The 144,179-nt window shown below is 41.3% G+C and overlaps 4 protein-coding genes and 1 long non-coding RNA gene across 14 annotated transcripts in view; 3 read left to right on the top strand and 2 right to left on the bottom strand.

Moving 5' to 3' along the window:
• Window positions 1-16,129, bottom strand: part of C12H18orf54 (chromosome 12 C18orf54 homolog) — a 25,337-nt gene extending 9,208 nt beyond the window's left edge. For all 5 annotated transcript variants that reach the window (XM_028155689.2, XM_054723943.1, XM_054723944.1 and 2 more), the window contains exons 1-6: window positions 15,965-16,129; window positions 12,540-12,868; window positions 10,719-11,498; window positions 10,428-10,575; window positions 6,140-6,242; window positions 1,615-1,746 (exon numbers count right to left, since the gene is read on the bottom strand). In XM_028155689.2, the coding sequence (XP_028011490.1) occupies window positions 1,615-1,746; window positions 6,140-6,242; window positions 10,428-10,575; window positions 10,719-11,498; window positions 12,540-12,822 (1,446 nt within the window). In that variant the 5' untranslated portion in view covers window positions 12,823-12,868; window positions 15,965-16,129. The remainder of the gene's footprint in view (window positions 1-1,614; window positions 1,747-6,139; window positions 6,243-10,427; window positions 10,576-10,718; window positions 11,499-12,539; window positions 12,869-15,964) is intronic.
• An 802-nt stretch (window positions 16,130-16,931) lies between these two features.
• Window positions 16,932-31,955, top strand: STARD6 (StAR related lipid transfer domain containing 6). Its single transcript, XM_054723946.1, has 7 exons — window positions 16,932-17,012; window positions 19,986-20,079; window positions 20,252-20,301; window positions 21,024-21,150; window positions 25,695-25,812; window positions 28,245-28,338; window positions 30,895-31,955. The coding sequence occupies exons 2-7, from the start codon at window positions 19,990-19,992 to the stop codon at window positions 31,091-31,093; spliced, it is 678 nt and encodes a 225-aa protein (XP_054579921.1). The 5' UTR covers window positions 16,932-17,012; window positions 19,986-19,989; the 3' UTR covers window positions 31,094-31,955.
• Window positions 31,956-43,370: 11,415 nt separating this feature from the next.
• POLI (DNA polymerase iota) lies at window positions 43,371-68,010 on the bottom strand. 4 transcript variants are annotated; one of them, XM_028155685.2, is made up of 10 exons: window positions 67,931-68,010; window positions 66,288-66,410; window positions 63,491-63,655; window positions 59,437-59,589; window positions 57,068-57,304; window positions 53,644-53,822; window positions 51,391-51,482; window positions 48,731-48,861; window positions 46,524-46,729; window positions 43,371-44,202 (listed from the first exon to the last, which is right to left on the bottom strand). In XM_028155685.2, the coding sequence occupies exons 1-10, from the start codon at window positions 67,968-67,970 to the stop codon at window positions 43,381-43,383; spliced, it is 2,148 nt and encodes a 715-aa protein (XP_028011486.2). In that variant the 5' UTR covers window positions 67,971-68,010; the 3' UTR covers window positions 43,371-43,380. The 4 variants fall into 4 exon arrangements, with proteins under 4 accessions (XP_028011486.2, XP_054580419.1, XP_054580417.1 ...); XM_054724444.1 differs by lacking the exons at window positions 57,068-57,304; window positions 67,931-68,010 and having other exon boundaries at window positions 66,288-66,339; XM_054724442.1 differs by lacking the exons at window positions 63,491-63,655; window positions 66,288-66,410; window positions 67,931-68,010 and having other exon boundaries at window positions 59,439-59,497.
• A 1,360-nt stretch (window positions 68,011-69,370) lies between these two features.
• Window positions 69,371-78,672, top strand: LOC129150987 (uncharacterized). The gene is made up of 3 exons (XR_008557788.1): window positions 69,371-69,558; window positions 77,682-77,778; window positions 78,593-78,672. It is a non-coding gene; the product is annotated as an uncharacterized LOC129150987 (long non-coding RNA).
• Window positions 78,673-93,779: 15,107 nt separating this feature from the next.
• On the top strand, window positions 93,780-140,995 carry MBD2 (methyl-CpG binding domain protein 2). 3 transcript variants are annotated; one of them, XM_028155681.2, is made up of 7 exons: window positions 93,798-94,417; window positions 113,315-113,474; window positions 120,342-120,479; window positions 133,554-133,644; window positions 134,950-135,127; window positions 139,171-139,293; window positions 140,539-140,995. In XM_028155681.2, exons 1-7 carry the CDS (start codon window positions 93,882-93,884, stop codon window positions 140,540-140,542), a joined length of 1,230 nt encoding a protein of 409 aa, XP_028011482.2. In that variant the 5' UTR covers window positions 93,798-93,881; the 3' UTR covers window positions 140,543-140,995. The 3 variants fall into 3 exon arrangements, 2 of the variants coding, with proteins under 2 accessions (XP_028011483.2, XP_028011482.2); XR_008557640.1 differs by lacking the exon at window positions 133,554-133,644 and having other exon boundaries at window positions 93,780-94,417; XM_028155682.2 differs by lacking the exon at window positions 120,342-120,479 and having other exon boundaries at window positions 93,791-94,417.
• Window positions 140,996-144,179: the final 3,184 nt, after the last annotated feature.

The raw sequence follows: 144,179 nt of genomic DNA, 5'->3' as shown, positions 1-144,179 counted from the left end.
CCCTAGTGGTCAGTGCATGTTATAGCAACTGGTCAATCGGTTGACTGTCTGTCCTCTGGTGGTCAGTGTACGTCATAGCGAGCAACTGAGTGGCCTTAGCAAATTACGCTTCGTTTGGTTGAACTGCCGACTGGGCGACCAGACACTTAGCATATTAGGCTTTTATTATATAGGATAAGATATTTATTAAGCTTTTATCAGGTGCCAAGCACTATAATAAGTACTTTATATACCGTATTTTCCGGCGTATAAGACGACTGGGTGTATAAGATTTTCCTGGGTTAAAAAGTCGTCTTATACGCCGGAAAATAAGGTAGTCCAATATATATAATCCATTATATCTAATCCCATCAATATAGTCCAATATACCGTATTTTCTGGTGTATAAGACGACTTTTTAACCCAGGAAAATCTTATATGCCCAGTCATCTTATACGCTGGAAAATATGGTAATCTGTCTCAATTTCTCAATGTCATTTAAAAAAATATATATATATTTATTGATTTCAGAGAGGAAGGGAGAGGGAGAGATAGAAACATCAATGATGAGAAAGAACCTTTGATCGCCTGGCTCCTGCACACCCCCTACTGGGGGTCGGGCCCACAACCCAGGTATGTGCCCTTGACTGGAATCAAACCCAGGACCTTTAGTCCACAGGCTGACGCTCTATCCACTGAGCCAAACCAGCTAGGGCTTAACAACCTCATTTTGCAGAAGAGAAAACGGAAACTAGTAAGTGGCAGAATTAGAATTTAATCAGACTTAGGATTATATAAATATTCTCCCAAGTTATGAATAAGAATATATTCATAAACACTATATTATTGTGAAAAAAAATCAACCCCTAAAGACCAGTAGCCAAAGCAGAAACAGATTTCCAAATTCCTAAGAAATATAAGAAAATTCAGTGTTTTCAAAATAAAACTTTACATAACTGTATTCAGAAGTCAGTAAACACATGGCACCAAATTAAATTTCAGATGACAAAGGTCTGTGGGAAGTGTAATGTTGAAACGTTTTCACCCGGGCTGGTGTGGCTCAGTGGGTGGGTGTGTTGTCCCACACACTAAAAAGACTTGGGTTTGATTCTCACTCAGGGCACATGTCTGGGTTGCAGGTTTGATACCAGTCCCCAAGTGGGGCAGGTGCAGCAACCAATCAATATTTCTCTCTCACACTGATGTTTATCTCTCTTTTCCTCTCTCTCTAAAAAATCAATGAAAAGGTCCTCAGGTGAGGATTAAAAAAAAAAAAAAGGTTTTCTAGATCTCCCCAATTTATAAATACAAGTTGGAGTACACAGAATAATTCTGTAGGGAATTAAAAAACTACTTTTACAATCCGTTCATACCATAGTTGTGATATCATCATATCTAAATAAGATGGTGTATTTATAACCATAAGCTAAATAAAACAACCCATTCATGGATATACAACTGCAGAAATCTAATAGTATTCAATGTGAATAAGTTTCTGGGAAAAAAAAAGAATAATCCAACTCTACAACATGTGTTCTGCTTATTAACATAAAACAAGAGGTCCAACTAAAGAGGATCTAGAAAGAAATCTTATCTCTTCACAGATCCCAATTCATAAATCAAGTTTGTGCTTACTTGTTTAATCTCTCCTTTTGGCTCCATAGTTTTATTCTGATTAAAACTTTCTTGTACAGCTTGAAGATTAAATAACATTTGTTTCAGGGCTTCAACAGGACCATGATGTTTTCCTCCAGACAGAGTACAGCTCTGAGGTTAAAACGGATGATCAATTAACCATCCAAATTTGGGGGCAAAAAGTTATATTTTGTAATATTCTCCCCAATACAAAATTAATGCAAAATTCCTAACAATACATGTCAACAGAGTGTTTTTAAATGTTGTGCATAACTTATCACTTTCCCTTCCCTAGTTCCCAGATGAAGTTATTTAGTGACAATCATTATTAACAGTGTGGCATATCCTTTCTAGTTTTTGCTCTTTCAAAATGATTAGTATTTGTTTATGTTTGCAATGCATTCATTTAGTACATTTAAAATCAAAGATTTTTAGAAGAAATAATTTCAGAACCAAGATGGCGGCATAGGTAAATACCTGAACTTGCTGCCGCGCACCACATCAAAACTACAACTAAAAGGCAAAACAGATATCATCCAGAACCACGGGAAGGCTGGCTGAGTGGAAATTCTACAACTAGAAGGAAAAAGAAAAGCGCACTGAGACTGGGAGGAGGTGCGGAGGTGCACGTGGAAAGGGGCTGGCAACTGGGTACGCTGTTGTTTTTTTCAATCAGGAGGGAGATACAAGCTCCCGACTGCTCTGAACTCCAGTTCCGGGCAAGACTCTGGGGACCCAGACTCACACAGGGAGAAACTGGAGTGTCTGGCATCGGGCCGGAACACGAGGGCGGCTTTCTCTCAGAGGTGCTTGCAACGATCATTGTTCCTGCTCAGTGCCGGTGCCGCGGGACACAGAGACCTGGGGACCTCTTCAGGGCAGGGCTGATGGTCAGCCACTGCTGTTTGCTCTGCCCTGGTGATTCCCTGAGACCCCGCCCCAACCAATTTACAACCCCATCCAAGCTGTGCACAGAGGCACTGGCATATGAATGGCCTGGCCTTTTGCAATCTAAAACCTAACAAACTGCAGCCGGGTCAGAGAGCCCCAGAGCCTCCAAAAGAATGCCCAAGGCTGGACAGCAGTTTGCATTGCTTCACAGCTGGGCCTCATCTGGGCACCCCAAACCGCGAAAAAGAAGAGGAATCTGCAGATCTCTCTGTAGCTCCTGCTGGGTGGCCTCAGGCAGTAGCTGACTTTGCACCTCCTTGGAGATCCTAGAGCCAGTGTACCCAGTGGTCAGAGTGATACCATCCAGATTACAAATCTTCACATCCACAAGAGCCACATTCAGGGGGCAGACTCAGTGAGCGCCAAAGCCCTACTGAAGCAAATCTTGCCCCATAAGGGTGTCTCCAGCACAGAAGTTCTCCCATTGTAGACACAACTGTTCCTCACAGCCAATTGGCCTGGAGGTCAATTCCTCCCAGTGATACCAACAGCAATCAAAGCTTAACTACAACAAGACTGTGCACACAGCCCACAAAGGGGTGCACCAAGAGTGTCCACCTCAGGTAACTGGGGAGGCTGAGCCATTGGGCCCAAAGGACACCTAGCACACAAAGCCACTCTATCAACTCAGGGAAGCAGCCAAAATGCTGAGACAAAGAAGCAGGTCACAAATGAAAGAAATGGAGGAAAGCAAACTACTGGATATAGAGTTCAAAACCACGGTTATAAGGTTACTCAAGAATCTTCTAGAAACCTCTGAAAAATTTAGTGAGACCCTCAAGGATATGAAAAAGGACCAACTAGAAATCAAGCATACACTGACTGAAATAAAGAATAATATACAGAGATCCAACAGCAGACTAGAGGATCGCAAGAATCAAGTCAAAGATTTGAAATACAAAGAAGCAAAAAACACCCAACCAGAAAGCAAAAAGAAAAAATAATCCAAAAATATGAAGATAGTGTAAGGAGCCTCTGGGACAACTTTAAGCGTACTAACATCCAAATTATGGGGGTGCCAGAAGAAGAAAGAGAGCAAGATACTGAAAACCTATTTGAAGAAATAATGACAGAAAACTTACTCCATCCGGTGAAAGAAATAGACCTACAAGTCCAGGAAGCGCAGAGAACCCCAAACAAAAGGAATGCAAAGAGGACACCAAGACAAATCATAATTAAAATTCCAAGGGCAAAAGACAAAGAGAGAATCTTAAAAGCAGCAAGAGAAAAACAGTTACCTACAAGGGAGTACCCATACGACTGTCAGCTGATTTCTCAACAGAAACTATGCAGGCCAGAAAGGAGTGGCAAAAAAATATTCAAAGTGATGAATAGCAAGAACCTACAACCAAGATTACTCTACCCAGCAAAGCTATCATTTAGAATTGAAGGTCAGATTAAAGAGCTGCACAGATAAGAAAAAGCTAAAGGAGTTCATCACCACCAAACCAGTATTATATGAAATTCTGAAGGGTATTCTTTAAGAAGAGGAAGAAGGAGAAAAAGGTAAAGATAAAAGTTATGAACAACAAAGCAACAACCAATACATATCTATCAACAAGTGAATAAAAAATCTTGAGGAACAGAATAAACTGGTGAATATAATAGAATCAGGGGCATAGAAAGAGTGTGGACTGACAATTTTCGGGGGGAAGGTGATGTGGCGGGTGCGGGAAGAGACTGGACAAAAATTGTACACCTATGGATGAGGACAGTGGGGGTGGGTAAGGGCATGGGGTGGGGTGGGTACCAGGTGAAGGGGAGATATGAGGGGAAAAAAGAGGAACAACTGTAATAATCTGAACAATAAAGATTTATTTAAAAAAAAAAAGAAATAAAAAAAAAATCAAAGGTTTTTAGAACTAAAACATCCCCAGAGAGCAGGTAAGTCAACCTGCTCTTTTCAGGTGTGTAAATGGAGCTGATTATCAGGTGAGCAAGAACTATATTTTAAATATAGTATTCTCTTTTAAATATATTTGACACACAGAATATGTTTTCCATCTCTTCATGGGCCACACATTCCTTGCTACCTAAAAAACACTCATAACTTAATTAGCACTGATCTTATCTACATCCCAAGAAGGCAATAGCACTTAGCTACATAAGGTGTTCAGGATTCTTTTAAAAGAATCTGTAATGGTTATTTTCAAACTTCTTTTTTTAAAAGTCTTTACCAACCTATTATTTTTACATATACACATGCGTTACTGTGTCCTGAAAACTATCCACAAAGTGGCAAATAGTCCTCTTAAGATTTTTGTCATTTAACATATTTCAACACAGACAGTAAATATGTGTATAATTTAAACTTCAAATCTAGAGGAAATTGTTGACTAGCATAAGAATATTAGAAGTGTCACATTAGCATAATCAATGGACACAGACACTGGGGTGGTGGGGGCTTGCCCTCAGGGGTGGGAGTGGCCGAGGGGGTGTCAATTGGGAAAAAGGAGACATATGTAATACTTTAAACAATAAAAAAAAGAATATTAGAAGTGTGCTCTTATTGGTGAAGAGATTCAGTTAAGTATAATGGCTAAACATTTATATATATAAAAGCCTAAGTGACTGTTCAACTGGTAGCTATGATGCGCACTGACCAACAGGGGCAGACGCTCAATACACAGGCTTGGAAACATGGAACAGAATGATGAATCTCAGAGGGGAGGGGGGAAGGCGGAGAGCGGGAAGAGATTAACCAAAGATACTATATGCATACTAGAGGCACTGTGCACAAATTCATGCACTGGTGGGGTCCCTCAGCCTGACCTGTGGGGATCAGGCCGAAACCGTGTACTGGGCCTCCGATATCCCCTGAGGGGTCCTGGATTGTGAGAAGGCAGAGGCCAGGCTGAGGAACCCCACTGGTGCATGAGTACTTGCACCAGGCTTCTAGTCCTATCTAATAAAGAAATATGCTAATTGACCATCACACGTCACAAAAGATGGCGGCCCCCACAACCAATAAGGAGGGAATATGCTAATTGACTGCCCCACCCTCAAAGATAGCTATGCCCACAGCCAATAAGGAGGGAATATGCTAATTGACTGTCCTGCCCTCAAAGATGGCAGCGCTCACAGCCACAAGATGGTGGCGCCCGTCCCCTCAGCCCCACTGGGGCAGCAGGTGCATGGCAAGGCCAGGCCCGCCCCCAGGCAGGCCCGGCCACTCTGTGTGCCTGCCTCTAGAGTCCCCCAGTCCCCTCACCCCCGCAGCCGCCCAGGGCCAGCCCAAGGCGCAGGCAAGCCTCGAATGGCGGCTGCTCAGCCGCCCAGGGATGGCCCGAGGTGCAGGCAAGCCTCGGATGGTGGCTGCCCAGCCACCCAGGGCTGCCCAAGGCTTAGGTAACCAGGCCCGGCCAAGGCTTGCGGCTTTAGCTGTTGGCAGTGGCAGCAGCAGCAGTTTGATGGGGCATTGCCTTCCCCTGATTGCTGGGTCACCTCCCGCCCCTGAAGGCTCCCGGACTGTGAGAGGGGGCAGGCTGGGCTGAGGGACTGCCCTCCAGTGCATGAATTTTCATGCACGGGCCTCTAGTCTTTTAATAAGTTAAAAAGATTTAACTTCACCCACCTGATCATCATCATTTAAAAAGTCTTCAAGGAAGCTTTTAGCATACTTTGTCCTTGAAGCTTGTTGAGGACTGTCATCAGAGTTAATAGGAACAGGAGACTTACTACATAGGGTTTAAGAGACAAGATAGCAATTAAGTTCCCAATTTATAAAAATTAGGCATTATATAATTGAATGGTTATCATTTAAATATAAATGGTGACCAAGAAATAACTGTTATAGATATGATTCATATTGATGTTGCTTGATAATTCTCTCATCTTCTTCCTGAATTTATACCAGAATCTAACCCTCTCTATCTCTTTGCTTCATCTTTAAAGCTTTAAGAAAAAAAAGGTTGGACCAGCTGGCATGGCTCAGTGATTGAGCGTTGACCTATGAACCAGGAGATCACAGTTCCATTCCCAGCCAGGGCACATGCCAAGGTTGCAGGCTTGATTCCCCAGAGCGGCACATGCAGGAGGCAACTCATCAATGATTCACTCTCATCATTGATGTTTCTCTCTTCCCCTCTCCCCTCCTCTCTGAAATCAGTAATAAAATATATTTAAAGAATTGAAGACATCAGTCTTCAACTAAACAAATAATCCTTTAACTATAGGCTATGCTCTCAAAGTTCACTTGTTTGAAAGAAGCAGTACATTTTTCCAATTAAACACTGTTACCCAATGATAATACACAAAACTCCCACAAATTTATAAGATTTTCTACAGGGATGGCAGTTATACTCTCTGCCATGTCAAAGCAATAGGACAGATGTCTCACTCCAGAACTGGCATTAACATAGAAGACAGATTAGAGTGAAAAAATAATCAAATTTGAAATTATAATTCCTGAGTTCAAATCCCAATCCCAGTCACTATATGACCTTACATAACTTATTTATCCAAACTTCAATTTCTACATTTGTAGTCCCACTTATCTCACAGAAGTATTGCATAAATTAACCCCATGTACCTGGTACTTTTAATAGATGCTCAATAAATACTAATTTTTTCTTAATTTAAGGGGTAGCAGGAAAAGGGGCATCCCTAGCAAAAGTAAGAATTTTCCCCAAACCAGATTCTGTTAGTCACAGAGAATAAACTCATTCTATCTTTCTCTCTCATATATACATATATATATGTATATGTACATATATATATATATGATGTTTCTAACTCAAGTACTCAGATATCTATCTTTTTATAACATGTAAATTTCACAATGATAATTTTTCTTAATTAGCAGCACTTCATTATTGACTCATTTGATTTTTAACTCAGCTTTTTATTGTTCTCAAGTAGTCTTTCCCCCCCAATCTTTATAAGAGCTTGGACACCAACCCACCATTATCAAAAGCATTTACCTGATTATTGAAGGTGGGTGCTGGGTCCATAAGGATTCATTATACTACTCTTCTACTTTGTATTTGTTTGGAATTTTCCATTAAAACAAAAAAAGCAATTATCTGGTTGCAGTTGTACTCCATCTTTTAGTATATTACTTTGAGTACATCCAGGTCAATTTTTAAAAAAAATATTTTTTTAATGATTTCAGAGAGAAAGGGAGAGAGATAGAAACATCAATGATGAGAGAGAATAATTAATTGGCTGCCTCCTGCACACCGCCTACTGGGGATTGAGCCCAAAAACCGGGCATGTGCCCTTGACCGGAATCAAACATGAGACCCTTCAGTCCACAGGGTGACATTCTATCCACCACTGAGCCAAACCAGCTAGGGCCAATTTTTTTTTTTTTATGACAGATTGATAATAATTTGTCAATGTCATACTAAGGCTAGGTCTATTCCTTCATCTCACAATCCATCATTAATTTTATATATAAACATACCCATCACTATATGAACCCAATCTTCTAAACATCAACTACTGTATACAAAGTACTGGGCCAAACCACTGATAATAATAATTATACTATCCAGAAGTTATATTATCTAATTATAAACGACATTAAAATTTTTACTCTTAAATACCTCTGATATTATTTGCTCACCCATTTGGGTTCCAACTGAAAGCAAAGTATTGCAGCTATGGTAATCTACAATTACATAGAACAACTGATAAAGAGAAATTAAGAAATAAAGATAGCCCTAGCTGGTCTGGCTCAATAGATGGGGTGTCAGCCTGCGGACTGAAGGGTCCCGGCTTCGATTCCAGTCAAGGGCACATGCCCAGGTTGCGGGTTCAATCCCCAGTATGGGGTGTGCAGGAGGCAATCAATCAATGATTCTCTCTCATCATTGATGTTTCTACCTCTCTCTCCCTCTCCCTCTCTGAAATCAATAAATATATATATATTTCTAAAAAGAAATAAAGATAAATTTAAAAATTAGAGCAAACTCACTTAAAAAATATTATTGAACCAATGATCTATAATAATAAAAGCATAACATGCTAATTAGACCGGACAGCCAATGTCCTTCCAGATGAAGCCGGGGCTGCGAGGGCCGAGCCCCTTGCTCAAATTTCGTGCATCGGCCTCTAGTTGAAAAATAAAGTTAAACAAACAAAAAAAAATGTATTTTGAATAATCACCTAATTACAATTTACGAGATTACTACGTCCTGACTTAAGTATCTTGTATTTCTTTTCTAATCAATTGAATCCTCACACAAAAACGCCAAAGCAAAAGAATTTGTACAAGACCCTGTATAAAGTAGAATTATACAAAGTAGACAAAACTTGTACAAGATCTCAGCGAAGAACTGACAGCTGGAATTCCAAACCAGTATTGTAGCCAGTGCACACATTTAAAAATAAATAAATAAATAAAGACATTCAATTGAAAAGTAACCAAAAAAGGATCCATCCTATCTAATAAAAGAGTAATATGCAAATTGACCATCACTCCAACACACAAGATGGCTGGCCCCATGTGGACACAAGATGGCCACCACAAGATGGCCAGCAGGGGAGGGCACTTGGGGGCGATCAAGCCTGCAGGGGAGGGCAGTTAGGCGTGACCAGGCCGGCAGAGAAGGGAAGTTGGGGGCAACTGGGCCTTCAGGGAAGGCCAGTTGGGGGGCACCCAGGCCTGCAGGGGAGTTGGGGGGGACCCAGGCCTGCAGGGGAGAGCAGTTGGGGGGGGGGGACCATTCCTGCAGGGGAGGGCAGTTGGGGGGACCATGCCTGCAGGAGAGGGTAATTAGTGGTGACCAGGCCTGCAGGGGAGGGCAGTTTGGGGGAACCCATGTCTGCAGGGGAGGACAGTTGGGGGGACCAGATCAGCAGGGGAGAGCAGTTAGGGGCGATGAGGCTGGCAGGGGAGGGCAGTTAGGGTGACTGGGTTGGCAGGGGAGGGCAGTTGCGGGGGGACCAGGCCTGCAGGGGAGGGCAGTTGGGGGCGACCAGGCCTGCAGGGGAGGGCAGTTAGGGGTGACCAGGCTGGCAGGGGAGGGCAGTTAGGGGTGACCAGACCAGCAGGGGAGGGCAGTTAAGGGCAATCGGGCTGGCAGGGGAGTGGTTAGGGGGTGATCAGGCTGGCAGGCAGAAGTGGTTAGGGGCAATCAGGTAGGCGGTTAGGGGCAATCAGGCAGGCAGGCAGGCGAGCAGTTGGGAGCCAGCAGTCCTGGATTGAGAGGGATCCCAGATTAGAGAGGGTGTAGGCTGGGCTGGGAGACACACTTCCCCACCCCACCCCTGCACGAATTTTGTGCACCGGGCCTCTAGTAACTAATAAACTCCATCTATGACAAAATAAAAGTTTAGATAACTGAATAAATATCAGAAACTAAAGCAGGATATAGGGTTACCAAGAACGCATTTCTAATAAGTCTAGATATAATAATATCACTAAAAAAAGCTTTCCTATCTAAACTCCTAATCCTTACTCTAAGTTCACATTCACAGTTATCTAGGTGAACACTTCTTAAATTATTCTGAGAAACTATGTAATTGAAACGTTAAATATACAAATGAAAATAATCTTGGAAATTATGGAGAATATAGTAGAAAGTAACAAGACTTCCATAGCCCTCCTCCTCCTACAAAATAGTTGCTTTTGGTTCTAATTCCTCATAGTAAACATATATCAATATTTTGTAATGCAACAAAAGGAACATGAAACAAAGACAAAAGTTACATAATGTAACTAAGTTACATAACCCACGATCTTGTGGTAACAAATGAAAAATATAGTATCAAGCAAAGCAACACTGAACAGAATTACCATGTTATTACCATTGCTAGTTATAATTAAGTTATATAAAAATAAATTAGATGTTCATATAGTTTTCATATGGAAAACTAATGACCTTAGATGACTTTTCCATTAATAACATACTTACAAAGTAACAGGAACATTTTCCCACGATCTTTCTGCTTCCAGTTTATCTAATGAACAAGGACTATCATCCTGTTTCATAGACTTCGGTAATTTAGTACAATGCTCTAGATTTCTCTTGGCCTTCAGGATAAGTAATTCAATTTTGTCACCTATTTTAAAAGACTACATTAATTAAGAAAAAAATATATACAATCTGATCATTACATCAATAATGTAACATAAAAGCTCCTAGATATTAGGTCAAATTTACAGCATTTTCTTTGATTCTTAAAAACAAACAAAAAACAATTACCATTGAATGGCTTTTTGGATTGTCCTGGAAGAAGTGGATTCTCACACTGACATTGGCTATGCTCAGAATCACATTTATATTCATTAACAAATCCTTTATCACCACTCAAGAAATCTGAAATATTTGAAGGTTCAAAATATTCAAAACAATCTAATTTATTCATAGGTCGAGAAGTTCTTTGTGCCTGATAACTATGTCTTGGGGAACACTGCTCATCTTTAAATACTTTATAAATACTTTGACTATTTGTGTCAGGTAGCAAGTCTTGATTGTGGAGCCAGACTGGATATTTGAAATCAGGTATACTAGTTATCCCTGAAACATTAAGGTCAGATTTATGGCCAGTGAGCCATCGTGGGTAATTCTTCTCAAGATCTCGTTCTGAACTGTCCTTGAAAGATGATTTCTTTAAAAAGGATGGTTCAGAAGTGCATTTAGTTGTCTTATTCACAAGTTTTAAGTTTTTTAGCTTACGACACTGCTTTCCATTTATATTTGTATATACAACAGGAGTAACTAAGTAATCCTTGCTCCTGGCAATGCAGGGCTCTTGAAAATTTTGATTCTTTTCAGTGTCCGATAAACTCAGTCTTCCAATGCATTTCTTAGTTTTCTTGGTAATTTGATGACCTGGTCCAACACAAGTAAAAGGAAATGATCCATCTGCTGGAAGTTTTAACAGATCATCAGTTGTGAGGCTAATGGAGTCTATGTCATTAACAGTCCGTCTTCTAGAAGATAAGGACAAGGAGCTTTCTTTGTGATCAAATTTTTCAAAAGCTGAAAAACAAAGCATACTTCTGTTTATCTTCCCATATCACATATAAAAACACTTCAAAATATTCAACAGTAAATGAGAATTAAGAATTTAAGAAAAAAAAAGAATTAAAGAACCATTTTTGCCACTTTCTCATGATCTTCAATAAAGTTGATTAAAATAATAAATGGGATAGGTTGACGAAATAGAATGTGCTTTTTTCCCCTCACATATCAATTTGTTTTAACTAATTTCTACCCTCATCTCTACAACTTCTTGACTTTTTCCATGTTCTTTAATTTACTGTTTCTTCAACTTTTTTCATCTAGACATAGCAATCCACTGACACACTCACATTAATATTGGTCACTCAGTAATGGCTGCCAATACATAATTTGGAAAAGTTTGTGAATAAATTAGGTGAAAAATAATTTGTTTTCTTTACTAACTCTGCGATAGCGAATAGCTGTTCTAATTCTCTTCTGGAATAGTGCCCATATCCTTCTAAGATTTGAATGCAAACTTTTTCCATACTAGGGCTAATAAGTGCTCAGTAACTGGTTATCAACAGACTCATATTCCAAATTTGTCTTCATAAAAGCCTTATCAAGGAAAAACTCAATGTAGTGTGAATATAACTGTTCCATAGAATACAGATCAGGAAGACTAATATAATCCTTTGCAATCAATTGCGTAGGAACAAGCATAAACTAAGAAAGGCTGAGATTCACTTAAAGTCATTAAGCTAGTAAATGAAAACTAAAACCACCAAGTCAACACTTTTTCCACAATGCTGTAATAAACGGCTTAAGGACTTAGGATCAGCCACCTGCTGTAATTCATGAGCTTCCACTCCAAGGTTGCAAGGGGATCTTAGCTGAAAATTCCTGAGTACCAGATAAGTATATAGTTTTTTAAGAAATATAGTCAGATCTCAACATTATAAAAGTAATTTTTACCCCAAAAGAATAAAAAAAAAAAGCATCTGGATTTCAAAGACTACAACACATCTCTCAAATGATTTAAATCAGTGGACAAAAAGAAAACAAACAATAAAAGCATACCATGGTTTGGTTTATAAATATAGTTGGAGAATTCTGGCATATTAGCAGGACATTTATCAATGTTAATCTTTCCAGTGCTTACACCAGGATACATCCGGCTTAGATCAAAATCATCAATATAGGCTTGTAGAGCCTGAGATGCAGAACTGTACAGTTTATCCTTATACTGAACAGAGACATCAGGGTTACAGGAATTACTACCACTGAGGCTGCAGCTTGCTAACAGAGAAGATACTGAAGATTCCCGAGAACAAACTCTGTGTTTTGTATTTGGTTTTGCCATGCCTTCCTCAAAATGGGTTATTTCTGTTCATTTCTCTTAGAAACCACTGTAATACAAAAACAAAAGGTTAAGGTTCCAAAAGGAATAATAGCCATATACAGAGAAATTATTCAATATTTAAACTTTTTTGTAATTTTCTTTAAAGAATAAAATCCATTACCTACAAATCCTTTAAAAGCAATACACATTGTAGATTTTTATTTTAGTTATTGTGAATTCCTTCATCATTTGTTCAGAAAACATTTATTAAGTACTTACTATGTGCCTAGAATTATGTATACAAAGATTATCTGAGAACATGCATGAAAAGTACCAAGGAAAGGGTACTCACTTTCTTTAAACGTCCTAAAACAACTGATTTACACAGTCTTTTCTTATGGTGATATATTCTATGACATCACAATACTTAACATTCCCTTATACATAATACTTCTCAATTCATAAGCCTACCACCATGCACTACAGATAGTAGGTCCTCAATAAATTTTAAATGCATCAAATGAGGTATTAAAAACAAAAAGGAACAGTGGAGAATGTTGCAAATGCCAATATGTAACTTTAGCCAACTCCTTCACCCCAAAAAGACTTGAGAACAAAATATAAATAAACTACAAGTCATACCATAAAATGAATGTGCAAAATGCTCTTTTCCTAAAACATCTATCTCTATAAAAGCCTAAGCGACCAGTCGACTGTTAGCTATGATGTGCACTGACCCCTAGGGGGCAGACACTCCAACCAGTCAGTAGCTAATCTTGTTGTTGGGTTCCTGCCGATGGGGACTGGCCCTGGAGCCCTCCCTTGGTCCCTCCCTGGCCAATTGTGCACTGGTGGGGTCCTGGATTGTGAGAGGGCCCAGGCCAGGCCCAGGGACTGTGCACCGGGCCTCTAGTTGTTAATAATAATTTTCTGACCTTCATTTTTGGTACTATCCTCACTATATTCAATTCTTATATTAAACAGATTCAGACTACCTCTCTTTTAAAGGAGACTTAATTAGAAAACTGACTTAATGTATTCATCTTACTGTTTTTGCATCATTAAAATTGGCTGAATTCCTGTCTACCTTATTATAACAAGATATTTGAAGCCCTAAGAAATAACAGAATGAACAGGCACTACTTCAGTGCACAATGTGACATTCTTTTAAAATTAAATCAATGGATTTTCTGAACTGAAAATAAAACATTAATGTCTAGAACTTAATTCATGCTATGATATTATAAAGTTAGTATGTTTAACTTTTGGCTGTATTTTGGGAATGTTTTAACTTATAACAACTTTCAATGTAATCTTAACTGTCAAATTTGACTTTAAAATACTGCAAGTTTTCCATTTAAGAAAGTAAAGACAGAGTAAAACCTCCTCCTCCCAGCCTTCAACCGTGCCACTGCCTTTGCAAGAGCTGAAAGCGGTCCGTGGAAGCAGCAACAGAACGTAATGTTCAGCCTCTGCTTTTCCCGAATGCGGTGCCGCTGGTGTAACACTAACGAATGGCCAGGCAGCGAGTCCCGGCAGCCAAGACAGGGAACCACCTAAGGGTCCTTGGGTGGGTGACTGGTATGTATACAATGAAATACTGCTCAGCTGTGAGAAAGGTGCAACAGCGCCATTTGCAACATGGATGGATCGCGAGAGTATCATGCTAAGCTAAGGAAGTCAGACAGAAAGGGACGAAAACCGTAGGATGTCATCACTCACATGTGGGCCATAAAACAGAAAACAGAAACAAACTCAGACACAGACAACAGTATGGGTACCTGAGGGGAAGAGGGTAGGAGAGGGGTAAAGGGGTCAAATGCACGGTGACCGAAGGAGACGAGACTCTAGGTGGAGAGCACACAGCTCACCCTGCAGACGATGTATTTATTGTGCAATCGCACGCCTGGAACCCGGATGCTAGGAACCAAGACGCTCAGTACCAGGTGACGGGTTTTTAAGTGAATGGCTACCCTGTCAGCTTTGCCTTTTCTTGACCCTACTTCCTAAAGATGCTTCCATTTTCTCGTTAATACTGCTTGAATATTAAGCTTGACCAAACGTCTTCTCCCTTATTCGAACACAGGACAAGTTACCGGTTTTTAATTTTACAAAACCTCAAAAACAAAACTCTAAAAGGCACCGTTGATGGATTACGGTCCTCAGTACGTGGGTAATAACACTTATTTTAATTCTCCGGAGGCAAAAATAAATCAATAAAAATCGATCATCGAACCATCGTTGTGGAAAGTTTCCAAAAGTAAACAAAAGTAGAAAAAAGTATTTAACAAACCCCTCTGCAGCTACCACTCTGCTTTCAAACAATTCCCGACAGACCCACACGTCCGTTTCCCTCCCACCTCTCCCCCAGGATCATTGGGAGGCAAATCCCAACCATCTCACTCTCTCCTCCATAAACACCCGTCCGCATCTGCATAAATACGGAAGCCCATCATCCCGAACAGAAGGTGAAACGAATGAAAAAAAATGTCAACCACCTTTGACTGGAAAACACACTGTCCCGTCTGAAGTACCTAAAGGGAACGGCTCACCATCAATGACGCCGCCTAGAAATCACGGCCCCGGGGCGTCTCCGATGGGGCCGGCGTGTGTGCCTGGTCTGCAGCCAGGAAGAGCGAGTGAGCCGGGCCAGCGGGAGGGCGGGCGCCCCGGCACCGGAGCACCCCGCCTCCTCCCGGGTCTCCTCCGGGCGCGGGGCTCCAACCGCCCGGCCGCGTCCCGGAGACGCCCTTCCTTCGGGATCCCCGCGACCAGACACGGCTGCTCGGAAACCATCCTTCCGGCTAGAGAATCAGCGCCTCGGGAGCGAACGAGGAGCGACCGAAATCCTCGGGGTGACGGCCCCCAAAGCCCAAGCCCCCACCCCCCACCCCCACTTCAATGGACACCTCGATTCCCCGAGACCCACGCCGGGTACCCTCGGTCCAGGCCCGCGGTCCTCCCCCTAAAACTGTCCCTTTTCCGCAGGGACTCAACGAGCGCCCTCCCGCAAGAGGCGTCTTCCCCTTCGCCCCCGCCGCCCGTCCCGGAGCCTTCCCCCCTCGGGCTGTCAAAGGACCGGACGCTCCTCGGAACCCCTGCCCCGCTTTCTCGGGCCGAACTCGCCGACAAAGGTCCAGACTAGAGAGAAATAGAAACGCACACTTCGTACAACTGCCCGCCGAAAACCCAGGCCGGTAGCCCGGCGGGAGACGCCACAAAGCATCCCTGTCAGCCCCCGCCGCGCCTCAGGCTCCGCTCGCTCGCAGCATCCTCCGCCGTCACAGCGGAGCGCGACGCCCGCGCGGGCTTTCAAACCGACCCAACATGGCGCCGGCTCGCGGCGCGCCTGCGTGGTGCTCGGGCGCCGGGGGCGAGCCAGCCGAGGGGCGGAGGGCCGGAGGGGAACGCGGCGCCGCGGGGCGTTAAGTCGCACTGCCTGCTGGGAAGTGTAGTTTCTCCCCACGCATCCCTCTGGGGTGGGAGTTCTGGATTACGTACATCCTCGTCGCTGCCGCGCGCGCCCTCTCCCACCTCCGTCTCGGCTGCTCGCGGCCAGTCTGCGCAGAGGACCGGCCGGGCCTCCCTCCGCCGGCTCCGGGGCTGAGTGAGGGCACTCGGTCGGGGAGATTTGGGGCGCGGGCGGCTGGCGTCTCGGTCTCCGAGAGCCGGCTCCACCTCCCCAGCCCTTCCAAGTGAGCTGGCCTCCTCGCTTTCAGAGCACCCCTTCCCAGGATGAGACATCCTCTGGGCCGGGGCAGCGTCCCAGACCGCTTCCTTCCCTCCCTCCTCAGTTCCTTCCCCATTTCCTCCCCGAGCCCGGCCCCCCCGGGCTCCCCAGCCCCACACCCTCAAAGCAGATGCGGGATTGGAGGAAGGAGGGCTCGGATCCCACAAACTCCTGGGGGACCTTGATTCCCAGGAAGAATGGCAGTGACCCAGTACGGACTGGGGACCCGGCCCGGCAGCCCGGAAAGAGGGAGATGATGCTGTACAAACAGATGTAAAGGCCCACGTAACAACGTGTGTGAACCGTCTACAAGGCTGGCTCAGGGTATGAGGTGCGAAGAATCCAGTTTCAACCGAGTGGCGTGTCAAAAAAGATGCCATCGCAGCGTTGGTTTGTGTCTCTTTTCCACTGACCCTGCGGGCGAAGATACCCTCGTTACTCCACCGGAACATACTCCACCCAGCCAATGTCACATCACCAGGTGATACCACGGTGTTCTTGCTGCTTGCTCTCTCTTGTTTTCCTTCTCTCTAGCCCGCTGGGCTTAATCTTCCTTTTTTCTTAGCAAATGAAAAAAAATCCAGAAACGATAAAATTCAGTTGAGTGGTTCAATTAAACACATGTTTATTGTGGCAGTAAGTGCTAGGACCTAGCAGCTAGGTGATTTGACAATGAATAGGACAAAGTCCCTGCAGTTGACTCTCTACCGCTTTGTTTCTGTAATCTGTGCAATTCCTAAATTAGTCAATATCATGTATGCTGCTGGTTGGAAATAAATAACTTATATTTGCTGAGACAAATCCAGGTCAGGGGCCAGCCACGGACTGCTAATGGCATGAGCCTAAAAAGTTAGGCTTTTTGCCCTGGCTGGTTTGGCTCAGTGGATAGAGCCTCCGCCTGCAGACTGAAGGGTCCTGGGTCCCATTCCGGTCAAGGGCACATGCCCGGGTTGCAGGTCTAATTTCCAGTAGTGGGCCTGCAGGAGGCAGCCGATCAATGATTCCCTCTCATCATTAATGTTTCTATCTCTCTCTCCCTCTTTCTTCCTCTCTGAAATAAATAAAAATATATATTTTTAAAAAGTTAGACTTTTTGCCGAAACCGGTTTGGCTCAGTGGATAGAGCGTCGGCCTGCGGACTGGAGGGTCCCAGGTTCGATTCCGGTCAAGGGCATATACCTTGGTTGCGGGCATATCCCCAGTAGGGGGTGTGCAGGAGGCAGCTGATGGATGTTTCTCTCTCACCGACATTTCTAGCTCTCTTTCCCTCTCCCTTCCTCCCTGTAAAAAAAAAAAAGTTAGACTTTTTAAATCCACATTCCACCTAAATGCTTTTTAACCTGTCGTTCTTTAAAATTTAACGGTCCTTTTCATTGACAATATCTTTAATGTTTCTCTTACTACCTTTTTCCTCCATCTTGGAGCATATAAATGTGCACATGTTTCCTGATAAGAGCATAAAGTGTAATAAAGGACACTGAGAAGATATAAAGGAACATATCAAATAAATTGATGTAATTCATGGATCAAAATAATTCTACTTCCACTTTGTTCCTTCACAGTTAAAGAGATATGGAGACCCAGGAGGATTTGGAGAAGAGTCCCAATAGTTAAAATTCTGGACTAGATCTATTAGGAAAGATAAAGAAACTAAGAATCTACTAGGAAAGAGGAGTTACAGTGGTATATGAAAGCTTTTCAAGTAGAGATGTCAACCAGGTGTCATGCCTTGATGGAGAACTAAACAGGAGAAAACAGATTTATCTTCCAACCTAAAGAGCTTTAGGTGAGAGCTAAGGAGGACGTGTCCTGATAATGAAACTTTAAAAAGTTTTATTGAGGCAGCTCTTTGGAGAGTTTTTTTAAAAGGTAGTACTAGATGTGTCCATTTTAAGAACAGAAACTAACCTTTTTGATCACCAAGAAGGGGCTGCACACTGTTTCAATCACTTTTACACATATTAACTCAATCCTTACGATGACCCCATGAGATAGGTATTATTATTCCTTATCTGTATCTATGGAAAAAGATATAGATATGAAAGTTGAAACTCAAGCAATTTATCCAAAGTGATATAGCTGGTGAGAGTGGCAAAGGCAGGATATGAATCCAGCTCTGTGTTGTCACCCTCTTCCCACCATACCAGCCAGCTTCTCTCTCTCTCTTTAAAAAAACACAAAACATTTTATTGATTTTTTTACAGAGAGGAAGGGAGCGGGATAGGGAGTTAGAAACATTGATGAGAGAGAAACATTGATCAGCTGCCTCCTGCACACCTCCTACTGGGGATGGGCCCACAACCAAGGTACATGCCCTTGACCGGAATTGAACCTGGGACCCTGGAGTCCGCAGGCCGACACTCTATCCACTGAGCCAAGCCGGTTAGGTCCAGCCAGCTTCTCTTAACTGAAAACTAGATGATGGGCCAAAGGATCAATGAGACTCCAGCTCCTGAACTCATTCACAGCAGAAACAATATCTTACTCAACTGTCTTTGCCACACCACCTGGATACCTAACCCCTGCTGAGTTGATTCTAACTTTACATCCTGTCTGACATTTAAACAAAGACACCAATGAAGGGGAGTCAGTATTGGGGAAGAATGTTAAAGCAGAGGGAACAGCAAGTAAAAGGCCCTGATGCTGAAACTGGTTTGGCTCAGTGGATAGAGTGTCGGCCTGCAGACTGAAAGGTCCCAGGTTTGATTCTTGTCAAGGGCACGTACCTTGGTTGCGGGCACATCCCCAGTGGGAGGTGTGCAGGAGGCAGCTGATTGATGTTTCTCTCTCATCGATGTTTCTAACTCTCTATCCCTCTCAATTCCTCTCTGTAAAAAACCAATAAAATATATATTTTAAAAAAATAAATAAAAGGCCCTGAAGTAGGAAGATGCTTAGTTGCTTTTGAGGAACAGCAGCTAAGTGGGAGAATTGAAGGCAGGAGTTGCCTTTGGAGAGGAAGCCAGGGGTCAAATCATTTAGTGCCACTGCCACTCACTTTAAAAAGATGAATTTCCAAGAACACCTGATCAACAGATTGTGGTGCTTTGCAAAAGAAAAAAAGGCATGATTGATAGAAATAATAATGATTTATTGATTGACTGTTATATGCCTAGCAATGGGGAAGGACATTGAAGTGCATTATCTCACTTAATCCTCACATTACTTCTAGAGGGTTAGGTACTATCCCAGTTTCAAAACTTGAGAAAATGGGGAAACAGAAATATCAAATAATGTGGTTCACAATTAGCCCATGGCAGAGACAGGAGGCGAGCCAGGTCTCGCTGAGAATAGGGAGGAAGGGACTCTTGCCTGCGGGCATTCAACAGGTAATTACTGTTCATTGCCATGTGCGGGGCACTGTAGAAACAGTAATCAAATGTAACACAGCATTTTAAAACTTTTTGCCAATTTAAAACATTCTTACCAATCATTTCTTTTTAAAACTTTGCAGGTAGATGGACTATAAAGTACTTGCCCAACAAACTGCTCAAGATATTTTAGGTTACAATCAAGATACATCAGGCTGGAAAGTGGTTAAATCTTCAGTAAGAAAACAAATATGTTTCAAGTTTTTGTTTTTAAATGAGAAACAGTTGATTGTAAAAAAATATTTTTTACAAACAAACCATTTTTGCTTTGTTTTATTTTGTGGGTTTTTTTTTTTCATTTTTTTCTGTACTTGACAGCTAACTTATTTAATTTTTTTTCCCCTTTGAGAAAAAAATAACTGTTTCTAGCAAGGCTTCTAAAAAATTCCATGGAAATATGTAAGTACAATTTCCTATTTGCCATTATTGTTTTGAATTCAGTGGCATTTATGTATCTAGAATTTAAAGTTTGCTGACCTCTCATTTATACCATATTACATGCTTAAATTAAGATTTGGGGCTGAAAGGTGCTGCATAGCCACACAAACTTCTTATCAATTACTATTGACTTATTATAAACATACCAGATAAATATTTGTAAGAGAGATTTTAGAAAAATCCTAAATGAAATTTGCCCCTCTAGAAAAATAACTACAGCCCAGCTAGCGTGGCTCAGTGGTTGAGCACCAACCTATGAACCAGGAGGTTGAGGTTCGATTCCTGGTCAGGGCACACGCCCAGGTTGTGGGCTCCATCCCCATGGGGAGATGCAGGAGGCAGCAGATCAATGATTCTCTCTCATCGTTGATCTTTCTATCTCTCCCTCTCCCTTCCTTTCTGAAATCAATAAAACTATTTTTTTAAAAAAATCTACAGAAACATTATAAACAAAGTTTTTAGAAAAATGAACTTTGAAATAATTTATATTAATTATTGTAATATATTTAAATAAACCTTGCTACTTCTAATTGAATATTAGTGTTTTGAATTGCTGATATGACCCTCAAATTTTCTTTACTGTTGATTGCTAAATTAGTCTGTGTTATACTATGATAACATTATATTTTCAACTTAGACTGAATTAGTTAAATTTTGAATTTTCTTTATTTTGTTAACTATAGATATCGTGTTGAAGGAATAATTTCAGAATCAACATCTAAACTAGCTGATTTCCTCTACAAGCCTGAAATTAGAATTACATGGGATAAATCATTGAAAGTGTACACTATGATACACAAGATTGATTCGGTAATTTGTTGTTTAATATTAAACTTTTCCTGTATTAATATATTTTTATTTTTATATTTTAGTGATTTAAGTTTATTAAACTATATTAGGTAGACACTTCATATTTTATAGATTCACATTGAGTTGAAATCTTTATAAAAGCCTTAAAACTTCCTTCTTTATCACTCAAGAGTTTAATTGCAGTTAGCTTCTTTCTGTTTTGAATGCATACCGCATTCTGAATCTGGTTAGCTCTCTTGAAGATGTGGGCCTTTGGTTATGAGGGGACAAACTCCTGGATTCTCCAACATTAGGTGGAGAAAAGATTAAACATGCCTCGGGGAAGTCAGTATATTTATATTGACCTGCGGGATCAGGCTGAAACCAGCTGTCTGACATGCCCTGAGGGGTCCTGGATGGCGAGAGGGCACAGGCCAGGCTGAGGGACCCCACTGGTGCACGATCGGGGCCCAGGAGGGATGCGGGAGGATTCTAGGGTGTGTCCGGCCCATCTCGCTCAGGCCTGATTGGCAGGATCCCAGCAGCAAGCTAACTGGGATCTCAAGCTAACTCCGTCTCTCCCTGGTGGTCAGTGTGCATCATAGCGACTGGTTGTTCAGCTGTGAGGGTCAATTTGCATATTACCCTTTTATTATATAGGATAATAGCTTAGATAACAGGAATAATACAGACACATACTGTAGGGACTTAAGAAGGAACAGCATGTAACTTTTAAAAGGATAAAATGTGAAATAACGTACATGGTTGTGGTTTTAGAAAGTTTAAACACATTATCTCAGTTAAATGAAGATGAAGAGAGTAAAAACAATGAGGAAAGAAAATATAAGTAATTGGTGTAGAAAGTGATCATAGAAGCAAGTAGGGCTTAGAAGAGGGGAGGAGAAAAGATCAGTATGAGCTGAGGGTAGATAGACGCATATATGCCTAGTCCATGGACACAGACAATAGTGTGGTGAAGGCTTGGGGTGGAGTGGGAGCTGAGTAGAGATCAAAGGTGGGGGGAGCAGAAATGGGGGACATCTGTAATATTCTCAACCATAAAAATACATTTAAAAAAAGAAAATTCAGGAGAAGAAAAAAATGATATAAATGAGAGTAATAATGAGATGTGCAAAGAGACAGAAACAAGAAGACGGAAGTGGGGTAAGGGATTCTGAACTTGGGAGCAGGTCACTAGATCTCTTATTAAGGCTGCTATAGTTTATGATATATAAATTACAGCTCAGTAAGATGTTTGTAAAAATTGAGTTGCGCATTTTTGGCTAACAATAACTTTATTAGAAAGGTGGTAAATGTGAATGTTAGCAAACTTTTATGATTTTCGCCAACAATTGCATTTATAAAACTCCACATCCCTGGGTCTTTGGCTCTTTGAGTCTTCAAACTACCTTCCACTTACCAAAAGAAACAAATGTCCCACAAATCTGCCACCATCTTATCATTTATTTACAACCCGTAGGTTAGCTTTGCCTGCTTTTATTAAGCTGATTTTAAAGTCTGGGAGTGGGGGGAGGTTATTATAGAGAAGCTCAGGAAGGTTAGTCAGGTAACAAACAACACACGTCCATGACCCTCTTGGGATCTATACCTTCAGTTTGAAAAATATGGTTCAGCCCTAGATGGCTTGGCTCAGTGGGTAGAGTGTCAGCCTGTGGACTGAAGGGTCCCAGGTTCGATTCTGGTCAAGGGCACGTGCCCGGGTTGCAGTCTCGATCCCCAGTAAGGGGTGTGCAGGAGGCAGCCAATCAATGACTCTTGCTCATCATTGATGTTTCTATCTCTCTCTCCCTATCCCTTCCTCTCTGAAATAAATAAAAATATATTTAAAGAAAAAATAAAAAAGAAAAGAAAAATGTGGTTCATTGCAAATAAAAATCCAAACATTAGATTGTTTCATTCACGATTGTATTAGACTAATTATATGGTTCCATTAGCACTTCAGGTCTTTCTGCTGTTGCTGCAACTCAGCTGTAATAATGGAAGGAGTACAAGACTTAGCACTAAAAAACTTGAAAATAGAGTCAGAGAAATTATGTGACTTGCTCAAGGTCAGCACAGCCAGGACATGATAGAACCAGGGTTTATACCTGATCTGACCCCAAATTCTAGGCCCTTTACAGTATACCACAGTGTCTCTGAATAGCTTTACCCTGTAAGAAGAATTATTTTACCTTCTCATGAATATTTATAGTGTTCCTCTTTAAGAGTGTGTTTTAAATGACTCATTCATCCCATTGGTGAGCGTGGGATTCCTGCCCAAGGGTCATAGGGGTGGTAAAACATGATACCTGCCACTAGGCAAATGAGACCAACAGTAGTTTATTAATAATCACAGCCCAGAGGAGGACTGTTATTTTGTTAACATTTGTGAAGTGGAGCACAGGGTGCCAGGTGGTGAGCCATGTTTCAACAGCAGCCCACGAGAGAAACTGGAATTACCCACAGGTCCCGGAGGAAGCACACAGGAAAGCCTCAAGAGGCCACGCAGGGAGGGCAAGGCAGGGCACAGGCAGAGACAGGCAGGGCCTGAGGCACATGACTTTGTTAGGGTCTGTGGGTGGGGTGTGCGAGGGAATTCCCAGGCTAAGGTCTGATCGGTCAACTCAAATGAAAAAGAGCAGCGTTTTGGTAAGCTCCCTGGGGTGTTTTTTTTTTTTTATTTTTTTAATAATATATATATATTTTTTTATTGATTTCAGAGAGGAAGGAAGAGGGAGATAGAAATATCAATGATGAGTTTGATTGGCTGCCTCCTGCACACCCCCTACTGGGGATTGAGCCCACAACCCAGGCAAGTGCCCTTGACCGGAACCGAACTGGAAACTCTTCAGTCCACAGGTCAACACTCTATCCACTGAGCCAAGCCGGCTGGGGCTCTCCCCGGGGTGTTTTATCTAAGGGTCTCACAAGAGGAAGACCCTGCGAGGCTGGGGAGACTGGTGACCCCAGGACTACTGGGAAAGTCATATCAGAACTTGCATTTGCTTGTGAGTGTGGGCTGGTCTCTAGGGCATGCACTTGCATGAGGGGCTAGTGTCAGTTTAAGGCCCCTGCAGGCTGCTTGGCCAAACAAGATGGATGCCGAGGCAATACCATGCAGTAGCTCGGCTAGACTCTGAAGGACACCTCATGCCAGGCCGTGAGTCATGGGAGCTGCACTGAGGAACAGAGAATAACCAGGGAGGCAGGCTCTATGGTACCAGAAGGTTGAGATGATCCCGAATCCTGCAGGAGGATGTGATTGGCTGTTGGAATAATTCTCCAGGCTAGCAGACACAGTGCCTGATCCAGTTGATAAGGAGGGTTGTTTGGCTAAAGGTCCGTATCCATGGGAGGAATACGGAGAGGTACTTGCAGTTAGGCCATTCAAGACCCTTCCTATTTTCACCAGACGTCTTGTCAACACATAATATTGGTCACTGAGTTTTAGGCCTTACACCATAGGTGCTAAATCGATATACTTTTCATAATAGATTACCTAGCCAATGTGGAATAGTTGTACTGGAAATCAGGGAATCTGGGTTCTAGTTCTGTACTTATCTATTAGGCTTTAATTTCTTCATTTAAAATGTCAAAGTGTAGATGATATAAAGATTACTTTTGAATTTTATGCATTAATCCTATGTAATAAAGAGGTAATATGCAAATTAACTCTCACACCCTCACAAGATGGCTGCCTATGACCAGTATGGCAGGGAGGTTAGTGAGGGACGACAAAACAACTGAACAGCAGGCTTCGTGGGGCGAGCAGGCTGGCAGGGAGGTTAGTGAGGGATGACCAAACGACTGAAAAGCAGGCTGCGTGGGGGGACCAGACCAGCGGCGGGGGTGGGAGAGGGCAGTTAGGGGCGACCAGACAGGCAGGCAGGCAGGCAGGCAGGTGAGCGATTAGGAGCCAGCAGTCCAGGATTGTGAGAGGGATCCCGAATTGGAGAGGGTGCAGGCTGGACTGAGGGTACCCCCCTCCCATGCAGTAATTTCACGCACTGGGCCTCTAGTAATTATATAAATAGAAATAGATATGATTTGCAAATATTTTCTCCAATTCTGTAGGTTCCCTTTTCATTTTTTAAAATAGGTTTTTATTGATTTCAAGAAGCAGGGAGAGGGCAAGAGAGAATCATCGATCGGCTGCTTCCTGCATGCTCCTTACTGGGGATTGAGCCTGTAACCTGGGCATGTGCCCTGAACAGGAATCGAACTGTGATCTCCTGGTTCTTGGGTTGACACTCAACCACTGAGCCACACTGGCAGGGCCCCTTTTCATTTTGTTGATGGTTTCCTTTGCTGTGCAGAAGCTTTTTAGTTTGATGTAGTCCCACTTGTTTGTTTTTGCTTTTGTTGTCTTGTACTTACTGGTATAATAATATCTAATGTTCCTTTAACACAGGAAATGCAGGTTGATTGGGTGATAAGTTCTTAAAATTGTAAAGTCCTGCTTTTTCCAAGTAGAGGCCAATCGTCTACAGTGAAATTCTTTGGGGAGCAATACAGGAATAGATATTGACTAATTGTTGCAATCTTTATGGTTTGATTTGTTTCAGGACACATTCATATGTCATGCCATTACACAAAGTTTTGCCATGGGCTCAATTTCCCCCCGAGACTTTATCGACATAGTGCACTTCAAGCGCTATGAAGGGAATGTGAATGTGATCAGTTGTAAGTTGAAATATTTTTGCCCACATTTTAGAATTACTATGAGTTGTTAATAATTTTTCCCTTTAACTCACATTTTGGAAGAAATATATTTTCCATTTTTTATATTTTATTTACTTGGTGAGACTAATACATACATGTATAATGTAGACCAGCCTGCTGTTTTTACCCAACTCTGGAGGTGCCTTTTGCATCATAGTCAATGGTTGTGGCATCTCCTGGCCTTTTTGCAGCATTTAACCACAGCACTGAGTACAGGTAAATCCCCGTAGGCTGAATCTACACAGCAAACATTTCAAAACTACTGAGAAACAAAAGTAATCTTTACATATATCATTTTATATTTGAATTGCAAAGAATGAGCTTATCCAGTAACGGATAAAACTCCTATTTTCACTAGATGGGTCTTTACACAACGTGCTTATATTTCTTTTAGAGGTTTTGATGTATCCTTAGCCTCCCAAAATGTGTCACCCAGTAAAACCCCAATGTGAGACCATTTCTTAACATGTATTATTCACTTGAAACATTACCAGTTCATAGAAGATCACTGGAGCCAGACAACTCCAGATAAGTCATGAGGAAGGATCTTTGGCAGGACAGCGGCCTAGAGCCCTGTTTGTCTCTATAACTCAGTTTAATTTGACCACTACTATCTGAATAGCTTTCCCTGTAAGCTACCTGGAGATAGGGACAGTTTAGTGCTGTTAATTATTATTTCCCAACAAGGTTTCTGATGCGTCCGTGGTACTAAGTTTCAGAGTCCAGACTGAGTCATAGCTGTGCTAATAGCACTCATACAAACTTAGCTCTGGTGCAGCATATGGATAAGGGCTGATGTTCACCCCTTTCATATAGTTGTCATTTAGTTATCTCAGTTTTAAAACGAGGACAGATAAAAATCTATTCACTGTCCACAACGCAAAATAGTGTCTGAGTCATAGATCTGCTATTTTCTGTGTTTTGAAAGCAGACCATTTCTCATTTTTAGGGGTAAGAAAGAAGTATGAAGTCAAAATCAACAAATGGTTGTAATCAGTCATTCAGTGATCAGTACTGAATTTGCTTTAAGCAATTTCTTTGAATGAATCATCAATGAATACTGATAGTTTTATTCTTCGCCTTTTTTTTTGCTGTTGTTCACTTTACTATGCTTTGAGCTAAATATATTGCATACTTTATCTCACCAGTAAAGTTCAGAGGAAACAAGTTAGATAGCGATAAGCTGCTGAACCAGAATTAAAACACAAGTCTTTCTAATTTTTCAAAATAGTACTACCAACCCAATATTCCTCACAAAAGACCCATATCTGTTCGTGGAATAAAACAAATTTTCTTTTACGAACAAGCATAATCTCCATATTTTAAACAGGGAAAATATGTTAATATCACTTCTGGAAGTACCATTATGCCAACATAATAGGTTCTGTTAAGGTGATGAAACAAGTAATAAAAATGGAAAATTCATTCAACCACACTTGTTTCCTAAGCTAGACCAAAGCTACTGCTTAACATTGTACTTCCCACAGAATTGATAGTTTATGTTAAAATCACATGGAAAAATCCATCTTCTCTGACAGGATTCAGTTGCACAGAATAAATATATTTTAAAAATATTTTTCGAAAGAGTACATATAATTATCATAAACAATCATAATCAAATCACCTCCCTTCTGTATTCATATACAATACAATTATACTGCCTAATTCCTAAAACAACTCTACTGATTTTTCAAACATATATTTTTATTGATTTCAGAGAGGAAGGGAGAGAGAGAGAGAATCATTTATGAGAGAGAATCATTGATTGGCTGCCTTCTGCATGCCCCCTTACTGGGGAATCAAGCTGGCAACCCGGGCATGTGCCCTGACTGAGAATCGAACTGTGACCTCCTGGTTCATAGGTCGATGCTCAACCACTGAGCCACACCGGTTGGGCTAACTTCTGATTTTTAATTACACTTTGAATTTAGAGAATTTTCAGAAAAGGACATTTAAACTATCTTCTTTGACATGCCAAATAAATACATTCAATATTTTATTTAAAAATGATTTAACAAAAAAATCTATAAACCCATTCTCCTAATAGTCTTTTTTTTTTTGTTTACTTCTTTTGCTTCAAATCTCAGAAAGTAATAAAATGATACTTTGAACAGTTTTTCCTGTATGTAAAAGGTAACAGCATCTTTAGAAATACTAGCGTGAAAATGTTTGAGAGGACAATTGTGCTCAAACTGGTATTTTTTCAGTTTTGGCCTGTGCACACATTCATATGTACAAACATACAGCCCATGTATAAAACCAATGTCAGTGCTGATAATATCTAAGTTAAATTAAAAGCTGTGTTATATATATTTTTTAAAACATACGACTTGAAATAGAATTTTTTACCTTTGTGGAAGAGGTTTCATTTTATTTCTATTTAAATCACTTAGCTAAAAGTGTGGATTTTCCAGGATATCCTCCATCTTCACATTACATCCGTGGTTATAACCATGCTTGTGGCTTTGTCTGTTCACCTCTGAAAGAGTAAGTATCATTTGCATTTATTTATTATAACGGTTTTTTAGTTCAATTTATGATTTAATTAAAGGATTCCTAACTCATTAGTAGAATATGTACCAGCACATTCTATTGGGGGAAAATGGCCCCCAAATGTTATCTTTAAAATAACTGTTATAAGTACTTTCATATGAAGTATAATCAGAAAAGATAATTCGCTATAAATTATGATTTGAGGTTTCTGGGACAAGTCGTACATACACAAAGTTTTTCCCCTCTGGGGTTAACCTTAAAAAAACATCCCCTCTGATGTTTTATATTTCTCCATTAGAGTCAGTTCTGTGAATTACAAAGGAATTTTTGTGAATTGAAAATAAATTCCCTAGAATTATAATACTTACATTTATCAGCAATGAATGCTTTATCTTGAACACATTCTTTCTAATAGACTGCCTACTAAGTACAGATTCCTGCAAAATGAGACTTCTGGTAGGTAAATTCAGGTAAGAGTTGGAAGTCAGAGATGAGTCATTGCCTACAGATGGCCAGCCTAGAGATAATAAAAATGGTAACATAAAATACCATTCTGTAAGTTCATGTACATAAAGAGTATATCATTTCACAAAATCCTTAAGTTTTAATTTTTGGTAAATGATTTTATATTAAGTAAAAAATATTGGCATATAAAGATAAATGTAAAAACTTTATATTGGTCCAATATAAACTTCAGTATGAGAAAAAATATTTATGTGAAGGAAGTAAAAATAAAACTACATTTCAGACCTGTATTCCTTATGTTTTCTCTACTGAATTAGAGGACTAAAAGAAATTACAAGTATTTGTATTAATAAACAGGATAATTGGTGCAGGTGATGCTGATATATGAATCTGTGGCCAAGACTCGATTCTCCACAGCAGGAGAGAAAACAAGGGAAGGATTTACTCCCAATCAACATGGTAAATCAGCTGCTGGCAAGACTCTAGTTGGGAAGCTACATATTCTAAAGTGTGCTTCTCAGGCAAAGTCCCCTTCTTGCACCTTGTCACCTCCCTTTCCACTGCAAAAAACATGGACAGAAGCTCGGACCTAGACACCCCACGCAGGGTGGGAACTCTGCCCAGCATCCTGCTGGAGAAAAGATGTAGTCTCATCCACAGTCTCAGAGACAGGTACAGACAAAAAGTGATTCGTGTGTACCTTCTCTTTCCATGCAGCCCAACATCTTGGACAGCTGACATCTGTAAACAAGACAAATTGTCAGTAGTAAATGCACTCTCTAGGGAATATTGGAAGTATTGGAAGGCTTTCTTGAGTGTAAAGCCCTAGTGAACTCACGTAGAGATTTAAGACCTTACAAACTGCTAGTGCGTATTTCCAATCCAGCATTTGAAGCACCGTAAAAATAGTCTGAACTCTGCACAGAGAAGGGTGTAAGAAAATGGATCCTCACGTGGGTTTGGACCAGTGGTCTTCATACCCCTATAAAATTTTGTAAAACCATATTCTGGCTTGCGTATTTTAAAACTTATTAAAATTTTTATAGGATTAAAATAAGAATGCATATTATAATTATTGACTACTTAAAAATTTGTTATAATGCCCTTATAAATGTATTCTATAGAATATAAATTCCTTAACATATTACATTATCAATTAAAAAATATATACAAGCTTTAAGTCAGAAATTTTACATCATTCCTTTTCTCCCTGAACCCGTATTTTTACTCTTTTTCTCTCACATAACTTTATCCTAATAAAATATGCTTTATGCTTTGAATTCTTTTATTAATCATTCTATCATAGTTCTTTGCAAAAATGAGTATTTAATTTTCAAAATTAATTTTATTTTCTGTAACTATAAGTATCTAAATATTAAAATATAAATGTGTATGGGATTAAATTACCCTATTTAATAAAGAGGGAATATGCAAATTGATTGTCATGCCATCACAAAATATGGTGGTACCCATAGCCACAAGGTGGAGGCACCCAGTCCCTTCAGCCCCGCCAGAGTCCCCCAGGCCTTTCAACCCCGCTGCGGGGGGGGAGGGGGGACAGGTGTGCGGTGTGGCCGGACCTGCCCTCAGCCCCCCAGCCGCCCAGGGCTGACCCGAGGCGCAGGCAAGCCTCAGATGTCTGCTGCGCAGCCGATGCCCGAGGCACAGGCAACTATGAGTGCTGTCTTTGTATATACTAGACAACCATCCAAAAAGATACAGTCAAAACTATAAATAGTGATTTTCTCTGAGGAACAGAATGAAGGGAACAATTATGAAAATTCTGTATTTAAATTTTCAAAAGCATACATTACTTTTTTAATTTAAAAAAGTCAATGTGACAAAAAGGAAAAGCTGACTAAAACTGAAGACTGTAAGACACAGTCGGACTAGTTACTATTTTCATATAAAACGTTTATGAGTGTGAAAATCATTGTACTTTTTCTTTTTTCTTTCCTTTCTTCTATAGCTATGTCTCCTATCATAATCACTATGGAGAGACTCCACTGTGAATAAGACAAGCCTGTAAATTCAATAGATAAATCTAAAGATTATTTATGTTTTTAATTCTTCCTTTGTTTACAGTAATCCAGCGCATTCCAAACTAGTGATGTTTGTCCAGACAGAAATGAGGGGGAAATTGTCCCCATCAATAATTGAAGCAACTATGCCTTCCAACTTAGTGAGCCTCATCCTCAATGCAAAGGATGGAATAAAGACACACAAAGCTCCGCCAGAACGTGGATGTCATCATAGTTGCCAGTCACTCCATAAGAAGAAATGAGGCTGTTTACAACGAGGCCATATAAAATCATGTGTAGTTACTGCAGTTTACTTCTAAGTCAATATGCATAAGTACTGTTAAACTTTTCTAGACAGTATTCTTGTACAAATTATTGAAGGTACATTGTGGAAATAAGAACTCATAGTTGTACAAGAGAACAGTCTTAAATATAGTTTTGAATCGCATATAAGACTGATGGTCAATAACAAGTATTTTTTGTTTTATTTTTTTAAATTATATTTTTATTGATTTCAGAGAGGAAAGGAGAGGGAGAGATAGAAACATCAATGATGAGAGAAACATCGATTGGCTGCCTCCTGCATGAACCCTATTGGGGACTGAGGCCACAACTCGGGCATGTGCCCTGACCGGGAATCGAATCATGGCCTCCTGGTTCATAGGTCGATGCTCAACCACTGAGCCACACCGGCTTGGCCAATAACAAGTGTTCTTTTTATTTTTTAAATATATTTTTATTGATTTGAGAGAGGAAGGGAGAGGGAGAGAGAGATAGAAACATCAATGATGAGAATCATCGATAAGCTGCCTCCTGCACGCCCCCTACTGGGGATTGAGCCTGCAACCCAGGCATGCACCCCTGACCTGAATCAAACCTGGGACCCTTCAGTCCGCAGGCCAACACTCTATCCACTGAGCCAAACCAACTAGGGCAACAATTGTTCTTAATGCCCTTTATCTTTTGCTTTCCCCCCCCTGGAAAATGTTCTGCAAAAAGTCAGTAAGAAAGCACATGAGATCATCACTAATTAAAGATTAAAATATATTTTAAATTGGTTTTCCTTCACTTACTGCTTAAAATTGATAATTGTAAAAAATATGAACATAAAATTGGAAAGAATTACACTGGAATTATGACCAATGATATCTAGCATTTAAAATTGAATGAGTCATGAATCAAGTTCTGGTTCTAGCCAAGATGTAGTAGCCCATCCTCCCAAGTCCTTTTTCTCTTACAAGTAAAAGACCCTGCACATAATGACAAACAGGCATAGGAAGACGAGCAGAGGTGGAAAGAGGGCAAACTTCCTAGGGACTTTTGGGACTTGAGAAATGACATAGCAGTGAGTTCTCTGGGTTTCCTTGTTGCCTCCCATATACTCCGGACAAGGCACTAGCTACAGAAGACTCCAACCTGGAACCACCAATAGGCAGGAACAACAACAGTTTTCTAGAAAAAGCCTCCTCGTCATAGGAGTGGCTATAAATGAGGGTGGCCTACCAGAACAAAGCCTTCTTGACAATACCTACCCACCACCAGCCAGACAGAAAGCTAAGAATTGCCCCCCCTCCCCCTACAGTTTCAGCGGGGCCAAGAGGAGCGGTGATCTTCCACCCCACCTTGTTCATGTCCCACAGAAGCAGGTGGTTATTGGCAAGGCTGAGCGAGGAGCCAGTCTTCCCTCTGCCCTGCCAGGAGCAGGCAGCACTGAGCACCTTCCAGGTGGTGCAGGTTGGCCAAGCAGGGAGCTGTTTTCCACCTCCCACCCGCAGAAGCAGGCTGCAGGGCTTTGTATCCCTGCTGGGGGAGTGTCAGTGGAGTCCCGTGGCAAAGTGAGCTTCCACCTCACCTAGGAGCAGCCAAACAGCCAGCTAGTGCAGAGAAGGGCTAGTCACATCCGGCCTCACTGCCCTCCCTTCATCCCGGGTCACCCAGGCCCGCCAAGATGCTGAGCCTCCATCCCCACCAGCACCAGTTTTCTCCTCTGTAGTATGATGAATGGTGGCCCCCCAAAAGCCATGTCTTTGTCAAATCCCTGGAGCCCTGAATGTGACCTTATCTGAAAAAAGGATCTTTGCAGATGTAAGTTAAGGATCTCAAAGTAAAATAATTCTTGGTTACCTGGTGGGCCCTAAATCTAATCACAAGTGTCCTTACAAGAGATGCCCAGTGGAGAGACGGGTGGAGAGGGAAGGCCTTGTGAAGACAGAGGCAGAGACTGGAGTTCTACAGCCACAAACCAAGGAACACCTAGTTACCTAGTGTGTAGTTACAGGAAACGAAGACACCCCCTTAGGTGTCTGATCAGGACTCAGTGGGCATCTGGGCCTCCACTCCCACCTGGCATCAACAAGTTAAAACAAGGCAGTCGGCGATGGGATAGCACACCTGCCTCCTCCCTCCGCCACCCAGGTGTCACTTCAATCCAGGATTCTGTGATCTACGTCAGGTGCCAATGCAGCTCTTGATCCAGAGACCTATGAAATAAAAAGACAAGTTACCTGCCCTTCTGCCTGCGCACACACACAATCTATAATAATAAAAGGGTAATATGGTAATTAACCGGACAGCCGAACCTTCCAGGCGTCCTTCAGGACAAAGCCAACATGGCGGGGGCCGAGGCAGGGCCAGCTGCTGTGGCAGCAGTGGGGGCTGAGGCAGCCGGGGCTGTGAATAGCCCACGGCCCCACCCCTGTGCCAGCCGCCAACCCTGAGTGCGGTTCCCGGGTCCCACAGCGCAGCCTCTGCCTCTGCCAACCCCCTTCCAGACGAAGCCGGGGCTGCGAGGGCCAGCCCCCTGCATAAATTTCGTGCATTGGGCCTCTAGTACACTTCTAAAAAAGGGACAGGATAACCACAATAAACATACCCATTGGAAAGGGGGAAGAATATAGTCACTGGCTCATAACAATTCTGATATCCCACTGGGCCTCATTCTGGCAATGGGGAAATGCTCTCTGGGACCTGCTCCCTGACTCATGGTTCTCCAGTGAGAACAATGGTTTTCATGACTCTGCCTGAGGGGTCGCTGTCTGAGATGTCCTCCTTTTCCAGCCTCTTCCTCTATTCTTTCTGAAGAAATAATCCTTGTTTGTAGCTGATTAACTTTTTTAGGCTGCTTCCTACACAAAAACAGTCAAGGGCCCAGAGGCATATTTATTTATTTATTACTATTTAAAAAATAAATATATTTATTTATTGATTTCAGAGAGGAAGGGAGAAGGAGAGAGAGACAGAAACATCAATGATGAGAGAGAATCATTGATCGGCTGCCTCCTGCATACCCCCCACTGGGGATTGAGCCCGCAACCCAGGCATGTGCCCTTGGCCAGAATTGAACCTGGGACCCTTCAGTCCGCAGGCTGATGCTCTATCCACTGAGCCAAGCCGGCTAGGGCCCAAAAGGCATTTTTATAGCTTCATCTTTTAGGCAAGTTGGTGTTTTTGCTAGTACCCCGCTTTTTCACACATTGAGTTTTCTATATCTGGTTATGATCCATTATATACCCCAAAGCCACACCTAGAAGTGGTATCAACATATGCTTTTCTAGATTTTCTTACTGCCACTTTTGGATCAGGCTTCTGTGGGACCAAACCCTTGGACTTTTGTCCACTTGAAAAATCTACTTAACTCTCGGAAGTCTTATCAAAATGTCTGATAGTCACAATCTTGATTTGAAGTTGGACTTGTGCTCATGTCTTACTTTGAGACTTTGCTATCTGTGTGACTAGAGATAAGACAACAGTTTTGTTTTCCAATTCAGTAGCTCTGGCTCTCTATATCACCTTTAACTTCCGCTTGCAACCTAAGTAGGTATTTCCACCCGCTAAAGTTCAACTATTTTAGTACTTCAGCCTATATAGCTAAAACCCACCAGGTGGCGCTTTCTACATTCTACCTGGAGATACCCTTGACTAAAGTCAAAGTTCATTAGGTATATTTTGTTTTCCAAGGTACGCAGACAGCTGTTTTAGCAAATGTTTCACAAAACAGCTTCTTAATAATTCCAAAAATTAACCACACATTTTTTTCTCAACTCAAAAAGAATATATTGTCATCATAAAGTTATCAAGTATTTATTATATATATATGTGTATATATGTGTGTGTTTGTGTATATATATGTGTGTGTGTGTGTGTGTATATAATTCTCACCTGAGGATATTTTCCCATTTATTTTTAGAGAGTGAAAGAGAGCACAAAAGACAGAAACATCAATGTGAAACACACTGATTGATTGCCTCCTGCATGCGCCCCTACCAGGGCATGGGCTGGGGAGGAGCCTGTAATCAAGGTATGTGCCCTTGACCAGAATTGAACCTGGGACCCTTTGGTCCACAGGCCAATGCTCTATCCACTGAGCCAAATGGGCTAGGGCTATTCTTTCAATATTGATATCAAATGTCAACCTCTTTCCCTATTCAATAGTTACTATTGTTAATAATTGTTTTCTACATAAAATAGCTTTCATAATCATTGATTAATGAACATTTTACTTTGAAATATAAAATTTATACTTTGAAGGAATTGTTAGAGAAAACTTATGAGATTTTATTTTGTTGAACCTCTATTTGAAAGCAAATACCCAGATGCTAATAATAAATCTGAATTAATGCCTTATTTTAATGACTGGAATCAATACTGACTATATATAATGGTAACCTACATATTCACATAATTCCATACAAAATTTCAGTGATGTCACAAATGATCCTGAATTAGTTGATTATTCAGCTACCCAAAGGCAAATAACTGAATTTGGCTGAATACCAAGATTAAAGCTAAGCCTTGGTGTATCCCTACTTAAATACTCAGATATTGGGAGTGTGCGCCTCCCAATTCTTTTCACTGTTAGGGTGTTACACCAAAGAACTTGTTTACAATGAACTAGAATATGATAGTCTGGCTACATCCAAAGATGGAATATTCTATTAATATCTCAAATTTTCTATCAGTATATCTGTATCCACATTAGTTTACATAAATCAACTGCAGGCTGAATTTTATTACAGTACAATTTTGTAATGTGGGACAAAAAAATTGCTACTATGACACAAATATACTGTAGAAACCACTTTTTAAAAATTCAGTAGTAATGTTTTTTTAAAAATTTTTTTTATTGATTTCAGAGCAGAAGGGAGTGGGGCGGGGGGGGGGGAGAAACATCAATGATGAGAGAGGATCGATTGGCTGCCTCCTGCATGCCCCACACTGGGATTCAAACCTGCAACCTAGGCATGTACCCTGACCGGGCATTGAACTATAACCTCCTGGTTCATAGGTTGATGCTCACCCACTGAGCCATGCTGGCCAGGCTCTATGTATTTTATATAGATGTGCATATGCAAACAGACATATATACACATACAGCTGAAAGGTTCTGTGTATCCAGAATCCTGCTTACCTCCATTCTACCTGGCTTCTAATAGAGACGATGGAAAACAAACACAGGCAGCCTCGGGTTGACTGCACCTAATTCTGGTTGCGAATTAGGTTACACCCATTGGCCGGTCTGGTGACAGTTGTGGAGCAAGGCCACTTTCCTTATTTGTCGTCGTCGTTGTTTCTGCTGGCTATTGAGGACAAGGAGAAGTGAGGCTCCCCCCCCCCCGGCCCCGCCCCATGTTCCAGCGTCCACCTGCCAGTCTTGTGTGCCAAAAGGTGACTGCATCAACGAGAGGGGGCAGCAGCTTCCTGATCACGGGGTCATGGTGGTGGTGACTGCTCTCCAGCTCCTAGATGTTGAGAAGCAGTGGCAGTGGTGACAGCGTGCGGACTCCAGCTTCTTGCATTCATAGTTCCACTGATGGTTTCTAGAGACAGCTCACCCGGTGGACTGGTTCTGTCTAGTCCTCAGATTTGTTTCTGGAGTCCCAGCCTAGAACCCACACCTTTAGCTCTCCCATGATTTTGTAAGCATTTAATTCACTACATTAAATTTCTCCTTGCTTAAAATATCCATAGAAGTTCCAAAACAACATTTGAAAGTTTATAGTTTTTTCAAAGGATCTATTTGAAAAACACTTTATTATTAATATCTTAAACTTCTGTGTATCTTTTATGTAATAAATATAACTTAGGAAAGAAAGGAAGGATATCCCAAGTATCACCAAATTATGAGAGCCTCACCTGTATATATCAAAAGCAGGACTTTGTGAACTAAAAGTGAGACACCAATTGTTTACACGGATCAATTTTATAGGAGAACAGGTTATGTAGAGAGATTACAGGAAAAAAATAGTGCAGATAATACTGTGAGGTAACAGGATGAAAGTGAATTCCACACAACTCAATAATTTATTTACAAGTGGTAGCAGTATGCAAAAACGAGGAATGCAATAAATACGAAAACAAAATAAATCTAAGTTTTCAGACAGCACACACAACCTTGGACTCCCACAAGGTAAAGATAACACTGACCAGGAACCTTGCAGGACTATTCTCATCTCAGTAAAAGGGTGAACTAGAAAAAAATAACCCAACCACAAAATAAAAGACAGAATTAATGGGGGAGGGAAGGGATAGGAGTATCCCTAGCGTATTTTATGTCCATAGTCTGCCCCAGATCTAGGGTTTCATTTTCAAGATGAGAAATTAAAGTGGTCCAAGCTGGTGGTTCCCCAAAGTGCTAGGAGAAGCAAGTGCAAATATTTTCTGGAGGGACATGTGGCATGCAGACCTTACAGGAGTCCCACAAATAAAGCTCAGCAAAGGTGAGCCCACACCAAAATCACAGGACACATGAAGGAAAAGGCAAGCACGAATAAGTTGCCAACATAAATAATAAATAAGACAAAGAATCAGTCTTCCACCAAAAAATTCAAACATGTATATTACCTAACAAAGAATAAAAATGTTTAAAATAATGAGTAAAAACAGGACTGATAAAACTGGGTTTAATACAGATAATATAAGAAAAAGTCCAAGTAGACTTTTTAAAAAATAAAATAGAACTTTTGTATCATTCTAGGAACAGTGCAGAACAGAAACAACCTAGGTGTTTTAAGCAGAAAGGGACAGATTTAACACAGCTGATTAGACATATAGAGCACTGTTGAAAGAGTAGGAAGGGCAGAATCTAGGTCCTCAGGGATGTCTACCAGAATACTACGGAGCTATGAGAGATACTACCTCTAAGTCTACATTGGAACTGTTATATGCAACAGCATATACCGGTATTACAGCTGTAATGCAAATATCAGGAAATCATTACTTCACTTCCACAAATACTTTTTGACATCCATAAGCTGGTGACCAGACAATGGAACAAGGAGTCCAATTGCCATCTCCCTAACAATTCTCTCTTCCAGAATGGCAAGCTCATTAGTCAACAGAGCCAAATATCAATAGTACAACGACTGAAATTTCTTTTGAGCCAAAAACCAACTTCTGCGCATGGGCCACGAAGTTTCAGTCGCACTGTACGTGCGCGCCCTCACATGGTATTTTGTGGAAGAGTCACACTCAAGGGGCCAAAGAGCCGCATGTGGCTCGCGAGCCACAGTTTGCCGACCACTGGAATAGACTAATAGTATTACAAAAATAACTCATGTTTGGGGGGAAAAATAGAAAGGGGAAAAATGACTCATGTTTGTACAACTTTACTAGTCATCCCCCCAAATTCCTAGATTCTCTATCCAACTCCAATAGAAGACTAGAGGTTTATTCTCTAGAAAAGAATAAAACAAGATGATCTTTGAACAGGACAATGCCAAATACAGTTGAGAACCTAGGAAGTGTACTAAAAAGAAGAGGATTAAATGACTATATGCATATTAAATGGTGAAACTTTCAGTCCCCTCCCCCTACTTTGTTCCCACAAGACAGGAACATCCAGAATCCAAATAGGTTATCTCAAACATCATCTTTGAGAAACATAACCCATCCAAAAGGAAAGACCTACTGTTACTGACTTCAGGAATTTCCCCAAAAATGGCCCAGCCAGATCATCCTCCATGAAATTTACAGTTGACAACTCCTGCCCAAACTACCAGAGCTTCCAAATTTTTAGTCCCACTCTTAATCAAACAAATAAAAGCAAATTCAAGTTCGAGGAAATCTTTGGAAGCCCTATCACTAACATCTTTAAAGATATCCAAGAAATAAGAACAGGATGCCATAGAAAGAACATTTAGAGAATAAGAATTTACTCTTTAAAAGTTGAGGCGTAAGGTCCTACAATTGCCCTAGCTCACTCATCTGAAGAGTTTCTAGGGTACAGTTTGGGCGGGGGAAGCCAGAGAATCTAGCAATCTGTGAATCGAACAGAGTACTGGAGACGAGAGAGGCTGCCCAGAGAGCTGCAAAGACGAACTCTCGAGTCTTCAGCTGAGTACTGATTCATACAAGAAATTACCCAAGGGTGGGGAGGAACCAGCTGAAAGGTGCAAAGGGAAAAATCTCCTGGGCCCACCTAGGACCAGACATAAGTCATGTTATGACCAGCCAGAGTAAAAAAACTCACAAATCACAGGTGACATAATGTCTTCAGAAGAATTTTACCCTGTAGTCGGGTAATATTATTTCTAGATTAAATGCTGCTTTGGTTGCACGTAATAAAGTAACTTTATAGAGCTATAAAGCACAACTCGTACATATTTATGATAAAACAGAAACAATCATTATCCAACAAAGTAAAATGCACAACGCCTGCCATACAATTTAAAAAATTACCAAGCTACATAGAGCAGAAAAATATGACCCATAATAAAGAGAAAAACAAACCAATAGAAATACATGCACAAATGAGCTACAGAAAAAGACTTTAAAAAGATTAATATTCCATATATTCAAGGATAGAGAAAAACTGAGTATATTAAATAGAAACAGAGAAGATACAAAAATTAACCCAATTCAGGTATCCAGAGAAATAGAATGTCTGACATGAAAACTACACTGACTAGAAATAACAGATGAGATACTATGGAAGAAAAATTAGTGAAGCTGAAGACAGAGCAATAAAAGCTATCAAAGGGAAACTCAGAGAAGACTGAAAGAGAAATGAACAGAGCACTAGTGAGCTATCTGTTAAAACATGGTAAAAGGAAAGTCGTAGCTGGACACTCAATAAAAACTGCACAGATAAAAGTGAGTATTTAAAACAGCCCAAGAGAAATGAATTCTATATCCATAGCTCTAAAGACATAATTTCAGAAAGTAAAAACAATTCTACTTTGAAGGAATGTCTGAGATACAAGAAAAAAGGTGAGCCAAAAAAATTAAATAACATGTGGGCAAACCTAAACACTGGCCATATAAAATACTAATAATATCAAATTTGCAAGTTAAATAAAGAACTGGAGGAATTTGATTAGAATTAATATGTTTTAACATCCTCATGTTTGCCATGAGGGTACAGATAGATATTTACCATTTTTAGATGTTAAGCATGTTAAATTTATAAAGGTAATACAAAGTACTTAGAATGTTTAAATTTCAAATCAGTAGAGGGAAAACATATTAAGTAGAAAACTCAGCCAATCCAAAAAGACAGAAAAGGAATAAGGATGGGAAAGAAGCATAGCACAGAACAAGGGGAAAATGGGCAGTAAAAAGTAAGATGGAAAAATAAATCCAAATATACTTGTACTTCTGCACTGTGGTGGAACAGACATGCTTCATACCGAACAGACTCTGTAATTCATTTCTTGGTTTTACTGTATAAGAGAAAAGCCCTCTCTCTACCCTCACACAGAAGAAAAAAAAAGAAAAAAAAAGCTGAAACAAAAGCAGGAAAGGAGCAGGAAGCATCAGGCAAAAGGCTTGGAAGGTCGAGTTTACCCTAAAAGCAAATGGCCTGCAGATGACCTCTGGAGACAAAACCTTAAGACAGCAGCAAGGTCAGGCGACTCAAAGGAAGACAACTGCTTCAGTCAGAACCTAGAAGGGATTAAAGTGCTGCCAGTGCATTGGCACTGCCTCGCTGGAAGCAAATGCAAACCATCTCTGAAGGGAAGCACCCACAATTTAGGTCCTTTGTCTTCCCACAGTTTAGGTTGACTCACACACTTAAGGAAATAAGCCAAAATGGTACACATCAGTGTCAGAAAGCTGAAACTTATAAAAATTTAAAATAGTATTGAAATAATCAGAAGTAGAATATAAAATATTTGAGGTTTTTTTTTACAAGACTGTAAAGAATAAACAGGTAGAAAAAGAATCAAATGAAAAATATACTAAAATTAAAACCATTCTTAGTGTTTTAAACAGATCAGACACCACTGAAAAACAAATCAGTGAACATAAGAAAGAACTGATGAAATTGCCAAAATGTAGCAGATAAACAAGATAATGGAAAGAAGTAGAGATTAAGGGACATGAAAGGTAGAGTAAGAAAGTCCATCATTGTGCAATCAGGAGTCCCAGAATAGTAAAGCGATCTTTGAAGGGCTAGTGGCTAAGAATTTTAGAGAACATGAAAGATACAAGATATCAGCATATATCAAAGATAAATAAAAATAAATTCACACTTCCAAATATAAACTAGAGGCCTGGTGCACAAAATTCGTGCACGGGTAGGGTCTCTAGGTCTGGCTGGCGATCAGGGCTGATCAGGGCCTTCCAGCTGCCAGCCGGGGCCTTCCTTCATCCCACGCCACCCCCTGGTGGTCATTGCACCTCATAGCGAGCGATCGGTCTCCCGGTCGAACTCCCATGGGGATAATTTGCATATTAGGCTTTTATAGAGAGAGATAATCTAATACTAAAGATAGATTTTATTAAAAGAAAACATAACTTAAAAAATCAGATGCTGGTTTCTGGCTGAAATGATTACACAGATTATTAGAACTTTTTAAAAAAACAGATAATCTAAAAAAGTGATAAACTCTGTTTATAAGTTTAACTATCTTATCAGAAAACTACATGTAGAAACTCCTATAGATATTTGTATGGTGAATAAGTTCTGATGTTCTTGCTACAAGTTACTGCTTTTGATAATCCCAAACTCCCTGTTAAAAATACTTGATTAGGAAATTTTTAAATTTCAAGGAATCAGAAACTTAGTTCAAACTTCTTACCTAGAAAATATTTTTAAGCTACCCTTTACTCACATTTTTGTACTTTATTTTTATCGCCTTTTCTTTGTATCTGCGAAGGTTATAAATAGGACTCCTCCAACAGCGCTTTGGTGTATTCTAGAAACATCCTGTCTTACAAATTAAAGGTGTCCACAATCTTATATCCAATTTTTAATCTGGCAGTAAAAGGTGAAGGCAATAACAATGGGAGAAAGAGGACATCCATTACTTTAGTAACTGTATATTTGTTGTGGATATGACACTTTTATTCTCATCTACAAAATGTAGAGATGCAAAAACATAACCACTGCTTTTAGACCCTACAGACTGGCCAGAGGAAATGGGCCTCTTGCACTACCTCACATCCTTACAGACCCACTCTGCCTTGCACTTCTAGTGTCTGTCCTTCCTTTCATCTCTCCGCATGGAAAGTTCCTTCTAGTTCTCTACATGTATAGACACTCGCCTGCCCAACTCCCCACCCTTTATTCAATAGTTACTGAACACCCTCTGTGTGTCAGACATTATGATGGGTTCTAGGTGTAATGAGGCATTAATTGAAATTTGCATCACTTTGCTATTTTAAAAAATTAACTTAAGCCCTGGCCGGTTTGGCTCATTGGATAGAGCGTCGGCCTGGGGACTGAGGAGTCCCAGGTTCGATTCCGGTGGAGGGCATGTGCCTTGGTTGCGGGCACATCCCCAGTGGTGGGTGTGCAGGAGGCAGCTGATCGATGCTTCTCTCTCATCGATGTTTCTAACTCTCTATCCCTCTCCCTTCCTTTCTGTAGGGAAATCAATAAAATATATATAAAAAAATAAAAATAAAAAATTACCTTAATAAATGGTACTACTTCAAAGATATCTACATTTTTAACAGGTGAGTTGGCAGAATTTGGATAATTTTTAAAAATATATATTTTCATTCATTTCAGAGAGGAAGGGAGAGGGAGAAATAGAAACATCAATGATGAGCGAGAATCATTGATCTGCTGCCTCCTACATGCCCCACACTGGGGATCAAGCTGGCAACCTGGGCATGTGCCCTGACTGGGAATCGAATCATGACCTCCTGCTCAACTACTGTGCAACAACAGCTGGGCTTGGCTATTTCTTAATGGGCTAAATTTCTTGAAATATTCCATATTTCACAGAAAAATAAAGTTATTTGCTATGGCATAGCAATGATTTGGCCAGTCTATTTTTTATATGCAGGCATATACAGTATATCTTTCCCCTCATTTTATGGGAAATGAACTAATGCTAAGATATATTTTTATTGAAAAGCAATATAAAATAGTTTTAGAAATAAGAGGAAGGTAATGTTTTACATTATTTCTTCTATTATGAATTTTTTATATTTTGTGTCAGAATTTACTTCCCATAACTATTCTTGCTTTAGAACATTTTATATTGGATTGTGACATTATTAAATATTGACTAGTGTTTAATTTAGATGAGCTTAATAAACTGCTAATCTGAGAACAACAGTCTTTCCCTTGTTTTTTAGACCTTTTTTCTGAACATGCTTATTTATGTACATTGTGGAAATCTGATCCTGTTCTTCTCTTCCAATCAGCCAACAGTTCTTTTTGTACCTCTTCTGGAAGTTCATAGAAAACTTTAGGATCAACATCCGAAGGAAGAGTAATTTTCTCAGCAGTAGAATCTTGTTCTCTATTTTCTGCAAGTCCTTCATGATGAGACGCTGCTGCGGTCGGTTGCTTATGGCTATCTGTAGTGCGGTTTTTGGAGAAAAGTTGTTCACTCTGCAAATTTGGAAATGAATGAAAAACAGATACAGTGGGGTTTGTATTTGAAAAGTGGAATCCTTGAGATTTTTTAGGTCCTTGACTCATTCGTTCATCTTTTAAGCTACTGTCTAAAGAATGTGAATAATCCTTTTGGCTAGACAGGTAAGAGGAACTGTTATTTAAGCCTGAGGTTCCTGGTTCACAGGGAGATGATGAGGATATCTGTTTGCTATTAGATAAATTACCTCCAGGATTTAAGGGACTATCTTGCTTTTGCTTTGTAGAAAAGAAAGATAATATTCCTCTAGAGGCTTGTAATGGACAACTCAAACTTCTTTTCCCTTGAACTTTTTCTCTAGATTTTCCAGACAGGATTTCTTCTTGAATATCTACTGGAAGCTGTTTAAAGACTTCTTGGTCAATACCCTCAGGAAGTGAGCAGAGTGAGAAATCATCACTGTTTTGATCTTTAGAAAAACTTATAGTATCTAGTGGAGACTCTCGAGTTCTTGGACTTTCAATTTTTCCAGTTGGTAGAAAATCCCAATTTGTTTTTTTGTCTTTGGAAAATTCCTCCATATGAGTATCTTTCATTTTCTAGAACACAAGGATAACACAATAATTTAGATATCTAATATCTTTAAATATTCATGCTGCTGAAGTGTGAATGTACCTTATTATCTGACCAACGTGTTTCTATCCTACTCAATAACTTCAACCCTTTGGGTCAGCTCCCAACAGCTAGAGATGACGAATCCACCGCAATTAGTCACACCATTGTGTGCATCTTTACTCACTATTCCAGGAAGAGGTTTACTTCATAGATAGCACTTAGCCACCTGGAAAGGATCTTAACAACTGTGGATTCAAACTTCCAGTTCTGTGACTAAAAGAATGATGGCCTAAAAAAGTAAGTGATTCTCCGAGGGATAGCTAAATATTTAAGTATATATGTATAAATATGTATTTATAAATATTTATATGTATGCATAAAGCATCAAGGACTAGTTTTCTAAAAATCCCTATTCTAAACTGTAACATTTAATGGAAAGGAAAAATATATACTTCCATGGTGAAAATCCAACATCATTATTAAGATATAACAACTTTTGAAAAAATTAAATTTATTGGGGTGACATCGGTTAATAAGATTATATAGGTTTCAAGTGTACAATTCTATAATACATGACTTGTATATTGTATTGTGTACCCACCACCCAAAGTCAAATCTTCTTCCTTCACCATATATTTGATCCCCTTAACCCTTTACTTGCCCTTTTATATATTCATGAAATAAAAATTTAAAAACACCTTCAATTCTAATTTGCATAGTTTTTTACATAAAATTTTTCACTTAAAATTTTAAGCATCATAAAAATGTATACACAGCCAAAACCGGTTTGGCTCTGTGGATAGAGCATCTGTCTGCGGACTGAAAGGTCCCAGGTTTGATTCTGGTCAAGGGCAAGTACATTGGTTGCGGGCACATCCCCAGTAGGGGGCGTGCAGGAGGCAGCTGGTCGATGTTTCTCTCTCATCGATGTTTCTAGCTTTCTATCCCTCTCCCTTCCTCTCTGTAAAAAAATCAATAAAATATATTTTAACCCTTTGCACTCGCTTGCTTTTTTCTCGATTCCTTTATTCTAATGCTAACCGTGTCGAGTCACACTCGACATCCGAGTGCAAAAGGTTAAAAAAAAATGTATACACAGTCAAATATAATTCAGAAAACATCAACACAATAACTTCAAAATAAAAGAAGAAGAAGAGATTCGGGCCATTGCCAGACACACACAAGGTGCTTTCACTTATATTTGCCTCTCTAATACCACTGTACATTAATTCTCATTTTATAGATTACAAAGCAAATAGTCAACACCTTTTAAAATTTCAGTTAATAGATGAAATAAAATTGGTCAGAGAAAAATAGTAATTTGAAGAGGGCACTAATTCATTATTTCTGTAACACTATTCTATTCTAATTTTAAACTTATATGTAAATAAAATATTACTAAAATTATACTGACTGATTAATAAATAAAAGAATAAAAACACTTTAAATTAAGAGTTAATAGCAGACGCCCTAACCGATTTGGCTCAGTGGATAGAGCGTCAGCCTACAGACTGCAAGGTCCCAGGTTCGATTCCGGTCAAGGGCATGTACCTTGGTTGCAGGCATATCCCCAGTAGGAGGTGTGCAGGAGACAGCTGATTGATGTTTCTCTCTCATCAATGTTTCTAACTCTCTATCCCTTCCTCTCTGTAAAAAAATCAATATAAGATATTTTTAAAAAAAGAGTTAATTGCAGACATGGACAATTTAGTAAAAGACAATTATTTTATAAAGAAGCCCACATTTAGTAAATAGAGATTTGCTAAAAGGTCATACACAGGGCTTTGTTTTAGTCATCTGAAAATATGACTGGCCTTTGCCTCTCTACTGCCAACCTCTTATTTCTACAATTATAAAATTAGCAGTCATATTCTATCAATATTGCTATCAGAATTCAATTTAATGTCAAAACCAAGAAAATTTAAATACTTTAACAAAACACTGAGGTGGGGTGCTGGTAGCTTATGTATAAATTAACAGACAAAATAATTTGATTTCTAGTATCTAAAAATATTTCCATATGTATGAGCTAATCATCATATTCCTGTATACAATTATGAAATGTTTCAATACTTCCAAAACAGGGAATCTCTATAATGGTTTCTTTTTTACCCAGTGAAGCTTATGTTTTCTTCTTGATCACAGTACAGTATACTTATGAGTAGCAACTGTAATAGGATAGGTATTATATATACGTGTAAGTCACTCAAAAAAACTTAACCCCAAAGAAACTCTAAATAATATCCGCTAAACACAAACTGAGACCTATAACTTAATTACACAAATCCAATAACAGTGTACTTACAAAACTGTGCTTGCCAGAGCATGAAGTTGTTGATAATGATGGTGTTAAGTAATAATCAATAGTCCCTTTCTTAGTAGTATTTAGTGATTTAAGGTTGCAGAAGCATACACTTAAAAGGGTAAGATGAAATGGCATCTTCACATTCACCATGCTTCGAAAAAGTTTCATAAGTATGTCAACCATTGGGGTCATCACATCATAACTTCCTAAATAAAATGTTTAAGAAAACAGTATCTAAACACATTATAAAATAACTAGAGGCCCAGTACATGAAATTCATGCACTCGGCGGTCCCCTCAGCCCGGCCTGCGCCCTCTCGCAGTCTGGGAGCCCACTTGCCTAAGCCATCAGTTGGACATCCTTAGTGCTGCCACGGAGGTGGGAGAGGCTCCCGCCACCACCGTTGTCACCAGCCATGAGCCCGGCTTCTGGTTGAGCAGCACTGCCCCTGTGGGAGCGCACTGACCACCAGGGGGCAGCTCCTGCATTGAGCGTCTGCCCCTGGTGGTCAGTGCGCATCATAGCGACCAGTCGTTCCACCATTCCATCTATTTGCATAGTAGCCTTTTATTATATAGGATTAACATTAAGAGTTTAATATAATTTAAATTAAAATCCTAAATAGATATTATTGGGACATTTTGACAGTATATATGGAAACGAGAACATCTCAACATTACTACCAAATGCCAAATGAGTAAAAGTTTTCAAAAGAGTTGAAATATGGAATATCTGGTTAAGGTAGTAATGACGTCAGGAAATATCTCCCTGTGTTATGCTCTCATATCGATGTTTCTCTCTTCTCCCTTCATCTCCCTCAGAAATCAATAAACTATTCTTTAAAAAGAAAAAAAACAAACACCTAAAGCAAGCAGAAAGAAAAAAACAATGAAGTTGAAATAAATAAAATAGAAAGAATAAAAACAGAAAAAACAATGACAACAAAAGTTGGGTTTTAAAAAAGATCAAAATTGACAAACCTTTGCCAGAATTACAAAGGAAAAAAGAGAATACATAAATTACCAAAATCAGGAGTGAAAAAGGAACTTCACTACAGACTTCACAAAAATTAGAAGAATTATAAGGGAATATTAACAACTTCATGACAACAAATTAGACAACTAGGATGAAATGCATATATTTCTAAACGATACAATATACTAAAACAGACTCAAAATAAATAACAAATCTGAATAAACAGTTAACAAATCAAATTTCTACTTTAAGATCTTTCTACAAACAAAAGCCCAGGACCATGAATACCCAAAACAATTTAGAAAAAAATTGAAGCTGGAGAACTTACACTACCTAATTTCAAGAAAGTATCAAGATAGAGTAGAACTGGTAAAAGGATAAACATATAGATCAATGGAATAAGAACGTCAAGAAATACATTTCTACAAAAATGTTTAGTTTTTTACAAAGGTGTAATGACAGTTCAATGAGGAAAGAATAGTCTTTTCAACAAATTCTGCTGGAACAAATGGATACCTACACGCAAAAGAATGAACTAAGACCCTTACCTTATACCACACATAAAAATTACTCAAAGTGGATCTAAGTTTAAAGCTCAAAACTTTAAAATTTCTAAAAGAAAACAGAAATATCTGTGATCTTTGATTTAGGCAAATAACTTTTAGATATAACACTAAAAGCACTATTCATAAAAGAAAATATAAACACAATGAAATGCCACTACACAGCCTCAAGAATGACTATCATAAAATAAACTGATAATACTAAATGTCAGTGAGAATTTGAAAAAACTGGAATGCTCATACACTGTTGATGAGAATGTAAACTGTTTATAACCACTTTGGGAAAAAATTAAGAAATGTCTTAGAGTTCAACTTACCATAAAACCCAGCAGGTTAAACCAAAGTATATACCCACCCAATGACTTGCCAGCATCATTTTTCATAATAGTCAAAAAAATTGGAAACAATCTAAGTGCTCAAAAAGAAGTTATCTCATGTCATATAATTACAATAGTTTTGTTTTTTCTGAACTTGGGAAGCATTCTTAACTCTTTACTTTTATAATCTATTAAACAACAACGAAGTTTTCTAGTGAAAATTTCTGATGAAGAGTTTTAATAGCTCACTAACCCCCTGTGAAAATCCTCTATCTAGGGATCATATTTCTAATTCAAAATTTGCTCTTTTAAGAGTCTAATTAAATTAAATTATTAGGAAATTAGCTCCTACCTGTCCCTAACTTCTGAACTATGTGGGATGGAATAGAGCACTGACGACTCTCACGGCTACAGTGCTTCTCAGACGAATACCGACGGATTGTTAATCTTACTGTATGTGGCTTCCTTCCATCTTGGCATACTCTAAAGATAAAGAGAAAGGGGAAATAGCAATTTGAAAAATATTACCTAAAGATTTTTAAAAATTGTCAAATTAATTTATAGAAAGATGACAGATTTAGTAACTAAAACAATTATAAATACAGTTGATAAGTAGGCAGTAAGCAATAAAGATCCTGGACTAGCCCAAATAAATTATGCAAAGTCTACACACTAACGCTCTGAAATTTTAAGTGTAAGGCTCTCAGGCCTCACTCAGAATTGAGTGCTATCAGAAAAAGAACAGAAATAAGATGTAATTATAACAAGCAATTTTATAATCCAAGTCCAAATTATAACTAAAAGCAAAATACTAAAATCAACAGGAAATTAAAGAAACAGAGAATCATTCACTGACAGAAACCAATATATGAAAAGTGACAGATTTTTACACATATTTTAAAAAGACAGGATCACAAAAAGAAAAAAAAAATTAATGAGATTACTTTTGTCAAAGAGCACTCCCCAAATAGACCCAAGAGAGCCAATAGTAATGTCACCACTATGTTCCATATTAAGCAATAACTTGAAATATCAATTATATATTCTATTTAGGAAGTACATATACATGCATCCTAAAGAGTGTTCCATCCAGCTCTGGCCAGGTAGCTCAGTTGGTTAGATCATCCTCCTGATACACCAAGGTTTAAGGTTTGATGCCCCATCAGGGCACATATAAGAATCAACCACTAAATACATAAATAAGTGGAATAAATCAATGTTTCTCTTTCTCTCTCTCCTCCCCTTTCTGTTTAAAATCAATAAATATAAAATTTTTTTAAAAATTAGTGTTCCACACAAATGGTCTTGGTTTTGGATGGAACACTAAAACAAAGGTTTTAATAATATAGATAGAAAATTCACTTAAAGAATAGAAAATCTAATTAAAGAAAATATATGTCATTAAAGAATAACATTTTCTTTTTTATGTATGGCAATGAATTAAAAATCAAGTACAAAATACAAATATTGTACACTGTTAAATATACTCAAATTAAGTATTTTGAATTAGAAAATTTCGATTTCTGTAATAATTTTTCTTATTTATCACAAAGTATCTTGATTGCTGATTTACTAAAATAATAAATATCTTAAAGTTTCTGTAAACATATTACTAATTTAAATATTTTCCAGTTAAACTTGTTCTAATAAGTCAATATGCAATTCAAAGACAATGATTTGATTCCTGTAACTAATTAAGACATACTATAAAAAGGTGATATTTTAAGCAATCTTGAACTATTGCCTAGAAACTGGATTAAAAATTAGATGATTTTATACCTCTTACATATCTACATATACTCAGGAAGGAAAACACATTCACACACATGATTATTTTTTGCCAGTCACTTAAAAGGTATTACACCTCAATCACTGAAGTAAGGGGCCATGGCACAGAAGAGAGAATGGCAAGCAGAGAAAAGGATAAATGGTTAATATTTGGTATTGCACAGGTTTACAGCACCTAGACTCATTTCTGGGTTGATTCTTCAAATAAGAGAACCTATACAAGTTGTAATTCTTGTGGTTTTTCTATGTGCGGATCTATTTCTAATGGCCAGGCTTTTCATAATAGTCTTCTATTTAGTTGAAGCAAAGCAGATGACCCACTTTCACAAGCATATTCATGGGCCCAGCCTGAGTCATATCATTGGAGCTAGGTCATCGTCAGCCCCGCTTGCATGCAGCAAATGATGAGCTGCATAGAGAACCACACTGCATGTGACAGCAAAGTTGTAGGAAATTTCACTTCATCAGTTTCTGCTACTTAGAGTCATCCAAAAACCCTTTTCTCTAGTCAGTCAGTCATCCAGGCATCATTACAGAAGCACACCTACCTACCCAAAACTGTTAGACCCATGACACCCCATTTTGAGAAATCAAAGAAATGAGAGGAACAGAGATAATACTCTTCTACGGAGTATTGGAATAGATATATGAAGGCAAAGGAGCATGTCAGAAAGGTGCATGTCTTGTTCTGCTTATGCGAGGCTACTTGTATACTCATAGTCCCAGTGGACACGCTTCATGTACTTACAGACCAGTAAGCTGCACACACCCACATTCACTCTCACTGCTCACACACAGCCCCATTTAGCTATTCTTTTGTCTGACTCCATTTTCTTTCACACAGAGTAAGGCTAAGGAGATATAAGGGTTCTTCTGCTTTCTCTATCGTTGTTGCTCTTAATAACTACCTATCCTCAACCATTATACATTTAGAGGTGCAGGAATTCTAGAAAAATAGATAAAACCCCCTTAGGTAACTATCAGCAGCTTAAGATTCACAATATAACCACAATGTTACTAAAAACCAATGGAACTAGATGGATTAAATTTAGTTAAAAGCATCTGTTACTACCTTTGCAATAGCTTATAATGTAGAGAAATTCAGTGATAAATGATCTATTGTTATACTGATTAGTCTCTAGTTAATCTTTAAGTTCCAAGACAGAACATCAAGTATTCTTTCCAGTACAGAATATATAGGATATGGAAAAATGGAAAAATCACCTGTTCAAAAGACTAGCAAGTAATTCTTGGATCTTACTTTTAGCTTCGACTTCTGATGAACATTTTTTAAGTGAATCTTCTTCACTAAAGGACTACCAAAAAAAGCACAAATAAGGATTACTGTACACCCAAATAAGCATATACAATTACCAGTGTATATGTCAGGTAAATCAACACAGCCTTGACTAACTTACCTCTTGTGCTTAGTTTGAGCCACTTACTAGTTCACTTTTATATTAACTCTTTTTATCTGCAAGTTATACTCCACTAGAAAGTGAACTAGAAGTCAAGAAAATTTTAAAGCTCTAGTAGCAACTCCAAGCTTTCCTGTATGATTACAACGAGGCTATTACTCTCCTAAAACTTGACTTTAACCTTGGGCAAGTTATTTAACTTTTCTAACCTACAGTATCCTCGTCTTAAAAAAACACACACACACACACAAAAACAAAACCCTAGGGAGAGAAAGAGAGGAAAAGGTTATAAATAAACAATAGACCTACCTACATTGAAGCTTTGTGAAAATTAAATGGGTTAATGTAGCCAAGACCGGTTTGGCTCAGTGGATAGAGCATCGGCCTGCGGACTCGAGGGTCCCAGGTTCGATTCCGGTCAAGGGCATGTACATTGGTTGCGGGCACATCCCCAGTAGGGGGTGTGCAGGAGGCGGCTGATCGATGTTTCTCTCTCATCGATGTTTCTAGCTCTCTATCCCTCTCTCTTCCTCTCTGTGAAAATTCAATAAAATATATTTAAAAAAAATAAATAAATGGGTTAATGTACATAAAGTACTTAGTAAAGTGCCTGTCACATAAAAAATAATCAATCAATATGAACTAGGTCTTTTCTCCATCTCCTAAATCATTAGACTTCTCTAAAACCAAGACTTCTAAAAAAATTAAAATATTTTGCCCCATATATGTAATATTAGAGGCCTGGTGCACGGGTTCGTGCACCAGTGGGGTCCCTCAGCCTGGCCTGCGCCCTCTCGCAATCTGGGACGCCTTGGGGGATGTTGGACTGCCGGTTTCGGCCCGATCCCCGCAGGCTAAAACCGGCAGTCCAACATCCCCTGAGGGATGCAGTAGTGTGCAAAGCGGCAAGCAGCCGAGGAGGAGCCTGAGCCCGGCCGGGCACTGCGCCACTCGTGCTCACCTCAGCCCCGCTGTGCCTGCAGCTGCTGCTCGGTAGAGCTGCTGTGGAGGTGGGAGAGGCTTGCGCCACAGCTGCGCTTGTCAGCCATGAGCCCTGCGCCTGGCACCCATTGGTCAGCTAAGCGGCGCTCCCACTGTGGGAGCGCACTGACCACCAGGGGGCAGTTCCTGTGTTGAGCGCCTGCCCCCTGGTGGTCAGTGTGCGTCATAGTGACCGGTCAACCAATCAGTCGCTTAGGTTTTATATATATAGACTAGAGGCCCAGTGCACAAATTCATGCACCAGTGGGGTCCCTCGGCTTGGCCTGTGGAATCAGTCCAAAACCAGTTCTCTGACATCCCCCGAGAGGTCCCGAATTGCGATGAGGGCGCAGGCCAGGTTGAAGGACCCCACCAGTGCATGATCAGGGCTGGGGAGGGATGCAGAAGGTTGGCTAGCCAGGGAGGGACCATGGGAGAGCTCCAGGGCGTGTCTGGCCTGTCTCACTCAGTCCCAATCAGCTGGACCCCAGCAGCAAGCTAACCTATCGGTTGGAGCATCTGCCCCCTGGTGGTCAGTGCACTTCATAGTGAGCAATTGAGTGGCCTTAGCATATTACATTTTGATTGGTTGAATGGCCAACTGGATGACCGGACACTTAGCATATTAGGCTTTTATTATGTAGGATAGGCCAGTGGTCGGCAAACTGCGGCTCGCAAGCCACATGCGGCTCTTTGGCCCCTTGAGTGTGGCTCTTCCACAAAATACCACGGCCTGGGAGAGTCTATTTTGAAGAAGTGGCGTTAGAAGTTTAAGTTTAAAAAATTTGGCTCTCAAAAGAAATTTCAATTGTTGTACTGTTGATATTTGGCTCTGTTGACTAATGAGTTTGCCGACCACTGGGATAAGCTATTGGCTAACTTGAGATTGAAATACTAATTCTTAGATTCAATTTAAGAATATTTTAAAATATATTATAATAAATTAGCTTCCTCACAGGAAAGGGATCATGTACTAACCTAACAAGCAAACTAGATTAGTAAAAACAGCAATAAACTAGAAATCTTTCTCAAATAATATCACAACCAGTAAGTACTACAGTAAAATGTCATTATGCACCTGAGGTGGTCCTGAGGGTGTTACAGGAGAGTTATCTTCTCCAAAACTGAGCTTCTGGATACGCTGAGCAATGGGAATTCCTAATTCCTTTTCTAATATTTTGGAAGAAATGGTTTGAAGATCATGCACACTACTGATACCCAGTGCTTCAAGGCGTTTGGCAGTTTTATAGCCAATACCTAAACAAAACGAAATGCATAGTGTGTTACAATAGCTTTCTCCTTAAAATAAAGCTAATTAAAATACTGTCATTCCTGTATCAACCATGTCTTTAAATTCCATAATGAATATTTTGCTAAGATCAAAGTTCATTAAAAATTAAGATTGTTCTTCTTCTGCTCAGGGCCTTTGAGTTATATGAACCACTTTGAAAACCTAACAGCCCTAATATGTTTAATACAATATAATGAATATAGAGAGAACCAATAAATTCAGTCTTGATAAAATGAGATTTTTACCACCTGTTATATACCACTGTGAAAGTTTTCAAGGATCATGGTGATTTTTCATATAAAGAAAAACTGTCATCAGAGCAATTAAAATTAATTAGCATGTGCTTATTAATTAATCTAACTGATTTCTATACACATACCAAATATTTATCTACAAGTCATATCTGGCAATATTTATCATCCGCATATAATTAAGAGCCAGAAAACAAATAAAAAATTCACATTGGCAAAACTCCTATCATACAGTTTTTTGCAGGAAAACGCAGTCATATTTTATCACAGGAAAAATGTTCAGGCAGTTTAGTGCCCCTTTACTCCTCTCATTTAAAAAATTAATTTTCAGTTATCTGGTTTCCTTGAACAGTAAAGAAGTAAATCAAAAGCAATGGTGTGTAGAGGATATTATTATAGTGGAGTGACAGATATTTTCAAAGCTGAAATAAAAGAGGACTGGCAAGTTGGCAATAAGGAAGGAAAGAGAATGCCTGTTTAAAAAAAACCACAAGAATTCAAAGAGTAAAGCCAAGTAATAGTGTTGAATATCAGTATGCAATCCTCAATGTAGTACAACCTGACATAGTAATTGTTCTTCAAAACACAGATTCAGATTCATCAAAAAAGTTAACAGTTGTAAAACTTATGGCAAGGCAGTGAGTAACACATTTTGGAATCACATAAACACGGGTTAAAAATGTGAAGAAATATAAGGATTAAGTTTCAGTTGTCTTAGAAATTCGCTTTCATAGAATTCTATTATAACATCTTTGTCCCCAGCAATGCCATAGAAACAAAATTTAACATACCAATTATTGATGGTCTATAAAAACCTAAATATTTAATCTTCAAGGTTACAAAGTTGCCCCACAATCTGAATAGATCACCAAACCTTTCAAAAAATCAATTTCCTCATCTTTAACCTTTTGCACTCGGATGTTGAGTGTGACTCGACACGGTTAGCATCGAGATTAAAATTACTCTTTGAATGTATCAATAATTTGAAATATAAAAAAAATCCAAATAAATAAGTTTGTATGAAAAGAAACTCCAGTTTTTTATTCTACTGCCGCGCTTTGTAAAATCTGGGGTATTTAAAAAATTAAATCCTGAGTAGAATAAAGGAATCGAGAAAAAAGCAAGCGAGTGCAAAGGGTTAAAATAAAAACTTCGCCTAAATCTTTGGAAGGTCTCTTGTAACCTAATATTTTATACTAGAGGCCCGGTGCACGAAATTCATGCATGGTGGTGGTGGGGGGTGTGTCCCTCAGCCTGGCCTGCACCTTCTTGCAATCCGGGACCCCTTGGGGGATGTCTGACTGCCGGTTTAGGCTCCCTGCGGGATCGGGCCTAAACCAGCAGTCAGACATCCCTCTCACAATCTGGGACTGCTGGCTCCTAACTGCTCACCTTCCTGCCTGCCTGATCGCCCCTAACCATTCTGCCTGCCTGCCTGATGCCCCTAACTGCTTACCTGCCTGCCTGATTGCCCCTAACTGCTCGCCTGCCTGCCTGATCGCCCCTAATCACCTCTGCCTCGGCCTCCGCTGCGGCGGCTTTTTCCGGAGGACATCCAGAATGACGGCCGGAAGGACGTTTGGCTGTCTGGTCTAATTAGCATATTACCTTTTTATTATTATAGATACTAGTGACCCGGTGCATGGATTTGTGCACATTGAAAGGAAAATTAATTAGAATATTTTAATATCACTATTTGCCCTTTCTCTATAATAGGAGTGTCAACCAAATTCACGATCGACAATGACAGATCAAAACACATGTGAGTGAATGGCGCCAGAGAGAGCTTTATATGTATCACACATGCGTGAGTCAACTTAGCCTTTTATATATATATAGAATAAGTTTGCTTAATTAGACCTGCTTTCCGATTTAGCTAAACTTTTTCCAGCCCAGTGAAGCACCCCAACTTCTCTTTCAGGTAGTTGTCAGCAACACAGCAGTAAATACCAACACAAAGCAGGTTATTATTGTAGATCATGCAGGGAGAACAAAGGGTGAAATATTTAACTGCAGCAGTGTTTGACTATATTCTGCATAGTGAGAAAACCTGAAGTCATTTTTAAGTTCCACCATTTCTTGTTTCTTTTCAGTCGGGTCAAGTTTCTAAACTTTCTAAATCTCCATTTTCTGGCTAATGAAAAGAAAATAGGATTCTACCGAGTCTCCTATCTACCTACTCCAGGACTTCTGTGAGAATCAAATGAGATGAGGCACGTGAAAATGCTTCACAAACATTTGGTTAAATGTTTGTACCCGGCTATAAAGCAAGTCAGGTTCCTGGGCTGAAAAAACTCCAAAGGAGGCTAGTTGCTAGGGAGAGGAAGCCGGGCGTTGCTATGTGACATCATTACCCGGCGCCCACAGAGACTGTTTCTGGTCTGGGCTGTGGGCTGCATTTTGTGCCATGGGTCTTGGCAGCCTTGGTTGTGATTTGGTGGGGTATCGCTCTGGGGTGGTGGTGGGGCCTGTGTCTCACATGGGGGAAGCTGAGTGTTAGTTTGTCGGCGCCAGGTTCATGGTGCCATGTATTTTTAAATGGCCAGTGTGTGTCATGGCAGCTCCTGCATTGAGTGTCTGCCCCCTGGTGGTCAGTGCGTGTCATAGTTTCCGGTCGGATGGATGGACACTTAGCCTTTTACATATATTGATAATCCTCAAATAGAGTTAATAATCTTTAGATGCAATGTACAGTATAAGATTATGAACCAGGGATTGGAAATAAAGGACTATACACTTCCAGTTATAGCTTTCATAATCATATTCAAACTATACAAAAGTAGGTGAAACTAGAAAAGTACTTTTATATATTTCCTAATACAGATTCCCTCCAAAGAACGTTAGCTTGTTTGGTTTTCTTCAAGAACCAAGTATATAGGCTCTAAGAATTAACTACATATATCTATAATTTTTCAAAAAAATACAATAAAATATATACTTTTCAAATATATTTGTCTTACCAGGCATTTCCTTTATGTGTTTCAGACTATGAATGAGATCTTGAGAACTTTCAGGTAGTAAGACTGTTTGTTGATTTGGTTTAAAGATGCCAGAAACCAGTTTTGCCAGTAATTTATTGGAAGCCACTCCAGCACAGCCAGTGAGACCCAGCTGATTGTACATGGCTTCCCGCATCTCTGCCGCAATCTGAGATCCAACAAGTAGTCTGATGTGCAAGACGTCATGCAGGTTTATAGCTATAAAAACAGCCAATGTCATTAAAAGAACCACAAAACAATTTAATTTCCTTTTTTACAAATGAATTTTATTTACAAATGAAGGTTTATTTAACCTAAATTCAATATTCCACCACCACCATACTGCCACCCACTTAACTAATCTGCTCTGTTCTTCACTGGAATTCTGTTAAGTAAGTAAATAACTACAGGGAGTGAACTCGAAGGGCCTGTGATAGAGAATGCACAGACGTGCTTAATGATGAACAGATTATGAAAACTCATCTCCTCATGAAAAATTCCTACTGACAGCAGTAAAACTTTATATTCCTGTTTATCTAGAAGTAAGCATAGAAGTATTACATTAATAAGACAGTTAACATTACAGTTTTAAAGAACTGAATCTAAACTTTATGTACTGGCTGTATGAAAAACAATTTTAAATCTGTCCATATTTAAGAGATCTCTTATGAAAAGTGCAGGGAAATTATCTAGAAACCAATTTTCTTAGGTGTGAAAATGGTCTTACAATTATATGAGACAATCCTTATCCTCAGGTGTACTTACAAATGAAGTGTTATATTGCAATTTACTTTCAAATGGCTTGTCAATCAGTCAACCAATCAATAAAGAGCAAGATAAAGCAAATATGAAAAATGGTAACAATAGTTGTATGGACAAGAAGAGTATAATGAGTGTACTCATGGTATTATATTCTGTCAATTTTTCTGTGGGTTTAAAAAATTTTTAATAAAAACTTGTGGGAAATAGGAAGAATTCATGAAGAATTAGACATTTTCTTTTTAGGTTATAAAACCTAGTTCTCTGTATTATGTTCCAAGCAATAAAGTCTGAGTTTGCTTTAAGAATTACATAGAAACCTACTTGGAACGTTCTTGCTACTTAGTCTTTGTAAGTGACAAGAGACCATAGGTACAAAAGATGGAAAAGCTTCATGTCTTCTTCCAGAAGAGAACTGTAGCTCTCCCCCTTTTCTTTAATATCAGGGAGGTGGAGAACTAGATCGGAGATTGATCACCAGCTCTCAAAAATCAAGGATGAGGAAGCACATGCTGAAACCTAGGAGCAAGATGGTCAGGGCAAGTCTTACACAAAGCAGAGTAGCTGTCTTCCATGTGGTATAATGTGGAAGTCACCAGCAGAGTTGCATATGTTTCAAAGTCTAATTAAATAGTCACTAGAGATACTGCAGCTGATTTTCAAATGCAAATGTCCCTGGAAATACCATCAGCCATTTATACTTTAATCTGAGAAGGAAATGAACCATCCTGCTTTCATGCTAAGAGTTGGCAAAGGTTATCTGAACTAATGAAGTAGGAGCTTGCAAAAGATGGCAGGTAGGCCTGGACGAGCTTCCACAAGGGTTAGCTCAGGGGACAGCATGAGGGTTTTGGTGCCTTGGGGGACTGGAAGCAAGAGGAGACAAAATCAAATGTATTTTGGTCTACCTCAAAATCTTGCTTAAAGATCGCTTTAAGGCAGTGGTCGGCGAACTGCGGCTCGCGAGCCACATGCGGCTCTTTGGCCCCTTGAGTGTGGCTCTTCCACAAAATACCACGGCCTGGGCGAGTCTATTTTGAAGAAGTGGCGTTAGAAGAAGTTTAAGTTTAAAAAATTTGGCTCTCAAAAGAAATTTCAATCGTTGTACTGTTGATATTTGGCTCTGTTGACTAATGAGTTTGCCGACCACTGCTTTAAGAGAATAAAAAGTTATTCTAAAAAGTATATTATCAAGCCAACTCCTGTAACTTAAGAGGTATGAAACTTAAAAAATGGTAATGCGTGGACCATGTCAGAGAAATGAAAAGTGCACAGAGCACTGAGCTACATGAGCAACACCTAATTTTAGCCATCTTAGATTACTGAAATATGGCCGCAACAAAAGCCATAACATTTTCAGAAAGTCAATTAACTTAACTCACAGAACATTAAGCCAAAGAAGATATAGGCATAACCCGCAGACACAGACAACAATAAGGTGATGGCCAGAGGGATGTGGGGGGGGGGGGGGAGGGCAAAGGGGTGGATGCAGGTAGACAAAGGGGGGGGGAGAATGGGGACATCTATAATAGTATCAACAATAAAAATATAAAAAACAAAATAATAAATAGAATAAATAAGAAACCACTTACACTGATTATTGTATACATGACCTGACACAGTCAGCGCTGAAAGGTCATCACTTGGAAGCTGCTGTAGTCTCTTCTCAACCATTTCTGTTAGATCCACAAAATTTTCATCAAATCCAAGTCTCTCAACAACTGGACTAAATTCTTCCAACAACTCTAAATTTAAATAATATTGGAACACAGATGTAACAAGTTATAACTATAATAAATTTAACTATTTTATGCTTACCTCAAGTATGTTGTTAAAAGTTTCACATATTCACAGTTCCACAATATATTTAATAAAACCCTCAGTTAACTGGGATTTTTTTTCTGTGTCACATTTTTAATAAAGACTATATATTTCTAACAAAGTAAGTCCAAAAATGATATTCCCTGGGCAGATACTCATAGCAGATTTAGCGCAATCTCCTATACTTATAGTTACTATATTCTACATTAAATATCAATGGTTATAGTTAATATGATCTTGAACCAGTGGGTCAAAGAATGAATTATGGTCTGCTTAGAAAAGCAAAAGCAATAATATATTCTAGCTATATTTTCCACAGGTGTTTCTAAAGACAAAACAAAAAATTATAATTTCCAATTATTACTGAGCCCAAAAGAAAACTCACTTGATTTTCCAAATACACCGCAATTCAATATTTTAATTAGCCATTCCCCAATTTATTCCTTAAGGACAGAGATGGACCATGATTTACATGTATTTGAATGTCTAGCATCTAGAAAAAACCTAGTCCTTAAGTCAAATGTTTACTAAACTGAACTGAACCAGGATTTAATATAAATTCAAAAGGATGATCTATTCTCATTTTTAGGATTAAGACTAATAACAATTTAGAAATCATTGAGAAGAAACTTCATTTCTCTCTGAATTATCTACTGATACCAGCTGGATAGCAGAAAACATTTATTATTTTTTTCATCTCTGAGGCAAATCTTTACAATTTGAGAATATCTAACACTCTCATACCTACTAACAATATGCTGGGACAAAATCATGTGCAACATATAGCAGTATTCAAAATTTTAAATGCAAATTACCTCTGATCTGGCAATTAAACTCTTATAGATATCCCCATAAAAGTATGCTAAAATTTCCATATGAAAATGTCTACTGAAGCATATATTAGTAAGAGCAAAGAGTTGGTAACAGTCTAATAATCCATCACTGTTAGGAAAACCATAAAATTCATCATTTAGAACAAAAATTTAAAAAAATATATATTTTTATTGATTTCAGAGAGCAAGGGAGAGGGAGAGAGATAGAAACATCAATGATGAGAGAGAATCATTAAATGGCTGCCTCCTGCACGCCCCCTATTGGATATTGAGCCTGCAACCTGGGCATGTGCCCTTGGCTGGATTTGAACCCAGGACCCTTCATTCCACAGGCCGATGCTCTATCCACTGAGCCAAACTGGCTAGGGCAAGAACAAGACATTTTTTAATACAAAGAGCTGCTATTAATAATTATGCAGAGACATTAGGCATAAAGTGGGACATACTGTCTTCATATCACTAGAGGACTGGTTAAGTAAGTATAAACAAAATTCAATGGAATACTGCAGTCGTTAAAAAGAATGAGGAGGAGCTACATGAATGGCATGAAAGATCACTAAGAACAAAGGCAAGATACACAACTTTCTGTATCTTACAATTTCTTCTGTATATACTAAAAATCAACTTCGTAATATTCAGACACACAATTCTGTATAGATGCACAAGTGCTATTTGAGGAATATAGTCTTGTCTTTTCTGCATGGCTGTCCTTCCTCTCCCCTTCCTCCCATTTCAGCACTGCCTCTCCCACTCCAGAAGGTAACTAAAATTAAAAACTTAACCCTAGCTGGTTTAGCTCAGTGGATAGAGCATTGTCCTGCTGATTGAAAGGTCCCAGGTTCAATTTCAGTCAAGGGCACATGCCTGGGTTGTGGGCTCAATCCCCAGTAGGAGGGTGTGCAGGAGGCAGCTGATCAATGATTCTCTCCCATCATGGATGTTTCTCTCTTTCTCTTCCTCTCTTCCTCTCTGAAATTAATAAAAATATATCTACACTAATAAAATAGAAAGATGCAAATTGACTGTACATCCGTGACACCCACCAGCCAAGCAGGAGTGAGTACGCAAATTAACCAAACAAAGATGGTGGGTTAATTTACATACATAGGTGCAGAGTGAAGACTGAAGGCTCCAGCCCGAGCGAAGAGTGAAGAGTGAAGACTGAAGACTGAAGAGGCTTGGCTTCTCTGCTGCAGCAGTAGCGGAGAAGCCAAGCCTCACTGCGGCCGGAGTGGAGAAGCCTAGCCTCAAGGCCTGGGTCCCAGATGCCGGAGGAAAACCGATGCCGGCAGCCAGGGGAAAGAAGGCCTATTGCATGAATCTTTGTGCAACGGGCCTCTAGTATATTTTTTAAAAAGTTAAAACTTAGTATATACCCTCTCATATTTATCTTCCTGTTCATATATACTTGTACACACATATGTGGGGGAGGGGTTTGTGCTATCCTACATAATAAAGCCTAATATGCTTTTATTTTATTTTTTTAGTGTCCAGTCGACCCGTTGGCCATTCAACCAATCAAAGCATAATATGCTAATGATATGCTAAGGTCGCTCAACTGCTTGCTATGACGTGCACTGACCAACAGGGGGCAGACACTCCGACCAGTAGGTTAGCTTGCTGCTAAGGTCCGGTTGATCCGGACTGAGCAAGATGGGCCGGACATGCCCTGGAGCCCTCCCGCAGTCCCACCCTGGCTGGCCAACCTCCTGCATCCCTCCCCAGCCCTGATCATGCACTGGTGGGGTCCCTCAACCTGGCCTGCACCCTCTTTCAATCTGGGACCCCTCAGTTTGAAGAGCCAGTTTTGGCCTAATCCTGCAGGCCAGGCCAGGGACCCCACTGGTGCACGAATTTGTGCACCAGGCCTCTAGTTGTTTTATACACATGGATAAATGTGATATACTTTTTGCATCTTAACTTTTGCTCCCTCAACAAGGTACATATACATACGGCACCTATGCATCCTTTTTCTTTTAAAAAAAAATATATTGTTGATTATATCACTGGGCTAAAGAATATAATATGTAACTTTAACTTTAATTTCTAAATTGCTTTTTCATAAAGGCTGTTTCTACTTTTTCTCACATTCTTTCTTTTTTTTGCAAGTATGATGGATATAAAATCTTAATTTACTAATTCAAATTTCCATAGCCAATAATGAATCTGAGCATTCCTTTTTTCTAGGTAATTACTGGACATGTATTTGCCCTTTATGTCAGGTGTCCATTAATATTTTTGTCATTTTTTTGAGCCTTTTTGCTTGTTAGTTTGTTAGCACTTTTAGTTATATTTAACCCTTTCATCTGAAAACTGCTACAAATACTAAATGAACAAACAAAAACAGGAGCAAAAATACAAATAAATATAAAGCTAGTTTTTAATTATGTTAAACATTACAAAAGCCTCTCCCAACTAACATTAATGCATTAGCCTATAGCATATCTCTCATAATTAATTTAAATTAAAAATTAAAATATTTGGTCCCAGCTGCAGTGGCTCAGTGATTGTGCGTTGACCTATAAATCAGGAGGTCATGGTTCAATTCCTGGTCAGGGCACATGCCTGGGTTGCAGCTTGATCCCGAGTAGGGGGTGTACAGGAGGCAGCCAATCAATGATTCTCATTATTGATGTTTCTATTTCTCCCTCTCTGAAATCAATAAAAATATATTTTCTTAAAAATTAAAATATTTGGCTTTCTTTAGTATATATTCCCATTTCTTCACTATTAAATACTGTTTTACATTTGTTCTTATATTTACATGACACCATTCATGAGACTTCAAACTTCTTTTAACTTTACATTTTTTGCCAAAGTTATTTATATAGTCATCCTCATAAATATTTCAAAAAGTGGGCAAGACCTAAAATAAAGTTATTAGCAAAAAGGAACTGACTTATGGCAATTTACACTTATTAAAATATTCATGTAATGAACAGGCCTCCTATGTAAAAATTAATGGTAAAATAACATTGCCTATAATCTGTACCTGTAACCTTATACGATATCTCTCTGTAACGCGTCAAGTCTTCTCCATTAACTAACACCAGCTGTGGACACTTTTCTTTTGCATCTCTTACATTCATAAGTTTCTTTACTCCAAGTTCCCTAGCTTCATAGTTGCAGGTAACCACCAAATATTTCTGCTGAACACCTATAAAAATAAATATTTATGAGAAAACAGAGCAGAATTAAAGAAACATCTTAAAATATAATTTACTAATTCCATCTTATAATTGTAAGTTGTAAGGCAATCTGTTTTTATAAAAATAAAAAGCTCTAGCCCAGCCGGTGAGGCTCAGTGATTAAGCGGCAATCTATGAACCAGGTCGAAGTTCAGTTCCTGATTAGGGCACACGCCCAATGGGGGTGTGCAAGAGGCAGCCAATCGATGTTTCTCTCTCATCGATATTTCATTCTCTCTCTCCCTCTCACTTCCTCTCTGAAATCAATAAAAATACACTGAGTGGCCAGATTATTATGATCTCTGAATGCATAATAATCTGGCCAGAGTATATCCAATATAATAAAAGGCTAATATGCAAATTGTCCCCTTGACCAGGAGTTCGACCAGCAGGCAGGCCGGCCAACCGCCCATGTCCACTCCCCCTGGCCAGGCTGGTCGGACCCCACCCATGCACGAATTCATGCACCAGGCCTCTAATATATGTATATGTATATGTATATGTATATGTATATGTATATGTATATGTACACACACATACACACTGAATGGCCAGATTATTATGTGTTCAGAGATCATAATAATCTGGCCACTCAGTGTATCCTATCGAATAATAGACAAATATGCAAATTGACCATACCTCTGACACACCCACAAGCCACACCCACCATCCAATCAGAGCGAGTATGCAAATTAACCCAAACTAAGATGGCTACAGCCACAGAGAGCAAGGTTTCCTAGGTAACAGAGGAAGCCAAGCTTTCCACCTGCCCTTGACAGGCCTAAGCCTCCACTCAAGCTACAAAGTTTCAATTATAGAAAGTAAGCAAATTCAAACAAATGGCAGCAGAATGGAGCTTGAGAGAGCAGGCCAGGGTTGCCGCTGGCAACAGGGGAAGCAAAACTTTTCGCACACCCTGGCCAGGCCCACCCGCTTAAGGCAACAAAGTTTCAATTATAATCCCAACACAAATGGCTGCCGGTCGTGGAGGGAGCCCCAGGCTTGGCTCCGCTCCAGGCTACAAAGTTTCAATTGTAGAAGGTAAATAAATTCCAGATACCAGGGCCTCTGCTTGGGTTGCCAGGGGGCGTGGCCGGCCTGCAAACCACCACAGGCCCCTCACTCAGGCCGCCCCACACCCCAAGGGAACCCCCACCTGATCCGGGACGCCCTTCAGGGCGAACCAGCTGGCCCCCACCCCTGTACCAGGCCTCTATCCTATCTAATAAAAGAGTAATATGCAGATTGATCATCGCTGCAACACACAATATAGCTGCCCCCATGTGGACACAAGATGGCCACCACAAGATGGCCAGCAGGAGAGGGCAGTTGGGAGGCACCCGGCCTGCAAGGGAGGGCAGTTGAGAGGGACCAAGCCTGCAAGGGATGGCAGTTGGAGGTGATCAACCCTGCAGGAGAGGGCAGTTAGGGGTGACCAGGCCGGCAGAGGAGGGAAGTTGGGGGCAAACAGGCTGGCAGCAGAGTGGTTAGGGGGTGATCAGGCTGGCAGGCAGAAGCGGTTAGGGGCAATCAGGAAGGGAGGCAGGCAAGCAGTTGGGAGCCAGCAGTCCTGGATTGTGAGAGGAATGTCCGACTGCCCATTTAGGGATCTGACTGCCCACAGAGATCGGGCCTAAACGGGCAGTCGGACATCCCTTGGGGGGGTCCCATATTGGAGAGGGTACAGGCTGGGCTGAGGGACAAACCCCCTCCGTGCACGAATTTCGTGCACCGGGCCTCTAGTATTTAAAATAAAATGACGTATCTTGGTTTAAAAATACAGCGTCTATTCATCAAAGTTCTATAAGTAAAATTTAACAGAAATTTACCACACATCAATATATTCTATGGAGTCTTCAGCAAAAAATACAAAAAAAATCATTACGAAAAAAAAAAAAATCATTACGGAATTTTTTTTCAGGCAATACAAAACCAGAATAATTTATACTGAATTAACTCTATACAACTCTAGCCCATGATTTACCAAAAAATAAAGCAGATGAAAAATAACAGTACAATTACTGGTGCTGCTAGAAAAACTCACTTATCTTCTGAGTAACTGTCCAATGAATATAAAGCAAAGTTCTGTTAACACGTGTCAACCTACAGCAATTATCAGGGATCTCCCCCAATAAATGTTCTAATTTTTGAACTATTCTTCCTAGCCACCTACAGAAAAGATTCGACAGTGAGGGGGCATTCTGAGCCCCCTCCTTATCGAAATGATTAAACCATGATCTACAGCACCTATAGAAATTCTAGTTTATTCAATCTTAGTGGCTTAAGATGGCTAAAAATCTGCTTTCTCTTTCACACAAATTGACTACGTGTTTACCACCATAAAAATAATGTTCACCTAAAATATGATAAACACAAGTACATAGAAAAGAAAGTAAGAGGATTGTGTCAAATTCACTATTTATTAAATGAGGCTTATAAAGTTTACAGCTGGTAGTGAAGCAGAGATTCTGTCCATAAAGCACCTTAAGAACTGCTTCCAAAATCTTTCTAATGTGGTTAATAAATCAGAATACAATAAACATAATAAATGAGTGCTAATCCTCTTACACAATGAGAAACATTCTCGACATTCATAATTACCTAAAGGTTTGCCCTTTAGATCCGGATTTGAGATCATTTCTACTTGTGCATAAAAGCAATCCAGGTCCACATGTACTATCACCCTGGATGAAGGACTTCCTGCTGGCACCACCCGATCATGAACTGATCAAACAAATGCAAAGAAACACACACATATATTCAGGCTGCTTATCATCTCTGAGCAACTGGCAGTTCCTTACAACATGGTGACTGAGGAAAAAAGAATGCAGAGTGATTTTAAAAGTCCTTTCCGGGATTTATTACATCTGTCAAAACATCTAAAAATTACAAAGACATGAGAGCAACTCCATCTACAGTAAGGTCTCCAGCCCTGTTTACTTAGCACTTCTTTGTGCACTTTATTTTTCTCAAGAAGTAATAATTTTGAGGGGCGGGGGAGTAAAAACTTGATTAATAATGGAAGATGCAAGAGGTAATCCTCTCACTTGGGAGTTGATAGTAAAATTTAGGGTAAATTGGAAGGGGCAGAAAAGTTTAAACACTGATTTCAACCAACTTAAAAATTATTCTATGTGGCATGTCCTTACATTAAAAAAAAAAAAAAATCAGCCCTAACTGGTTTGGCTCAGTGGATGGAGCTTCCGCCTGCGGACTGAAGGGTCCCAGGTTCAATTCCGGTTGCAGGCACATACCCAGTGAGGGGTTGTGCAGGAGGCAGCTGATTGATGTTTCTCTCTCATGATGTTTCTAACTTTCTATCCTCTCCCTTCCTCTCTGTAAAAAATCAATAAAATATATTTTTTAAAAATCCGAAATACAAAACTGCAGAAGACAATGTATGCGTTCCAGTGGGCTATATTTAGCTCCCATAAGAGAAAGATTGTGATTCAGTGCTGAATCACCAGTGGCTGGCATATAATAGACCTCCAATAGACGCTTGCTAAATTGAAAGAATGCGTAAATATTTCTTGGATTTAAAAAAAAATAGCTCATGTCAGGGGGGACGGGGAGGTGACTGTTAACATCAGCTGAAAAATAAGGCACGTGAAAGGCAATGTGATACCTGGTTTGGATCCTGGGACAGAAAAAAAAAAAATAGAGTGGGGAAAAAAACCTGGTAAAATGTAAATAAAGCTTGTACTTCGGTGAATAGTGTTATGCCGATATTAATTTCTTAGTTTTGACAAATGTACCATGGTGAGGTAAGATAGTAACATTAGGTAAAACTATTTCTCCAACTTCCGCAAATCTAAAACTATTCCAAACATTTAAAGTTGTTTTTTTTTTTAAAGGGGGGCAGAAAAGGAGAGCCCGGGGTGCGGCGATGCAAGGCAGATGGGAGGCTGGACGCGGGTCACCAGGGAGCGATCACCGCGCACGGGCCTCGTGCTGGGTTCCGAGCCCAGCCGCTCCTCCCGGGACCCCAGCCCTGACGCCTGCGGGACAGGGTTCCCCCTCCCGGGAGGCTCCTCGGCTCTCAGGGGGTCTCGGAGGGGCACCCTCAACGTCTACGAGGTGAAGCCACCCCTCTCGGGTCTCAGCCACAACACACCAGGCAGCAGACAGCCGCCCTCGTGGCCGCGCCAGGAGCCACGCGGGGCGGGGACGGTCACACCCCAACGGCCGCCGCCGCCGCCCCGGGCGTCCGCCCGCCCCGCCCTGCTCCTCGGGCCCGGGCGCACCCGGCGAGCCCACCGACACCCCCGCCTCCGCGCGTTCCATGGCCCGAGCTGCGTCCTCTTCCTCGTCGCGGGCGCCTTCCTCCTCGGGCTCCGCCCCCAGCTCCTCCCCCCCGCGGCGGCCAACCGTAGCGCAGCTTCCGGCCGCTTCCGCCCGGTCTCTAGGGAAACCGGGGGCCCGCCCCCAGCCGCCGCAGCCCTCGCGCCTGCGCGGTCTGGGCCGACTGGCCAGTTGCCCGGATGGACGCGCGGGCTGGGAATCGCGGGGATCCACGTGCGGAGGTTTCCTACCGCCCGGTCGAGGCCGGAAGGGAGGGGTTGCCATCCCAAACTGCTCTTTTTTTTTTTAGGTCAGCGATGTTAGTACTCTTCATCTTTACCCGGAGGCCAGCCAGTTCTGCCGATCAATTGTTAGGAAAATCACTACCATGTAGACACTGAACGATTTATGGGGATGGGGGTGGGGGAATGGGTGAAAATTATGGCAAGAGCAAGGCGGCCATATAAACGAATATGATTAGCAAGTATGTTAAAGTTTATTGCATTTTGTTTGTTGTTTGATTCAAAGAGATCGTACCAAATTGGACCCCTGAATTTTTAAAAATCTAAACTGAGTAGAATTTTAATACATGAGTCAGATAAAATCTCTAATCCAGACCATCAACTTGTGTGACTCTGTGCAGGTTATGTAAACTACTCTGAGCCTCAGTTTATCCACTGTAAAATAATAAAAGTCCTGCCTTGGCCGGCGGCTCACTTGGTTGGAGCATCTTCCCCTGCACCAAGAGGGTTCAGGTTCCATTCCTGGTCAAGGCACATGCCTAGATCTCGGGTTCCATCCTCCGAGGGGAGGCAACCAATCATGATTCTCTCCCATTTCTCTCTCTCTCTCTTCCTCTCTCTAAAATCATTAAACATATCCTTGGGTGAGATTTTCCAAATTATCCCACCTAATAAAAGGGTGATATGCAAATTGTCCCCTCCACTGGGAGTCTGACCAGGGAGCCCCTTCTCCCAGCTGGTCCTGCCCCCAATCAGCCCCCCACACTCAGATCGGGGGTGGGGCCGGCCCACCAACTGCCTGCAGCCCCTCCCCCTGGCCAGCCCGCCTGATCAGCCCCAATCAGGGCAGGCCAGCCAGACCCCACCTGTGCACGAATTTGTGCACCGGGCCTCTAGTTACAAATAAAGTCCTGAGAATAAATGAATGACTAAATGAAAACTAACATATACCTTAATATTCCAATGTATATCACACGCCTGCCTTCTGTTAAGATGTCTTGTGTGCCTGTGTATGTGTGTGTTTCTTTCAACAGAGGAAATTTAGAAATCTGTGTGTGTGTGTGTGTGTGTGTGTGTGTGTGTGTACATCTATCCATATATTCAAACACTTATGTTGTTCTTTTCACAGGATCTGCTCTTACAAATAGGATGTGAGAACCTTGAGAACATCTTTAAAGGACATATTGATGAATCCATAAAGGATAAGAAATAACAGGCAGAGCCCAGACTCAGTGGTTTGGAGACCAAGTCTTCCTCTTAGACATCTGGACCAGTTCCCTAAAAGCCTCCATTGCAGGATCTAAGGGACGGATGTAAAACCCTGCTGACTTCTTTGTGAATGCTGTTTGGTAAGTCTAGGTAAAGAGCTTTTGAGTTAAGTGCCCCTTGGCCACTAAGTGCTCCTTGGGCTGTTTTCAAGGGTCCAATTACTTGTAGAAAACAGAGTGGGTTTTTTCTTAATTCCTCCATGTCAGGAATGACCCAAACCATAACACATGGGATACCATGGCAAATGAAAACGGCTCCTTTGTAAGAGCCCTAAGCTTCCGACGCTCAACAACTTCAGAAAAAGTGAGTCGGCATGAAAAAAACAACACACATAATAAAGCCCTCTTTCGTTAGTTTCATTTATTTTCCTGTCAAGTGTCAAACTGAAGAGCGGCTTCTCACTTAGTAGAATAATAGGCAAGTAGAACCTTGAAAACCCGAGGGGAGGGAGCAGGGCTGGCTTTGTGAGTGTGCAACCTAAGCAGAAACTCGGAGCCCCATGCTGAGACAGGTCCCACACTTGGTTTAATGTTCCTCGATTGTCATCTTGAAATGGTTAATATTTGCAAAAGGAAGCCCACGTTTCCATTTTGCACTGGACCTCACAAATTAGTTAGCCAGTGCTGGGAACAAAGAGAAGTGGCATAGAAAAATGACACTTCTAAAACAGCTGCATGTCAGGCACCAGGCTCAGAGCTCAAGACAGTTATTTCATTCAATGTGCCACAGAGGGTAGGTATCATTCTCATTTTACCAAAGATAAAATAGGCCAGCAGACACTAAGCTGCTTCACTCAAGGTTATGGGTGACTCTAGTAATGGTAGACCCACTTTTCAGTTTTCCGTGGAAGAGAATTCATCAATAATGTTTCTCCCTTGAAGGAAATCATTCCCTCTGCCCATTTTTGTTGGTGCTTCGAACACCAGATAACCTGGAATAGGGAGAGTAAACATTCCTCAAATATATTAAGAAGCATAAAAGACTCACAGGAGCTAATATGTGTTGTTTTGTTGTGACTTAAGGGACTTTTTGGTTTGTTTATTTTTCAAGTGCTATCACCTTCCCTCCAGTTTAATGAATAGGCTCTAAACAGATAATTTCAGGAAATAAATATTTTAAGGCTGGAACATAATTGTATACTTAAGTGCAAAATCAAATGCAAGGCAGAATAAATGAAAGTATGCTTGAAACAATATTCATGGGGGGAGCATGGGGTTTTAGAGTGTAGCTGGTGGACAAAGAAACGATGGGGGGTGTATTTTAGAGCTTCAGACGTCAGGATACAACATTAAAAGTGACAAGCATGAACACTCATGTCAGTGCAGGGCGGGAAGGTACCTGCTTCTCTCCTACGTCCTGAATTGGCCGCATAGGGTTCAGCGGACGGACTGTAGACAGTGTTAAGGCTTCAACGTGAAGAGAGTGAGGGTATTTATGAGTGTCTGTATTTCATGTTGGCGGGTGGCTAGGTAGTCAGAGGTTGACCCTGGGGTCAAAGGGACAATTTGGATTGGCAAAAACACAGAGAGCTTGGTTTTGTAAGATCTTTGGCCTAGTGCAGTGGCTCTCAGTCGGGGTCCATTTTGTTCCCTAGCCCAGGGGTCGGCAAACCGCGGCTCATGAGCCACATGCGGCTCTTTGGCCCCTCGAGTGTGGCTCTTCCACAAAATACCACGTGTGGGCGCGCACGTACAGTGCGATTGAAACTTCGTGGCCCATGCGCAGAAGTCGGTTTTCGGCTCTCAAAAGAGATTTCAATCGTTGTCCTGCTGATATTTGGCTCTGTTGACTAATGGGTTGCCTGCAGGTCGGCAAACTCATTAGTCCACAGAGCCAAATATCAACAGGACAACGATTGAAATCTCTTTTGAGAGCCAACTTTTTAAACTTAAACTTCTTCTAACGCCACTTCTTCAAAATAGACTCGCCCAGGCCGTGGTATTTTGTGGAAGAGCCACACTCAAGGGGCCAAAGAGCCGCCTGTGGCTCGCGAGCCGCGGTTTGCCGACCACGGCCCTAGGAGATATTTGGCAACATCTTCAACTTTTCGTGGTCACGTCGGGGAACTGGAGCTCTGCACTATGGCACCCGTGGGTGGAGGCCAGAGACATTGTTGAATATGCTACAGTGCACAGGACAGCCCTTCGCCGTAAAAAATCACCACCCCGAAGTGTCAGTGGGGCCAAAGTTGGGGCGCTCTGGCCTAGTAGTGTTTATACCATCCTGCTCCCCACTCCCTAACGCCCTCCTTAGCTTAAGGTCCCCAGTTGTAAAAAAGAATTGGTCTTCAGATATGTGCTTTTAATTATAAATGACATTTCTTAGAGAAAGGAGGATATAGGAGAGGGAGGCAAGTGTTATTTAACTGCTTTTCACTGTGGGAATCTACATTCTGAAACTAAAGAGCAAATGAATGCATTTTCGAGAAAAGAGATTTCAGAAAAATATGCACATATTTACGGAGCATGTGAGTTGCCCGTAGGGAGAAAGGCTAATGAGTCAGAAATAATTTACAAGGCTTAGATGCAAAAACCAGAAAACACAGGAAGGCTTCAGATGGTTGAAATCACACTATAATTATGACACGCTGTTGTACAATGTGCATGTCATGCAGTATTTAATAACTTTCTTCCAAGGATCTGAAACTCTGTGCATAAAAGCTTCAAATGTCATGAAGAATCCCTCTCCCTCTCTCACCAGAGCTGCAGTTTCAAGCTTTCTTGGTATAACCTAAAAATATGTGCTGCTTCCCATGTGATTGTGGCTACAGAAGGTGTAAGAAGCTGGAGTTTTTCTAACAGTCAGCTCCTCTGTGCTTTGACCTTTTGTGGTTCTGCAGTTCTGATGAAAAGCCTGCATAGTCAGTTTAGTAATAACGTTTAAAATGTCGCTTGTTAGGGTGTACTGGATGGACTTCGCCTCATCATTTTGGATAGAGAGAGGTGGGAACTAAGGTGATCACAATACAAATCATTTGGTCCCAGCCTGTAAAGTCTGCAAACTTCAGTCGCTGAGAAAAAGAGAAGTACTTGATGTCATCTAGAAAGTAGGAGCAGAGTAACATAGGTCAGGTATACGGTGTTAAATTGATAGACATCTAACTTTAATATAACAATTGTAAGATCTCTTTCTGATTGCAAATGTAGTTTATGATCGTTCTAAATAATTTGGAAAACAGAAAGAAAATAAGCAATGGAAATAATCATAATAACCCATAATCCTGGTGCTCAGAGATAAACTACATTTTGCCTTTTTATAAAGCACAACTTAAAATAAAGTTTTTGTTTCGTTTCACAAATAAATTTCTGTACCTATTTCTTTACCAAACCACAAAACCACTGTGAGATGCACTGCCTGAATAAACAACACAGATAAAACTTAATAGACTTGTTTTTGATGTTATTTGAAGGAAATGAATTAATATTGTCTCATCATCTCAGAAATGTTAATAATCTCAATTTTTCTGGTTTAAATGAATATAAACTCTATAAAGGAAAATATTTATATTTATAGGATTTATTTCTTGAAGTTGATTCAAAGACTCTATTAAAGTGCTTATTAATCTTGAAAGTACTGCTTGTGCCTTTGATAAAACAAAAAAAAATTTTCAGCCATCATTTAAGACATTGTAGTGAGACAAAAAGGTATCAGGTATAAAGTGAAAATCCATCCTGCTCCCCACTGAACCTTGAGATAACCACTGTTGACAATATATATTAATACTAGAGGCCCGGTGCACGAAATTCGTGCACGGGGGAGGGTGTGTGTCCCTCAGCCCAGCCTGCACCCTCTCCAATCTGGGACCCCTCGAGGGATGTCCGACTGCCCGTTTAGGCCCGATCCTACTGGTATCGGGCCTAAACGGGCAGTCGGACATCCCTCTCACAATTCAGGACTGCTGGCTCTCAACTGCTTGCCTGCCTGCCTTCCTGATTGACCCTAACCGCTTCTGCCTGCCAGCCTGATCACCCCCTAAGCACTCCCCTGCCAGCCTGATTAATGCCTAATTGCTCCCCTGCCAGCCTGATTGCCCCTAACTGCCTTCCCCTGCAGGCCTGGTCCCTCCCAACTGCCCTCCCCTGCAGGCCTGGTCCCCCGCAACTGCTCTCCCCTGCAGGCCTGGGTCCCCCCAACTGCCCTTCCCTGAAGGCCCAGTTGCCCCCAACTTCCCTCCTCTGCCAGCCTGGTCACCCCTAACTGTCCTCCCCTGCAGGCTTGATCACCCCCAACTGGGCTTGGTCCCTCCCAAATACCTTCCCCTCCTGGCCATCTTGTGGTGGCCATCTTGTGTCCACATGGGGGCAGCCATCTTTGACCACATAGGGGCAGCCATCTTGTGTGTTGGAGTGATGGTCAATTTGCATATTACTCTTTTATTAGATAGAATACTTCATCCGCCTTCTTCTTGTAATAATACAGGTGGACATGGTGATAGTCATACTATGCAGAGTCTCTTCTTCACCAGGTTTTTTCATGTACTTTATCTCGAACATAATTTCTCTTCCCTGCAAGAAGATCTACTGCATTCTTTTAATGGATGCACTCTTTTACCAATTCCATACTGATAGACACTTATTCCTGATCTGTCGCTACAGTGAACATCCTTGTATACTTTGTATGTCTTTGTGCCCTTCTTCAGGAGTCTGATCCCACCCTTCCCTTGGACAAAGCTAATCTCCTAAAATTTTGTAAGAATATTATCTGTATCTTTTTAAATTAATAAGAATCATATGAAAAATAAAAGCCAGAAAAATTATTAAGAAGTCAATGGTAATGATACCTGAAGCCAGAATTGCTGAATCTCCAATCCATCGGGGGTGTTAGAAATGGAGCACTACCCACGAGCTCTCCCACCATGTTTGACATGGCTCCCAGTATCAGTAACTATCCAAGAACAAGAGCAATTGGTTCATTTTGGTGTCACTTGGGCAGTTACATTCACTCAGATAATGTAACTACCATGGTAGCTGTTACCTTTACTTGTGTAATGACAAAATGACAAATTAATAAGGAATCCAATCCACCATAGATAATACCCTGGTTTTGGACTTACACAGAATTACAAAATCAATACCTACTTAAGACATTTTTTAAAATGTTGACATAGGTTTCCCTACCTTCATGGAGTCACAGATCAAAGTAATGGAAAGACGAAGACAAGGAACTACCACAGACTGGCGAACAATAAGAAAATATAACAAATAAATGGAAGGTAGGATCCTGGATCATATCCTGGGACACTGGGGAAAAAGGACACTGGGAGAAAACTGGTGACATTGGAATAAGCTTTGTAGTTTAGTTAATAATTTTGTACTAATGTTATCTCTTGCTTTGGATAATTATAGTTATGTAAGTTGTTAACCTGAGAGAAACTGGGTAAAGGGTAAACAAACTATTTTATGAACTACTTTTGCAACTTCTGCAAGTCTATAATTATTTCAAAAGATTTTTAAAAAATTGCATTGGAAAATTCCTCAGGAAGTTGTTACTTCAGAGAGAGAGAGATAATATTTCTCAATGATTCCAACAGGGCCAGTTTTTCCTCCAACTTCAAAACAGAGCACTCTTTCTTCCGTTGAGCAGCAGATAAAGTGCAGCTGCTGGCTTGTGCCTTAGGAATATTTTGTACCAGAAATATATATCTTAAGATACAAGAATTAAACTTTGTGCAGCAAAGTGTTCATACTTGGAGAGGCCCATGGGAAGTGAGGCCAATTGAGACAAAGATTTATATTCTCATCTTATATTTGGGCCAGAATATTTGCTTGTTGAATGGAATATTGAGCTAAGTTGACTAGATAATTTAGAATTGGGGAATTTTTTCTCTTTCCATTATTTTTCTTTCTTTTGTTTAAATGTTTTTTTTTTTTAAATTGATTTTAGAGAGAGAGAAGAAGGGAGAGGGAGAAAGAGAAAGATGTGAGAGAGAAACATCGAAAGGCAGCCTCCTGCACCCCCACTCCTCACCCCCAATGTGCATGTGCCCTGATCTGGAATTGAACCAGTGACCTTTTGGTGCATGGGAAGACAATTCAACCAACTGAGCCACACCAGCTGGGCTAGTTTTCTTTCTTGTTAAGTACACACAGTTAAATTTGAATAAGTAAAATGTAGATAATCATGTGACTTCACTGTACTCCAAAATAGGAACTTCGCTAAATGGGTGACTGGAGAATTCGTTCTTTGAGATTACCCCGTAAGTGATAATCATTAAAAGGAGGTCCTTTCATTAGATAATCCATTATACCCCGTTTTATAATTACGTTCAGTAATCATCTACCACATGCTTGCCCATTTATCTATCTCTAGTCTAATACATAGCTCAACAAGGAAATGTCCTCCCTAGTTTGTAGTTGAGGGAATGGAGGGTCAGACAAGCTAGTAACTGGCTAGATCTAGGCTTCAAACTCAGATTGGACTGTCTCCAAATTTCTATTTATATTGGTTGACCTTGCAACAAATTCTATGCTTAATGAATTATGCCATAGTAATATTTCAGTACATTTCTTTTGACATATTTGAACTATCTTGTTAATTTTAAGAGGAAATGTGATATTTCATTTGAAAATTATCATGTATAATTATATTTTCTTCAACATAGAAATATATATGAAAATCCAAGGTATTCTAAGTTATGAAGTTACTAGGTTTTATTAGTAACAGAATGTATTTAGTTAATAAATTATATATTTCGTAAGTACATTAACTTAACTGTATCAAGATCCTAGAGTACCTTTTAATAATGTATAGTACTTTTTTCAAATTACAGGGGGAAAGTTAGGGAGAGGTGGGGGAGATAAGAAATCAAACGAAGGACTTGTATGCATGCATATAAGCATAAACAATGGACGCAAAACTCTGGGGGGTGAGGGGCATGTATGGGTGTGGAGTGGGGGGGTAATGGTAAGATATGTACACATATAATACCTCAATAAAAAAATGAAAAAATAATAATGTATAGTACTTCAGTACACTAAATGTGTTTTTTAAAAGCCAGAAAACAATATCAGTAATCTAAAGGAGTACCCAAAGTTTACTTTAAAAGTCTTGGGCCCTTTATTTACCATTCGGAATTATAGTGAAAAATTCATGCTAATATCCTTGGCACAAGGTTACCCTTTCAAAGCAGAGATAAAGAATCAGCCCTATTCTGATCTCACTGAGAGGTCCTACTAAGAAATTGAATTATGGATTTGGGGATGGAAAATATATTCAGATGAGCTTTAATTCTAGAATACAGATGCTCTATAATTAGATTGGTAGGCAAAGATCATCCCCTTGATAAAGAGAAAAAGAAAACTTTGTGGCTGTTGTTGCTTTCACCTTACAATTAAAAGTGACATAATTAGATACTTTAGCACCCTGTTATAAGATACAGGTTTAAACCTATCCCTTATGTCATGAAACCAACAAGTTTCATTCCCTGCTCCCAGCAGCCCTTTTCAGTGAAGCTGAAATGCATTGTAAGGGGTCCTGAGCTACTCTTTGCCTGAGCAGACACTGTTCTCTCAAGCTAAACAGAGCACATCACCACTCCTTATTTAAGTTTTCTAAGCTACAGCATGACCTAGCTGATCATCGTTTCTTAAACGTTCCTGATCACAAGAATTATCCAGGTACCAGTTTAAAATACCTTTCCCTAGGCATGTCATCTGCAAGTTCTAATTTAATAGTTTGGGGGGGAGCCCGAGGACCTGAATTTTAGACAAATGTCACCGGTGAGCAGGCATGTTTGAGGCACAAATTTAAAAAAAATAAAACATCTGTTATTCCTATGGAGTGTTATTAATGACTACTGGAAAGAGTAGGGACGTTGCTATTAGACACATTTCAGGCTTCCTCATTTACGAATTTTTAAATCTCTCCTTCAATGTCTGTTTTAAAGGTAATCATAATATCTATCTCTCAAATGTATTGTAAGTATTAAACACGAAGGAGCTGGGCTCTTGCTACACAAAGTGTGGTCTGTGGACCAGTCAGTAGCAGTCACGAGAACTTGTTAAAAATGTAGACTCTTAGGTCCTGCCCCAGACCTGCTGAATGGGAATAGGCATGCTAAGAAGAAGAAGAAAAAAGTAACTATGTATGGTGATGGATGTTAGCTCAATTTATTGTAGTGATCATTCTGCAATATATACAAATATGGAATCATTATATTGTACATCCAAAACTAATATAAAATGTCAATTATATGTCAATGTAGGGGGAATAAAAGCAAATTAAGTCTCCTTCCCAAAAAGAAGATGCCTGAATGATTCATATGCACATTAAAGCTGGCCAAGCGCTGACCTGGTCAATGAGTAAGTATACAGGAAGTGCTAGGTTCTTTCCTTTCCATTATATTCACTGCACTAATAATTTCAGTTCATCTGGGACTCATTGACTGTCACCAGCACTTCTTAACGTTGGTTTAAGCCCGTCAGGCCCACTTTCAGCCCTTGCACAGTGGAAAGGCATTCACGAATAAACAGATGCATGGGCTGGAGATTAAGCTACTGCAAAAGGTAACTGAGGATTTCATGTTCGGGGGTGAAGATGATCATGCACATTTTTCAGTCTTCTCTAATGATTATTTCCAAACTGGTATGTGCCTCACTAATAGTTTCCTACATAGCTTTCATACCATTTAGCAGTTGATACTAGCAGGGGAGGCCTATAGCTGTCACTGCTGGAACAAAAATTTGAGGAAGGTTTCATCCAGACCTTGCGTTTTTTTTTGTTTTGTTTTGTTTTCGCTTCGAGAGTTTATTATTGAACCCTGCAGAGTCAGGAGAGGAGAATTAGGTAGAACCTGTCTTACTGCATCAAAGACATTTTCAGTAATTGCCTGCATTGAGATGTACAGTACATGTTAGTACATGACAAATGAAAATGAAGGCTATATTTTAAACGCTGGGGGTGCACTCAGGAAACCATGAAAAAAAGGCTGGCTGCTGCAATAGTATTTTAGCTGGAGTGCTTATATTAAAACAGCAAATACATTTTGTTTGATGTTTAAAAGTAAACATTTATTTTGAGAAATAGGACTTACGATTCTAATTTAAACTTTAGAATTTTAATCTAATCCTCAGATTTTATTATCCTTATTAACTCATTGAATTCTCACATTGACAGATATTCCACAAAAATGTCTGGTGTTTCTTAAAAAGTGTGCTTCCCCAGAAGAACTTATTGAAATCTGGTGTGTGTAAATGTTCCACTGCTATCAGCGTAACTAGCTAGTTGATATTAATAAAGGGAAGAAAGCAAAGGGAAGTGAGACGTTGCAAGCCTTGTTACCTGGGAAGCTTCACCAGGAACCTACAGCTTCACACAACATTGTTCCTCCAAGGGAATGAACACCCCCACTTCCGGTATCCAGTACTGGATTGTTGGAGGCGGAAGGGAGAGATAGGCACATGTGCAGTGGAAGTCAGGGTGGCACAGGGGAGCTGTGTGCCTGAAGGCTGGGCTGGGGAACAGTGGATTGCCTGGGGGGTGGGCCCCACCGGAAGCACGTGAAATCTTGGAAAGTTAATTGGTTAAAGAAGCTCTTGGTTGAAATTTCCAAAGAATTTCCTCTCTCTTGTTCTCTCTTGCTCCATGACCTGCATTCGCCTGTGCATTCACCCATTCTTTCTCCATAGCCAGGAGGCCTTAGCAGCCGCGTTACACTGTGTTCTGCAGCTAAGCCAGCAGCCTGACTCCAACCACACCCACAAGCTCCCATTTTCTAAGCTCTTAGAGAAGGTGGTAAGGTGTGTTCTCTTCCATGGTTCCTAACTTCTTGGGGAAAGATCTGTGTCCTGAAAGAGTAGAGCACCAAGTTGGGTATGCCTGGAATTCCACACAGGAGGTCTTTGAATTTACCGACCATTCTTTGCCATATTGTGGAGGAAAAGCTTATTCATTGCCATTTCAATGAGATAGATTCAGTAAAGGAAATAAGACATGCCTTGCTTGATTTTGAGAAAGTAAAGAAGGAAGAAGCTTCTTTCACTGAAATCAATGGGTCATTGAAGAATTGGGGCTTCAAGAAAAGGACTTTGTACCTAAACTCACAATACAAACCACCCTTCATGTTATGGGTTGAATTGTGTTGAATTCATATGTTGAAGTTCTAACCCCCCAATACATCAGAATGTAGCCTTATTTGGAGATATGGTCTTTCCAGAAGTAATCAAGTTAAAAAGTCACTAGGTAGGTCTTTAATCCAATATGACTAGTGTCCTTATAAGGAAAGGGAATTTCAACACAGACACTCATAGAGGGCAGACGATATGTAGATAGCCATCCACAAGTCAAGGAAAGGGGCCTGGAACAGATCCTTCCCTCACAGAAGGAACTAAACCTTGCTGGCATTGATTCTGGGATTCTAGCCTCAAAAATTAGACAGTAGTCTTACCCGGTTTGGCTCAGTGGATAGAGCGTTGGCTTGACAACTGAAGGGTCCCGGGTTCGATTCTGGTCAAGGGAACATGCCCAGGTTTCAGGCTCCATCCCCAGTTGGGGGCGTGCAGCCAGTTGATGATTCTCTGTCATCACTGATGTTTCTATCTCTCCCTCTCTGAAATCAATAAAAATATATTAAAAAAACAAAACAAAATTAGACAATAAATTTTGTTTAAGCCACAGTTTGCAATCCTCTGTTATGGCAGTCCTAGTGAAAAAATTTACTTCATGGGTCATTGGGAAGGGAAAACAGCAATGGATGTTGTATCTGTCAGAATTAGGGCAGCTAAGCTATCTATTATGTGCTTAGAGTATTAAAAAAGTACAAGATTACCGATGTAGTGTTTTTCTTTCTATTTTAACCTTGTCTTGCTTTTAGCTTGATAATAACTGTGTATACATTATTGTTATATTGCCATAGTTCAGGAATGCTTTCACCTGTATAATTTCATTGTCATTATGAAGTAGTTTCTCATTCATTAACTCTGCTGATCTTCAAAGAAACTTTGAGCCAGACAGGAGCTTATCAGATCACCCTCAAGAATGGGGCCAAGTACCAGGACAGAAACACCCCTATTACCTCCCGTCTATGACCTCTGCTGATGCCCCCATATCCTTATGGATCTGGGTGGGATTTTATTCCCCAATCAGGACTAATTGTGTCAGGTAACAATAGAAAGCAGAAAGTACCTATTCTGGATTGTGCAGAAATTGGTTATCGGGTGAATCAAGGAAGAGGTGGAACTAAGGCCAACCTTACAAGGAGAAGGTGAAATCCGAGGAGCACACCACAGATGTCACGTCCTTCCAGTATCTCAAAGTCCTGCCCAAAGGCCTGTAATTCCCGCTCCTGGGAAGGGTTCTTGTAGAGAACCCTTATCTACACAGAAGTCACTGGGATTTCTGAAATGTATAATCTATACTGGTTTTTATATCACACAGGAGGTGGCAAACTTTTTCTTCAAGGGCCACATAAATATCGAGGCTATTCGGACATAAGGTCTCTCGGTGTCTGTCACAACTCTTCAGGGTTGCCGTTCTCAGTGAAAGCAGTCACAGTCAGCACATAAGCGTGGCTGTGGCTGTGCTCCAATCAGGTTTTATACTAGCAGGCACTGAAATGTAAATTTCATGTAATTTTTATGGGTCAAAAATTATTCCCACCTCTCCCCCAAACCATTTAAAAATGTAAAAATCCTACTAAACTCATGGGTGCTACAAAGATAATCTGTAGGCTGGATTTGGCTCATGGGTCCTGCTTTGCCAACCTCTGATATAGCATAGTTTTCCACCAAATAATGGAAACCCATGAATTCATATTTGAAATAATTTTTAAAGGTCATCTAGTCCAATGACTTTGAGGGGAAAATTGTTTAGAAGCAGCAGGGACCTTTCTTCAAATACAACTACTCAGTACATCCCCCCCAAAACGGAAGCTGCTCCAGTTGAATGGGTGCAGGATGGAAGGCAGGCTGAGAGCAGCTCTTGCTTTGCTCTTTTGGGTTTGAAATACTTTCCCAGAATCCACACAACAGTCTTAAAATCACTAATTTAGTCTAAAACCACAGATTTTCAAGGAGTAGTCCAAGATGTCTTTGCCACTTAGAGGACAAATGGAGACTATAATGCAGGTCTATTGATCTGTTTATGAAATAGAATATGAAGTCTTTCTCAGCTCTATTACGAATCCTTCTACATTAATTGCTAAGTAACTATGCTCCTATTGCCCTCCCCCCCTGTTTTTTTGTAATATATCTTATTGATTTTTTACAGAGCGGAAGGGAAAGGGATAGAGAGTTAGAAACATCGATGAGAGAGAAACATCGATCAGCTGCCTCCTGCACACCCCCCACTGGGGATGTGCCTGCAACCAAGGTACATGCCCTTGACCGGAATCGAACCCGGGACCCTTCAGTCCGAAGGCCAACGCTTTATCCACTGAGCCAATCCAGTTAGGGCGCCCTCCCCCCTTTTTATTAACTTTTAATTGTGAAATGATTTTAGTCCTACAGAAAAGTTGTAAAAATAGTAGCTAGTATTCTCATATATATAGTAGGAAGAACTCTCATGTATGCTTTCCCCAGATTCATTAATTTTTAAAAATATATTTTTTTATTGATTTCAGAGAGGAAGGGAGACAGAGAGAGAGAGAGAAAAGTATCAGTGGTGAGAGAGAATCATTGATTGGCTGCCTCCTACTGGGGGTCAAGCCTGCAACCCCGGCATGTGCCCTGACTAGAATCAAACCATGACCTCCTGGATCTTAAGTTGATGCTCAACCACTGAGCTATACCGGCCAGACCATTAATTTTTTAACATTTTACCATGTACATATATACACACGTTATTTTTCTGAACTATTTAAGTAGGTTCCATACTTCATGCCCTTTACACTTTAATATTTTGGTGTGTATCTTTTAAATTTTATCACTCATTTTGGCATATAATTTTGCAGCCATAAGCATTTTTTATTGCAATTTAACCATCAAGTTTATATCTTTTCCTAGTCTTAATTCTTTCCAATATAGTACCTATTTATTTATTTTTTGTATGCTATTGATTTTCAAATATTTTTTGTCTATGATTCTCTCATTTTACCTAGCTAAGTAGTGAGAGTTTCCCAATTCCTTGTCTTCCTCGTGGCTTTTCCCCCTGCTGTTCCCTGTACCTTATCTCTACATTTCTGGTAAGGAGTGGCCATAAGTGAATCATAGCAGAGCTCAGCTGTTATCTTTTAATCCCTCATAATTTCCCCTATATTCATATCACAGTAGAGCATTGGTCATTTGGTTACTTTTATTTCTGTTGTTTACTTTTATTTTGAGTTTAGAGTGGTCTGAGTAACTAAGGGAAATATCACCAGTAGAAGTACGTAATTCATGCATATGATTAATGATTCCAAACAGTTTTGCTTTCTCTCGTGTTTTTGTGTGGTTTACTCAGGAATTTTCTGAGAAGACCTGAGTTCATGTTCCAGTTCTGCTATCTATCAGATAGGTTATCTTTGCCGATCACCTAATTTTCCACAGCCACATCTGAAATGACACCTAACCTCTCTATCCTGCAAAGACTTGCCTGGGATTCTTTTGAGGATAAAACGATAAAGTGTACGTGAAAGAGCTTTCTAAGAAACAGCTGAGAATTCCAGAACAGTGTGTATTCAAGTATTCAAAGTGGAAAGGGGTCATAGAGATTATCCAGTCCAACTGGGTCATCTCACAGATGAGGAAGCTAAAAACCAGAAAGATTAAAACACTTGTTCACAGTCAGTGAGCTGTTTGGTAGAACCAGGTTTCCTGGTCCCTAAACCAGTGCTTTTCAAGTCTCAGCAAACTTCTTCCTAGACAGAGCCTACCTCTTAGGCTGCTGCCCTTCACCCTCCCCACAGGATGCTGTGATGTGAAAACACAATCCCAAGAGTCAGATCTTTTAAAAGCAACAATTGTGTAGAGTTTAAATAAATAGTCAAGTTTCTATCTCTCTCTCCCTCTCCCTTCCTCTCTGAATTCAATAATAAAAATTATGAAAAAAACAAAAAACATTGGCCAACACGAGAAGAAAATGGGCAAAAGATTTGAACAGGTACTTCACAAAAAGAGATGCTTAACATCATTAGTCATTGGGGAAATGTCACTTAAAACCACTACACAGCCATTATAAACACTAAACTTCTAAAGACTGACTATACCAAGAGTAGATGAAGATGTAGAGCAACTGGGACTCTCACACATTGTTCGTGGGAATACAAAATGGTGGAATGACTTTGGAAAGCTGTGTGGCAGTTTCTTAAAATGTTAAACATAACGCCCATATGTTATTCCATTCCTAGATATTTACCCTAGAGGAATGAAAACATATATCCACATAAAGACTTGTATGTGAAAACTCTGATCAGTTTTATTTGTAATAGTCAAAAATTGGAAACAACACAAATGTCCATTAAAAATGACTGGATAAAGAAATTGTGATACAGCCACATGGTGGAGTACTATTCAGCAATAAAAAAGAATGGATGATTGATGTTCACCACAGCATGGATTAATCTCAAAATGAGTAGCTGAGTGAAAGAAGCCAGACAAAAAAAGAGCACATACTAGATAATACCACTTATATACAGTCCCAGGAAATGTTAATAAATCTGTAAAAACAGAACGTAAATCATTGGTGCTCTGGGGAAGGGGGTGGAAGCAGGGAGGGATTACAAAGAGGCAAAGAAAACTTTCGAGGCTGATGCAAATGATCATTATCTTGACCGTGGGATGTGCAAATTCTAGTTGCTAGGTGTGTGTGGTTTGGTGCACTTTTATTACACTCAATAAGACTGAGGGGAAAACAGCTTGAGAAACCTAACACTTTAGGACATTTGGATTTAGGCTCTTTCCTGGCTGCATCCCAAGAGAGGCAATTTTTGTCACTTAGGAGGCATACTAGTATACCAAGGAATGTTCTGTGTTTGGGAAATTGTATCGTGGGTTTTATGCAGCCTACAGTTAACGAAAACGACAGTTGACAGTTGAAAGAATGACACTGCATGGTCAAATGCCTATCACCAGATCTTGGTGGTAGGAGGCTTACTTATTCAGATATGAGTCTTACTCTGTGACACAAGACGGGCTATTGTGTGTCTTTGAAGGAGAGCAGGAATGGAGTTTTGATCAGGTACAATGAACCCTCAGCTGGAGGAGGTGATGCCAGAGTGGGTGGATCTACAAATGCTCAAATTATATATCAGCTCCAAAAGTCCTATTAAAGAAAGAGGGGAATTAAATTATTACTTGATTAGGTCCATTTACCAACTGTACATCCAGCCCTCCCAATACTATCTTGTTCAAACTCTTTTGTGGCTTTCAAACCTTCTTAAAGTCATAGGCTCTTTAATCACACAAAATCCCACTCACAACACCACCCTAATGCAGATTAAAAAAAAAAAAGAAACTTAGGACCACATATTTATTTTATAAGTTTATGTTTTTAATTCTTATCAATAAATGAAATGTAACTAGAGAATAGTAACCACAGACTTGCCATGTAGGTTTTGTGGACAATGCTTGCTGATATATCAACCTCAGTATCCATTTCTGTATCTTGTTTGGTTTGCAGATTTTTCAGAAATTCCACATTCATAAAGATAAGCAATTTCAATTGGTATATATTTTAAAATCAGTGCCCATTGTAAACTGAATATACTCTTCAATTAAACTGACCCAGAAGCTTGAGAGAATGTTAATAAAGTTTTGCCTCTAAGAGGAGTCATTAATATCAAATAACTGCTTTCATTTCTTACCAAAAAAAGGCAGGCAAGAAGCACCGAAAATATTCAGTAAGTGTTAAAATGATTTAATATGAATGTATCAGAACTTAATCTGCTGTGCGTTTACTTGTTATTGCACAACTTTTACTCCATGGTAAGCACACAGGACGCAGACATACCTGAGCCTCTCCTGATATTTCACAATAGTGCATACATGTTGTAACAGTGTTTTCACTTATACAATTTTATGTGTTCAGACATGTGAAACTCTAAATGAAAACTGAATAGAGAAAAAGCTGAGTCAGAACCAAGTAACGAACTCAATAGCCAGTGAAACAATACAAGTTCAAGTATCTAATCCAGATAAAGATGAAGGGGTTTTGTAGATGCAATTTAATGTCCCTGATTACTTGGCTTTGAGTTCACCAAAAGGGAGATTATCCTTGGTGGGCCTGACTTAACCAGGTGCACCCTTTAAAAGAAGGTCTAGAGATCAGAAGTAGAAGCCAGAGACTCTTCTGTGGGTCTTAAATAAATCGGCCAACCTAAGTTCTACAGCTACATGGACTGAACACTGCTAACAAGCACCTGAGCTTGGAAGAAGACCCTGGTCTCAGGCAATGCTTGAATTCGCCAAGAGCAGAAGACCTAGTTAAGCTGCGCCCCATGGCAACTGTGTGATAACGAATGTGTGTTCTTTTTACATGCTACATTTGTGGTAATTTGTTATCCAGAAAGAGAAAATGATTGTAGATGCTTTATTCCCAAGCAAATAAGCACTGTGAACTCCTTAGGGCTATCATTCGGTGTTAAAAATTCTTTAAGCTCAGAGATGTAGCTGAAAGTAATTTCAGATCAGAAGACTCAGGTACGCTAAAGAAAACACAATATGAAGAGTCATTCAAAATTATATAGTGAGAATCTGAGGAAGGTAGTAGATAACATCCTAAGCTCCATGCAAATATGAGTTAAGCCAACTTAAAATGGCCTCCAATGAATTAAAAGTTGATTTATAACATAATTGACTGTGTTTTACTATGATTAAAAATTTTTAGCTTATAGACTTGAAAATATATATGAATTATAAAGGCAAAAAAAATACAACTTTACAGTGGAGGAGCTTGCCAGACACCACCTTAATCAAATGACCAAAGTTAACATCACCAGTAACGGGACACATTGGAATCCTGCGTCAGGGAATAGAATGTAATGAGAAGAACACAGCATCGCTTCTGCAATGTCCCTGCCAAAGATGCACCTTACCTAAATTTAATTATGAGGAAACATCAGACAAACCCCGATTGAAGGACATTTTACAAAATAACCGACCTGTAATCTCCAAAAGCTTCAAGGTCATGAGAGTCAGCAGAACACTGAAGAACGGTTCCACAATTGAAGGAGACTGAAAAGACATGAGAGCCAAGTGCCCTGACGATTTTGGCCTGGCTCCTTTGGTGATCAAGGACATTGTTGGGAGGAAGTGGCAGAACTTGAATGGGAGTCTGAGGAGTGTGGTCATAGATCAATGTTAATTTCTCGATTTTCATGTTGGCTGTTCTAGAGGAGAATGTCCTCGTTTGTAACAATTACACATTAAAGTATTTGGGGTTATAGGACATCATGTTAGCAATTTACTTTCAAATAGCGAGGCCAACCCGGTGAAGCATTTGGCATGTAATCAACTGACGGGCTTTGTCTGATTAAGACACAGTGAGAAGGTACCGTAAGAACCTAAGAAGGGGGTTGTCTGATCAAAATGATAGAGAAGACATCAGGGAGTGTGTGCTGAAAACTCTAGTGATTATATTATCACTAGAGGCCCAATGCACAAAATGTGTGCAAGGGGGTCGGCCCTTGCAGCCCCGGCTTTGTCCGGAAGGTCGTCTGGATGGTCAGTCATTCCTCTGTTCGGCCGTCCAGTCTAATTAGCATACTACGCTTTTATTATATTACTAGAGGCCCGATGCATAAAATTCGTGCACGGAGGGGGGTTGTCCCTCAGCCCAGCCTGTACCCTCTCCAATATGGGACCCCTCAAGGGATGTCCAACTGCCCGTTTAGGATGTCTGACTGCCCGGTGGGATCAGGCCTAAACGGGCAGTCGGACATCCCTCTCACAATCCAGGACTGCTGGCTCCCAACTGCTTGCTTGCCTGCCTGCCTTCCTTATTGCCCCTAACTGCTTCTGCCTGCCAGCCTGATCACCCCCTAACCACTCTGCTGCCAGCCTGTTTGCCCCCAACTTCCCTCCTCTGCCGGCCTGGTCACCCCTAACTGCCCTCTCCTGCAGGGTTGATCACCTCCAACTGGCCTCCCTTGCAGGCCTGGTCCTTCTCAACTGCCCTCCCTTGCAGGCCGGGTGCCTCCCAACTGTCCTCTCCTGCTGGCCATCTTGTGGTGGCCATCTTGTGTCCACATAGGGGCAGGATCTTTGACCACATGGGGGCAGCTATATTGTGTGTTGCAGTGATGATCAATCTGCATATTACTCTTTTATTAGATAGGATAGAGGCCTGGTACAGGGGTGGGGGCCAGCTGGTTTTCCCTGAAGGGTGTCCCGGATCAGGTGGGGGTTCCCTTGGGGTGTGGGGCGCCCTGAACGAGGGGCCTGTGGTGGTTTGCAAGCCGGCCACGCCCCCTGGCAACCCAAGCAGAGGCCCTGGTATCTATTTTCCTTCTACAATTCAAACTTTGTAGCCTGGAGCGGAGCCAAGCCTGGGGCTCCCTCCGAGGCCAGCAGCCATTTCTGTTGGGGTTATAATTGAAACTTTGTTGCCTTAAGCAGGTGAGCCCGGCCAGGGTGTTCGGAAAGCTTTGCTTCCCCTGTTGCCGGCGGCAACCCTGGCCTGCTCTCTCAAGCTCCATTCTGCCGCCATTTGTTTGAATTTGTTTACCTTCTATAATTGAAACTTTGTAGCTTGAATGGAGGCTTAGGCCTGGCCAGGGCAGGCGGAAAGCTTGGCTTCCTCTGTTACCTAGGAAACCTTGTTCTCTGTGGCTGTAGCCATCTTGGTTTGGGTTAATTTGCATGCTCGCTCTGATTGGATGGTGGGTGTGGCTTGTGGGCGTGTCGGAGCTATGGTCAATTTGCATATTTGTCTATTATTAGGTAGGATCATGTTAGTTCACAGAAGAGAAGTCAGTAGTCTGGGTATTGTGCTGCTTCTATGGGGGTGAAAATGACATATGGCTTGATCTGCCTCTGGTTATGAAGAGAACTTTAAAGGAATATTAAAATTTGACAGTGTGATTATCTCTTTTATTACTACAAAACAATTATTTCAGCAGGGACATGCAAAAATTCCACCTGCAATGATCGCCCCCCCAGCCCCAATTCATGTGAATTTTGAATGATTAAACAGCACATACTCTAAAATGAGATTTCACTGGCAAAGAAAATTCACATTCTTATGATGGTAACAAGAGGTTCCCATTTCAAAGTATGTTCAGAGATTATTCCCTTATCTCATCTGTTCCATGATAAAGTAAGGTTAGGCAAAAAGGAGACCTGAATAAAATTATATTTCTTTCAAATCAAATTACTGACTTTCCTTGTGTTCCCCTCTACCCCTGCAATACACACCCCATGGAATACATACCCCTTCTTCACTTTATAGAAAAACTTGAGAAAGTACATACTCCTTTTACAAGGAAAAAATCACTAAGGACTACCACCCCTCCATGCTGAGTTAAATTGTTGTTCTAATGTTACTTAAACATGTGAAAATACGAAATTTGTTTCAACTTCATTATACTTCTAGTTTTTATGTAATTAAAAATTAAACAAATTTATGTTAAAAACAAGTAAATTATCAAATAAATAGTCATCAAATTAAATACATTTACTATTCCCCCCCCCCCCCCCAGAAGCCAAATCACTCATCCCAAAGTGAATATGGTACAAATTGCCATTAGTCAGATAGTTTATTCCTGTTTTTCAAAAGTTTTGTGGAATGTATATCATGAAAGACTTAATCACAAAATGAGACTCTATTTCTAAACAATTATTCCTGAGTTTGTATATTTACCTGCATTTACATATTTGTCTTTGACTTCAAATATCTTGACTCCTCCCCATATTCTATAAAATTGTATACATACACGTATATCTCAATGTCTTTTTAAATTTTTTTTTTTTACATATTTTTATTGATTTCAGAGAGGAAGGAAGAGGGGGAAAGAGATAGAAACATCAACGATGAAAGAGAATAATTGATTGGCTGCCTTCTGCATGCCCCACACTGGAGATTGAGCCCACAATCCAGGCATGTGCCCTTGACCAGAATTGAACCCGGGACCCTTCAGTCTGCAGGTCGACCCTTTATCCGCTGAGCCAAACTGGCTAGGGCTCTCAATGTCTTTCTGTTTATTTTGGAATCTTCATAGTTTTTCCCACAGTGTTTTCTTTTTGGCTTTGATAATTTCTAATTTACCCCTAATCTATGGTAATTTTTAGTATAGCTTAAAGTTACTTTCAATTCATATAGAAGACACTTCTCTAAAAAACCATTATAATCAAACCTGTTTTTAAAGTGAATTTAAGCCTCATTTTTAATGATCTCAAATTTATTTAAAAATATTTCTTGGGACATAGAAACTCATCTACTTTTTCTAAGAGCAGAAGCGCTGTTAATGCTGTGATCTTCTATCCTCCCACTGAGAAGACAATGTGCTGCTCACCATTTTGAGAGTACACAATTTTTACAAAACGAATTAATTCGACTTATTCGTCAGGTATCTAATAACCCCTCCTGTGTTCCAGGTAAGCCCAGGAGTAGGCACTGGCGATGCAGTGGCGAACATGAAGAATAGCCTTCTAGGCTGGTAGGGGGAAAAAAAGACGATTAAGCAACTAATTAAAATGAAGTACAATAAATGAGGGGAAAATACCTAATGAGAGTATGGTGCAGAGCACACTGCCCCGGAGGGAGCGGGAGTGGAGGGGCTGGGAGAGGCCAGGGAAGGCTCCTTGGAAAAGGTGATGTATAAGGGAGACCTACGGGGAAAGTAGGAATGAGCCAAAGAAAGGTGCTGGGGTGCGGTTGGGGGTGAAGGCGGGAACAAAGGAGTTTCTCCACTTAGAGGAGGCAGCAAGTTCACGGGCGAGGAAACCAGAGACAGCGGGAGCAAGCTGGAAAACAGTGAAGCAGACAAGCTCTCAACTGAGAGGGATGTGACATTGGGAAAGCCACTCACCGCAGGAGGTGTCCTGGCCAGATGATTTTCTGAGTTACTCAGCCTCGCCTCCTCCTCCTCCTCCTGCGAGCAGCAGCCACAGCCAGCCCTTATTTCTTCTCAGGGATCCTTTGTCCTAGACTTCTGGTGCTTTGCAGACACAGTTAAGGTGTCAAACCACCGTTTAGCCTGTTACACGGTATCTTAGGGCCTTGAAACCTAACGATGGTTTTCTTTCTACTGGTAGAACTGTGTTTCCTATTTTAGGAAGTTAAATCAAATAAGCATCTCCCCATGTTTTAATCCTAAATACTTCAGAGTACCAGCCACTTGCCCATGGCTAATGTAACAACTAGCAGAAAATTGAAAAAAAAAAAAAAGTATCAGACACTGTCTTCTGAAATAATTTCCTTTTGGTTCGAAATGCGCCTCTCCTTGTTTTCTCTTGCCTTTCAAGCAATTAACTCTCCTCAGTTTGAACTGTGCCGTGTAGGGTTCTCTGTAGTCACTCCAAGTGAAAGGCAATTAAAAAAAATCCTCATTTATACTGCAGGTACTTGAAAGTGTCATTCGGCCTCCTGACATGCCACTTCAGCAGCATTTCGTTTTAGCTGGGAATTAGGTGAACAGTAGTTGGGCCAACTCTGAATCATAAAACCTGCTAATTGGAGCGGGAAACGTTTTTTTGGCTGTGCCCTTATTCCTGTGTAATGTCTTGATGCATTCCGACCACACTGTTTGAAAAAAGTAAGTTTTCCCAATGGCTAAATCCTCCTTTTATTTAGTATTTTATCACACTCAAAATCCCTGTATATTTTGACAAATATATAACAGATCTCAAAACCAGCCATTATCTCCCAACAGTTCCTGAATTTGTTTTATTTTTCTCAATAAAAATCCAAACTAACACTTTTTTTTTTTTCCTTGAAAACCACTTTTTCTTTCATGGCTTAGCCTCAAATTTACTTGGTAAACAATAAACAGAAAAATATTTTTAAAAACAAGAGTCTTCCAGGGGTGACAGTTGGTGTTTCAGCACCTGCTTTACACCTGGGAGGCAGAGATCAGAGGTGGTTAAATCCCTATTGTTTGTTCGATGGACCAGATTTCAAACATAATTCCCTCTTGCTGTCTCCCACTTTTTCCATAAGGTGAGGCCAGCGAGACCTTTTCCCCTGCAAGAGAGATAAAATTGAAAAATGTTGTCCCAAATGTACTGAGAAAAACAGTGTTGCCATTCCTCTTGGAGGAGTGAGATATAAAATGCAGTTCTCCAAACACAGTTTATTATCTGTCCAGTATTTTAAGGGAAACAAAGAGGCCTATCTCAGGTAGTTAGCATCTGTTCTCAGCACCTTTAGGCTCTCCATCTAGTTCCTGAATGTAGTCAGTTTGTTTTTTTATTGAGAGAATAAATAAGTGGTGTTTTGTTTGTTTGTTTCTTCCTTTTGCTACGTTGCTTAATGGTAGCATAGCAGAAAAATTCAAGTGTGACCTAAAAAGCTTTCGAAATGTCTAAATGAGATTTTTCTTAACAGAGGGGACATTGAACTAGATCTACTAGGATTTAGCAAATGGAATCTGGTAGTAGGAGTCAAAGTAATTACCTTAAGTGAGTTATTTATTTAAACATGCTTTTATACTCACTGTATCATTTGATCTATACCCTTGGTAGACATAGCTTGGAAAGGTGAACATTTCCAAAAGTATATCTTTTCCCATCTATTGCCTCAATGACCATTTCTACCGAGATTTTTGCTTATGTTTACCCTTTCGTTTTAATCAGGCGTGATAATCAAAGCCCTTTCTCTCACAGAGGGTTTGCCATCTAAACTTCGATCTCATATTTCTCAGACTTTTACTCCTTCACCTGAGCCTTAATGTAGGTGTTCCTTAAGATTCAGTTATTGGTTCTTTTTTCTTTTCTTCTCTCTTTTTTTCTCCTTCAACTGTCACTTTCACAAGGTGACTTCTAGATGCATGTCTCCACAACTGACTTCTCTCCTGAGAAAACTTGACTTTTCAACTCTTTGCCGGACACATTTCTAGATAGATTTCCTAAAGTGTATTTCAAGTTATGGACATCAAAGAAGTGTAAGGTCAGGCTCAGAGACAAGACACGTTGGTGTGGATGAGTTGGTGTTTGCACATATTGCAAAGGCAAATCAAATAAATTTTTTCATTATTTTGTATTGATCAATATTTTTTTCTATACATTAAACCTGGCCCTCAACTTTTAGGTTCTGTGTGTACAAAAACTGAAAATAATTTATTACCGATCTGATAAAATGTATTTTACATGTTTCAGTCTTCCAAACACTTCATATCACCTTGGATTTCGATAGCACATTTCTATAAATGCTAGACAACAAGTAGAAAATTGTGCTTCTCTAAAATTTAAATCAGTTTCTTTTAAAAAATATTTTTATTGATTTCAGAGAGGAAGGAAGAGGGAGATAGAAACATCAATGATGAGAGAGACTCATTGATCGGCTGCCTCCTGCACGCCCCGTATTGGGGATGGAGCCAACAACCTGGGCATGTGCCTTGACGGGGAATCAACCGTGACCTCCTGGTCCGTAGGTAGATGCTCAACCACTGAGCCAGGCTGGCTGGGCTAAATCAGTTTCTAGTCAACTTGGCATTATTCATTAAAATCACTTATGCATGAGTGGGCAGGTCCAAATAAATCCCACACAGATTCCTAAAAGTTTGTGACAATGGGTTAATTTTCAACATAAAGGAGTGTTTACCAAGGCAAAGGCCACTGATATTTGCCAAAGGCCTTTAGTCGAGGCAGTCCAAATTAAGAAAAGATCCTGAAATTTGGTAAATTCTAGATGGGTTCAGGGATTCTGGTCTTTTTAAGGAGAATTTTGAGTTAAACCACGTACAACTGGAGTTAATGTTCCAAGTTATCACTTTCCTACATACAGTCAGCCTTACCAAGTTCTGGGAGGACCATCAGTCAGACTTGGCAGGGCAGTGATAACCAAAGGGACACTGACTCACTCCTTCAACCAGAGCTCGCTGGCCAGCTTTGATGCAGAGATAAGAAAGGGCATCTGTCATCCTGTTACGTGAATAATCGAGTTAGTGAATGTAAACTATGAGATGTATCTTGTTTGTTCAGCAATTGGAAAGCAAGCGCGGGTAACACCGCCCAGTGGGAGGTTAGCCCTCTTTGAAGCACGCAGCAGCCGCATCACCTCTGACGTCCCTCCACCAGGGACTCCGGGCCGACCCGCCTTCCGGGATCCGCGCGCGGGGCGGGGCCAGAGCCGGAAGGGCGAGGCTGGGGGCGGGGCGAGCGACGCGGGGGCGTGGCCTCCAGGGGGCGGAGACAAGATGGCCGCCCAGAGCGCTTGGAGGACCTAAGGGGCGGTGGCCGGGGCCACGCCCCGGGCGGGAGGGCCGCTCTGTGCGCGTCCGCTCTATGATGCTTGCGCGCGTCCCCCGCGCGCCGCTCTGCGGGCGGGGCGGGTCTCCGGGATTCCAAGGGCTCGGTTACGGAAGAAGCGCAGCGCCGGCTGGGGAGGGGGCTGGATGCGCGCGCACCCGGGGGGAGGCCGCTGCTGCCCGGAGCAGGAGGAGGGGGAGAGCGCGGCGGGCGGCAGCGGCGCTGGCGGCGACTCCGCCATAGAGCAGGGGGGCCAGGGCAGCGCGCTCGCCCCGTCCCCGGTGAGCGGCGTGCGCAGGGAAGTCGCTCGGGGCGGCGGCCGTGGCCGGGGGCGGTGGAAGCAGGCGGGCCGGGGCGGCGGCGTCTGTGGCCGTGGCCGGGGCCGTGGCCGGGGACGGGGACGGGGCCGTGGCCGGGGACGGGGCCGCGGCCGTCCCCCGAGTGGCGGCAGCGGCCTTGGCGGCGACGGCGTCTGCGGCGGCGGCAGCGGTGGCGGCGGCGCCCCCCGGCGGGAGCCGGTCCCTTTCCCGTCGGGGAGCGCGGGACCGGGGCCCAGGGGACCCCGGGCCACGGAGAGCGGGAAGAGGATGGACTGCCCGGCCCTCCCCCCCGGATGGAAGAAGGAGGAAGTGATCCGAAAATCTGGGCTCAGTGCCGGCAAGAGCGATGTCTACTACTTCAGGTACCGCCCTGGGGGGGGGGGGGGGTTGGTGGGGGGTGGGGGTTGGTGGTGGCGGGGTCAGGCCGGGGTCAAGGGTCAAGCGCTGCCCTCGGCGCGGGTCGCCCAGCTGAGAGCTGGGGTGTCCCGGGGGAGTAGGAGGTGCCGGCGCCCTGGGGTGGGAGTGGAGGCCGGGGCGGTGACAGGCGCCGTGTCTGGCTGGTGAGAGCCCAGAGCCGGGCATCGGAGGTTGAAGGTGTGCGAGGCAGTCGTTGGAGGAGCAGGGGTTACCCGGGCGGCGATGCTCAGCCACCGAAGGGTTAAGAGGAGGTGTAATTCATCGAAACTGCGAAACCCAGTCACTGTTGGCTCCCTTCCCAGCCCGTCGCAGACTCATCATCGCCGGAGCGTTGAATCACGCACACGTGCAGGAATGAGCCGCCTACCGTAGCGAGGTTTCGGTTACGTGCTGGGGTGCTGGGGTCCGGGGAAGGGCCCTGCAAAGCGCCCGGCCGCCCGGTCGGTGTCGCAGGACTTACACTCCTTTGACAACTAAGCACTGTAATAAGCAGTTGGACTCCTGGACCCAAATTATTCTGGGCGCGGAGGGGGACACACACACATTTGTCAATGTCTGGGGGCATTTTGATGGTCACCCCTTGGAAGGAGCAGCGACTGGCATCTAGTGGGTCGAGGCCAGGGATGCTGCTACATAGTCTACAACCCACAGGATGTGCCCCCACGGGAAAGAATGATCTGGCCCCACGTGACGCTGGTGCCACGCTTGAGAACCCCTGGTCCCAATGGTGAAGGTCTTCAGCTTGATGTGGTCTTGCAGGCCCTGGTCCTGCTGTCCATGTCATCATGCCATTAGTTTGGGTGACCCAGTAAGATCAGGAAGATGCCTGTGGCTGTTGATGCCAGTGGAATTTTCTCATCAACAAATTTACTGACATTTCTTAGGAATCTTCCCGTTTACAGAACAAAGTAGGAGCATGTCCTATTCAGTGGCTTGCAGGCTGTGTTTGTGGGCTGATTGGATCTTTTTTTCAGGAAATAGTATTTGGGTGTTATTGTCAGCCATTTGGCCATTAGAATAATATTTTGAAGGATTCCCATTCTTTCTGACCTCGAGTTGGTTAATACATTACCCCTGGGAAAATATATTAAAGTGTATGTGTATATGAATTGCAAATCCTCTTAAATAGATTTAAGAGGTTAACAAATACACACGTGTATGGGTATATACATACATGCATACACAAGAATGCGGTCACTACTGGTATAACATGTAAATATGTTATTTCTGGTAGTTGCTCAAGTATATGGATGAGTAGTTTCAGTAAATTTATTTATCTCTTCAAGTAAAAAAATTAAATGAAAGTGGTGTTTTATTAGAACTGTTTTTGTCAGTTTATCCGAGACCACCTATCTTGATATCGTAAAAGATAAAATGAAAACCTTAAACATACAAAGATGGTTATCTTGTTTTGTATTTTCCCATCATTAAATATTAAATGTGCTTGAATAATACTAAGAAAGTTATTGTGGAACAGATTCTTACTTCTCTCAAGTTCACTTGTTTCTTGTAGGGATGTTCACATTGTTCCCTTGTGCATATTCTTTCATTAACAGCTCCTTCTGTTTTCCTAAGCAGGTGGTATGCAAAGCCTTCTTTCCGTGAACTTGAGGGATAGGAGACTAGTCTATCCTCAGTAGAGCATATTAAACTCAATTGCACGCTCTGGGATGTTTCTCCAGGGATATAGTTTGTTTGGCTTTGAGATGACGAATTTGTTCAAACTAACTTTTGGTTATTGCAAAGTTTTTGTTTTTTTTTATAATATATTTTATTGATTTTTTTTTACAGAGAGGAAGGGCGAGGGATAAAGAGCTAGAAACATCGATGAGAGAGAAACATTGACCAGCTGCCTCCTGCACACCCCCTACCAGGGATGTGCCCGCAACCAATGTCCATGCCCTTGACCGGAATCGAACCTGGGACCCTTCAGTCCGCAGGCCGACGCTCTATCCACTGAGCCAAACCGGTTTCGGCCAAAGTTATTTTTTTTATTGTTTTCCTTGCAGTAGTTAGAAAAATTATTTCAGAAAGGTGGATTGCTGTGTTCTCATTTGTGGTCACTTAATATATTTTGAAAATGTTGTAAGTTAAAAAACCCCCACATTTTTATTGATTTGAGAGAGGAAGGGAGAGAGAGAGAAACATCAACGATGAAAGAGAATTATTAATCGGCTGCCTCCTGCATGCCGAGACAGGGGATTGAGCCTGAAACCCAGCCATGTGCCCTGACGGCGAATCAAACTGTGACCTCCTGGTTCATAGGTCGATGCTCAACCACTGAGCCACCCTGGTCTGGCGATGTGTGTAAATTTTTGATATTTACTTTTTTTATACAAACTCGGTAGATACTTTATGGTAGAAAACGGATATAATTTAAAACAACTTTTCAAACATTCGTCGAAGACAAATCACAAACCAGTGTAGTGATAATTGTTCTTTTTATGAGACAATACAACATAATATGCTTTTTACTTGTTCATGCAAAATTAAAGGACACATTGCACAGATTGGTGCCACATGTTCTTGGTTCAGGCTGGAAGGAGTGTTGGCTGTTCACTACCTACAAAGTGTTAGTTCCTAGGCAGGTTGTAACACCCCGTCTTCATTTCCTTCTGAGAGGTTAGATTCTGAGGTAGGAGGACACATGCGGTATGTGACACGGACTTCCACTTTCAGTGATGAATGTTGAAGGTCACCTACTTGTAGCAAAGGTGAACACATTATTTTTCAATCCGCAGAGTCACTGCTTTGCATATTACCATCCCTGTATACACCCGACTGTTAAAAACCAGTAGCTCAAAACACCCCCCATATCGTTAATAGGTGGTTAAGCGTTAACTCTCCGGTTGGCAGTGTGAACACCTGCACCAAGTGGTTCACACTGATTCTAATAATGCTAACTCCTGAATTAGGCTGCCCCTGGGGAGAGTTAGAGAAATCTGACTGTGAACGCAGGGTGTGTCTTAACACTTATTAATTGGACTTAAGCTCATCAAGAAAGCCTCACATTTTGGTAGAATGGTATTTTGGTTTCCTGAGACTGCCAAGTTCTAATAGGAAGGTGTGCCTCCAGTCGCCAGTTAAGCAGTATAATTATGCCTTCTGTCAGGACTACTGATAGTATAGTGGCAGTTCATATATTATCATCCAAAGTTTGTTTTTAAAAAGGGTGTGGTTTGATAAAGTGTTGGATCCACTGGTATAGTTTCTGAAAAAGTTCGTGGCCTTTATATGAACTCAAGATTTGAACAATTATTTTTACTGGGAATGGAACTCGAGACCCTTTGGTGCTCGGCCGACGCTGTAACCACTGGACCACACTGGCCAGGGCTCTTGACTTTTGCTTCTCCCTGGGTTAAACACCTGGGAGTCATGGGCAACTGTTACAGCTGCTGCCATAATATATCATCTGGTTGGATCTTGGAAACATAATAGTAAACATTTTGACTCTTATCAAAATTATGATGTATTCACACCTGATCACTTCTCTCAAAAGAAAAGACAGTGGAACTGGAGAACAATGAAAACAAAACAAAATAAAATAATCATAGGGAGCCAGGTGCATGAAGAGAGACTACAGATTTCATCTTGATCTGGAGAGAAGAGGACTTGGACACGTATAATTGAGGTCTATAAAGTCATGAGAGAGATGATGAAAGTCGGAGTCTAGGGAAATAGGTCTGGAGTTGGTGTTCTAACTGCACTTCCCGGGGCGCGGCCTTGCTTGTCACGCACACTTCCCAGTGCTGTCGTTCGTTTCTCCCTCTGTAAAGTGGCTGTGCTTGTACCTCTGCTGTGTTCTAAGGATTCAGTTCCAGGACGTTAAAATCAATACATAGAGCTCTTGAAGCTTTAGATATATTTAAGGACCAATTAAGGAGAACGATTCAGTAACTCAAGATTTATGGGTTGCACATATGTGAACAGGTTTGAAAAAATGTATAGTAGTGTCCTGGCGGGGTAGCTCGTTTGGTTAGAGCGTCATCTCGTTAGGCAAGGCTGCAGGTTCAGTGACCAGCCGGGGCACATATAAAAAGCCACCAGTGAATGCCTGAATAAGCGGAACAGCAAAATGATCTCTCTCTCTCTCTCTCTCTCTCTCTCTCTCCCTCTCCCCCCACTCCCCCTCTCCCCCTCTCCCCCTCTCCCCCCCCTCCCCCTCTCCCCCTCTCCCCCTCCCCCTCCCCCTCTCCCCTCTCTCTCCCTCTCCCTCTCTCCCTCGCTCTCTCTCCCCCTTCTTCCCCCTCTCACTCTAAAATCTAAATAGAATAAAATCTAAAAATAAAAAGTGTATTAGTAAAAGTTGTAAAACAAAATCTCGTTTGTTACTGAAGGCTAGTATGGTGCTTTAAGGGCATGATTTCTGAATCATTGAGGATTTCAAAGTTCAGCATTCCCCTTGCCCCCTTTTTTGTGTCTTAAAAAAACAACTCATGTAGTCTTCGTTGGAAAAAAACTAGCTGACTGAATAAATCAGGGAGAGATCCATTGCCACAGTTGTTAAATATTAAAATGTCCGACTTTCACTAAACGATCCTTCCAAAAATATATATTTTTTGGATCATCTGTGTGGTTAAACCTGGTGTCCCCTGTATTCCTCTCATGTTCATTTTCATAGAATCTGTGGTTTTCTCACAAATCCCCACCCCCATGCACAGTGCTGAATACACAGATGCTAAATACCAATTGTTTATAGCTGTCATACCAATTGCTTACCAATTGGTATGACAGCTAAAATTTTGTGAAAGAAGTCTTAAATGGCTTCTTAGCCGTTGTTTTATATTATCTGTGGTGTTGTGCTAGGATGGAATAGATTGAGATATTTTACTAAGTCCATCCATTTTCAAGTTTCTAATTTTTATCATGTTCAGGGTATCATAGAAGGACAGAGAGCTTTTTTCTTTTTTAATGTTAGAGATACAGCTTTTTAAACAAATTATTTTTATTGATTTCAGAGAGGAAGGGAGAGGGAGAGAAAGATAGAAATATTAATGATGAGAGAGAATCATTGATCGACTGCCTCCTGCACAGCCCCCTACTGGGGATCAAATCTGCAACCTGGATATGTGCCCCTGATCAGAATCAAACCTGGGACCCTTCAGTCCGCAGGCTGACGCTCTATCCACTGAGCCAAACCAGCTAGGGCAGAGATACAGCTTTTAAAAAAATATTAGAGATTTAGTCTCTCTTCATAGCAAATAAGATGCTTATCAGAGATACAGTGAAAATGGTAGAAAAGATACTCATAAGGCCCAGACACAGTAAGAAGTCAACCTTCAAATTTTACTGACTATATAGTGTAGTATATAGGACTTAGTATATAGTACATAGTACATAGTATATAGCAGTGGTCGGCAAACTCATTAGTCAACAGAGCCAAATATCAACAGTACAATGATTGAAATTTCTTTTGAGAGCCAATTTTTTAAACTTAAACTGTATAGGTAGGTACATTGTTATTAACTTAATTAGGGTACATGGTATTTTGTGGAAGAGCCACACTCAAGGGGCCAAAGAGCCGCATGTGGCTCGCGAGCCGCAGTTTGCCGACCACTGGTATATAGTATATAGCATAGGGTCTTACGTACCTTAATTTTATGTGTATGCAGTGTCACAGCTCTCATAACTTTGGCAGCTATTAGTATTATTTTGCTAAATGCTTTTCGTTCTTATCTTATTAGATCCTTATAGCCCTATGAAGCATAGTACAGTTATCTCCATTTTACATATGGGGAGTTAGGATGGGGGAGTGAAGGAGTATGCTCGAGGTTGAACTGCTGCTTAGTGCACAGTTGGAATCCTGATGCAGGTGGTTTAACTCCGGAACTCTTACCCACCCTGTCCTGCAGCCTCCATAGAGCTCCCTACTCATCTTCTCAAATATTGCAACATCTCGTGCATAATCCGCTTGGGATACTACTCAAATAATGTAATTATGTATTATTGTTATACTTGCATCTTAAAGTTGACAAAGGGTAAATTTTAAATCCTATTTGGCAGTGAAGCCATTGGACCAAAAGATGATCTTCTAGCTGTGTAATGTTGGAGGGGGGAAATTGCCATTAATTAAAGCAGTTTCATTGTGGGTAATAGAAGTGATCATTTTTGTTTAGAAATGTTTCCCTTATTTTCTCCCTGCCTCCTTTTTCAAATATTTAACTAGGTTGACCCTGTAATTTCTCAGATGTTCAGATAACACATTTCCTAAGGAGCAAGCTATAGGTGTTCATTTTAAAGTGTTCACTGAAATTAGGTGAAATCAGTTGTATCTCGCAGGCTAAGTGTAGCATATTGAGAAAGGTTTATATGGTTCCTGCAATAACGCATGCTTCTTTCAGAGTTGAGATACAGTTGAAATAAACCTTGCAGACCAAAAACCTTTTAGTTGGAAAAAGGAAAGAAATGCAATATTAAGCATTTATTGCATAATTGAAAGTTTGACTTGCTTTTAGTTTTTTTTTCTTTTCTTTCTTGATATTGCTTGTCTAAAGCCTGGGCCCATAAATGAAAGACATGTAAGTCTGGTGGAAATTGTGCTCTGATAACTCTCTCTAGCAGTACCATTACATCTTTCAGTCATGTGCTGGAGAAGTTTGTTAGGGTGCAACATTGCCATCTGTCCTACATCTGATTTTTAGAATCTGTCATGCAGAGTCTTACCTGCCATGACTCCCACCACAATACCTGCCGCAGAGGAAATACGGAGCTTAAAGGGAACTGACACGCTCTAAAAATAGTCTCCAACAAAATTGACAGATGATATTTTCAAATTGCTTTAAACATTCCATTTGTGAGACAGTCATAATTTGGTTTTAATTAATGGAACAGAAACAGGTTATTTGCAAGGGAAGTGATACTTTAAAAAAAATGTTTTATAGAGGGACTAATAGAAAATTCATAACCTTTTATCCCGTGTTTGAGATGTTCTCAGACTTGCATGATGAATTAGAAATAAATCATCAACTCTCATTTCATGAATTTACTGTTTGGCTAGGAATATTCATACGCTTTTCAGCTCTTGTTTATTGATCTTTTATTGCTGTTTGCCACTTCCACTAAGATGTGGCTAGGCAAGTTGTAAAGTGAAGTATTACTTAATTTCATCAGAACTTCAAAAAACTAAAACTTCTCAAGGAAGGAAAATAAAAGTATGGAATAGAATGAAATTTGAATAATATCTGTGGATTTTATGATTTGGCCTTGTCTTGTAATTTAAATTCAAACTAATTTGTTTGGGAACTTGATTACATAAGCTGTGTATGAATATAAGTAATACCAAATGTAATTTAAAATTAGATTTTAAAATTGAGCACTTAACATTTGTCAGGAACAATTGTGAGTGATTTGTAAATGTGAGGAAGAAGAACATCATCCTCTCAAAAATTTTTGAATAATGTATCTTGATATTTTTTCCTTGTTCTTTTTATGGTGGAAGAATCCATAGATTAAGGCAAGGATAAATGTCCTTAATATTCTTTTTAACATGTGTGCAATGATGCATGCATTTCTTTAAAAAGGCCTATCTTGGAGGCCCCTAGCCTCTTTTTTTTTTGAATGTATAGTCTGTTTTGGGGGTATATTTAGCTATCTATTTTTTATGATGGAAAAGTTCAAACGTATGCAGAAGCAAAAGTAGATGGGAAAGTGTAATGAATCCCCCCTGTGCTGAAAAGTAGATGGAACCGTGTAATGAATCCCCTGTGTGCTCATCAACCAGTTGAGCACATGAATGAACAACTTCTGGCCAATCTTGTTTCATCAGTACCCCCTCCCCCCATTTTATTTTGAAGTCATTCCCAGACATATTTAACTTCTGACTTTTCCACAGCAGTGTCCATCCCCAGTTTAACCAAAACAACCAGTGTTTTCTTTTCTTCTCTTTGTTCAGAAAGTGAGTGTACTTCTGAACAAGGAAGATTTAAAAAAAAGAAAAGAAAAGAAAGTAAGTGCCTTAAGGCAGTGGTCAAGATAGGTAGAATTCTAAGGTCTTTTACCACTGTTTAAAATTGTATGGTGATTCCTTAAACATTCATGTTAAAGGAAAAAACGGAATGCTCTTACATTTTATTAGTACCCAAATTGTAAACAATTTTTTCCTTATTGATACTTAAAAAAAATAATTCTCCCTCCTACTCCTCCCCCCCCCCACTGCTAAAGAAATTCTATTAAAAAAATTTATTGATTTTAGAGAGAGAGAGAAGAAGGGACAGAGAGACAGAGAGACAGACTGACCTTGACTTGTTGCTCCACCCATCCCAGCACTCATTGGTTGGTTCTTGCATGTGTCCTGACCAACCCCACCTTGGTGTAAGGGGACGATGCTCCAACCAACCAAGCTAACCGGCCAGGGCTAAAGAAATTATTTAATGCTAAAATTACTTGCCCAAACTCTTCATAATTTTAAAAAGAACTTTCCAGTTTTGAGAGGAAATATTCAGCTTGCATACTTCAATATTTATATTTTAAACATTATAGGAAATTTCAAACATATATGTAAAAGAGGGAATCATGTTAGAAACTACCAAGTACCCCGTACAACAGTTGTCCATCGTATTTCATCCATACCTCAATCTGCTACTCCTGACTCAGTCTTCATTATGTTGAAGAAAATTTGACATCATTTCATTCATAAATAATGACTTCAGTATGCTATTTGTGAAGATAAGATTTAAACTTGTGGACGTTTTATAACCATACACAACTCAGTATTTTGAAAGTAGGATATAAGAGATGCCAACAGGCAATTCATAATTATTTGCCTGATACAGAGAACAAGCTGTATGGTTTCGTTAAGGCTTATGGAAGAAGAAAAGGTGGATTGGTATTTCTGGTCTCTTTGGGGTTTTGGGGTAAAGTCATGCATTAGGGACCAGTCAGATACATGGTTCACAAAGGGCTGAAGAGGGAAACGATTCAGCCTGTTCATGATAGAGTGAATAAACCAGTGTGGTTGGAGAAGAGGCCACTGGGTAAGAGGAGTGGAAAGTAGGGTTGAAAGGTTAGAAGGCTAGATGGAAAAGGATCTCAAATGCAGGGCTATGATATTTGGCTCCCTTTTGCTGAGTTGAAGTCCATTGTGGGCTTAATCTGATAGATCATAGTGGTGTTTTAGGGAGAGCAATCTAGAGAATTTAGAATGCAAGGAGACTTAGCAAATAGGAAATCAGCCTACCATGGTGATGTAGACCATGATAAATTATAATGAAACCCTAATATGCAAATTGACCAGATGGTGGAACGATCGGTGGAACAACCGGTTGCTATGATGTACACTGACCACCGGGGGCAGACTCTCAATGCAGGAGCTTCCCTCTGGTGGTCAGTGCGCTCCCACTGGGGGAGCGCTGCTCAGCCAGAAGCCAGGCTCATGGCTGGTGAGTGCAGCGGTGGTGGTGGGAGCCTCTCCTGCCTCCACTGCAGGCAGGCGGTAAGGAGTGAGGGTTCCCAGACTGTGAGAGCTCCAGAACGTGAGAGGGATGTCTGCCTGCTGGCTTGTGCCTAAGCTGGCAGGCGGACATCCCCCAAGGGGTCCCGGACTGTGAGAGGGTGCAGGCTGGGCTGAGGGACACAGTGTCCACCCCCCCAACTCCCACACCCTAGTGTACAAATTTTGTGCACCAGGCCTCTAGTGATAAATAACTTAAGTCAGGTGTCCTCAAACTACGGCCCGCGGGCCACATGCAGGTGTTTTTGCTGTTTTGTTTTTTTTTACAAAATAAGATATGTGCAGTGTGCATAGGAATTTGTTCATAGTTTTTTTTAAAACTATAGTCTGGCCCTCCAATGGTCTGAGGGACAGTGAACTGGCCCCCTGTTTAAAAAGTTTGAGGACCCCTGACTTAAGTAGTGGTAGTGGAAAGGAAGGATGGATTCAAAGGTGATTATGGAGGAATTGGATATACTAACTGGTTAGAGATGGAGGATAATAAGTAAGATACGAGTAGATAAAAGCTACCAAGATCAAACTATAAAGGAGGGCTCAGGATGGTTCATTTTAGGCAAGGTCTACATTTAAAGGTTGAGGGAGTGGAGAGCTGACCTGTGGATAGATTTTTCTCATGTATGTCATGTAGTTTTAAAGCAGTGGTATTCTTTAAATTAATTGGTTTGGCAGTTTTCTGATTATATGTTTTGTATCTGAAAAGGGTTCCCAGATCTAATTCTTATGTGCATGTGGTAGCTTCCCCACACCAGCAAGCAAGTCTCAGACCCCAGCAGGGTATTCAAGAATTCAACTCTATTCTGACACTGTGTACCTGGGGATAGATCCCGCAGGTTAGGGGCTCAGTCCCACAAAGCTGCCTTCCACTTCAGATGCCAGGCACAAGCCCAGGTTGTTACCTGAACTTCTGACCATCTGTAACTCAGAGGTTCCCACAACCTCCTCCTCTATTAATTCGCTAGGATGGCTCACAGAACTGAGGCAAACCCATTCATTCACTAGATCACTGATTTATTATTAAGGTTATTAAAGGATGCAAATCAGTAACTAGATGAGAGGATACACAGGGGAGGTCCTGAAGGAAAGAGCTTCTGTCCTGGAGCTTGGGGCATGTGGAAGCTTCCTGATACCCCAACCTGGAACTTTTCCAGGAAGGGCTGAGGAGCTGTCCTTTTGGGTGTTTAGGAAGGCTCATTACCTAGTCATAACTAAGTCATTGGCCATTGGCAATTGATTCAACCTGCAGTCCCTCTCCCCTCCTGATGTCAAGAGGTGGCACTGAAAGTTCTGTTCTCTAACCACATGGTTGCTCCTGTTGGCAACCAGGCACCATCCTTGAGTGGGATCCAGAAGTCACCTCAACAAAGCAAGAGACACCATTGTCGCTTTTATCACTTAGGAAATTCAAGGGATTTTTGTGAGTCAGGGAAGGATGAAGACCACATGCATATGAAATAACCATTATATTTCTTATAAATTGCAATATCACAGTACCTAAGTCCAAAAAGATAACTTTAATTCCAGATATTTAGTCTTAGCTAAAATTTGATTTCTGGAGACAATTGTTATTTAATGTTAGAGAAATCTTTTTCTTTCAATACTTATTCTTGTAAGTAACAGGTAAGCTTTAACATTTAAGGAGGCAGAAAAAGATAGAAAGTTGATATATCCTTATTCTCAAACTTTTCCAGTGCAGCTTTTTTAAAAAAAATATATTTTATTGATTTTTTACAGAAAGGAAGGGAGAGGGATAGAGAGTTAGAAACATCGATGAGAGAGAAACATCGATCAGCTGCCTCCTGCACACCTCCTACTGGAGATGTGCCTGCAACCAAGGTGCATGCCCTTGACCGGAATCGAACCTGGGACCTTTCAGTCTGCAGGCTGATGCTCTATCCACTGAGCCAAACCGGTTAGGGCTCCAGTGCAGCTTACAGCATTTTCAGTGTGGAGATTTTTATTCCCCACTAAGTGCTCCCTGATACTGTTGGAGAGTAGGGCACCTCTGAGCATGCTCTTTATCTTTAGTCTCATAGGTAACCACCTGCTATCCACAGTGCTACTTGCCACTCATCGTCCAGTTCATCCTATTCCACTCAGATTATTGCCATCCCTCACAGTTCATCTGTTATAAATTCCTTTGAAGATATATTTGTGTTTGCTCAGACCTCTGGTCTCCTCAATGGTTTGACTAAATATGATTATTCATACCAAAGTAACATGCAAAAATGTGTTCTGTTCTACTCGAGGAGTGTTTTCAGAGTGCAGTTCCACATGCAAACAGTGGGCTTTTTAAGGGCAATTTGTATATCCTGAATTTTCACAGCATGTTAGAGTTGTCTAGCCCAGATAATTAAAGATAATTATGATTACAGGTGAATTTATAGGGTGACAGAATGTGAATACCATTAAAGTACGGTGACCATTATTTAAGTACTAGAGGCCCGGTGCATGAAATTCGTGCATGGGGAGGGGTGTCCCGCAGCCCAGCCTGCACCTTCTCCAATCTGGGACCCCTCGAGGGATGTCTGACTGCCTGTTTAGTGGGATCGGGACTAAACAGGCAGTCGGACATCCCTCTCACAATCCAGGACTGCTCGCCTGCCTGCCTTCCTGATTGCCCCTAACCACTTCTGCCTGCCAGCCTGATCACCCCCAAACCACTCCCCTGCCAGCCTGATTGATGCCTAACTGCTCCCCTGCCAGCCTGTTTGCCCCTAACTGCCGTCCCCTGCAGGCCTGGTCTGTCCCAACTGCTCTCCCCTGCAGGCCTGGGTCCTTCCCAACTGCCCTTCCCTGCAGGCCTGGTTGCCCCCAACTTCCCTCCTCTGCTGGCTTGGTCACCCCTAACTGCCCTCCCCTGCTGGCCTGATCACCCACAACTGCCCTCCCTTGCAGGTCTGGTCCCTCCCAACTGCCCTCCCCTGCTGGCCATCTTGTGGTGGCCATCTTGTGTCCACATGGGGGCAGGATCTTTGACCACATGGGGGCAGTCATCTTGTGTGTTGGAGTGATGGTCAATCTGCATATTACTCTTTTATTAGATAGGATAGAGGCCTGGTGCACGGGTGGGGTCCGGCTGGTTTGCCCTGAAGGATGTCCCGCTTCAGGGTGGGGGTTCCCTTGGAGAATGGGGTGGCCTGGGCGAGGGGCCTGTGGTGGTTTGCAGGCCGGCCACGCCCCCTGGCGACCCAAGCGGAGGCCCTGGTATCTGGGGTTTATTTATCTTCTACAATTGAAACTTTGTAGCCTGGAGCGGAGCCAAGCCTTCTGCTTGCTCCGTGGCGGCAGCCATTTCTTTTGGAATTTATTTACCTTCTATAATTGAAACTTTGTAGCCTTAAGCGAAGGCCTGGGCCGGCCAGGGTGTGCGGAAAGCTTGGCTTCCTCCATCGCTGGGGGCAACCCTAGCCTCCCGCTCTTTCCAGCTCTGTGGCTGCCGCCATTTCTCTTTGGGTTTATGTATCTTCTATAATTGAAACTTTGTAGCCTTGAGTGGAGGCCTAGGCCGGCAAGGGCAGGAGGAAAGCTTGGCTTCCTCCATTGCCAGGGAAACCCAAGCCTCCCTCCTGCTCTCTATGGCCGTAGCCATCTTGGTTGGGCTTATTTGCATATTCGCTCCTGATTGGCTGCTGGACGTGGCTTGTGGGTGCAGCGGAGTGATGGTTAATTTGCATATTACTCTGATTAGATAGGATTACTGGTATCTCAATTAGTATTTTTTTTTTTAAATTTAAAAGCCACATGCCAAATAAAAATTTTTTTCTTTTACTCTATATTTAGCAACCTCTAAGATAGAGTTTGGTTTAAGAAGTGCTTTAAACAGTTTAGTCAAAATGAAAACAAGCAAAGACATAGTTCAAGTGATGAAATGTTCTTATATGAACTGGAAAAATACAACTCATTGATTTTCACTAGATTATTTTCTTCAGGGTACTTAGTGGGTAGAAGTTAAAGGTGAGATCACAAGTTGGTTCAGGATTGGCGTATCTATGGGGTAGTTGGTAGGGAATGTTCTTTGTGGTCGAAAGTGAAAATATTAGTATTTCATTACTGGGATTAGAAGTAGTCACTCTGGACAGAGAAAACTGAAAATGACTAATATCGTTCCCTAGTCTACTCGAGTTTAAAAAAAAAGTAATTTCCCTAAGTTACACTTTGATGCTCTTAGTTACATTAAGTCCTGGTGTGCTTGAGACTGGGACCCACAGCAGCCATCTTTTAGAGTGCAGACACGTGATAATTTTGTCACTCTGGGTGCGACCAGAACTTAAATGACATACCAGTTTTTTGTTTGTTCATCTAGCATTTACTGTCTCAGCCACTTCTAGGGTCATGTTGCTACTGTGCAGATGGTCTATATGTGATGGGCAGAATTCCTGCTTAACTATTCTCTTGAGGCCTCGTCTTTTCTATGATTGGCTTCATCTTCTGCAGAAGAAGATCCCTCGTCTTAAAATCCACTAGGACAGCCAAGCTAACTTTACTTAAAGCACCAAGCACAAGCGATAACAGTTACGGAGAAGCAAATGCCTTGTACCACGATTCTGAGGGCAATAGCAATAGCGTGTATGACAGTACCTGTAGCTATTCAATATAGATGCTTCATAGAAGTCCATCTTTAGGATGGGGTAGGGATTGGAGATGGATTAGATCTGATTGAATACTAGTTGATATTTCTACTTTCTTTTGATATGCTAATAGTTAAAACTTGATTTCCACCATTTTCCTTCCTTACTCATTTAGTTTATCTGTAGAGTATGTCAGTCCTTTCTTACAATGCATACTTCTGTTTGATTTTTAAAATCACTAAACATAGGAACTATTTGAAGCCATACTAAATTGCTAACCTAGATCATAGACTTTTCATGAATATAGCCTCTTAACTGAGGCTTTCTTTTTTTTTAATGCCGTTAATCAGTCATAGATTTATTGTCGCTTGCCAGCAGCTAGCAGAGGTGGAGGATACACAGCCACGCCTTCCTACAGGGAGAGGTGCCACTGGCCTCCAGCAGCGTTTACACGCGTTTCACAAAGGGCAGGTCCTCATCTCATTGGCAAAGCACTTCTGAGCCTCAGCTGTGCCCCTCTCCACCTTTGCACAGAGTCCTTGGCACATCTCTAGCACTCTGCCGGAGCCAGTGCAGCTGCTGGAACCACCAGTAGGACAGGGCCGGGCTCAGGGGCCATGTCCAGCGGAGATGCTCCTGGAGAGGGTGAATTGGCTTCTCCCAGCAACTGGATGCTTAATTGCATTCTTAAGTATTTAGATTTCCTTAATTTGGGAGAGAAGTATTTAAAACTGGGAGATCTCTGATGAGTTTTGTTCTGTAGAGGAATGTTATTATTAGTGAGGCTCTTGTATGTAGATACTACTACATAGCAGGTAACTGGCATTTCACCTGTTACATAAGGAACTACTTGTTGCAGGGTTAATTTGTGAAATTAAGTCAATTGCTTCTTTAAGAAACAACATTCTAGTTGTCTCTAAGCCATATCCTAAGAATAACAATGCTTATTTTTTTTTTTTTTGGTAGAAGTTGCTACCTTAACATTTTCATCATTTAGAACATTAGTCTGTGAAAAGAAAATCCACCCTGGAACTCATCTTTTTATTGCATTAATGAGACCTTATTAGAGAGATATCTGATTGAAAGTTGCTATTTTATTTTTTTGGAGAATTTTTTTTTCGCTTCTGAGGTATACTAAATAATTTGTCAGAATCTTTAAAAAATATTTTTATTGACTTCAGAGAGGAAGGGAGAGGGAGAGAGAGATAGAAACATCAATGATGAAAGAGAATCATTGATGGGCTGCTTCCTGCATGCCCCTTTCTGGGGATCGAGCCTACAACCTGAGTTCGTGCCCTGACTGGGAATCAAACTGTGACTCTTGACTCATAGATTGATGCTCAACTTCTTAGTCACACCAGTCAGACTGCCAAAATCTTTTTTACCAGTAATTGGTATATCTAATTATAAGGACTACTAGAGGGCTGGTGCATGAAATTCTTGCACGGGGTGTGTGTCTTTCAGCCCAGCCTGCACCCTCTCCAATCTGGAACCCCTTGAGGGATGTCCGACTGCCCGTTTAGGCCTGATCCTACTGGGATCAGGCCTAAACGGGCAGTCGGACATCCCTCTCACAATTCAGGACTGCTGGCTCCCAACTGCTCGCCTGCCTGCCTTCCTGATTCCCCCTAACCACTCCCCTGCCAGCCTGAGTGATGCTTAACTGCTCCCCTGCCAGCCTGATTGCCCCTAACTGACCCCCCCAGAAGGCCTGGTCACCCCTAACTGCCCTCCCCTTCAGGCCTGGTCTCCCCCCAACTGCCCTCCCCTGCAGGCCTGGGTCCCTCCCAACTGCCCTCCCCTGCTGGCCATCTTGTGGCGGCCATCTTGTGTCCATATGGGGCAGCCATCTTTGACCACATGGGGGCAGCCATCTTGTGTGTTGGAGTGATGTTCAATCTGCATATTACTCTTTTATTAGATAGGATAGAGGCCTGGTGCATGGGTGGGGGCCAGCTGGTTTACCCTGAAGGGTGTCCCGGATCAGGGTGGGGGTTCCCTTGAGGCATGGGGCGGCCTGGGCGAGGGGCCTGTGGTGGTTTGCAGGCTGGCCATGCCCCCCGGTGACCCAAGTGGAGACCCTGGTATCTGGGATTTATTTATCTTCTGTAATTGAAACTTTGTAGCCTTGAGCAGAGGCCAGAGCCGTCCAGGAAGCTTGGCTTCCTCCATTGCCGGGGAAACCCAAGCCTCCTGCTTGCTCCATGGCCGCAGCCATCTTGGTTGGGTTAATTTGCATACTTGCTCCTGATTGGCTTATGGGCGTGGCTTGTGGGCCTAGTGGAGGTACGGTCAATTTGCATGTTTCTCTTTTATTAGTGTAGATATTGCTATTTTAACTTAATTAAAATTAATTGTAGTTATGTGACATAGTAGCAGAGAAGTCTGTCAACTTTTCAAATTAATTTGGGTCTTTAAGTAATATTTCATTTCTCATGTAGTAGAATAGATTAATCATGTAAATATTTTCCATTTTTTTTTAATTACATGCAATATAACTTTTTAATAAGCATAGAATTGGCCATTTCAGTTTATCTGCAAATGAAAACCATATTTTTTACTGTTCAACTGATATAAGTTTTTTGCCTTCAGGAATTTACTTTGTTTTGTGCAAGCCTAAATAAATTGTGTTTGAGGGTCTTCAAAGTTGGCATTTTAATTCCTGGTTGTTTGACTCATCAAGAGAATATATAGGAATTGTTATAAAGAAGTATAATGGCAAGGATAGCAGAATTATTTCTAATTAGGATTGGAGAATCACAAACAGCATTATAGAGGAGGTGACATTGTAGTTGGGCTTGGAGGATTTAATAGTTTTATGACAGGCATTGCTTATGCTCATCCTTTCATCTGGAAAGACATGCCTATTTTTGTGACTTTGAGTTTGGAATGCAGGGTACCCAGGGCTGGTGTGAAAAGGGCCTAGGAAAAACATCTGAAACAGATTGAAGGGTCTTGATGTGTTATTAAGGAGATGAAGCTGTATTGTCAGCATTGAGGAGTCTGAACATTTAGAGCTGAGGGATGGGGCATTGTGATTACCTCTAGCTTGAGGATGGGGTGCCAGGTGGGCAGTGATGCTGCAACAGAGGGCAGGACCAAAAGATGAGGTTGGACGTTTGTGGTGGGCAGAGATGACTCAAGTTTTGGACAACATTGAGGGTTACAGGCTATTTTATTTTATGACACTGAGCATATTTTGAAATCTGGGTTAGAATGGGAGTTGAGGCTTGCTTATACATAATCTTAACGTTCTTTCCTCTGCCGTGTTCTTGTTGTCTGCTTTGTTCTATTCTGTTACTTCTGGTTGTTATCTTCATCTGTAGGCAGAATTCTATACTTTGAATTGTGTTTCAGGAATGCTTACGTCACGTGATTGTGGAAAAAGAATGTTGATCTGATCTTGCGTTGTCTTGAAGTTGGTGGCAGCAGAATACCAGAGTTTGTGACAAAGAGGGGTGTGTTGGTTTAGACTTGACCCGGAGAGAAGTTTTGCTTTTCCAGGGGAATATTTTATTGCTTAGTTTTCCAGCCTTTTCTCTTTTGACTTCCTGTTGAATTGTTTTTCTTCTGTAGTAGTCATTTGGTACAAGGTTAAATTCTAAATATAACATGTTGTCTTCGGTGAGAGGTATTGTAGAATTCTCACAGTTCCCTTCTGGTTATTTGTCCCACTGATTTTAATAGTTTATTCTAGCACATTTGGTCAGAAAATTTAGATAAGACTTTGGGGCAATGCCACACAGGGAAAACATTTTTTAGAACGTATCAGTTTAGCCTTCTCTGTAATTCTAGCACTTTTGTGATTTTCCAGCTTTGACAATATTTCTTTTTTTTAAATATCCTCTCCGGGGATATTTTTTCCATTGGATTTTAGAGAGAGTGGAAGGGAGGAGGGGGAGAGACACAGAGAGCCAGCCCTTCTTTACAGTATGGCTTTGGCTAACAAAACTAATGTCAGCATTGTATAAACACATTGGCAGGTGTTTTCCTTTCAGAGTTACTTTAGGGAGCATTAAATATTGTCAAAATTCAAAAAGAAATTTCTGTTGTAAATGAGTTCAAATTGGTAGCCCAAAGATATATGGATTCCAAGTTTTGTGTGTGTGTGTGTGTGTGTGTGTGTGTGTGTGTGTGTGTGTGTGTGTGTTGTTGTTGTTTTAGTTAATCCTTGCCTTTCCATTGATTTTTAGGGAGAGTGGACGAGAGAGGGAAAGACAGAGAGAAACATCGATGTGAGAGAGACACATCGATTGGTTGCCTCCTGCACAAGCCCCAACCAGGGCCCAGGCTGGAATCTAACCCAGGACCTCGTGGTCCGCAGGCCGACGCTCTATCCACTGAGCCAAACTGGCTACGGCTCTGTATGTGTGTTTTTAACAAGGGTGTTGATTTCAGAAGAGTCTGTTCTGAAGTTCTTTCTGATTACTGCTGACATTGTGTCTGAGTATTTATGAAAAAGTAGCATTTCAAAAGTCAATTTGGAAAACAGCTTGTGAGATTGAAGACATTTGCAGGGTGCATGTTGTGTTGTGCATGCGATGGTGTTGGGATTCTGTCAGTGGTTGCTGAGTGAGTGACCATAGGGGTAACCTGTAGTAACACCTGCTACTACAGGTGGTGGACCTAGTGAAGTGTTACATTAGATGGCACATGATCTCTTTCTATAGCGAAGTTACTGAGTTCCTTTAGCATTTTCACATTTACGTAACACATTCAATTGTGAGGTGGTAAGGGACCAGGAAGGACAGTTTGAACAAAGTTTTATGTAGAGTGTAGGGTAAATTTTGCTCTATTTTGTACAATTAACATTATCTTTCTTCTAGTCCAAGTGGTAAGAAGTTCAGAAGCAAACCTCAGTTGGCAAGGTACCTGGGAAATACTGTTGACCTCAGCAGTTTTGACTTCAGAACTGGAAAGATGATGCCTAGTAAATTACAGAAGAACAAACAGAGACTGCGGAATGATCCTCTCAATCAGAATAAGGTTGGTTAACTTATGACATCTGTATTCTATTTCAAGAGCTCTCTAAAAAACTTTAGAATATAACACTGAGATTTTGATTGTATGTCCAGTTTTTTGTTTTTTTCTCCTCCTGCTAAGCATTTTGACTTAAAAATCTGATTAATTTTCTGGTAGTGCAGTCCTTCCAGAGGAGGAGCCTACGTAAATTGTACACAGTTGAAAACACATTTCAGTATCTCTCTAGGCCAGCATACATCACACTTTTCTCCCATTGGGACTATTTACAAAATATTTCTTTGTCGATATGAATTGTCCCTCTTCCCCCCTTAACCCCCTTAAAATAGTTCCTGTTGCCCCAAAAGAGGCAGCATTTTAATGTGGCATGTATTCTTACCATATAGTGTATAGTTACCTATTCATTTTCAGGATTACTGTTTGAGAAAGGGGAGTTTTTATTTTGACTTGTTGAGGATAATGACTTTCAGGAATGTTCTCATCCTAATACAATGATTAGAGATTTTCCCATTAGCTCTTATTTTTATTGAATGGTTTAGTAGATGGTTTGTAGTATAGGAATTTAAACAAGTAGCATTTGAATTATAATGCTAATTTAGTTGTATTAATGCACCCAGTATCTTTAGAAAAGCACCTTTAACCCCACCCCTCCCAAGGGCAACTAATGTTATAACCATTTTTTCCTCAAAATTTCTTCCTGTAAGTTCCATAGATAGATGTGTAAGTGTGTTGCCACCACCATTGTCTCACACTGATGGAAATGGTGCGGGGAAAGGAAGGGCTTTTCTTCCCAGGGATGTGACTGCCGTCAGTAACCCTGCCTGCACTGGGGAGCCCCGAGGTGGTGCAGCAGAGGGGCATCCGGGCCCCGGGATGGCTGCCCTGGCGCTGCCACTTGTGAGCTCACACAGGCACGGGCAGCTTCCTTCCCTATGATGGCCGCAGCCTTCTCAGTCCTTCTCAGTCAGGTCCCAGAGTCGTTCCCTTAGCATTTGAGGGGTGACGAGGAATTTACATGAAAACATCTCCCCAAGTATTTGACCCATGTTAGTTCCTTTCCCGCCCCCCTGCACCTCCCAAGCACTAAGCTGCCTCTGTGAGCAGTGCTGCCCCCGGCGGTTTTCCTCCTCCTCTTTTCCTTTTCCTAAAAGCTATGGGGTCTCGGTTTCATCTCTTTATTCAGAAACCAGCTTCCTAGTTTGTTTACAGTAGTTTAATTCCAAAAACTGCCATGGAGGTTAGACTGCAGCGTTTCCTGTCTGATTACCTTGCCCAGGTTCCCATGGGACGTTGGCAGGTACCTTGCTTAGAGAGGCAGGATGGGAGGGGGCGGCTGACATGCTGTTACTTGGGGTTGATAGGTAGGAAGGTGCTAAGATATGAGGTAGTGATAGGAGGAGAGGGAGCTCATGCTAGTAAAAGTTGGGACCTTGAGTAGTGTATAGGCACAGCTGTGTGAGTCCAGCTTAAAGAAACCTTTATTCTAGGTTTATTTTGCTGCTTAAATATACTAAAACAGCCTGCTAAAAACTCTAACCACAGTGCTGGTATCTATTGAAGGGGCTCAAATATTTATGGATGATTGGACCGCTTTCAAACTACCTTGTTGTTACCAGAATCACGGTTAAGCTACACTAAGTGAAATGTGAAGATAACTTCCTGCTCGTTTCGATGCACTAAAACCAAACCTGATTCGTCTCTTCAGTTTGTGTGCTCCTTTGCACTCTAGCGCGCAGACTGCTCCTCCTGCACCGTGGCATGTGCTTTCAAGATTCTGCTTGCTCATGTGCTGTGTCCTCTGCTTGGAATGCGCCCCCTCCCCCTCCACCTGGCCAGCTCCTCATCCTCATCCTCATCCTCATCCTCATCGCGGCCAGCTCCATTGTCTCGCCTCTGTGAAGCCTGCCCTGCGCTCTGCAAGCAGAACAGCCCCTTCTTCATTGTGCTCCCTGGTGCTTGCTGTTGTGTTTGTGGTGGTTTGTCCGCTTCAGTACACTGTGAGCTCCATGAGGGCAGGGACCGTGGCTTCCTTTTGTTGTTTCTGTATGTGCCGTCCAAAGCCTAGCACACGGTAGGTACTTAATACATGTTTGTTTCATGTTTATTTGACTAAATATCTACCTCATTCCAGAGGTCATAGTGGTCATAAATGTTTATTGAATAAATTAATGTACTATACCTGTTTTTGGAAATGCCTTTCATTGTCATCGGTTTCTGAAGATATTCTATTAGTTAAGGGAAAAAGACTAGACAAGATTTAGAAGTCAACAACATCAAGTTGATATTTGAAGTCTTGAGTGGCTTTCTCAGAGCTTGCTTGAAGGGGGAAGTTACAGAGCAACACTCTGCAAAAGTAGTTTTTGTGCTGATGGGAATGTTGTACCCACCTGCCACATGTGGCTATTATTGCATGTTTGAAACGTGGCTAGTGTGACTGACTAACTGGACTTTTGGTTTTATTTAATTAACTAAAGTTTAAATAGCCACATATTCCTAGTGGCTACCCTATTGGACAGCATTGTTCTCGAGCCTCAATAGGTACATAAGAAAAACAGAAACTTTGCTCTGAAAGCTACATATCATTTAGGCATTTTTGCAAGCTCTCGTTTTTCAAAGAGGAGATGTTACAAGGTTTCAGAGAGAGTCTCAACATTTTAAGAAGTTTGTTTCTTAAAAAGATGTTCTGTTTCTTTAAAAATTTAATTGGAGAACACTAGGATTGGATAAAGAAGAGTATAGTGATTCTTAGTGCAAGATGTGTTTAAGAAGCTTGGTTTTGTTGCTAGATATTCCTTTTATTTAATGTTTCAGATGTGTAAACACTAAACTTGATTCCATGTGTTTCTGGCTCTTAGGAACATCAAATGTTTATCAACTAAAGCTACAAACTAATAAAATTAAAACTCCCTAACATTAGTATAACATATGATGTATTTTACACATTTATTACAATATTTGTATGGTATGGAACAACTTATTTTTTACCTGGGCTTGTCAGTTCTACTTATACTTTGGAAAGACTCAGTTCTTTCCCTACATTTCTCTATTCACACCAATTTGATACATTTAGAAATAAAGAGCATCATATTCTCTTGAATGGAATTAATTGTATAAGTCTGTCATTCATTTCTCAAGCAATGGCAGTATGCAATTGTGATGATAATTCACACAGCTTTGCATTCTGTATGGCGGTGTCCTAGGTAGTCGACCAAACGACCTAGCAGGTGCTTGTTTTGATGATCTTCAACAAAATACTAAAAGTAAATTCTTGTAGAGAGTTACTATATCGTGGGGACAGTATCTGTAGTTTGAGAAACATGTGAGCTGCTGCGATGGTGGGCATCCGGTGGGTATTGGATTCTATAGAATGGGTGCAATATGGAGAACGGATTAGGGAAAGGTGAAACGAAGTAAGTAGAGAAAGCACTTTGGGCTGATGTAGTCTAGGAAAGAGATGTCTTGAATTAGTGCTATAGCAGGAGGCATGGAAAGATGTGGGACTCGAGAATTAGTGCATATAAGTACCTGGTGAGTGGAGGAAGGACTTGATGCCTGCTACAATTCTGGCTTGAGACATTTGGGGCAGTGGTAGAAATAGCTGCTGCTTACGTAGAATTTATGTCCAATGTGACTGTAAGTGATAAACCTACTTTGCTAATTGTTGTCTTCCTTCTACCCCTAGAATGTAAGTTCTGAGGCAGGGATTTTGATGTTTTGTTAACCATTTGTATGCCCTAAGAGTCTGTAGATGCGAGCGGCAGACTTTTTTAAATTAAATTCAAAATATTGTGACAGTTAACTGGTTAATGACTGTAGACCCCGCATGCACTGAGTGCCTGACAGATAGTGGGCACTCCGGATTTGTTCAGTGACTGACTGAATGAAAGCTGCCTTAGCAGCAGCAGCATTATACGCGTGTTACCTCATTTGATCTTTGTGAGGATCTTACAGGTAGTTGTTGTTAATCCTCATTTACAGATGAGGAAAGGGACCTTAGGAAAATAGTCTGTTTCTCAGATTGTGGCATGAATATCTCTTGAGGGCATGTAGTATATGCAGAGCCAGAGAATTAAAATGATACTTTTTAATTAATGATACTCCTCCCTCCCTTCCTCCCCCCTCCCTCCCCCCGTCCCCCCTTCCCCCCTTCCCTCCCTTCCACTCTAAAAATCAGTGAAAAAAATATCCTCAGATGAGAATCAAAAAACAGCGTGCGCGCACGCACACAAAACCACCCACAAATAAGTGTTTGTTTTATAGCTCCTGAGTTTATAGCAGATTGGTAGTTCTCAAAATTCAGACACACAACTGGGCATGAATTAAAAGGGACTCTGGCAGTCCTGAGGGGAGAGTGGTAATAAAATGTACTGATTTTGTGACGGTTTCTGGGAAAACCAGTTAGTCCAGCTTTCCAGATTACATGATACTGTTTTGGAATACAAAATTAATTAGTAAAAAATTCTTTCTGTCTTCAGAGCTTTGAAGGCCAATTAAAAGGAGAAAAAAAATAATAAGAAACAAAAGATGAAGAGGAAAGTAACAGCACACTCTTGAGTAATCTTGTTCATGCCACTGGGAATGAATTGTCTGTCTCAATGTTAGACAATAGAAGTTAATTGTATATTTTGAATACTTTTAGCCAGCTTTTCTAATTTTTATTTATTGAATAAAAAACATGAGTTAATTTAAAAAAATGATCAATCTTACTATTGTAGCGCCAGTAGTTTTACATTGCATGCTTCCTTCCAGCCTGGATTCGGAATTCATAGTTTGGGGTAGTCTTTGCTGCCTCCAGCCATCCTTTGTAACAGTGAGAATCCTACAGGCTTGACTTGTTTGCTCATACAATTGAGGCATACTTCTGTGTCTACTGACGCCATCTTTGTTCTAATGTGAGCAGACTATATTTTTTTATGAAAGAACAATAACAAAACCAAAGGTATTGTTTAGTGATATATACTAATTATAACTAATTAGTGACAGGAAAAGTTCTCCAAAAGCATTTAGGTGTGGAGCTTCTTTAGGATTGAATATTGATTATTTTATAGATCGGGTGGCTTCACTAAGGGCCTCAGGATGCTGTCATGAATCAGAGGTGTCCAAACCTGTGGTATCACACAATTAACAGGAGAGCTTTTAAAAATACACATTCCCGGGCCTCCCACTTTTTAAAAATGACATAGTAAGTGGATATTTTGCAGCCTATTGGCTAGGTTTGTACACTTCTAAATAAAAGTGGTGTTTTTTTTTAAATTCATAAAGATAAGAGAGCTAATTACCTGAGAAATAATATTGTTAGAGTTATTTAAGATGAATATAGCTCATAAAGGTAAGCACATGCACTGGGAAAAAATGAGCGAGATAAAGGAATAACAAGCATGCCCAGTACATACAGAGGAGTGTGTGTATGAGGGTTCAGGTGCGGGGAGGGAGGTAGAGGCTCTCATGTAATAGTGGGTCCAAATAATACTGTAATAATTGTCAGATTAATTTATTGTGATGCTTGTTTTTCTAGACAAAATTTAAGCAGAGGTCACAAACTCCATCCCCACAGGGCTCAGGTAACACAAAGGGAGTTGTTGAGAAATTCTGCAAGGACCCTTGATACCTCTAGTGGGCAGCCGTCGCTAGTCAGTCAGGGCCTAGTAATAGTGGCTAAATCAAGTCCAGTTTTTCTAGATCTTTGGGTTTTTAAGAGAAGCTTGAATTCTGGATTTCATGTGGTCTCCAGATTTGTAGCTGTCAGCTTAATTTATCAAAGACCCCCCCCCCCAAAACGGAGCAGAACATGACTATGGGTTAAAGGCGGTTTGTCTGCTACCAATTTGCAGTCTTTTAGTAGAAATGCCAATTCCCAGGCCTACCTCAGACCTGCGTCGAATCTCGGGGAGTGAGTCCCAGGGATCTGTGTTTCAATAAACCCTCTGGGTGTTCTGACAAAAGCTCAAGTTTAAGGAGCATTATTTTGGAGTTTGAGAGTTGAGATGATAATTTTTACATGGATCACTAATGTAGAGATAAAAATTCACTGACTCTCCTACCATTTATCAAGTATATTTCCATATTAAAAAATAGCAGATGTGTATTGTTTTTAGGTATATATGACTTTTTATATTTTTTGCCATTTTCACATTTTGTTCTTTTTCTTTCTCACCTTTCCTGGCCAGCCCACCCACCACCCCTTGTTAAAGTATTGCAAATGAACTTAATGGCGATTCTGTGCCTCATTTGGACTTCACTAGAAGTCAAAATTTTTAAATTTTTCTAAATTGAGTTCTGTTTGCTAGAATTAGAACTTCCATTTCTAATTATCTTTCTGTAAAAGGGGAAGGTTAATTTATGTTTCTTTATGAGAGGCTGGCCTCCTAAAAGCTGACCAGGTTGTTTGTATTTTAATGGCCAAGTATGCCATCATTTTCCATTCTCAGAGTGTGGAAATGACCGCTGTCCTGGTTATTGTTCTGAAAGCGCTCCTTCCTTTTGTAGAACCCAACTTTAAACATAATCAAATTAATTATGAATTTTCTAGAGAGAATTTTTTTACATTTAAAAGTATCAAGTTTTTATTATGAAAAAAATATAGGGTGGAGCAAAAGTAGGTTTATAGTTGTGAGTACAAGAAACATGAAGTTTATTCTTGTGTTATTTATTGCATCATTTTCCATATGAACAACTGTAAAGCTACTTTTACCCCACCCTGTTTGTCTTACATAATAAAGTACTAAAAATGTACTTTAGAGTATTTAAAATATTGATTTTGAGAAGTTTGGAGTAGTTGAATTTAAAGCAGTGGATATTGGATTAATAAGAATTCATCTACGTAATTATATTTATGTACAACATTTTTTAATGAAAACATGCTTATATCCACAGGGTAAACCAGACTTAAATACAACATTGCCAATTAGACAAACAGCATCAATTTTCAAACAACCAGTAACCAAAGTCACCAATCATCCTAATAATAAAGTGAAATCAGACCCACAACGAATGAACGAACAACCACGTCAGGTAAGGATCTAATTAGTTCTCCAATTTCAGTTTTCAGAAAATTCTGGTATTTTTACCAGGTACAGTTTAAGTAAACTTTGGTTAAAATGGAGTATATTTGGAAAGAAAATTGTTTTATGTCCTAGGCGATTACATGAATGCTGGAGAAGAATGAATAATTCAATATTTAGGTACAATGTTCTAAGAAAAAAGTTAATTCCAAATGAATCTAAATTAATATTATAGACTACATTTTTATGCTTTTGTGTGGCAATGTACATCAGACTTGATTCTGCTAAACTTAGTTTTTTAAAGATTATCTTTCTAGGGATAGTATTTCCTAAGGGGATGAAGGATGCAGTTTGTGTCGTTTAGTCTAAAAATCTTTTATTTGGAAACTACTTTTTGTTCTGATTTCTTATTACATGAAAGCTATCCCTCCCCTTTTGAAAAACAAACTTTGTAAAAATGGTGAATTGTCCTGTGACTTCCACTTTTGTATAAATTGGATGTATAAGTCTCTTTCTTTATTGCCTCAAGCTGTGTTCCACCAGAATCTTTTCTTAGGAAAAAGTGTTATCTGAAAGGCCTCCCTGCTGCTTAATAAGGCACGTAGCCAGGGGAGGGGGTCTTCACTAAATGCTTAAGCTTTCCAAGTAACCTTGCTTATTCATTCCCTAATGGTGGTAAAAAAAAGTTCAGGTACTTTGTGAATTTTTAGTAGCAATTAGGGTGAGGAAATGGAGGGAGAAACTTCTGTGCATTTTTTTCTCTCCTTTCTCTGCCTCCTCGCACTTATGAGAAACACCGATTGACCTACACGATTATCTTGTGCTCTCATATTCCCCTGTTAGATGTCTCGCTCCACTTTGTCATTTGAATTTTGTTTTTCGTTAGTCCCTCAAGTGTCTCATCTCCAGGCTTGATAAAGGATTGGGCCAGAACTTTCAGACAGTTGCTCTAGGAGAAACTACATAAAGAAATTCAGTTCCCACATCCTCTGTAGTGTTTTTTCCTCTTCAGGTGAGCCAGGAAAACAGAAGATATTTGGAGCCACATTGGATCAGCATCTTGCTATAGATGTCTCAAGATTTGAAGTTCTAAACTTGCTTTACTGTTGGTCCCCAAGAGATTCCACAGGGGCCATGTAAGTGTATCACATCCAATATCAAAGATGCGTACCTGCATGTGCCTGTAGGCTCTTGTCACCACTTAGGTTTCCTCTGAGCCGCTCGGCTTTTTGTACCAGGCTTTTCCCTTCTGTGTTACTGCTGTGCCCAGAGGTAGTTACCAGACTGGTAGGGTTAGGGTTTTCATTACCACAGGGAAGGAACTCTGCCATTCTGAACTTCGCCCACCTTGATAAAGCCATTCCCTGTGCTTGTATTCTTTCTTACATACTCTCCAAAGTCTTGAACATCTTGTCCTTTGGTTTTTTGGTGATATTAAAATCGTTTTCTTGTAAAGATTTTTGTTGAAAAATTTGAAAGTATGTAATTGGCTAAGACAGTTTGCTTCAAAAAGCCCAAAAGATAAAGAAAGTGGAATAACTAAAATATTAGTCCCATGTTGGTAATCTGCGTTGTCTTATTGAGGACAGATCGTATTTAGTAGATTTTATTCTCATCTTTTCTTTGCCAAATCATCCTCAGTATAATCTACAAACACAAATATTTTTGTTAAAGACCAACTGAGGAACAAATTATGGTCATTTTAACAGTAATTTGTTTTCTGCACCTCAGTTCATCAGATTGAAAAAACTAGTAAATACATTTGCTGAGTGTTCATCTGGCTATAGAGATATTGGTGACCTAGATTTTTGAAGTTGAAGTAACCAGATCAGTTGCTCTTTATTCTTTGGTGTATTGAGTAGTTTCAAGTTTTCCTTCTTTTATTAAGGTTTATGAGATTATTCTCAAATGAAAAGAATGTAAAACAACAACAACAACAAAAAAAACTGAATCCTACCTCCTAATTCCTCCCCACCCCCCTGAAAAAGCATGTCATTTTAACCCAGATCTTTTGAGGGTTTTATCTACCTTGTAGCTTGCATAGACAGGAAGGGTTAAAATTATTATAAAATTATTTAGGAGGTTACTTTTCTAAGAGTTTGGACTGTTTTTATCACTTTATCCTCATGTCATCTGACAATTTTGGCTGGATATTTTTGATTAATCTAAGACATTAGTTGTCTTTTCCCTTCTTTATCTTCAACATAAGAATTGAGATAATATTTACTGTTTCACTAATGGGATTTCAAAATGTTGGATTGTGCACTGTGCAAATATGACAAAATAGTAGAGAGACAACTTTTGTGTTTATGTTTTTAAAATTATGGTTTGTAATTCTGACTATTCCAGTTTAGACTCAAGTTTTTTTAGTAAAGGAAAACTGTTGATTTTAATTGTGTTTTAACGTACATATGGCAGATAACTGCTAATCATGTTATTGAGGAGATAGTAAAAAATACATAAGTAAAAATGATTCTTCGAATTTTGCTACCTTTTGTATAGCTTCATTGAACTAGATTGGTAATATAAATTACCAAATATTCCACTTGGAGAAGTTATGTTGGTCATAGAGTAACTAAATTAGACAATGAGGTTTCTGTAGATATAAATGTTTTTATTCTTTAACCATATCATGTTCTCTTAATAAGATATTCAAGCTAGTGGTATTATAATTTTAAAGTGTTGAATTTTCAGACCTAGAACTAGGATTAGATTTTTGTGTCCTAATTGAGCTCTACCTTGAATAGGTTTGAAGTACTTAACTTAGATGTGATGCAATCATAGAAATTAATAATTCTGTCTTATGTAACATACATCCTATGCCTAGGTCTGGCAGTCTAATTGAATTCTGTAAAACCTGGTTATGGTAGGGTAGCTAGCCAGACGGTTTCATATATACACTATCCTCATATTTAATGAGTGTTTGTCTTTTACAAATCCCATCTCTACCTTATATTTTAATTGTAGGCAGAAATTTCTGCTGAATTCTGTTTAATGCACATTTGGTTACATACCCTAATTTGTACTTTTAAAGCTAAAGCATTTCCAGGACTCAATGCATTATGCATTAGAAATTCATAGTTTACATATTTTTCACTACTATAGGTAGTACTCTAATATGACAATCAATATTGGGCTTGAATCAATCAGGAGTTGGGTTTGGTAATTAGAAGGTTATGTATACATATAATTTATTACTGTTAGAAGCTTTAACTTTTAATACTAGGAAATACAAAACATATAGAGAACCATCAGAAAAGGCAACTTTCAGAATCTTCTGACAGCCCTCGATTGCAACGGTGAAGTGGGGCAAAGTGGGCTTGAATCAATCAGGAGTTGGGTTTGGTAATTAGAAGGTTATGTATACATATAACTTCCTTCCTGTGTTGTATGGTGTTTCCTTGGCTAAATTCCCAAAAATATAATTAGTTGACAATGATTTTTGAAACCTTTTAATGTGGTTGTATCCAAATTAAAAATCTATTGAAAAGTCACGTTCATTCGGTTTCAGCTTTCCTTCTGTGGCACTGAGTATTACAATACTTTTTCTTTTTGGTAGTTTCATTTTAAATTTGCGTTTATTTGAGTAGTTGTGAAGTTGGACAGACTAAAGCATTTGTGCTAAATTTTTCAATTCAGATTTGCAAAATTAAGCTTTCTTAACAAGATTTGCACTCAGTCTATCAATTTACTTTTCCCCATAGAAATTTAAACTCCAGTTTTGTCATCAAACTTGTTAAGATGACAGTTATTATTTAGAAGTTAGTCAGTTATAATGGGTTATGCCTTGTCTTATTTGATACTTATTGCCTTGAAGTAATCCATATATATAAAAGCCAAATATGCAAAGTCTCCCCTCGGGAGTTCCACTGATCTGGAGTTTGATCGCTCGCTATGATGTGTGCTGACAACCAGGGGGCGGCGTGGAATGAAGGAAGGCCCTGGCCGGTAGCCAGCAGCCGGGGAAGGGAGGCTCTGGCCGGCAGTTGCAAGGGACCCTACTTGTGCACAAATTTCGTGCACTGGGCCTCTAGTCTTATAATAATATTGGTACCTTTTTTTTTTCTTCTTAATGTCTATATTTGCTTGTTATTTCTTTGCTCTTTTTATTTTCAACTTTACTAGAGGCCTGGTGCACGACATTCGTGCACTGGGGTGGGGGTGGTCCCTCAGCCCGGCCTGTGCCCTCTCACAGTCTGGGACTCCTCGGGGGATGTCCAACTGTCTGCTCCCTAAACCGGCTGTCAGACATCCCCCAATGGGTCCTGCGCTGCTGTGGAGGTGGGAGAGGCTCCCGCCACCACCGCTGCGCTCGCCAGCAGTGAGCCTGGCTTCTGGCTGAGCGGCGCTTCCCCTGTGGGAGTGCACTGACCACCACGGGGCAGCTCCTGCATTGAGTATCTGCTCCCTGGTGGTCAGTGTGCGTCATAGCTACAGGTCATTCCGCCGTTCTGTCGATTTGCATATTAGCCTTTTATTATATAGGATGAGCCCCTTTATTTTTAGATAATGTTTCTTGCATAAAACATAGAGTTTATTTTCCTCCCATCTGATCTGACAGTCTTTTTCTTTTATTGGTGAATTTTCGATTACATTTATTGATGGTATGAACATGTTTGGTCTTGATTCTATTATGGTGTTTATGTACTGTTTCTAACATTTTATTGTCATTTTCTAGTATTTACATTTTTGTTCTGTAGTATGGGTTTTCCATTTAAGTCCATACTTCTGATAATTTTGAGGATTTGTAACCTGATTTTAGTTCTAGTGGTTGTTTAATGTCATATTTTACATAGTGAATACATGCTTCTATTTCTTGATTTACCATTATTAAGAAAGAAGTAGTATCTATTGATATCCCACTTAAAAAATTAGAAGTTAACTCACATGATTGAAGTTAGTTTCAAGAAAGCTTTTCTAAAGGCCATCTCTTCTGATAAACAGTAATGATAATGAAAGCTCTATCTGTTGCAGATCACAGTTCCTGTTGGTGAGTGGGTTTGAAATCATTACTTATTCACCAGCATGTATTGCAGGTTATATTTACAGGTGTTGTATAAACGCAAACGTCAGACATGCACCCTGTCCTCATAAAAGTTTGAATATAATAATGAAAAAACACACTGAACAAATAATTCCATTGGAAATGTGACAAACAAGTGAAATGAAGGAGCATGCCTGAGTCCCTGTGTGGACTGATTACGTATTAATGAGAAAATTACTATGAAAACTTTCCTGTGGGAGCAACACATGAAAAACAGGCATCACGAATGAGCACTCTTACTCCAGGATCATCTGAGGGTAATGGTACCTCTGGAGGCGTTTGACGGGCGTTACGTGCCCACTCTGTGACTTAGGTAGCATCGTGTGAGGGTTTACACAGGCAGCCACAGCAGATGGCGACCGCTGCCCCACCCTCCTCAGCTCTTTTGTGCATTTGCTTCATTCTTCCATCCTCTTTAGCCTTAAATGTTATCTGTTGCCTTAACAAGAGATCTCACTGTAGTTTGCACAACCACATGAATCAAGTTTTTCCTTGATTTACATCATCATTTTCTTGTCATTGTCTAGCCCTTTCTTCCTAGGCCACTCTCACAAAATAAGGGGCTAGCTCATGTTTGTCTTTTGATGTTTGCTGGCCATGGTATTTAAGTTAAGTTGGGTTTTGCTGACCAAAATTAGACAGCTCACACATCACATGGGGTTGATTTGGAGAAGAGCAGTGTACACACTGGACAGCGAATCCTTCTGGACAGGAAACGCTGTTCCTCTGCACAGCCCTACCCCAGCAGCTTGTCTGTTTAGCTTTTCATGAGTCAGTGCCCATGAAGTGCACATTTTCTGGGTTTTGCGTTAGTCTACAGATATATGACAAGGTCCTTTGTTCTTTGATTAGATTTAGCAAAAGCCTTAGGAAAGTGAATAAGATGTTCATTGTATTTAACATTAGAAAGTATCCTGAGCAATTCAATAAAATATTTATATTTTTCAAGAATTTTCTCATTTTTTTGGTCACTTTTGATAACCTTCTGAGATAGATTAAGGCAGTTACTAGTATTTCTGTTTTGCTGGTGAAAATACAAAGAAGTCAAGTGACTTACCTAAGGCAGCACGTCTGTTCAGTGGTTGAGTCAGGAATAAAGCTCCCGAACTAGTGCTCTTTCTGTTACCCTGTACGCCGTCCGCTTGGCTACAGCGTCATCAGGCAAGATGCGAGTGCCAGTTGTGTGTCTAGCATCATGCTCTTGACAGATGAAGACTGGGCCAAGTTCAACTCTTAATATGGTGAGGTGTGAAAGTTAACTTTGCTTCTATTTTACAAAGTATTAACACTTGTCTTCACATACTTTAAAAGGTATATCCCATCTTGGGCATTTTAAGTATTTGTTTCCATTAGAAAAAATGCTAATAGTCTTATTTCTTTGACAATTACTGTTAGAAGCTTTATCTTTCAGGAGTTGGGTTTGGTAATTAGAAGGTTACTGTGACCTTGGGCAGGTCAGTGTTAACACTAGTAGGAGTGGAGTCCAGGTTTGAAGGGAAAAAATGAATGGAACGTGAGGAAATAAGACAAAGTTTCTCTTCTAGTGGAAGGAGGAAGGCAGAGGTGGTTTGAGGGAGAAGTAGGTGAATAAGGACAGTTTTCAGGTTATCCGAGTATGAGTATATCTGTCACTTCAGGGGAAGAAGCCCCAGGAGAGGAAGGGGGGAGGGAAAAGGTGAGAGGAAATGTTGGGCAAATTGATGAGACGAGATCCGCAGGAGGCAGGAGAAGCTGTGACCCAGACTCAAGTTTTGTAGTCTTAGAAAGGTAGTGGAGTACTCACTCCTCGGAGCCAGGAGGTAGGTAAGGAAGTTACGCTAAAATGGTTCGGAGGAAGTCTGAGGTAAGGGAGGGTATTTGAAGAGGCTCGGGGCTTTAGGCTTGAGCTCCTAGTTTTTCCTCGTCTTCTGTGGAGTCAGTTACTATAGGCTTCTTTTTTTTTATTTTTTATTTTTTATTTTTTAATGAATCTTTATTGTTCAGATTACAATTATTTCTCCTTTCCCCCCCATATCTCCCCACTACCCAGTTCCCACCCCCCTCCCCTTACCTCCCCCCCGCTGTCCTTATCCATAGGTGTATGATTTTTGTCCAGTCTCTTCCCGTACTCCCCACACAGACACCCCTTTCCCCCTGAGAATTATCAGTCCACTCCCATTCTATGCCTGATTCTATTAAGTTCACCAGTTTATTCTGTTCCTCAGATTTTTAATTCACTTGACTTTTAGATTCACTTGTTGATAGATATGCATTTGTTGTTCATAATTTTTTATCTTTCTTCTTTTTCCTCTTTTTAAAGAATACCTTTCAGCATTTCATATAATACTGGTTTGGTGGTGATGAACTCTAGCTTTTTCTTATCTGTGAAGCTCTTTATCTGCCCTTCAATTCTGAATGATAGCTTTGCTGGGTAGAGTAGTCTTGGTTGTAGGTTCCTGCTATTCATCACTTTGAATATTTCTTGCCACTCCCGTCTGGCCTGCATGGTTTCTGTTGAGAAATTAGCTGATAATCGTATGGGAGCTCCCTTGTAGGTAACTAACTGTTTTTCTCTTGCTGCTTGTAAGATTCTCTCTTTGTCTTTTGCCCTTGGCATTTTAATTATGATGTGTCTTGGTGTGGTCCTCTTTGGATTCCTTTTGTTTGGGGTTCTGTGTGCTTCCTGGACTTGAAAGTCTATTTCTTTCATCAGGTGGGGGAAGTTTTCATTCATTATTTCTTCAAATAGGTTTTCAGCATCTTGCTCTCTCTCTTCTTCTGGTACTCCCATAATTCTGATGTTGGTTCGCTTGAAGTTGTCCCAGAGGCTTCTTACACTATCTTCAACTTTCTGAATTCTCTTCTCTTCATGCTTCTCTGGAGGAGTGTCCTTGGCCTCTTTGTATTCCAAATCTTTGAGTTGATTCTTGCAATCCTCTAGTCTGCTTTTGGGTCTCTGTATAATATTTTTTATCTCAGTCAGTGTATGTTTAATTTCTAGTTGGTCCTCATTGAATTTATCAGCCTTTTCCATGAAATTCTTGAAAAACCTTATAACCGTGGTTTTGAACTCTATGTCCAGTCGCTTGTTGTCCTCCATTTCTTTGGGTTGTGATCTGTTTCCTTGCCTTCTCATATTCTCTGCTTCCCTAAGTTGGTAGGGTAGTTTTGTGTACTAGGTGTCCTATTGGTTCAACGGGTCAGCCTCCCAGTTACTTGAGGTGGACACTCTTGGTGTACCCTTGTGTACTGTGTGTCCCCCAGCAGGAGCTACAGCAAGAACTAGTTTTCTCCTCCTTTGCTTGGGCGGTTTTGGAGCAGTCTGACTGGAGCTGTAGTTAATTTGGTTGAGCTGCCACAGAACAGGCCATTTATATGCAAAAGCCGCTGTGTGGAGCCTGGGCGGGTTTGTAGAATGTGCAGGGCGGGGTCTCAGGGCATCACTAGGCTGGGGCGTGGCCAACGGCGGTGGCTGCCGTCAGCCGTCTCTGCCTTTCCACGTTTCCAAGTCCCTGCGCCCCGCGTTCCAGCGCAGTAAACACTGATTGCTGGGCACACCTCTGCAAAAAAGTCACTCTCACTTTCCGACCCAATGGCTGAGAGTCCAGCTTCTCTCCGTAGGTGTCTGGGTCCCCCGAGTGTCCCCAGAAACTGGATTTCAGAGCGATCGGGAGCTTGTCTCCCTGTGGGTTGAAGAAAAACCGCGCACCCAGCCGCCCGCCGCCAGCCCGATTCGTGCGCCTCCATACCTCAGCTTTTCAGCGTTTGTGCTCCTTTCTCCCCTTAGTTGTAAATCTACCACTCAGCCAGCTTTCCCGTGGTTCTGGGTGGTAGACGTTTTGTCTTTTAGTTGTATTTTTGAAATTGTTGTGCGAGGCAGCAGATTAGTTGTTTAACCATGCCGCCATCTTGGTTCCTCTCCTACTATAGGCTTCTTGACTTAGAAGCTGATATTCAGCTTATGGTACTTAAAAGATGGGAGTTCAGATATATAGGAAGTTTGATGGACTTTACCTAGTTTTATTATTGAAATTTCAGTGTTTTATAATCATTTGTGGGAGATGCATTCTAAGGCAATAAATGAGGGCTAAAAGAAGTTTTAAGTCTTTGTGTGGCTCACTTTGTTGAGACACTTTTCCTCAGGGCTTTTAGTTTAGAATTGGCCAGGCCCTATTGATAGCTACATACTAAGCATTTCTGGAAATTGACATGTTGAAGATCAACCCACCAGTTCTATTTTGTTGCTGTAGCTATCCTTGAACCCTAAAGTCATTCTGTGCCTTTCTCTGGATCAGTCACAGATTTGCACATGCTTATGTTCTCAGAAAGGTCCTTCTAAAATCTCTATATACAGGTGCTTTCTAGTGTACGGGGTGGGATATAAAACGTCCTGTTACAGTTGTTTGGAACTCTACCTCTTCCAATAGGAATGATATTAGAAATGGCCAGTCCACAAAAAACCATTGACTCTAAAGTGTAATGGAATTATTAAAAGTAATTATTGTGGCCTGGTTGGCATGGCTCAGTGGTTGAGCATCAACTTATGAACCAGGAGGTCATGGTTCGATTCCTGGTCAGGGCACATGCCCGGGTTATGGGCTCAATCCCCAGTGTGGGGCGTGCACAAGGTGGCCAGTCAATGATTCTTTCTCATCATTGATGTTTCTGTTTCTCTCTCCCTCTCCCCTTCCTCTTTGAAATCAATATAAAAATTTTTAAAAAATTACTGTGTATATCTATTTTCCTACCAGGAAATCATTAAATTTCAACTCCTGAGGTAAGAAATGTTTCTCCCACTTCTGCTTTATCTTACCCCCTATTTGTCTGGCAGTGACAAAGAGGCACCCAGCTCCCAGCCACTTAGGGTGGTTCTTGTAAGGCCCAGGAATGAGGAGCTGGCCAGAGACTCTTGGAAGTGGACAGAGGAGTGGCTGCAGTGATGGCGTGTGTCAGTGGAGGGGTCTGCCTTGTGTTTCAGCTGGGAGACTCGGCCCTGCCATTGCAGACCTCCGGTCTCCTATCCTCCTCCCCTGGACTAGTGGTTCTCAACCAGACCTGATTTTGTCCCCACATCTCCCCCTCCCCCATGCACCAGGGCCACTTGGCCATGTCTAGAGACGTTTTTGATTGTCACGAACGGGGTGCTGCTACTGGTATCTAGTGGGTGGAGGCCAGTGCTGCTGCTAACCATCACACAAACTTCCCCAGCCCCACAGGCCAGCCGCGCTGAGGGTGAGACCCTCTGCTCTCGACCATGGCTGCTGGTTCAGTCTCTTTCCCCTCTTGCTTGGCTGCAAAACAGAAATGTAGTTTGTGCTCCCTAATTCTCTTCTACCTTCTGTTCTTGAAATATCCTCAGTCTTTTTGAGGTTTTTCTACAGGCTTTACTGTCATCACAACATGCAATAGATGGGGTAAAAATAACAAGAAAATTGCAGCTTCAGGACATCTTAATTAAAAGCTACCCATGCTGTCCACCGGACCGTCAATAGAACAAAGTTCAGCTCCGTCTCGGCTTTAGTCTAGTCTTCCCATCGTGGTTTCCTCTTCCGGGGCTTCCCCCCTTCTTGACCCGGACTGCTCAGCCGGCGAGAGCCTGGGCCGTGATCCGTCCCCGGTCCTCCCAACGAGGAGTGCAGGAGGGCTGGAAATCCTTGGGTTCTTTCAACAAGGAGTGAAGGGACGTGTCCTTTGTATGGCGTAGTTCCCGTCAGAACCCTATCCCGTTGCCTTCCTTCCTTTCAGAAATTCACAGAAGGAGATTAAGTCACAGCATCTCCCTAAGCACTGCTGCATCGGCACAGCGGTCTCCTTCCACGCTGCACTGTCCTTACCCCACCGCCAGCTGGCTTTCTCATCGTTTCCCTTTGAATTAGTAGAAATTTAAAAATTAAGAATTAAAAATTATGGGATGTAAGAAATGTAATTTTTGATAATTTAGAATTGGAATTTTTAGATGTAAAAATTTTGTTTTCCATACTTTGTTTTTTGGTAATGTTGATTTATTTTTTTAATTAAATTATGTCTATAGAAATTTCATTATAAAAGTACTTACTAATCTTATACTCATTGATTCCTCTATGTTTTCATTAGAAATTAACTGGCTTTGTTTTCGGTGTCTTTTTCTGTAGTTATGATATTCAAAGCTTAGTGATGGTATCCCCCTAGAGAGAAAATAGAAAGCAGGCAGGGTTTCCTGGGACATGGACCACATTCATCATTTATAACCTTCACCTAACTACTTTCACCCAGGATGATTAATGTGTGTGTGTCCTCACATATGTTGACCACATATTCAGCTGGTGATGTAATGTGTAGAGAGATGTAAGGAGATCTTACTATACACCAGAGGCATTCAGAGGGCAGTGAAACATTCTGTTGCAGGTACTCTTGGTGCTAGCAGTGAGGTTGTTGTAAATACAACATATTACTATCCTATATAATAAAGAGCTGATATGCTAATTAGACCAAACAGCCAAACGACCTTCCGGATGTCCTTCCAGAAGACCTTCTGGACGAAGCCAGGGCTGCGAGGGCCGAGCCCCTTGCATGAATTTTGTGCATCGGGCCTCTAGTTCTGCTATAATACAGTTATTTTACTGTCTCTCTGCATTTTTCTGGGAAGGGGGTGGGGCAGTATTATCTGATACTTTTGTATATCTGGAAGCAGAATGAGAAGCCCAGAAGTAAATATAAAGCCTGGTCTTTGCTCTGTGACAGGTGCTTTACATGTACTGGCTTGTCTAATCCCCACAATAGTCTTATGTGATAGTCACTGCTGCCACAGTTTACAGAAGAGGAAATTGAGTCTTTTAAAGCTGTAGAACTTGGGCAAGGTCATACATCTGGAGCTTGGGTTTGTATGTCTCTCAAGATCCTCATTCTAAGTCCAGTGACTCCCATATTTAGTCATTCACACAAACATTTTCTCAGTACCCCCTGTGTGACAGGCCTCAGGGATCCAAGATTAAAGACAGATATGGAGTCCTAAGGACTTTTTTTATATATATTTTTTGGCGGTGGTATATATGAAACAGACTAGAGAAGGATGAAGGCTTGAGGACAAAGATACTATGTTATCTACTGTTGCATCCACAGGGCAAGCACTGCACATAGTAGAAGCTCAGTAAATGCATGCTGAATGGGTCAGAGACAGTAGTGAGAGGTAGTAGCTAACTAGGAGAGAGAATGAAGGATAGAAGGGATATGAAATCAAACAGCAGAACTGTCCTGGTCCATTTAGTTTGGGTTAGCAGTTGGCTACTCAGTAGCCCCATGGGGTATGAAGAGCCTCTAGTGTGCTCACTGAAGCCCAGAGCAGTTTCCATAAAAAATGATCTTTCACACTTCTCTCCACCCCCCACCCCCGCCTTAAAATATGCCAAAGGGCTAAGCTTGAGTGCCTTGGAAAATCACATTGGTCCATGGTTGGCAAACTGCGGCTCGCGAGCCACATGCGGCTCTTTGGCCCCTTGAGTGTGGCTCTTCCACAAAATACCACGGCCTGGGCGAGTCTATTTTGAAGAAGTGGTGTTAGAAGAAGTTTAAGTTTAAAAAATTTGGCTCTCCAAAGAAATTTCAATCGTTGTACTGTTGATACTTGGCTCTGTTGGCTAATGAGTTTGCCGACCACTGGCCTAGGCGAAGAGCTCTTTCCCTAATGACACTGGATAAAGCAGTATTACGTAATGTAATTTGTTTTCTTCCCCCTGATCAAATATAACTTACACTTTCACACCAAGTGAAGCTTTAAAAATCTAAGTTATGTTCTTTGGAAGATACCTTATAAAGAACTATCTATAGTGTATAATGTAACTATCTATAGTACTGTAACAGGTTACATAAAATAATAAAAACAACTTCCTGTGAGTAACATCATTTGAAAGAATTATAATGTGTTGAAGTAATTTCTGTTTGGAGTACCATGTGGCTTTTTGTAAAGAAAAGTCTGGGGAAATGAGGAAACGATGGAAATGATTTCATTTTCGTTATTCAGCAGCATCGATGCGCTCCTTTCTGCCCCGAGAATGTGTCTGTTAATAGTGATGTTTTGCTTTACAGCTTTTCTGGGAGAAGAGGCTACAAGGACTTAGTGCATCAGATGTAACAGAACAAATTATAAAAACCATGGAGCTCCCCAAAGGCCTGCAAGGTATTGCCTCAGCTCCGCGGGGCGGCGCCCACTGTGCGGGCTCTGCGGAGGCTGTGGAGTCAGGGGGGAGGGGTGTGTGCCCTGCTGTATGAGGGACCTCTGTGGGAACGCAGGGGAATGTACCTGAAGCGCGTGTATTTGCAGGGATGCTTCAGGGCAGCGCATTAGCTAAGCTGGTTTTTCTGTGTGAAAATGTTGGCTTTCCGTTAGGTTTCTCATAAATGAGCTCATGTGCTGCTTCTGGAACCAAATGCACGGAGTGGCAGACTTTGCCAGGCTTCCTGCTCAAAGCAGCGTCTGGCCCCGCCCAGCACCTGCTCTTCCTTTCTGTTATGGAAGGAAGAGCCACCCGCTCTCCCCCTGCCTCTCCCTCCACAAACCGCTGCTGCACGCACAGCGTGGGAACCCGTGCGCCTCAGTCCTGCAGCAGCAGCACGTGGGCTCGGGGTGGAGGCTCAGCTGCTAGGTGCCTGCCGTGTCATGTTGCTTCCAAGGTCCAGAGAAGCACCCTTTTCCAAGTATGAGAACTTCAGCTTCTAAATCTTCATGTATCGTGGATTGCTTAAAAATCCTCAGATTCGTGGGATAGAATATTGTCTCATTCCTCTCTGCTCTTGGGAATGGTCGCTTTAACAAGTTTATGACTTTAAGCAATGCATTTGACAGTGGCCATCGGGGCCAGTCTCCTAAAAGTAGTCAGGGTGTGCAGTTAGTAGGTACATCTATGGACTTGGGTATTTTGTTAGGTATTTTGAAAAAACTGGCAAAGCTGTAGGCACAGCAAGCTTGCATTGGCTTCTCCTTTGAAGTCTTCAAACAAGGAAGATAAGTGTCGAGATATTGCTGGAAATTAATGTTAAAAGCTACAAGAGAAAGCTCTTCCAGGAATAATTTAGGAAAATATTAAGGGAGATACTTGAGTATAATATGACTTCAGAAGGGACTTAGATCATTGAAATAATTGACCTTGCTTGAGGAAATGTAGCCAACTTTTAAAAAGTTGAGGAAAATGTTTGAAAAATGTATTTTAAAATTATGTTAAAGTTTTATTGAATTGCTCAGCTATTTTGTTACTGTTTCTTTAATGTTAATTCATTGGTGTATAATAACTATTAAGTAGATATTATCTAATCCTTTGCTGCTTTGGCTTATATCAGCTTAATATATGGTTTCCCTCCCCCCCCCAAAAAAAAGTATATATATATGATCCCAAATGAATATAAAAATAGTGGTTGTTTTAGGTGACAAAGGTTTGCCAAGCACATGTAGAAATTTCCCTTAACAAGTCCATTTTTCTGATTGCAGGAGTTGGTCCAGGTAGTAACGATGAGACCCTTTTATCTGCTGTTGCCAGTGCTTTGCACACAAGCTCTGCTCCAATCACAGGGCAAGTCTCCCCTGCTGTGGAAAAGAACCCCGCTGTTTGGCTCAACACATCTCAACCCCTCTGCAAAGCTTTCATTGTCACAGACGAAGACATTAGGTAAGGCAGTTGGACTTCAAAACCTTGTTTTTTACATCTGGTAAGTGATGAGTCAATCAGAAAGTTACTAGTATGTATGTATATTTATAGAGCTCTTGTGAAACCAATGGGAGGTGATGCAGGACATTTGAAACATGTGTGAAAGAAGTAGAAGTGTGTGGATAAGGGTGTCATTGCAATCATGTCCAAAGGACAGGTCATTGCCCTCTCTACCCATCCTTTCTGTAGTGTCTTCTGTAGTCTGGGGCTCTTCCTTTCACTTGGTTATGCCTTTTGTGATTGTTTCCTGCATTGTTTTGTCTGCAAAGCAGTCTCTTCAAAGCAGATGATAGCCTTGCTCGTTGTGTTTTCAAAGTTAATTTGCTTATCTTGATTATGTTTACTTCAATTTAGAAATTTACTTATCACTACTTCAGCTTCTTTTAAGGGAAGATTTAAGGTGGCTCCAGAGAGAGAGAGAGAGGGAGAGACACACACACACACACACACACACACACACACACACACACTCACTCACTCACTCTAAAGTCCAATGAGAAGCAGATGTGAAAGGTGACACAAAGGGTAAAGCAGTAGAACAGAGGGTACAAGCTGCATCTATTAACGTCTTTTACTTTTTTCTGAGGCTGGGCCAGGACTTAGGTTTCTAGCAGCTAATAGTGAAAGGAAAGCATACAACTTCAGTTGATAATGCCCAGGAAGTATAAGCAAACTATTGTTAGGAGAAGCAAAATATTCCAGATATGAAGACCTCACAGACATTCTGGTAAGGGACTTGTGAACTTTGGCGTCATTACTTTATAATGACAGTGTGGAACACCGTGTCTCTTTATAGACAGGACAGTGGGGATGTACCTCCCTGTCTCCATCTTCTGGAAGTACATGAGAAAGCTCCACTGGGTAGTAGTATTTCTAGACAAAACCAGCAGATGGCACTTTTGAATCGTGTAATTTACAAATATGTTTTACATTTGTATTTTTTTTCTAAATCCCTAAAAGTTGTCATGAGAGGGTTTTTTAAATCATGAGTCTAGCCAGGTCTATAATTGGGTTTACACCTTTCTGGGTTTACAAAGCTGTAGAGCGGTTCAGAGTTGCATCATTCAGATGCCTTGCTCACATAGACTTGATGATCTGTTATTTTTTAAGGAAAACAAAATGTAAAATCAGGGAGAGGCATCAGCTTGCTTTTTGGGTTATTCTTACCCTTAAGGAAGGAAATTAGTCAGGAGGCAAGTTGTTTTTTGTCTTGGAATGAGTAATCGGCAGGATTTCAGCAGTTCGTTATGGGTGTTGACTGAGGCTGTCTGAGCAATCCCCTGGGAATGCTGATGGCTTCAACACCAGATCTTTTGATAGTGAAGGAAACGATCTCAGAGCCAGATCGGCATGATTGCCTTCTAAGGCAAACTTGTCTGACAAATTGCCCATTTGATTTAATTGTCATAACAGAGATTATTAAACAAATGTTTCTTGTTGAATTAGTACAGATTCAAAATAAATTACCGCAAGTGGAATTGTTGCCCTTTCTCCAATTGTGCAGGCAATATTAAACCTTCAATTAAAGATCTCAACATTAAGTATATAGTTTTGCAGCATCCTTGATAATATTTTCATCCACAGGTATATTTGTTTTCTAATACCGAGTAACAAATAATAAACTTAGCAGCTTAAAACAACGCCTGTTTATAGCTCACGTTCCGTAGGTCCGGAGTCTGGGCCAGGCACAGCTGGATTCTCTGCCTGGGTCTCACGAGGCTGAAATCTAAGTGTCTGCTGGACTGCATTTCCTTTTGGAGCCTCGAGTCCCCTTTCAAGCCCCCATGGTTGTTTCAGAATTCATTTCCTCGCAGTTGTAGGACTGAGGCCCCTGTTCTCTTGTAGACTGTGGGGTGGGGCGGGGGGTTCTCAGCAGTTAGAGGCTGATGGCAGCTCCTTGTCCCCTGGACCCCTCCGTATTCCCTCCACCTTCTTTCAGGGAGGGCCAGCACCGTGCAGGGCTCTTCTTATTAGGTCAGACCCTGTACCATAACTTCTTTTGATTAATCCAAGGCCATGATTAGTAAAATAATCATGGTGGTGTATCCCATCCTAGTCACGAGGTCTGCTTGTCCCTAAGGGGAGGGGATTATACAAGGATGGGACAGGGGGCAGCTTGGGGACTGTGTTAGAATTCTCCCTACCCCAGTGGGCAAATGCTTTAACTTCAGCTTTCGTTAAGTGTGGGATGTAATTCTCAAGGCGAAAGGGAATCATGGCAAATATTAGCGTCTAAGATAGACTGCTCTAGCCAAGAGCACCATTCACCCCATTTTCTTTGTCTTCCTAATGGGCTTACTCTGGGGCAGGCGAGCACATTCCCACACTCTGTTATTAGGAGTGAGAGACTGCCAATGAGATCCATGTGTCATTTGTCAGACCTCGAGTCACTGAGCCCGAGGCAGGACTGACTATGTAAGGAAGAAACACTGTGTTCCTCTTGACCGGCTGCCCTACATGAATGTCTGACAGGCTGTGCAGCTCCGACTAGCTCAGCGACAGCCCCCTCTCCCTGAAAATTCATGTGGAAAGTGGAGGTCTGTACCTTTCAATGCTTCGTGCTGTTTTCAGTTAAAGAAAGATGACATAAGGCTTTTGTGGCTGCACAGTATGTTAACTTCACCACCTTGAGGTAGTCTCATGAGATAGAGAGACGTGGGCTGGAATAGGTAGCTGGCACTTCCCAGCTGGTTGGGCAGTGCTGCATTTGCTTCCTCCATTACTGATGAGGAGCCTCCTTTTCCTTTTCTTTTCCTTCTTTTCCTGTCCTGTCCTGTCCTTCTCTTGAGCCTCAGTATTCCTTGGTGCACCTCTTGGCACTGGGCTTCTCCTCTCACTCAACATCCGCCCTCACCAGCTTCCCTCTGGTCTCAGGAGGCGGCAGGTTCTGGTTTCTAGTAGGGCGACCCCTCCCACCTGTTTTTTCTAACGCTTTAATGTACCGTTTTCTCCCTCCTCCTGTGTTTCTTCAGCCTTGCCTCCCCACGTGGCCTGCACGTGACACAGCGGTGCTTGCTTGAACTGTTTAGGAATCCCTCTCTTGCCTGTCAGGAAGCTACTCTGAATTTTCTTCTGCTTTTTGAGATGAAATGCATTCGATAGCCTTTCTTCCAGACTTTGTTTCCCATCTAATGGCTCAGAACCCCTTCCCCCCCTATTTTTATGGCTTGTGTTATTAACTCACTTTGGAGGGCCACAGTCGCCAAGGCACAGAGACTTGTGGCATGTTCTAGCCCAGTGGTCGGCAAACTGCGGCTCGCGAGCCACATGCGGCTCTTTGGCCCCTTGAGTGTGGCTTTTCCACAAAATACCATGTGCAGGCGCGCACGTACAGTGCGATTGAAACTTCGTGGCCCATGCGCAGAAGTCGGTTTTTGGCTCTCAAAAGAAATTTCAATCATTGTACTGATGATATTTGGCTCTGTTGACTAATGAGTTTGCCGACCACTGGTCTAGACCCACTCAGCTTGTCGCAGTTGAAGGCGCTTTTCATTTCTGTCCTTGGTGTAGAGAGCGTGTGGTCATGGTTCCTTCCTGATGGCCTGTTGCCAGCAGGCCTGGGCGCCCAGGAGACAGCTGCCCTGGCCTCCCTCACGGCCACAGTGCCAAACCGAATGCAGCTCACCCTCCCCGCTTCCACTTGCTCTGCGCTTCATCAAACACGTCTCCTTTTCTTCTGTAGTTTCCATGTCACTTCCTATTCTAGCCCTGCTTCTGAGATGTTTCTATTTACCCTTCATAGGAGTAACCCCAAATCTTCACGTATTGGAGATTCTGGAAGTGGGAGAAAAGGTCATTGAAACAGGCCCGCTCCTCCCAGAGTTCTCTGTGCGGCGAGGGCTACCTGCTCGCTGCCTGGGCGGTGTGGCTTTGTGACCATAGAAGCAACTTTTGCAGTTTTCCCGAACATCCATGATTCTGAAGTAGAGATGAACTTGAGTAGCAGCTCCCTGTTTCCATTGCTTGCCCACTGACGCGTGTCTTTTGATTCGGTTGTTCGAAAGGAAACAGGAAGAGCGAGTACAACAAGTGCGGAAGAAATTGGAGGAAGCCCTGATGGCAGACATCTTGTCCCGAGCTGCTGACACGGAAGAGATGGACATTGAAATGGACAGTGGAGATGAAGCGTAAGAATGCGGTCAGGTGCACTGGCACCTGGGAGAGCGGGAGACTTGGCACTTGGGATGTTCTCTCGCTTCCTTTGTCGCCGCCTCAGCGGGAATGAAAAGCTCACCTTCGCCTGGGCTGTGCTCTCGTTGGCCCCTCCCTGGCGTTAAGGACACAGCAGTCACCGCAGCCTTTCGTTCTCAGCGTGTGGGGCAGGCCCAGCCCTGCAGCGCTTGCCAGGGGCCTCGCCTCCTGGATTAGTGACGGGAGAAGCCTGCAAGGTCCTTCTCCAAGGCCCCTTAGAGACGCAGAGAACAGGACTCTGCCAGGGAGGGAGACATGGCCACAGGAGGTGGAGGTGGCTGTCATCGCCACACGTAGCTTTCTGGGGTCACTTGTCTCCCCTTTAGAATTATGGCTGCAAGGTAGGCAAAATCCCGCCCTTTTTCTAGATTTCGTTTAGCATAGATTCGATGCAGGGAGAATGAGGACATTTCAAATTATAAATAACTCTCCTGAAAAGTGCAGATTTGGATCCTATCCTCATCTCACGTAGTAGTTTCATGGACTTTGTTCCATTGGGTGTATGTTCTCTTTAAATGATTACAGTCGGGTCTCTGCGTGCTTCTGTGGCCTCTTGCTTCCCAGCGTCTCTGCTGCTTCATTCCGCAGGCCTTGGCTTACTTTCCACAACTCGGAGCTGATTATTTATTTGTGTCCTTTGAAGCCAGCACTGAGGAGGGGGAGGAAGAGAGGGGCGGGCGGAGGGAACGAGCAGAGTGAGTCCCAGAGTTGTGGCCCTGAAATTGGCTTTGAACCCTTCAGTCTGGGGATGTTCACCTTGTCCTGCGGTCACCCTTGTATTCAGTACCAGGTCCTGGGGACACAGTGAAGGACGCAGCCGCACAGTTCCTGTGCTCACAGAGCCTACATGTAGCCATCTTACATGAGCGCTCACATAACTATGCGATCACCACCTGTGCTATGTGCTGTCAAAGGAAAAACAAAGGTCCTGGGAGAGCTGATGGCAGGGGGGCTAATGCGCTGCGAGGGTCACAGGCCTCCCTGAGGAAGTGACCTTTCTTTGAGCCTGAAAGATGAGGGGAGGTGTTAAGCACTTTTTATGTACAACACGTTACAACTAAATGCTAATCAAGGCTTTAAAAATGTGGTGCTAAGTGAAATTTAGCCTCTAATTACTCTCCTAAGTTTTGCTGACCGCACCTGCAAAATCATTGACTGAAGTTGTTTTGTTTTCCTTACAGGTAACTTTTGGCTGACGTTCCCCAAGAGCAAATTCTAGAATTGAACCAAAACGTTTCCACTGGGTTTTGCCTGTAAGAAAAAAACAAATGTACCCGAGCACATAAAGCTTTTTAATAGCACTAACCAATGCCTTTTTAGATGTATTTTTGATGTATATATCTATTATTCAAAAAATGATGTTTATTTTGAGTCCTAGGACTTAAAATTAGTCTTTTGTAATATCAAGCAGGAAGAAGCTGAGCTTTGGATGCCAGGTGCAATCTACTGGAAATGTAGCACTTATGAGATCTATCTGTCTGCCCCCAGTTTGAATATGAATGAGTACCAAATAAATTTCCCAATTCAAGATTATTGTGACTTCACTGTATATAAGCAGATTTTTATACTTTATTGAAAGAGGACATCTGTACATTCTTCCATCATCACTGTAAAGACAAATAAATGATTATATTCACAGACCGATTGGGATTTTTTCTGTTAAAGAACACACCCGCCTGTCCTGGGCCTTCCCGGTTTCCATTCAGCTGTGATGCCTGGGCCTCGGGTGTGAAATGGAGCTGGGAGGGAGGAGGTAACACATCTGCACAGGTAATGAGGAGTGTGTGTTCACCAGAATTCCTGAGCTGTCCTCTAGCATGTGTCCTTTCCCCCTTGCCTCTGACTAGTACTTCAGTTAGTTCTGTGAAAAGAAGTCATTTTCTTCCCTTGGCAGGAATCCGGTACACTAGTGCCCTTCGGTGTTACTGGAAGCCTGCGTTTGTAGTTTTTCTAGATCATGTTGCATTTTCCAGTGTCCACCAGCTGACTAAGTGAACGGGTGCAGGTCAGACCCTTGGCCAAGAGAGAGGCAGCTTTCTAGGCAGGGTTGCTTCATGAACCAGATTGGAATACTCTACTAGTCAATCCCCGGCCTCCCGAGTATTGACAATTTTTTTTTTCCTGTTCAGACTCAAAAGTGGAACTTCATTGCCACTTAAAAGTCCTTGATATCTAATTATTAAAATCGGCATTTGTTATTGAATCTTACAAATCAAAACAATTAAGTTAGTCTGATGCTAAGGAAAGGAGGCCGTGATTATAAGCAAACTTAAGCACATTTGGAGAAATAGAGCAAAGATAATGTCTTTCTATAGGATGGGTTTCTGTACTCCTTAACTCTGAGTTCTTTTAAAATTAGACCCAGAAATGATGTGTCCAGGATGTGACCGCTTCCATGTAAGTGTCACTTGTGCAGTTGCTGCCACGACCTTCAGTCCCCGAGGAAGGAAGGGAAGAGAAAATAGTCCATAATACGCACTGGCTAGGCTTGGGCTGCTGTCTCTCTGGACCTCATGCCAAATTACATAAGAAGCTTTTCTTGGAATTCCTGACTGACATTCAGCGTTGGTCCCTGGGCCGCCGGCCCCAGGGTCCTGGAGCAGCCCTGCTAGTGGAGGAGCAGGGACACGGGCAGACGCTGGGGAGACTTGGCAGAGGGCTGCCCTGGCCGACACTCCCCATGGGGGTCAGTGTGATGTTCACGGTGACCTCCTTTTCAGAACTGGTCAGACTAGTTAGAAGGGCGCCCAAAGGCTTTTCTTAGCCTCTCCTACGTCCATGGTTCTTCATTGCAATCAGCCTTGGGTACTTTCATCTTGGTGATCGTATGTTCTTTTCACAAAGCAGTCCAACCAAGATAAACATGTTTTCAAAAACAGCTTTTGTAAAAGCAACACTGCAATGTACACACGCACAGAACTTTTTCGTTCCTGTAGACTTCGCTCAGGTGGAGAACAGGTGTGCAAGCCATTGCGTGGTGTCCAGCTGGGGACCAGCTCCTAAGTCCAGCATCCCCACAGGATGACACAACCAAAATCAAACGCCTATCTCATCCTCACAAACCTGTCACGGTCTTGCGTTCCCGAACCTGAGTAAAGGCACATCATCGGGTCAGGTTGCCAAGGCAGAGCCCAGAGGTGCCACTCCTCCCCTGGCCTCCAGCATCCCATCATCCTGTTAGAACATAACCAACCGCACGGCTCACGTTTGCATCTCGGCTCCATCCCCCCGGCCACTGCCTTCATGCAACCTCTCCTCTCCTCTGGGCTTTCAGTGCATTCCTTTAAAAAACTTTGTTTTATTTTTTACCTGTCCCCTTCCCTCCCCACCCTTCCTTTTTCTCCTCCCTAGAGCCATCAGAAATGGTCCTTAACGCAAATGTGAGTATCATTTCCCATCTCAAAGCCCCTCCCTTAGCTGTATGTATAGTTTAGAAGAACTTGTCAGAGTGAGCACTTTGAGGTGCAGAGAACCTGTGTTTGAACCCTGGTTTGCCATGTGTGTGCCTGGTCAGGTGACCGGATCTTGAGCGTGTTCCCCATCGGTGACCCAGGAATAACTCCTACCTCAGATCCGTGCTGAGGGCTGCCTGGGATCCTGCTTAGTGGGGGTTGGGCACAGCGCCTGGTGCACAGTGAGTGCTCCCCCGCTAGCACATTAGTGTGATCTGGGTTTGGTTTATCTGTTGGCTTCTTACCTGTCTCTCTGCTAGAATGTAAGCTCCACGAGAGCAAGGCTGTGCTGTCTTGTCCCTGTTCTAACCCAGCGTGTAGCCCAGTCCGGCCCGGCACACAGCCAGCACTCACCCATGGCTTCGTTGGATAAATGGAAGACTGGTCCGCAGGCTCTTCATGATCTGAGCCCCGCCCACTGGCCTCGCTCCTGCCCTCTCCCCATCGCACCTTCGGCTCAAGAAACACCGCATACCCTGCTCCTCCCAAGGGCCCCTGGGGCTCTGTGACTTGGCACCTGTCATTCTGTCTGCCCGCCTGTCTACATGGCAAATTCCCGACCTTTGGTCCCGTCTCAGCTCAGTGGCTGCCTCCTCGGTGAAGCTGTCCCTGACTTCTGGGGGCAGATGACCTTTCCCCTCTTCCACGTTCCCACTGCGCTTGGTAAATACCTCCAGGGAGGCACTCTCCTGTTCGGTATTACACATGGTTTTGCGTGTCTGTTTCTACTTTGGGATTGTAAGCACCGTGAAAGCACAGGCTGCCTCTTTTCATCCCAACCTCCCCAGAGCCTAGCACCGTGCCTGGCGGATACGTTTGTCGGTAAATGTTCGTTGATTGGGTTTGTGAATGAACGAGGAGTCTTGCAGTTGGAAAAATGTTGCAAGATGTGTGTGCCATGAAGGAAAGGAGAGCCGTGGAGGCTTTGTTCTAGAGCGGAGACCTAAAAAGCAGCATGTACTCCCTTTGAATATAACATCACTTGTTTTGAGTTCTAAAAATAAGTTGACTAACCTAGATCGTCATAAACGATTACAAAACATTAAAAAGCTTTGTGATCTCTCAAATGCTGCAAAGTCCAAAATGAATATTTGCACTATTAGTATTTCCATAGTAAATGCTATGCGAAAATGTACAGCAATAAATTTTGAAGCTTTAAAGATGTTTGTGTAAGTCATCTTCAGTGACAATCTGGGAAGGACAGCTCTGGCCTGGGTTTCCCGGACCCAAGGGGATTCAGACTGGGGTGTAGGGTCCCAAAGCTCTCGGAGCTTATCCAGTGACACTGCTTTGATGGGCTACTGAGATGATTGCTCGGCCGTTCTGGGGGCATTTCTAGTGAACAGAACGCCTGAGGCTTCTCCATGGAG

The sequence above is a fragment of the Eptesicus fuscus genome, chromosome 12 (genome assembly GCF_027574615.1).
Source record: "Eptesicus fuscus isolate TK198812 chromosome 12, DD_ASM_mEF_20220401, whole genome shotgun sequence".
In the NCBI taxonomy this organism is placed as follows: Eukaryota; Metazoa; Chordata; class Mammalia; order Chiroptera; family Vespertilionidae; genus Eptesicus; species Eptesicus fuscus.
This window is presented reverse-complemented; position numbering and strand designations above follow the sequence as displayed.

Coding starts and splice junctions, on each gene's coding strand:
- STARD6 (XM_054723946.1), top strand. CDS start 19,990: ATGGACTATAAAGTACTTGCCCAACAAACTGCTCAAGATATTTTAGGT. Junction 20,080..20,251: donor GGAAAGTGGTTAAATCTTCA/GTAAGAAAACAA, acceptor TTCCCCTTTGAG/AAAAAAATAACTGTTTCTAG. Junction 21,151..25,694: donor TGATACACAAGATTGATTCG/GTAATTTGTTGT, acceptor GATTTGTTTCAG/GACACATTCATATGTCATGC.
- MBD2 (XM_028155681.2), top strand. CDS start 93,882: ATGCGCGCGCACCCGGGGGGAGGCCGCTGCTGCCCGGAGCAGGAGGAG. Junction 133,645..134,949: donor GCTCCCCAAAGGCCTGCAAG/GTATTGCCTCAG, acceptor TTCTGATTGCAG/GAGTTGGTCCAGGTAGTAAC. Junction 135,128..139,170: donor GTCACAGACGAAGACATTAG/GTAAGGCAGTTG, acceptor GTTGTTCGAAAG/GAAACAGGAAGAGCGAGTAC.
- POLI (XM_028155685.2), bottom strand. CDS start 67,970: ATGGAACGCGCGGAGGCGGGGGTGTCGGTGGGCTCGCCGG. Junction 63,656..66,287: donor TCTAAAGGGCAAACCTTTAG/GTAATTATGAAT, acceptor TTATTTTTATAG/GTGTTCAGCAGAAATATTTG. Junction 48,862..51,390: donor CTTGCTAGTCTTTTGAACAG/GTGATTTTTCCA, acceptor CTTTATCTTTAG/AGTATGCCAAGATGGAAGGA.